The 131,698-nt window shown below is 49.0% G+C and overlaps 33 protein-coding genes across 33 annotated transcripts; 19 read left to right on the top strand and 14 right to left on the bottom strand.

The window, feature by feature from the left end:
* The first annotated feature begins 511 nt into the window (after positions 1-511).
* EI90DRAFT_2627977 (uncharacterized protein) lies at positions 512-1,072 on the top strand. The gene has a single exon (XM_039053355.1). The coding sequence runs from the start codon at positions 696-698 to the stop codon at positions 975-977; it is 282 nt and encodes a 93-aa protein (XP_038910200.1). The 5' UTR covers positions 512-695; the 3' UTR covers positions 978-1,072.
* A 427-nt stretch (positions 1,073-1,499) lies between these two features.
* Positions 1,500-2,469, top strand: EI90DRAFT_2628548 (uncharacterized protein). The gene has a single exon (XM_039053356.1). It carries the CDS (start codon positions 1,664-1,666, stop codon positions 2,150-2,152), a length of 489 nt encoding a protein of 162 aa, XP_038910199.1. The 5' UTR covers positions 1,500-1,663; the 3' UTR covers positions 2,153-2,469.
* Positions 2,204-5,525, bottom strand: EI90DRAFT_3081704 (uncharacterized protein). The gene is made up of 7 exons (XM_039061959.1): positions 5,005-5,525; positions 4,416-4,933; positions 3,669-4,290; positions 3,424-3,616; positions 2,880-3,358; positions 2,658-2,820; positions 2,204-2,584 (listed from the first exon to the last, which is right to left on the bottom strand). Exons 1-7 carry the CDS (start codon positions 5,077-5,079, stop codon positions 2,520-2,522), a joined length of 2,115 nt encoding a protein of 704 aa, XP_038910198.1. The 5' UTR covers positions 5,080-5,525; the 3' UTR covers positions 2,204-2,519.
* EI90DRAFT_3081697 (uncharacterized protein) lies at positions 5,512-6,575 on the top strand. The gene is made up of 2 exons (XM_039061958.1): positions 5,512-5,997; positions 6,031-6,575. The coding sequence occupies exons 1-2, from the start codon at positions 5,955-5,957 to the stop codon at positions 6,309-6,311; spliced, it is 324 nt and encodes a 107-aa protein (XP_038910197.1). The 5' UTR covers positions 5,512-5,954; the 3' UTR covers positions 6,312-6,575.
* Positions 6,576-6,656: 81 nt separating this feature from the next.
* Positions 6,657-8,962, bottom strand: EI90DRAFT_2940090 (FAD-linked oxidoreductase-like protein; the record flags this gene model as incomplete). The annotated part of the gene is made up of 10 exons (XM_039055236.1): positions 6,657-6,794; positions 6,853-6,880; positions 6,962-7,028; positions 7,161-7,290; positions 7,350-7,442; positions 7,490-7,873; positions 7,944-7,950; positions 7,999-8,273; positions 8,343-8,600; positions 8,660-8,962. The coding sequence occupies 10 exons, from the start codon at positions 8,960-8,962 to the stop codon at positions 6,657-6,659; spliced, it is 1,683 nt and encodes a 560-aa protein (XP_038910196.1).
* A 2,569-nt stretch (positions 8,963-11,531) lies between these two features.
* EI90DRAFT_2627810 (uncharacterized protein) lies at positions 11,532-12,246 on the top strand. The gene is made up of 3 exons (XM_039053354.1): positions 11,532-11,658; positions 11,726-11,817; positions 11,894-12,246. The coding sequence occupies exons 1-3, from the start codon at positions 11,616-11,618 to the stop codon at positions 12,149-12,151; spliced, it is 393 nt and encodes a 130-aa protein (XP_038910195.1). The 5' UTR covers positions 11,532-11,615; the 3' UTR covers positions 12,152-12,246.
* Positions 11,968-14,067, bottom strand: EI90DRAFT_3081686 (origin recognition complex, subunit 5). The gene is made up of 4 exons (XM_039061957.1): positions 13,764-14,067; positions 12,808-13,713; positions 12,566-12,715; positions 11,968-12,446 (listed from the first exon to the last, which is right to left on the bottom strand). Exons 2-4 carry the CDS (start codon positions 13,660-13,662, stop codon positions 12,276-12,278), a joined length of 1,176 nt encoding a protein of 391 aa, XP_038910194.1. The 5' UTR covers positions 13,663-13,713; positions 13,764-14,067; the 3' UTR covers positions 11,968-12,275.
* A 339-nt stretch (positions 14,068-14,406) lies between these two features.
* On the top strand, positions 14,407-16,831 carry EI90DRAFT_3132398 (uncharacterized protein; the record flags this gene model as incomplete). The annotated part of the gene is made up of 5 exons (XM_039064471.1): positions 14,407-14,524; positions 14,614-15,030; positions 15,078-15,633; positions 15,691-15,890; positions 15,954-16,831. 5 exons carry the CDS (start codon positions 14,407-14,409, stop codon positions 16,829-16,831), a joined length of 2,169 nt encoding a protein of 722 aa, XP_038910193.1.
* Positions 16,832-20,252: 3,421 nt separating this feature from the next.
* EI90DRAFT_3081679 (uncharacterized protein) lies at positions 20,253-20,968 on the top strand (the record flags this gene model as incomplete). Its single annotated transcript, XM_039061956.1, has 2 exons — positions 20,253-20,400; positions 20,442-20,968. A coding segment is annotated over one exon (210 nt), but the record flags the coding sequence as incomplete, so codon positions are not given.
* Positions 20,969-23,613: 2,645 nt separating this feature from the next.
* On the bottom strand, positions 23,614-24,526 carry EI90DRAFT_3147223 (20S proteasome subunit beta 3; the record flags this gene model as incomplete). Its single annotated transcript, XM_039065509.1, has 6 exons — positions 23,614-23,662; positions 23,714-23,808; positions 23,883-24,066; positions 24,125-24,232; positions 24,288-24,352; positions 24,413-24,526. 6 exons carry the CDS (start codon positions 24,524-24,526, stop codon positions 23,614-23,616), a joined length of 615 nt encoding a protein of 204 aa, XP_038910191.1.
* A 215-nt stretch (positions 24,527-24,741) lies between these two features.
* On the bottom strand, positions 24,742-28,038 carry EI90DRAFT_3081674 (uncharacterized protein). The gene is given in 4 exon segments (XM_039061955.1): positions 24,742-25,056; positions 25,067-26,592; positions 26,653-27,857; positions 27,913-28,038. 2 exon segments carry the CDS (start codon positions 27,652-27,654, stop codon positions 25,135-25,137), a joined length of 2,460 nt encoding a protein of 819 aa, XP_038910190.1. The 5' UTR covers positions 27,655-27,857; positions 27,913-28,038; the 3' UTR covers positions 24,742-25,056; positions 25,067-25,134.
* A 1,571-nt stretch (positions 28,039-29,609) lies between these two features.
* EI90DRAFT_3020713 (uncharacterized protein) lies at positions 29,610-30,800 on the top strand (the record flags this gene model as incomplete). Its single annotated transcript, XM_039057539.1, has 5 exons — positions 29,610-29,635; positions 29,782-29,895; positions 30,044-30,128; positions 30,195-30,314; positions 30,564-30,800. The coding sequence occupies 5 exons, from the start codon at positions 29,610-29,612 to the stop codon at positions 30,798-30,800; spliced, it is 582 nt and encodes a 193-aa protein (XP_038910189.1).
* Positions 30,801-31,324: 524 nt separating this feature from the next.
* On the top strand, positions 31,325-33,793 carry EI90DRAFT_3081670 (uncharacterized protein). Its single transcript, XM_039061954.1, is given in 10 exon segments — positions 31,325-31,559; positions 31,574-31,636; positions 31,701-31,933; positions 31,963-32,094; positions 32,157-32,661; positions 32,721-32,765; positions 32,821-32,896; positions 32,948-33,279; positions 33,358-33,517; positions 33,588-33,793. The coding sequence occupies 9 exon segments, from the start codon at positions 31,574-31,576 to the stop codon at positions 33,644-33,646; spliced, it is 1,605 nt and encodes a 534-aa protein (XP_038910188.1). The 5' UTR covers positions 31,325-31,559; the 3' UTR covers positions 33,647-33,793.
* A 1,928-nt stretch (positions 33,794-35,721) lies between these two features.
* EI90DRAFT_2627445 (uncharacterized protein) lies at positions 35,722-36,422 on the top strand. The gene is made up of 3 exons (XM_039053353.1): positions 35,722-36,194; positions 36,277-36,301; positions 36,356-36,422. Exons 1-2 carry the CDS (start codon positions 35,829-35,831, stop codon positions 36,286-36,288), a joined length of 378 nt encoding a protein of 125 aa, XP_038910187.1. The 5' UTR covers positions 35,722-35,828; the 3' UTR covers positions 36,289-36,301; positions 36,356-36,422.
* A 7,142-nt stretch (positions 36,423-43,564) lies between these two features.
* On the bottom strand, positions 43,565-45,671 carry EI90DRAFT_3081661 (HAD-like domain-containing protein). The gene is made up of 7 exons (XM_039061953.1): positions 45,027-45,671; positions 44,908-44,967; positions 44,726-44,842; positions 44,569-44,673; positions 44,240-44,501; positions 43,986-44,170; positions 43,565-43,925 (listed from the first exon to the last, which is right to left on the bottom strand). The coding sequence occupies exons 1-7, from the start codon at positions 45,537-45,539 to the stop codon at positions 43,623-43,625; spliced, it is 1,545 nt and encodes a 514-aa protein (XP_038910186.1). The 5' UTR covers positions 45,540-45,671; the 3' UTR covers positions 43,565-43,622.
* A 148-nt stretch (positions 45,672-45,819) lies between these two features.
* Positions 45,820-46,753, bottom strand: EI90DRAFT_3081659 (uncharacterized protein). Its single transcript, XM_039061952.1, has 3 exons — positions 46,627-46,753; positions 46,257-46,569; positions 45,820-46,185 (listed from the first exon to the last, which is right to left on the bottom strand). The coding sequence occupies exons 1-3, from the start codon at positions 46,731-46,733 to the stop codon at positions 45,943-45,945; spliced, it is 663 nt and encodes a 220-aa protein (XP_038910185.1). The 5' UTR covers positions 46,734-46,753; the 3' UTR covers positions 45,820-45,942.
* A 3-nt stretch (positions 46,754-46,756) lies between these two features.
* On the top strand, positions 46,757-48,527 carry EI90DRAFT_2626501 (mitochondrial carrier domain-containing protein). The gene is made up of 13 exons (XM_039053350.1): positions 46,757-46,953; positions 47,074-47,133; positions 47,181-47,345; positions 47,399-47,523; positions 47,584-47,618; positions 47,675-47,774; positions 47,828-47,858; positions 47,915-48,014; positions 48,062-48,093; positions 48,159-48,168; positions 48,231-48,259; positions 48,312-48,329; positions 48,383-48,527. The coding sequence occupies exons 1-13, from the start codon at positions 46,794-46,796 to the stop codon at positions 48,409-48,411; spliced, it is 894 nt and encodes a 297-aa protein (XP_038910184.1). The 5' UTR covers positions 46,757-46,793; the 3' UTR covers positions 48,412-48,527.
* Positions 48,528-49,412: 885 nt separating this feature from the next.
* On the bottom strand, positions 49,413-52,150 carry EI90DRAFT_2627156 (UNC-like C-terminal-domain-containing protein). Its single transcript, XM_039053352.1, has 6 exons — positions 51,434-52,150; positions 51,251-51,381; positions 50,682-51,198; positions 50,246-50,631; positions 50,084-50,191; positions 49,413-50,028 (listed from the first exon to the last, which is right to left on the bottom strand). Exons 1-6 carry the CDS (start codon positions 52,011-52,013, stop codon positions 49,771-49,773), a joined length of 1,980 nt encoding a protein of 659 aa, XP_038910183.1. The 5' UTR covers positions 52,014-52,150; the 3' UTR covers positions 49,413-49,770.
* A 1-nt stretch (position 52,151) lies between these two features.
* EI90DRAFT_2626360 (uncharacterized protein) lies at positions 52,152-53,223 on the top strand. The gene is made up of 6 exons (XM_039053348.1): positions 52,152-52,222; positions 52,273-52,324; positions 52,391-52,610; positions 52,691-52,758; positions 52,812-52,883; positions 52,942-53,223. Coding segments are annotated over exons 1-6 (474 nt in total). The 5' UTR covers positions 52,152-52,220; the 3' UTR covers positions 53,002-53,223.
* Positions 53,224-53,888: 665 nt separating this feature from the next.
* EI90DRAFT_2626442 (uncharacterized protein) lies at positions 53,889-55,706 on the bottom strand. The gene is made up of 7 exons (XM_039053349.1): positions 55,516-55,706; positions 55,204-55,452; positions 55,014-55,123; positions 54,932-54,944; positions 54,192-54,876; positions 54,042-54,138; positions 53,889-53,962 (listed from the first exon to the last, which is right to left on the bottom strand). The coding sequence occupies exons 1-5, from the start codon at positions 55,602-55,604 to the stop codon at positions 54,192-54,194; spliced, it is 1,146 nt and encodes a 381-aa protein (XP_038910181.1). The 5' UTR covers positions 55,605-55,706; the 3' UTR covers positions 53,889-53,962; positions 54,042-54,138.
* A 170-nt stretch (positions 55,707-55,876) lies between these two features.
* EI90DRAFT_3132390 (uncharacterized protein) lies at positions 55,877-58,594 on the bottom strand (the record flags this gene model as incomplete). Its single annotated transcript, XM_039064470.1, has 5 exons — positions 55,877-56,034; positions 56,092-56,271; positions 56,331-57,072; positions 57,127-57,366; positions 57,422-58,594. The coding sequence occupies 5 exons, from the start codon at positions 58,592-58,594 to the stop codon at positions 55,877-55,879; spliced, it is 2,493 nt and encodes an 830-aa protein (XP_038910180.1).
* Positions 58,595-61,571: 2,977 nt separating this feature from the next.
* On the bottom strand, positions 61,572-64,175 carry EI90DRAFT_3020704 (uncharacterized protein; the record flags this gene model as incomplete). The annotated part of the gene is made up of 6 exons (XM_039057538.1): positions 61,572-61,765; positions 61,823-62,002; positions 62,062-62,673; positions 62,738-62,825; positions 62,880-63,122; positions 63,174-64,175. The coding sequence occupies 6 exons, from the start codon at positions 64,173-64,175 to the stop codon at positions 61,572-61,574; spliced, it is 2,319 nt and encodes a 772-aa protein (XP_038910179.1).
* Positions 64,176-64,703: 528 nt separating this feature from the next.
* On the top strand, positions 64,704-65,892 carry EI90DRAFT_2940040 (uncharacterized protein; the record flags this gene model as incomplete). Its single annotated transcript, XM_039055233.1, has 5 exons — positions 64,704-64,860; positions 64,917-65,068; positions 65,136-65,431; positions 65,489-65,729; positions 65,794-65,892. The coding sequence occupies 5 exons, from the start codon at positions 64,704-64,706 to the stop codon at positions 65,890-65,892; spliced, it is 945 nt and encodes a 314-aa protein (XP_038910178.1).
* A 72-nt stretch (positions 65,893-65,964) lies between these two features.
* Positions 65,965-66,275, bottom strand: EI90DRAFT_2940071 (uncharacterized protein; the record flags this gene model as incomplete). Its single annotated transcript, XM_039055234.1, has 2 exons — positions 65,965-66,126; positions 66,189-66,275. The coding sequence occupies 2 exons, from the start codon at positions 66,273-66,275 to the stop codon at positions 65,965-65,967; spliced, it is 249 nt and encodes an 82-aa protein (XP_038910177.1).
* Positions 66,209-67,546, bottom strand: EI90DRAFT_3081634 (putative methyltransferase DPH5). Its single transcript, XM_039061951.1, has 4 exons — positions 67,475-67,546; positions 67,021-67,422; positions 66,324-66,969; positions 66,209-66,245 (listed from the first exon to the last, which is right to left on the bottom strand). Exons 2-3 carry the CDS (start codon positions 67,371-67,373, stop codon positions 66,573-66,575), a joined length of 750 nt encoding a protein of 249 aa, XP_038910176.1. The 5' UTR covers positions 67,374-67,422; positions 67,475-67,546; the 3' UTR covers positions 66,209-66,245; positions 66,324-66,572.
* Positions 67,394-68,788, top strand: EI90DRAFT_3293022 (Redoxin; the record flags this gene model as incomplete). The annotated part of the gene is made up of 9 exons (XM_039067361.1): positions 67,394-67,774; positions 67,825-67,905; positions 67,996-68,011; positions 68,094-68,164; positions 68,253-68,316; positions 68,370-68,412; positions 68,467-68,506; positions 68,561-68,677; positions 68,729-68,788. Exons 1-9 carry the CDS (start codon positions 67,754-67,756, stop codon positions 68,786-68,788), a joined length of 513 nt encoding a protein of 170 aa, XP_038910175.1. The 5' UTR covers positions 67,394-67,753.
* Positions 68,789-69,212: 424 nt separating this feature from the next.
* Positions 69,213-70,136, top strand: EI90DRAFT_3081630 (ribosomal protein L24e-domain-containing protein). Its single transcript, XM_039061950.1, has 4 exons — positions 69,213-69,254; positions 69,312-69,389; positions 69,446-69,736; positions 69,800-70,136. Exons 1-4 carry the CDS (start codon positions 69,252-69,254, stop codon positions 69,878-69,880), a joined length of 453 nt encoding a protein of 150 aa, XP_038910174.1. The 5' UTR covers positions 69,213-69,251; the 3' UTR covers positions 69,881-70,136.
* Positions 70,037-70,908, bottom strand: EI90DRAFT_3081629 (uncharacterized protein). The gene is made up of 3 exons (XM_039061949.1): positions 70,790-70,908; positions 70,723-70,735; positions 70,037-70,658 (listed from the first exon to the last, which is right to left on the bottom strand). Exons 1-3 carry the CDS (start codon positions 70,864-70,866, stop codon positions 70,455-70,457), a joined length of 294 nt encoding a protein of 97 aa, XP_038910173.1. The 5' UTR covers positions 70,867-70,908; the 3' UTR covers positions 70,037-70,454.
* Positions 70,909-82,041: 11,133 nt separating this feature from the next.
* EI90DRAFT_3020699 (uncharacterized protein) lies at positions 82,042-83,503 on the top strand (the record flags this gene model as incomplete). The annotated part of the gene is made up of 2 exons (XM_039057537.1): positions 82,042-82,150; positions 82,266-83,503. 2 exons carry the CDS (start codon positions 82,042-82,044, stop codon positions 83,501-83,503), a joined length of 1,347 nt encoding a protein of 448 aa, XP_038910172.1.
* Positions 83,504-83,921: 418 nt separating this feature from the next.
* Positions 83,922-84,677, top strand: EI90DRAFT_3132381 (uncharacterized protein; the record flags this gene model as incomplete). The annotated part of the gene is made up of 1 exon (XM_039064469.1): positions 83,922-84,677. The coding sequence occupies one exon, from the start codon at positions 83,922-83,924 to the stop codon at positions 84,675-84,677; it is 756 nt and encodes a 251-aa protein (XP_038910171.1).
* Positions 84,678-87,451: 2,774 nt separating this feature from the next.
* EI90DRAFT_3020698 (uncharacterized protein) lies at positions 87,452-87,982 on the top strand (the record flags this gene model as incomplete). The annotated part of the gene is made up of 1 exon (XM_039057536.1): positions 87,452-87,982. The coding sequence occupies one exon, from the start codon at positions 87,452-87,454 to the stop codon at positions 87,980-87,982; it is 531 nt and encodes a 176-aa protein (XP_038910170.1).
* A 21,991-nt stretch (positions 87,983-109,973) lies between these two features.
* Positions 109,974-111,054, top strand: EI90DRAFT_3020697 (uncharacterized protein; the record flags this gene model as incomplete). Its single annotated transcript, XM_039057535.1, has 5 exons — positions 109,974-110,103; positions 110,391-110,416; positions 110,594-110,657; positions 110,722-110,833; positions 110,895-111,054. The coding sequence occupies 5 exons, from the start codon at positions 109,974-109,976 to the stop codon at positions 111,052-111,054; spliced, it is 492 nt and encodes a 163-aa protein (XP_038910169.1).
* A 1,000-nt stretch (positions 111,055-112,054) lies between these two features.
* EI90DRAFT_3081619 (uncharacterized protein) lies at positions 112,055-112,652 on the top strand (the record flags this gene model as incomplete). Its single annotated transcript, XM_039061948.1, has 3 exons — positions 112,055-112,257; positions 112,297-112,418; positions 112,580-112,652. Exons 1-3 carry the CDS (start codon positions 112,192-112,194, stop codon positions 112,650-112,652), a joined length of 261 nt encoding a protein of 86 aa, XP_038910168.1. The 5' UTR covers positions 112,055-112,191.
* Positions 112,653-131,698: the final 19,046 nt, after the last annotated feature.

The following is a 131,698-nucleotide window of genomic DNA, read 5'->3' as shown; positions in this document are numbered from 1 at the left end:
TCTCAGATCTCATGAACAAGGCAGACCTGACTCTGCTAAAGAGTCAGGTAGAGACGAGGATAATGCCCTCAAATATGTGCCGACCCTCGTTCTGAAGGTCGCATCACTCTCGGGTTCGCAGGGAACCCTCGGTGCTGAAACCCACGTTGACCTCATTCAGAGGTACACTCAATGGCGTCAGAGTCCTTACCAGGTTGCATATGCGCGTGACTCTGTCTTCCGGAATCAGACTGCCATGCAGAACTCCGCTGTTTTTCGCTGTCTCTCATTTTCTTCATGTCCCTGGATTGAGGAGGTACTTGGAAGGGAGGTTCAAACGAGAGTTTGAACATGTCCTTTGGGCTTTGGAGGAAGAACGGGAACTGAGATATTGGCCTCGAAAACGCAGCGCTTGAGGTGCACTAACTCTTTGCTGAAAGGCAAAGAAGTACTTTTGAAACCACCTCTCCCTTGAACTTCCCCACTCCAGTTCCTCTCATCCTAATCCATCCTCCGTCCTTAACTGTTCGCTTGGACATTCTCCCAGGCGGACGGGTGATTTTCCAGATGTCGGCGATTTACTCCAAGGAAATCGTGCTTCCCTCTAACCGCTGCAGAAGGCAAAGGGATGGCCTATGAACATCTTTCCTGGTGTTCCTTGTCAACATATTCGCTCGCAGTTCATCGACGCAGGGTAGCATGCAGGGTTTCACGCAATGACTGTGGGACTTCTGCTTCTTCTAGGATACACAGTGCCCAGTTTGTATCCCCCCGCGCCAACGCGCCGCACGGTGTATAGACTCCCCGTTTATTGGAGGTTGACGTTGACAACAACAGGAGATCATAGTATCCTGCCTCTACTGAGTCATCTGTTGAGGTTTACTTGTGCCTGGCACCAAAACACATCATTATTTGGTGGATTCCATCGCCCCATTAGGATGCTTAGTTGCGCTGACAACCATCTTGCCAAAATTTCGCAGCGGTACCTATTCGCATAATGGGCCTGTAGATCCCGTTGCCCAATTTCATAAACCCCCAGCGATACCATCATCAGACGCTCTAAATTGCGTAATGTACTCGCTGTCGCAAATATCTTACGAACTATGATCCTCAATGATGCAAGCTCCGACGGTATGATTGCGCGTCGTCGGCGAGCCTGTCTTCATTTCTGTACCATCAATTCAACGTTTATCGCAACAGTTGCGTTCCAGTCCACACGACCGTTAGGAGTGCTACTCTGCACATGCGGGTCGAATGCACTAGATGCTTACAGTGTTTTAGGCTCTCGTCTGTCCACGAGTTTTGCTCGATCCACCAACGCGCACCAAACCTGCCCCAGATGAACGGCTTTAACATGTGGAGGCATTACTAGGATGCACCAAACCATGAACGCCGAGGGACGGGACTACCGTCACGTTGAGTTCAATGAGCTAGTGCCAGACCCTACTCGGAAGGCTCATGCATAGATGGAGAAGAAGGGGATGAGACACTCTAGGGGCAAAACTGTACCCGAGAGTAAAGCAATGTCTGCGCCTACGACGTGATGATGGGCCTCGCGAGTCGCAGCCGAAAGGAGAATACAGTATGACGAAACGCGCTCCATAGACCAAACAGGGTAATCATACATGCAGACAATACAAGTGTGCTGAAACATATTTTCCAGGCGAAACCAGATGGAGTGGGAATGTTGAGGGAAATCATACACAGGCTCATTCACGGCCGCAAAAGCCCGAGGGTACCGCCGAGCAGACACCCTAGCTATGTTAGTACTCACTTAAGCCCAGGCAGAGAGATTTTAAAAATTGCTCTCCCTTGTAGAAGGATTGCACTGAAAGGAGATGACCGAGACAACGAGGCCAAAACCCTTAACCGACTCCGAACGGCTTATCTCATTGAACTAGAAAGCCACCTAAACCCGATCCCGAATAGGGCACGCCCACCTACGCGGGCGCCGCCGTCGATCCGATATCAGAGCGGAAGGCAAGGAGTGCGAGTTTGCCATCGGGCTGCGAACCGGACTACACATTATCATAGAATGGCCATTCCACAAGAAACTAGGAGGAATCAAGCAATTTACGTAAAACTCATGCAATCGGCCAAAGGAATTTTCATTTTTAAGGCTTTGTTCCTGAAGAAATCTCGAGCAGCGGGCAAACACGGGGGGGAGCACTAATCATGGCTTTGCAACCGCACGGGAGGGACTAGACTCGAGGATCACACAACCTGACGACACACAAAATCTCCTACCGTGTAACTGGCGATCCCGTGGATGTATGACACGGTGTAAACAGATGGGATAGCCACGTAGGCACGAGGCCGGGCATCAAGGCAGACTCATCATCGGGGAACTACCATGATATGACGTGACACATGACAAGAATATCGAATACAATCAAAAAAAAATTGGACTTAGTGTAAGATTATGTAACATCCCCACTGTTGGGTGACATACGGAATTAGTAGTCACTATAATACGTAGATAGGTATAGGGGCATCTCTATCGGGTAGAACAGTCCATGATCAACAGTATTTCATCTCATTCACACCCCAAAGATTTTACTGGATCGGTCCTTCATCGTGTTCCGCAGCTTATGTGCGTCAGCCCCTGGGAACATGAGCGCACGCAAAATGAGCGCTTCTTTTAGCATCAGTCAAATTCTGCAAATTGACCAACTTACTGAAGGAAGGTTGAGATCTCGAAAAGTCCATCAAACCACCAATGAGAACTCCCAAATTATCAAACGTGGTCCATAAATCAGCCTTGTCCTGATTGGAAACGGGTAGTTGATGGTGCCTTTCGACATCTTTCATAAGGACGTGGCAGGCGAGGTGGACATAAACCTTGAGGAGAAGGCAGTCAGCGTCATAATGGAATAAAACATTTGCGCATGACTACCCACCGCAAGGCTAGTATCAGCATAAATGCTTGAAATGGCGCCAATCCCCCTGTCTCCACTCCCATGAGTGCCGTCAGTGGTTAAACCCGGTGAGTCATGTCCGCTGCTGGGAGATATCACGACTCGGAGAAGTCCTGCCATTCCATGTGCTGCCTTGACGCCCCTGCGCTCAGCGTTGCGCTGCATCTCGGTGACATTCGACGTCCCGTGAGATGTCCTCTGGGAGTGGAAAGATAGAACATCATTTAAGAGCTGATGCAGTTGGATTTCTGCTGCATAGTTCAGGAGCATGCAGACGAAGATAGTTGGATTGGGGTATGGTGCCACTATCCCAGCAGCGGTGTTTACACATTCTGCATGTTCAAGGGAAAATGCACTGTTGAGCGGGGGAAAGGCGGTTTTATCTCGCTGAGTACGAGCGCCCAGGAGGTTGAATGTCTGCCAAAATGAGCCAGAACCAAGTCTATTAGCCGCATCAGGGCCTAGGCGCATCAACGACAGGGACCAATCAGTCCCTGAGTCTCAATTTTTGGCACACAGCGCGTACCTTTCATGGTTATGGCCAGGCTCTGAATGGCTTCCATGAGGCAGGTGCCATTGACTCGTAGGCGGATACTCCCAGCGTAGTCTAACGCAACATGGCCGGACAAGGAAGGGTGACGCTGGGAATCATGCATCATTGGAGTCATTAGCTCCTCGAGTGTCATATTGAAAGCATGTTGATGTATGATGTCCAATGCCTACACAAGAATCAGCATAAGTCCTAAATGCGTAGCAAGTATTGCCGCTTACAGCTCTTGGGACAGATGATGGCATTCCGGATGCCTCAACCAGCGTCCTGTCGGTAAGGAAAATCGCACCCCAGAGATGATTTCTCCTGAGGAGCTCCTCGGGAGAATTTGATGGAGCCAGAAGTTTGCCATCTCGCGAAGTTGGCACACTGCCAGATTGTAAGTGCATGAATGCTGCCTCGTAATTCGTATCACTTTGAAGCATGTCAAACGGTTGGCAGGTCGCGCCATTATGAGGGAACGAGAATGCATCTATGCCACATCCCACCGCAAAGCGAACAGCTGCAGATATCGTGTTGTACGCCTCGACGAATCGCCCACAACGTGTATAATACGAGCCAAGGAATGCGGATCCCCAAAGAAAATGTGTTAGGCGGTCCGCATATGCGAGGGACTGTTCCAGTTGGGTGCGAGTACGCTGGAGGAAGATTCGCTCGTAAGTTGCGATAACCGAGCTGCGCGTGGTTGACAGAGAGACATGGCACGCTAACAGAAAAACTGAATTAAGGAAGGCTGGATGTAAGGCTTGAGGGTAATTGGCTGGCAGGTGAATACGCGTAAGGAACGAGCGAACATCCGCGTGGAAATGGAATTGAGAACGATGCGGAAGGAACAGTCGCACACTAGGGTAAGGTGTAACGATGCATATGAGCATCGGACGTGTGTGAGTTGAGGGCGGATTGACACACAGAGTAGGAATTTTTTGATTTGATGACTAAACATTTCAAGATAGGGGTCGAACACTCACAGGTAATCGCACAAAAACTCGGGTACGTCACCCTGGCCATTCCATTGATGCAAAGAGTGCTCCAGGACTTCGCATGATATCACAGCATTGTACGCAACAGATGAGGTGTGCACGATATTCAGGTCGCCCCCATCCACTCCTCCACCATGCAACATGGCAAACGAGGATTGAGGATAAATGGGGAGGAGCTCCATGGGTCTCCCGGTACTGGGAGATGACGAAGAGCTTGAGTGGGTGGATGACAGTTCCTGGGCGAGATAGCCTTCAGACGGGGGATGCCCGATACTTGCATGGTCGTCGGCCACATTTCGTGAGGACGACGCTTGAGAAGTCATTCCACCATCGCTGTTATAACTGAGATGGGCATTTTGGGGGTCATATGCCGCTATCTTGCTCTCCAGGAGTGCAATTTTATCGAGCAATCGTTCAGTCCTGGGCTTCCTCGTCTCGTTCTCGAATGCGCACTGTTTTCCGAGTCGAGCGCAGCGACCGCAAATGGGGCGTACCCCATCACATTTCTTGAGAAAAAAATTTTTGATGGCAAGTAAGGAACGTGGTTTGCAAACGAAGGCTGGGAGTTGAAGCGTACCGTTTTCCGCTGCCTGCAAGTCAAGCAAGCCGAGCCTGGTTGCAGGACTTGTCCATGGACCTTTTGGGAAGCCATCTAAGAAGCTGAGAAGCAAGGATGAACTGAAACGGCTAATCATCGAGGGGTTATGTACGGAGATGCATAATACAGCCTCCACCGGCGAATGAATTCTAGTCAGGAGATTTGGTTCCCGAAAGATATCGAAGACCCCCCCTCGTGAAACTCTGGTAGAAGGGGAGAAGTGGATGACTGCGTCGAAGTGGCTGGGTAGGGCACATCAGTTCGACACGGCATTGAAGGGGGTCTTTTTCGAAATCAGTGAGCACCGCCCGTTCCGTAGCATCGTAACAACAAAGGGCATTTAGTAAGCTATCCCAGCTAAGCCCCCCGTTGCATCAAGAATACTAGATCGAGTTTGTTGTAATTTATGGGCGCTTGCTCCGGGCAAATTCACCGTAATCATTCGGCCAAGTCAGGTGGCACTTTCGCCTATGCAACATTTTACACTTGTCATTGAAGGTTTTTGGTCGGCCCACAGAATTGGGCATCCACCTCATGCGTGTTGGTCGTTCAGAGTGTCTTTCCAAGTGATGACGGCAGAATTGACCGAGCCCGAGTTTGTTTGCACGGAACACTTTGGACAAGCCCCATTTCTCTCTGATTTGAAGAAGGCAATACGGGACGACAATGTTTCGCTTCCGGTTTCAAGCGCTTGCCAGATCTCGCACCGCCGTCGCCACTCGCCAATCCATTCACTTGTGGCAACGCTCTACGTTAGCAAAGTGCCACCGACACAGGATTAACATCAGTTCGTGCCGTGCATTGCGCATGCCCATCCGAACTGAAGTTGATTTCGGAAAGGATCACTGGTGCCATCGCCTGAAAAGTTCGGCCCTGGGTGTACTTCGCGCCCTAGATCGTTGATTCATCAGTTGCAATGATTGCAGTTCATGTGTTACAACCGTACAGCCATCACTCTGTTGGGGATCATCAGTATAGTGAAGCGCCCCGCTGCATTGCAGTGAGCGGTGACCTCTCTTCGGCAGAAGACGCTCCCGGGACTCGATACCATTGTAAGCAAATATGATTTGGTGGTGCCAGACGTCGACGTTATCGGGGAAGAAGCACCTTGCGTCTGTTCAATTTCACTCTGCGTTCGATCAGAGAATTTCGTATTGGTACTGCGATTACATCTGATCTGGGTTCAATCACTTCACATAATTAAGGGACACGTCATCATTTGGTGCGTAGAATCACGCCCTTGCCTATTCTTATTAATCTTTCAGATAATTCATGGTATCATCTGAGTCTCGCATCTAAATATCATCATTGCTCATGCCTGATTTGATTCCAGTTTGTTCCGATATGGGGCCACCTCCCCGGCCGGTTCAGTCACCGTTCGCGGTATCCTACTTCCTCTCGGCCGGAAAGCGTTTTAGTCTCGGTATTCAAATCGCAGTTCAATGGACAAATCAGTCATTGAACTCGCCTCCGTGAGGCTTCATATCTAGGCTAATTAGAAGTCGGGTAAACATATGGTGATGTATCATGGCACATCACTCCAACATCAGATAGACAAGCCGCAACTTCTTCAGCCAACGCCAGTGAATGTCGATACGTGGGACTGCCACTCCAATTTACACAGGTCGTGGTCATAATCTAAGTACTTCTATGAGCTTTTGTTTCAATGCTACGATGGCTCGACGGCTTTCTCCACTTGCTCCAGCTTCACCAGAGGCCCCCAACACAGACTTGTTCTCGACAATTCTCCGGGAAAGATAGGGGATTACCTTAGGAGGGTCCGTAAAATGAACGCTGCGCTTTTACAACAAGGAATATAGTACATACATTTTCCAAAGGGCCATATGGTACGTATCTGGGCAATTAGGGGCATGGTCAGTGTTGCATGTATGTCGAGATGAAACAAGCGGAAATCAAGGAACTAGGCAACACGCACTTCAAAACCATCGGACTTGAGGCTATGACGTTCGCAGCTATGTAGTTTGTGAGATCGTCACGCATGCCTTATTATAACATTGGGTAATGACATGTCACGAAAGCGGAACCACCGATGCATAACCGAAATAAATCATGTTCAAATAGTTAGTCCGATATTGGGTACCCGGATCGCTGGCTGTGCCATGTTTGCAACTTACCTAGCAATTGGCCAAAAGTTATACGATCCGAAATCATTTTTGGCACGCGCAGAATGGGCCGTGTTGATTCATCCATATCTCGGGTAGCAAGTTTGTACGCGAGTAAACTATTGAGAACTAGATCGCAACTCTGTTTCATGGTGGGAGTTCAGCGCCGTTTTAGAAGCAGGACGGGCTGATGGAACCGACCTGACGGTTGTGGGTGGCGAAAATCACACCAACCAGTGGAGTACCATTCCTGAGGCGGTCGGAAGCCAGACTGGAAAGAAGCAATTCAATGCACTAAGATGGTGTCAACCATCATTCGCTAATCGGCTCTTCACTCCCACCTCATTATATGTCTTGTCGGTATCCTCCTTCTTCGTCCAGACAGGGGCTTCGTTTCCACCGACCCCCTGCGCATGAGCAAGGGTAGCCCCTCTAGCACCATTCCCTTTCCCTCTCTCTTGAATGATTCTCTTCTCACCTCTCTTCCCTAGTTGATAAACATCATGTTCCAAGGACTGATATGCGCCTCTGACGAGCTTGACACCGAGAACGTAGCCCTTCTGTTTGGCATCCTCTAGATGAGCTGCGAGATGTCGCGTCCCACGACGTAAGTAAGACTGATAGGTTGCATAGATGAGGGGTTGAGGAGCGAATGCTCCTGGTTTTGGCTCCTGTGCGTGATTGAATTCACGGCTTAGAGCCAGAGTGAAAGTGTCGATAGCAGGCTACGAAGATTCGTAAAACCGGCACTCAGTTAATCACCAACAAGGCTAATATACTCGGGATACTACCCACAGTATACCTTGACAAAGACTAAGCATTGAGTCGGTGAAACGTCAGGGGAACTCACCAAGTGTGCTCAGCATCAAAGACGAGTGCGACGCCTTTTTCCTTCGCAATTATGCAAAGTCGACGCAACTCATCGTAAAGCGATCTAATAGCACTGACATCATCCAGGTTCATAATGGAATCTGGCGGGGGAGCAAATTTAGGATTGGTAAAGATTGCCAGGTCCCCAGGTTCGTTCGTATGTGGGTAAGGCACCGAAAGGGTCTTTGGACTGCGAGAAGAATTAAGATATATCGAGAACCGCTCCATACACTGTGGATCTCTGAGGAGAGCACTCTGTCCGAAGACGAAGATGGAATGCGATGTTAGGTCGATATCAGAAGGCACCCAGATGTGCCTTCATACCAATTTGAGAGCGACCCATGTCTTTCCTCCGGGATAACCATCGGATCGGCTTTCGAGGTCGCCAGCCACCCGAATTGAGTGAGCCATCTCATCAATGTTATGCCGATTTACGCGTGTCACGGTTTGGACCTCGCTGTTCATGATAGGCTCCACGCTCTCATCGTATTCAACGCTGTACGCTAATAGGCAACCGATCGATCGCCGCCTGAGATTTCTGATGAGTGGCGAAGTTTCCTCAAGTGTCTCGCCTCCAACAAACTGTAAAAGGGGCCGTACGTCATCAATGGATACAATGTATAGACTACCCTTCAACAAACCTGTTTAAAGAATGATTCACGGATAACAAGTTCAGAAACCTGCTTGAGGATAGGTATTGCAAATAGGGTCGAGATAATTTGTGGACCGGCATCGACCAGCGGTGTGATGGAGCACAGGGTATAAACAAAATATGACCGAAGAAGAGACGAAAATGATGGCTCATCATTTTCCTTGCTTTTGTTAGTAGTCCTCTCGGGGATTGGCCCTTGGTTCTCTGTGTCAAGCCAAATAATCGATGGCAAAATAACGGCGATCGTTGTTCCGGTAACTCCGTAAAGAGATGTTTGAAAACGGCCATACATGCCGCGATGACATCTAGGTTTAGAAAAGCTCAAGCGACTGATATGGAGGGAAAGTGTACGGAAGCGCAATCGAAACATCCGCGGACAGTGATGGCCAACAGAGCGTTCCGGAAATAAGCGTAACCAGGGAACCTCGAGCTTATGTAAGTGGGACAAACCGATCGACTGAATTGATGCGCCCGACACCTCACAACAAGCTTGATGGATGGTAATAAGAGGCAGTGAAACAAGATATGCCGGAAAGTAAACCATCACATTGATGTATCGGTAATTTTTGACCACGAAACTGACTATGCCGGAACATGCTGAATCGATCGTTTGGCAAAAAAATCATCACCGCCCCACGGCATGGTTCGCCGCTGGTATGCCGCCTGGGAAACACACCTACAAGAAAACAAACCATGCTCGTAATAATGATACTCCGACCGTAAGTATGACCCGGGGGGGCCGCTGGGCTATGTGAAGGTTTCCTCAGTCCGAGTCCGTTCAGCTTGGGTGTGATTTCTCATACTATCCCAGTGAAATTGTGGAGCTGATCGAGCAAACTGATTCTGCAGTTTGATCCGTTCGGGCTTCTCCAGTCTTGCTCCCATTTAGCCTTTTTTAGGTACTGTGGTGAAGCGAGGACCAACACATCATCGAATCGTCGCAGATATTACAGTTCACTCTGAATCCCGGCAGCATGAAACTATTAAGGAGTTGTGCGCATGGGTGTGTTGTGGTTTCCCAATACAACCCCGGGGTTCCTTGCCGGCTCATTTGTTCGTTGAACTGCTGGGTGGAAGGTCATGGATACAGCCTTGAATGCTGATCCATGCATACGCAGCTACTTGCCATGCGTTTTTCAATCATTTATTGCCGGATCATGCAGGCCGTTTGTCAGAATTTGGGGATCAGGGATGCAGCACAGTATGCAATTGCTCACTCCCAATTGCGCCGGCACCCGTCTCGGCTGGGATCCTTCAGTGAAAGGAGCTCTACCAACGACTGCAGGTTTTCGCTTTCCTTTGAGCACTGGTAAAAGGGACCCTACTGCACGAGGGACAGGTCACTCTTCGTTTAATGTTCCTTCTCGGTTGGGAAAATTCGTCATATCAAATTTGACCTATTGATGTTCTCAGGCGGTCCCGCATACTTGGACATCACTTCCTCCTGAACCAGGGTACACGCAGCCGAGTTTTGTGTGCTGGTGGAGGTCCATGACTACTTGCCGAATGATTTGGCTTGAAGCGCAACTGGATGAATTGCGGAATGGATGCCATGGAATTTAGTTCCGAGGGTGTTTCCAGGCGCGTACATTACTCATCCAATGATTCAACCATCATCCACTGGTACGGACGCCACAACTGAGAACCTTATCCGAAACAATCATATCCCAAAGATTCTCCGAATTATTGGCTCATAGCGTTCGGGAAGTGGTTTACCCTGTTACCAATACGGGAGGGGCGGCTATGTGTGCCCTTGTGTGTCAATGTTAATATGGCACCTACGCTCATAGTACAGCCTGTAAAATTTACGAAACCACATTGCATCTCAAATGAGACTGATAGAACCATCCTCCATCACTCGCCTGGAAATACGTCAAACCGAGGTTCCGCGTGCCACAGCGCACAGCAGGCCTCTCGCACATTGGCTGCAGTCCTGTGCTGATGGTTTCAATACGTAAATGCCGCATTGGGCTGGGACGGGGTGTTAGGCACATTATTGCACTGCAGAAATTAAAGAATAGCCATTGCAAGACATTATAGGCCCTTCCTGCCTCCGCTTTCTTGATTTTCAGAGGGAATTAGCTGCTGAACGAAACGAGGAAGATCGTGCTTGGTTTTGCGGACCATAAGTTGAACGATGTAGTTAGGTTTAAGTAACCGTTCATCAAATACCGTGCACCAACACATAATGAGGGGGGATGGAAACAAGTCTCCCCTCCTGGAGAGAGTACGTCTACTGATGACTGGTGCACAAGGACCGTGACAGCATCATTACGTCGGAAGACGTAGAGCCTCTTTAAAGCAGACCAGATCCCCCACGCGCATGAAAAAGCGCTGAATCATTCACTGCATCCCCTTCCTAGGTTATCATAACGCGAGCCCTCTTTTAGTTTTTGGAGGAATTCGTTGGGTGGCGCATAGTCGCCCAACAGCATCAGGGTCGGTATTTCATCCCCCAACTCCAGTTACAAGCTAGGTTGATAGAACGAGAAAACTTACGCAAATTACTTTTGCGTCAGGCGGCCTGGCGCATAGAAAGAGAGGCACGCAGGGCGGGCAGGTGGCTATTCGTGTTCGGCAAATCCCAGGGCGTGAACGTTGGATAGGGGAATCAAATAATGCAATCAAGAGGAAGAGTTCGTTAGCGAGTATACCCACTATGCTTCGCTTTCCAAAGGTGCAGCCGTCGCCCACCTCAATTCTACCATATGCGCGATGTGTACAATGCATGGAAGGGGGAACATGTGAAGAACGGAAATATCACATACAGGCTTGAGCACGAAGTCGTCCGCATTGTGTCCCGCTCGCCCAAAGTCAAATCTGGCGGCGTAATTCTTGAGGTCAAGCGTACAGGAAGTTAAGAGACCTTCCGCGAGACATTGGGTCAAGCGTGAAAGAGGAGGGCGGGCGAGCGAAGGAATTTGCTGCTATGTCTTTACTACACTATGCAGTACGAGCAAGACCGGAGCAAAATCGAGATGAGCTTTGGTGCGTTGTTTAGCCACATGTCCACATGTCGCACCGCCGAACGTTCGTTCACTAATTCCCTCTACAGATCTTACTCAATTCCGCAACGAGGACCCTTCTGGCTCACGCAGGCATCCTCCCCCTGACTTTGTTTCAGCCTCAACGCAGTCCAGTAGTACCGTAGGTGCATCCGTTTGTGCGGAAGGCTCCTCATAAGGATCAACCCGAACCACTTCTTTCTCCACATGTTTTTCAGACCATATTTCTAGGCAGGGGCAGCTCGCAGGATCACTGGACGTGGACCCAGAAAAGGAAATATATTTGTCTTTCGAACCTTAGCTGTTTGCTGGAGCGTAGACGGTGCTCAACATGCACGAAATTGGAATTACCTTTGGATTCGCAGCCGCATATCGTCTTGGCGCTTCGTTCCCTTTCAAGGACGATCCAAACTGCGCACGACTTTTCAAGCTGTATTTGGGGGTTGTCGCATGCGTGCGAGAAAAGAGGACCGTAACGATTTATTTGCATGAGCGAGTCAGGTCTCCCAACACACCTTCGCTATTGGCCTGCATAGCCATGTTAGCTCGCCATCATCCGGTTCCCTTTGTCTGGATGGTGCCTAATGACTCATATCCAATTCAATTGATGACATCGCACAGATAGCCCCCAAGGTCGATCTTAAGCTCCCGAGCAATTTCGTGCGCTAACTCAGTAGTGACATTACTTTTGAACGTCGTGGATCCTTCGAGCTTATCCTCCGAACTGGGGCTTCCGCGTTGAATGAGCTGCATCTGGACAAGTTCCGACATCTAAATATCAAAGTCCATACAAAACGGGCCAAAATATGGCATTGTTTGTCAGTCGAAGTTAGCAGGAAAGCTTGGGAGACAAACACAAGAATGCAGTGCATGAGCGGCAAATAACTTACACACGCAAGGACCTGTACGCGACTTGCTTCGGTGGAAGACCACTCTTCCTCATCCGCCTGATCTCCACCATGTTCGAGTATCAGGGCTTCAAAGATCGCTTTGAACCGATCAAGCGGAAAGACGGAAGGACCTGTAAGGTGCCGCGGTAACTGAAGTATGGAAAGGGTGTTGATGAGTAAATTCGGACGTTATTATACTATAAGTGTTGATCTGCGGAAGGATTTTGACAGATAGGACGTACCTTAGAGGCTGCACCAGCCACAGTCCCTTTTGACTTAGTGGGTGATTTCCGAGCTCCGCCCCCTTTTTTGAGGCGCACTCTACCGCCATCCGCCGATCGTTCGAACAACCTCGCATCAGTTTTAGATGGATTTAGGCTGGCAAGATAGCTGGCGACGAGCATCAACTTGGCACGCCAAGTAAGTCTTTGAGTGAGATTCCCTAGGGCCGTGCCTTCCTCCGTCTTCTTTTGCTTTGAGGGGGACGAGGAAATACTTTGGCTAAATGCTAAAGTGTCAGAAAGACGGAGTGTTTTGGGAGGAGCGTTCAGCTCCGCCCAATGGGGAGCGCTCATGAGGCGAGGATAGAGTGTGTGGAGGGCCGAGACGAGGCCCTTATTAGATCGCCTAGAGAGCCGATGGAAATCGTCATTTGTTGGAACAGGATATAAAACGTTGATCTCTTCGCCTGATTTTTCTGCGAGCTCATCCATATCCATGTCCGAAGGGGAGGTGGGAGTGGATCGCTCGTCAGGAGGCGGGGTCGACTGGAACGAAGCTTCAGTGTTTTCAGTTACTCTCTGACGCTCGCAGTAAAGAGCTTTCCACTCTTGCACAACTGGTGCGATAAACCCGGGCCAATGTGCAGATGCGATATATGACAGGTGCTTGGGATCCGAGGTCACTTCCGCACATACCATATACAAGAGATCAATGTATTTGGAATACGTCGATTCAAGGCGAGGGGTGTAGACATCCAGCAGCGACGAAGGGCATCTAGGGTACAGCGAAACAAGGTACTGTTTGGTCTGCGAGGGGGTGAGAGGGGGAACAAAGACGAGCAGAGGGTCAGGAGAGGCTCCCCATGCGGGACGCATATCGATCCAAGTACACCGTGACACGAGAATTGTTGTAATGTTTAGCAAAGACTAATTGAAGCTAAGTCTGGCTCAAGATGACGTCAGGGATTAGAACACACCAGCTCTGATAAACGGGTTAATGGGACGAGGAGAGTAGGTAAAGACGCTTCCAGCCTATCGGCGTTGCGGATCAAAATCACAATGCTTTCCCCAGGCCGCAATGCTCCCTCTGATGAAATAGGCTGGCACACAGCCTTGAGCGCTTGTATGAAGGCATCCCAGCTCCCGTCCCAGGTACCATTCTCTTCACCTCCCCAGCACTCACACCCGCTATCCCATGAAGGGGTCCATGAGGCGAGCCCATTGATAATGCGCGTGTACAGCACGCGCGCCGAGAAGCACTCAATGGCATCAACGGACACAAATAAGCCAGCGGCACATTCAACCATCTCGTTGAGGCCATGGTAATCGAAATGGCCGAGCGGATCGTGAATGTAAATGAAGGAAGGGGGCCAAGGGACAGCAACTCTGGCAATTGCTCGAGCATCAGTCCTCAGCATCACGCGATGTGATGGTCATTGCACGTGACTTCTCAACCCAACTAAGTCCTTAGACTAGAACTTCGTACTCCAAAGCACGCAGCTGGACTCCCTACTCTCGCATTCGACACCCGTCTCTCTTTCTACTCCAAGTTTGCCTAGCAGGACTGGCCTGTTTTTATAGTTGCCGGCGCCAAGTAACGACAAACAACGATCACCCGCCATGGTTCGTTCTCAGCAATCAGATGCAACTAGCACTACTGCCGCGATGACCCCTATTCCGTTCTCACCTTTCTCATCTGCCAACTCCATTGGGAGTGAAGGGACTGGCACCTCCGAAGGTATGTATTTGTTAGGATCGACTCATTGGCGCTTGGCGTTGACACTTATATCCCGTTCTCCCGCCCTACTCCCACGTCGGCATATATAGAACCTGGAGACCTCGGGGCATTCTCCACCATCTTTCGTGCCCTCACTCAGCTCCATCCACGTCAACCATTCAACTCTCTTCCAGTGTTGCAAATGGACGAGGCAGGCTCCGGCGCAGCAACAGAAATAGATGATACGCCTGCTGAGTCGGGCCTCCAATTTCCTTCATCATCATCCTCCCTCACCTCCCCATCCGATTCTGATGGGCCCTCTAGTGGCTCTGTCGCGTTGTTCAACCAAAACGGCGTTGGGTCCACTCTATGGAAACAGGGTGGAATAGACATGTACCTTACTACTTCGTCGCGTAGCGACCTTGAAGATAACACGGAGGAAGATGGGCCTACTTTGGGGATGCTCGAATCCGCTCTCGTCTTTCTTGCCACGGAGCGAGCCCGATTGAAGTCCAAGCTCGATGAAAGTTTCTCCACTGCGGAAACAGACGGCGGTCTAACATCGTCATTACAGTCGCGGCCCCCAGAAAAGGAAAAAGAGAGCGCCGCATGGCAAAGAAAAAAAGAATGAGAGACCTCGAGGCTGCCATTGATGGTGATGAGAGTCGCGCGGAGACTATTGAAGAAGCGTCTTCCAACGAATCTCTTGATCTCGGCGATGGGATTGTTTCCTCTAGGAAAAAAGCCTCCATTCCCGATGCTTCGGGCATCACACCCATCTTTCGCCAATCGACACGGTCGTCTAAGCGCGGTCGAGCAGCAAACAAGCGAAGGAGTGATCATCTGTCTCCTTCCTTCCAGTCGTCTATTGCCTCTGTCCCCACACCTGAATCAGTCACACTAAAGGCTCATCTCACTTCGTTGGCCTTGCGGTTATCCGAACAGTTTCCCTCAGACGCTAAGATATTGACAAATATGACTTTTGATACGGATCGACTAGTTGCCGGCGCTGCAAGTTTTAATTTAAGTAACCGATTGGAAATGGAGGGGTTTTACGAACCTAGGGATGTCACAGCGGCGGGATCCGTTGGGAAGCCAAACAAGAGTCTCATGCATGTGTTCGTTGATCAGTGAGTGCCTTTTGCCCGCAGATGGTGAACATTATTCTCATTCCCTCAACATCACAGTTCTAACATCCTTGTCGGTTTTCTTGAATGGCTGAAAAAACAACCACAACAGCCTTCTAAGCTTTCCGTACCTGGTGGGGCTTGGACTGCTCCAAAGATAAATAAGCCCAGGCTGTCGCATGCGTCCCTCATTTTACTCCTCGAGCGCGGCCGAACATGCGGTCGGCGCGTGCTTGTGGCCTCTTCACCCCTCCATCAGGGTACGTTAACCTCCGACACTTCGTAGATCCTCAGTCACAAATGTGAAATTGGTCAACTTTTAGGTGTCGATGATATTATTGAGATGGGTTACGAAGTAAGCGTTCTTCAACGCGTAGCCATTAAAGAAGGCTTGTCAAATGGTCCTGTAACTTTGAATGCAAAGTCACGCTGGGCGCCCGTCCACAGTCGCAACACCAGTAGTGCAAGTCAGAGCTCGTTTACTAGCAGTGCTGGTATTGGAAATCCCGTACAGCAATACCATGGCAACAGTTCAGCAGCGCAGTTGGGTTCTGGTGGATCATCGACGGAGTCTGGAGGGAAAGAGATGAAGGGGTTGGAGAGGCACGGCAAACCATCGAACGGAAATGGTACTCCGGTTGTACTGGGACATAGGAGGTATGGATCTGCACCAAGTACCTTCTCTTCGGGACAGACCACATCCAATCTCCAGCATTCCCGACTCTTTACGAATCTGCTCAACTCAGCGTCCCATTCACCTTTCGACCGGCCATCCCTCATTGAGTCTCCTTCTCCCCCAAACGGTGGCAACATCACTCCTTCTACAAACGCTCGTGGTGCAGCGCGGTACAGAGAAGAGGCAGTAGACGAACTCCTCCAGCTAAAACTACTTCAAGTCCTTGTGGCATCCACAGATAAGCCTCCCCGCGGCTCAACCATAGTCCTAGCAACGGGTGATGGCGCCTCGAGTCAATTCAACAAAGACGGATTCCTCGGCTGTGTGCGGCAGGCGGTCGAACGGGGGTGGAGGGTGGAGTTAGTCGCCTGGGAAGAAACGAGAAGTCGTGCTTGGAGCGAGCTAGCATATGAAATAAAGAGGAGGAGGAGCAGTGGGGAAATGGGCAAGGGATTTCGTGGCGGCCTGCATCTCGTGAGTCTGGAGAGGTGGGGGCGGGACCTATTGGACCCCAGCTGTCACTAGCGTGCGGGGCAAGACCTGCCTTGTTTCAGGTGTTTTTTTGGCTCGGCACTTCATTCTCCATTGATCCCCAAATTATCCTGCTTCCCCACTTGTTTTGAAGCTTGCGCTTTCTGCTGTTAAACCTCCGCTTGATTGTTCATGGGTTTCCCGCATGCTTTCTATCGCTGTTGATGTATCTTAGTGTACAAAGAACCTCCTGTATCTGAACGCCTCCAGGTAAGAGCAGTACACTTGCTGCTTGCACATTACATAATACAACGAACTACCGACATTTCCCACGTTGTTGCGCGATTCCGTACCGTGACAGATATGTCACATTTCTACATGCGGGGTTTGGCAGCCGGGAGTCGAAAGCCTGAAGGGATGATATCCGTATTCGGCTGGCAGTCACCGTCAGCTGGTGCTCTTTGATTCAGGCTCAACATTCCCGTCATTCAGCAAAGGCAACGGAACAACAGAGCGGCGCACACACGAAGGGTGAGTGCTATCAGCCATCCAGCGCTCATATCATTTGGGCGCCATGATCGCACGCCCCTCTCATATGAAGCTTAGTTCTCTTCTTGATAGGGTATCAGCCTCCACTTCCTTGTATCCTGCAACGTCGCAGTTGCAGGAATTTTTTTCGGTAACTCAATCCACAATTCGAGAGCATCCAGTTGAACCCTGAAGACGTCTTGTTAACGCTCGCTGTCCATTGTTTTACACCATACCAATAACTCTTCACGCCTCGCTGCCCTTCAATCCTTAGTGACTGGAACTTTCCCTTGGCTATACTACGTAGTTGGGTCATTGATTGGTCTTATGCTAATCGCCTCCAAGTTACCTTACTGACTGGCAGGGTTGGACATGACACAAGCACGGCATCTCCCGGGTCAAATGTCTGGAATGAGCCACCCGTGCGTTCAAGTAGCATGATACACATTGACTGGTCAGACGCCCGAGTGATCCACTGAAGCGAAGTGTCTAGGGTAAGGTGTTATTTTTCGCTCTAACCTGACGTTCCGAACATAGGAATTGAAACGTCTTTCCAGACCGCAACGATTGACCCCCCGAAGAGGCGGGCCATCTGAGCACGGTATCGTGCCCCTTCGCGAGCACAATGGCCGCGCACCGAGCCGCCCTGCACTTCGCTGTGCAGCGGCCTCGGCAATTTTCCAGCCCAAGTGAGGCTTAAACGTCGACCTAGCAACGGGCTGACAGCCCAGGCGACTGGTTTGCTGTCGGCCGACACGTTCGACGAGGGGAAACTGAACGAGGTCCCAATGGAACTCATTGTTGAATGTAGCAATGACTGCGCCGTGAATTCAAGACCGCTGGTCAGTTCATCGAGCCATGGCCTCTAAGACGCCCAAAGGCCCCACCAGGTCGGTAACTTTGGATACCGTTGGATGAATAGTGGACCATTGGCACCAGTGCCGTTGGACTGCTAATCCCAACAAATTGATTACTAAGCGCAAGCGCTTGGAAATCTGTACTTCAAAATGCACGCAGCATTCACCCAGTTCCCACATCATGTACTAGAAAATCACGCTCCGATCACGCATGGGCTCCACTTGCGAGCGCATGATCTTCTCGCTGTCATACAGAACACTACTCGTAATTACCTTGCTTGCAAGGTCTCTTGCATGTCCACAATTCGTGGGAATTCTGCAAATGTATTGTGTCGGAAAACACTGCGGACGCGTTGTGACCCGTTAGAAGGCGTTGTAACGCCTCTCAACGGCACGTGCCGTTCTAACGCTCTCAACACTGAACTCGATCGTTCCAATGCTTTGAGGTGTTGTAACGCTTTCCCTCCGTTTCAACGTGTTGCAACGGCAACAAGGTAGGGTCAACAAAAAGAGACAACCCCTTGCAGGCCAGGATTGAAGTCTACCTTCACTTCATTGCATCCCCACACATTATCCTCAATTTTGGTAACTGTCAGAACCGTGCGAAGCTTTGCCGATGGTAGTTGTAGGTGACCGAACGTTGGCTGCTAGTGATACAGGCGTCCTACACATGACTGAGCTTTAGCGAGGAATAACCCCACTGATCTCGAGGTCGAGGCTACTTAGGCAAGCGGGCCGGGATTTCAGCTTCAATGACTCAGGGAGGAGCGTTGCACCTCGTTCTTGATGCGGTCCCGATACTTCAGAAGGCAGAGGTCTTATGGGGAACAGAGGTAAGCTTAGGGAGAAGTTCTAGTTGATTTCGAACTACAGTACAAGCAATAGTTACAAGCTGTATATAAGCGCTAGGGAACTGAATAGAGAATAAGTTGCCAGATCTCGCGGAGATTGCGGGTGGAGAAAAGAAGAAGGAAAACAAACAAGAAGCATGTGTTTAAGACAGCAAGGTCAAACATGACCTTCGCCGCAAGATAACAGGGTGTGGCGAAACATGGGACAAAGGTCATGGCGCTCTGCACTGCTAGGTTGTTCAATGACAATTAGGAGAGGGGTCGTGGAGAAGTGGCAGGAAGTGGTTAGATGGCGACGGGTGGCGAGCGGAGTGTGCAGGGAGTGTTTGGGCATGAGAGAAGGTTGGGGAGGAGGTCGTCTGACTCCAGGGAATGCTGGGTCATGACAGTAACTCACATTGTGGAATAGGACCAGAACTAAATATCATTAAATGGTTGGTACAGGTGAGAATTGAACCGAGGAACGCTGTGGTCATTATAGTAAGTACATTCATAACCGCTACACTATCATGCTGTAAGGGATTAACCTTACTTCACTATAATTCCCATTACAGTGATGCTGTTCTTTATTTATTTATTTGTGCTGAGATATGTAAATTACATATATATACCTCAGAGTAGTTGTAAAGGCCTGGTAGCCTTTTACCTCTACCCCATTGAATATATTAGAATAGTGACTATGTCGCATAAGACTCAGACTCAAATAAGAGATCTAAGTTGTAAATACCTATGTTGCGTAAGACTGTGACAAGAGTTATACATGAGTTATAATGGGAGATATAGAATGGTTCTCACCTCAGACTCGAATAAGAGATCTGAGGGAGAAAAGTCTAAGAAATTCCTCCCTTATATACGTGACATTCCTGAGTGGCAACGTCATCGTACAAAGGGAGTTTTAAGTTGAATAAGAGGGGCAAAACGCCCCCAACACCTCAAAGTGCCCCAGAATGACCGCTACGAATAACCGCTACACAACTACCCGATGTAAACAAGGTTGGTATTCTAATAGAATATACAGCACATTTAAGCTTATATTTAGATGGACTAACTGAGGCCTGAGGCGAACGGGGGAACGGAACGTTACCATCCCCAAAATAGTAAGCAACCCTTCACATGCACTCTCAGCTTCGGGCTGATATGTTGACATAAAGTTGTATCGGTAGGTCTTTTGGGCTAAGTTACTTAAGTATTGTTAGAATTTGAATGAAGTTGAAGTTCATTTCAGCAGTCGTATTGAGGAGAACATGAAGTGCAAACACAAATCAGAACTCAGTGAACGAAGCGGCTTAAATAAGAATGTGCGGTGGACATTGAGGGTGGTGGAACATGGAGAGATAAAGGAAGATTCCTATGCTGAACACTGACAGTTGATGGGGGGTGCACTCTGTTATGAAGTGAGTTACCGAAAAAAATTGCTGCAACGTTCTCTGTGTGCATCGGAATCGTTGTCCATGCTGTCCCTGAATGATATGTGCAGGTTACGACTCAGCGTCCAGCCTCCCATATGGAACCCACTTGTTAAAATGACACAGGAAGAGAACGGTGGGGTTGTTGGGGATTCGTCACTTGCTGAAGTGGTTGTTCACTGTGAGAGTGGCTTGGCCATCAAGTAGGTAGACATCATCGATGTGAAGCAAGTGAAGGTAATTTGTGGCAATGAATCATGAAACATGTGTTTACCTGAGTATGGAGAACTCCCATGTAGCTTGAAAGTACAGGGTATGGAAATGTGAATGTGCAGTTGCTACAGCCGTGGTTGACAGTGAAAGGAAAGTGCATCCATGCATTTGTGAACAGGGATGTTTACAGCATGGCTGAGTATTTACAATTTGATTTTTGCTTCAAGCATTGGAACGGACTAACAAAGTGTTGGAACAGATTAATAAAGCGTTGGAATGGATCAATAAGGCATTGAAACGTGTTGAGAGCTCTTAACATGTTAAAACGAAATTCCGTGTTTTCCAACATGACCGCTTTTCTGCATGTGTCCTTTCCTCCGACGGATCTTTCTGGCTCATTTGTCCTGCAAACTCTGTAGCGCAAATTTAGGCCCCAAAGGTGCTGTGCACAAGATCCTCTGTAACCTAGGTCACCATGATAATATGACATATAATTTGGACCACTTTCACTATAGTACCACTCAGGCGGTATGGCAAGCCACCTGGCCCCTCTGCAAACAATCGATTGTTATCTTGAGCGCTTGTAGCTAAAACTGTTACAACTATGTTAACTCAGACTTCAGACACCCAGTCGGCTCCTGTAAGTACGAGTTTGACTCACTGCGCATTCCTCTTCACTCATTATTCCAATCTCAGTTTGAAACTCACGTGCATCTCTCCAGACGTGATTGTATGCTCTAGAAACCTTTCCTACATGCAATCCACACATGTGTGACTCTCAGACATGCACCTGTGCTGATTAAGCTGTTCTCACTCGAAATTCACATGCCCACGCGCACCTAGAAATGCGTGCTTGCACCCACTCCACTTTCTTCTCTGTGTTCACAGCTCCCCAGGCTCAGACCCACGACTTTTGGGCCTTCCACACACATCTTCCACGTCCCCCACCTGCTTTTTTGGCAACACACGTGATATTTGCACCTGCACATGCTGAGAAACTCATGCCAGCACATCCTAGTCCAGCCTCATGCGATATTCACACACTGACGGCACTCTACCTGTGTATTTGCCCTCCAACACACTCTCTCATGCACGGCTGTGGAAACTCGCCATGTACTGGCTTGATGGTAGGGATATGATTCTGCCTTGGAGCGGTGAGGAATACTGGGAGACACCTGAACGCGATGAGGTGATAGAGAAGGCTCACAATGCGATAGGAGTCCTTGCTGACAATCTCAAGGCTGCTGTTATTTTGGGTGATCGCATGCGGTGGTGGATTTCTGCATGTGAATATATTGATGCTGTCATTGGAATCGTGCATCGTGGAGTTATAGGGATGAGGGTGTCGGGTATAACACATGTAAGGATGTGTTTGAGTGGCTGGATGCCATTTATGCTGAGTGGACTTCTATTCCTATGGTCCGCTTGTATGAGCTCGCATGTGAGCACTATCTGAAGTCCCTTCCAACGGATCTCATTGTCCCTCTAGCCTTTGCCACACATTGTTACGGTTAAGCTGTAACCCCAGATGTCTCACATGTCTCACGTGTCTTGTTCATTTCAGTTTCATCTCAATTCATGTAGCCTTGCAACTACTTACCTGTACGGCTCGGATGTTTGGTCTGTCTCATCTTGCATGTCTTAGCTTGCTTTCGTGTATATAAGGAGTTGACCAGTGAAGATGGATTCTTCAACTGGTCAACACAGGTCACTGACCTCAATAGACTTCTTGTGATCTTGTGATCTTGTGGCTCGTGATCTTGCTTCCTGTGATCTCACGACTCTTGCTTCGCTCCGCTCCGTTCCCATGCTCGTTAGCGCCAAGAGGTTCGTGACACACATCCCTTTCCCCTCTTCCCCTTGATCTTGTGGCCAACTCTGCACAAGCTGGTGGTGAACAAGCTGACAATGAGCCAGAATCGGATAAGAAAAACAAAGGTGGGAAAAGTACTTAGTGGGCTCTTGCCACCACAGGTGGCATCCACCAATCATATGCCAGTGTAAAGTGGGCATGAGACAACATGACACCAGTTGGTTTGATGGGGTATAGGAAGTGCAAAGTGCATTTGTTTAATCGGATAAAGCTAGGGGAATGAAGAGCATTGGCAAAGCCAACTGGTGGTGGGTAATGGTGAATGTAGCATGCTCATGGCAGACAAAAAGAAAAGGGAAAAGAACACGTGTGCAGAAAGATATTACCAGTTTGATGGAAAGATCGATGATGTTGGCAGAAAACATTCCTGTTCTGCTAACTTCACATGCAAAAGCCTTATCATAAGCAAGGTCAGGGCTGCACAGCAGCCATTTCTAGTCATCCTTACTGCCGTGAATTCACAAGGGTTTGACCGACCCGAAGGCACTATTTCAATAATTTCCCAATTGTAGCAAGTCTTCATTAACTGAACTTCTGATCATCAGTATAGTCCTGGATCCCAGGGTCTAGTGCTTAGCAGCTGAGACAGGTGCACGAGAATCTGTTGCTTCAACTTGCCGTGTCAAGAGCCATATCAACGTTTCCACCATAGCACCCCCCCAAACTCATTGAAACGCTTCCTACAGCCCTCCCTGTAGCCCACAGACCGGTGCGGATGAACTGGAATCCGAAGTGCGTGAAAAGGTATGGGCATAGAAGTTTGGTTCAGAGGATTATGTCGTGGCCTCCCAAGCTTGACCCTCCAAAGCTGAGGATCCTGTCTGAGGAACCTCGACAGGAATTGTTCACCAATGGAAGCTGACATGCATCCGAGGCCAATGCGAGATTTCACTGATCGGTAGGGGCTGCCTGTGTAAAGAAACGAGGCTTGGCGGGATTTCCGACCCTGGAGAATGCATCAAACGAGCACCATCATCCTCTTGCTGAAGGCCACGACGTGCGCCACTGCCCAATGCTTGCCAGATCACGAAGCTTTCGTGCCTGCAATCCAGCCGTTTAAACCTGATATATGATTATTCGCATAGTTGTACACGGAACTATACACCCCTCAGTCCATTCGTCCCTTAAGCGTTCGAGTGATAATCTTCTCTGGTGTTCTGGGACGGGGCTAACTTAGCTGAACCGATAACGAGCAGGTAAAGACTCACATGATGTGTACTATAGCCCCCCAACCGGAGAATGCATCACGGTCAACAGCATTGAGGAGTGTTTGTGAAATGGTCTCAAAGAGATCCTCCGGTTCCTGTATCGAGAGTCGGGACCGAAACGTGGAAGTAAGCGAATGTGATAACGAAGGGATCGAAAGGGGGAACATACAAGATCAGGTTCCCACAAAGACTCCGCTGTTCCAAACAGCTTGTCAGCTGCCGTCCCGGCAACAACAAAATCCTTGGGGAGAGTCAAGCACCCAATCAAATCCGTTCCGGCAATGTATGGCCTACTGCCCTCTGAGGGCTTGGTCAGGCCAGCAATGATAGGCTCTATGTAATACGGCCCAAATCTACAGCGGGTTGTATGTGTAAATAAAGTGTGCAGAGAACAGAGTCATCGCCACATGCCTTCGTTCATAAAGCGTCGAGCTGACGAGGTGTGCGAAGGTTTGTGGTTCGATTTCACGTCCCTCCTTAATGGTGTACATGTTTACGCGATAGCGTAAGCGTTCCTTCCTGAAATAGAGGTATATATCAGTCGCCCATAGAGCCAGCGTATGGATAAGCCCACAGCGTTAGAACGTCCGTCGCCAAACCGGGTAACCCGACGTATATACGATCTGTAACAGGGAATACCTAGGGGTAATGAGTCTGACGTGGCCTCGAAAAGAATTAGACGGAGATAGAATCAGGGACCTTCTCAAAATTCGTCGCAATCGTCAGAGCCTGGTTCCCTAATCTCAAATCTGAAGCAATCGCAACGCAGTTCTTTCCCGTCATGGCCACAACGGACCCTCCGTTGAGTTCCATAATCGACTGGTTAGAAATCACCATGACGCGTCAGGTATTAGCTGGGATGCCCTAACAAAACTGCAGGCTAACCATAATGGGCAACACGCAGGGTGGACAACAGGCAGTTAATGGTGTGAGGTTACTTCAAGAACGCGCAAGCTAATGGGACGCGTAATGGATGCTTCCGGATCCCAACTCAATTTGATTTTCAATGTCGATGCCAGAAATAGCGACACGTCAGAGAATACCTGGGATTAGACATGATGAACGGAAGGTAGATATGTCACAAATGCGTAAATCAGGGTCCGAAAAAAAGAAGTTATTGGGCATGATCCAAATACATGCATTTGCATGGGTGTTGTGCAGTCAAGCGCCAACACCTAAAGACGAAGTAATGGGAGATTAGGAAAATGGGGGGGCCGGGCATTGAACTGGAGAAACGCTGAGGAGAGCGAATGTGATGGAGACAGATGGTAAAAAACACAACCTGGAATGGGCATTGAATGCAGACGAACGAATTATAATGCACTATGTGGCAGGAAGTGAAAGGTGATGAAATCAAATTATAGATGCCAACTTGAAGAAAAGAATGCGTATTTAGATCCACCAGGGCGAAGACCACTACATTACATATTCCGAAGAATTGCGAGCGCCCTTTCATACGTCTCAGGAGTCGCCTGTTTGGTTGTATCAATCACCATCACTGCGCTTTTCTTCCTTGCTTTACCCACTCCACCGCTTGGGCGCGGGCGGGGTGGAAGGTCTTGGTGATCAGGTATTCTTCCGAGAGGTGTGCATTCGGGATCAACCCCTCTTGTGCCTATTCTTGCGTTCGAGCTTGCGCTCACGTCTAAGTAAACACCATTGGTTGCTGTAGTGCCTCGTCTCTTTAAAAGCGACACATTGATGTCAGCCTTGGTCGCTACTGCTGTCGTTGGATCAAGTTTTCGTCTCTCCAGCAAAGTAGTCGCAGCCTTAGCATCTACCGCGCTTTGGCGAACAGCTACACTGGCGAAGCGAGACGACAAATCGGAGACATGGTCGTACGTCAAGTTCACAGGCTCTCCAAAGAACTTCATGAGCTTCGCAGCTCGTCTCCTTCTCACTTGAAATTCTTTAAACTGTTCACGAGACACTGGAGAATCGCCCTCTACGACAGTCACAGAGGACGAAGCTTGTTTGATGTGTCTCTGTGGCGGGAAATCGACTGGCGCTGAGCATGGGCCAATGAACGTTCCTTGACGTTGAAGGCAGGATAGGGATTTAGGAGCAGAGGCACCAGCATCCGGCTCAAGGCCAGCGGAAATTGTTGGGACCTGCGTTATAGGGGTTGAGGATGATCGCCCATGCTGTTGGTAATTTTTCCTCGACGATGATGGATGTGCTCGTATTGTGGGCATCGTTCCCACAGATTGAGGTTCGCATGGGCCTATAGTCGTTGCTCCTCGGCACCTGAGACGTGGCTGGGGTTCGGGAGTAGGGGCATAGGAGTCGGAGTCAATATTGGCAGAAATTGTTGGGACGAGAACTGAAGCGGCCGAGAGAGATCGCCCATGGTAATCTCTCCCACGCGAAGAAAGCACCGTCTCCACAGTTTGGTGTTTGTGTGGATTGGAATGAATACTATATGCAGCGAAAGGCTCGGGTGACGGAGCCTTGGAGGGCCAAGGAAACCGCTCATTTCCCATGTACGTAACCGTCGCTCCTGAGTTTTCCGGTGGAACTTGAGTTTCTGTCGAGGTGGTAGGCGTAGGAGTGCGCAAACAGTGGTATCGCAGAACAAACATGCACGACTCCTCCGAAAAGGCCAGGGTACAAGGGCTCCCCTGATTTTTGTGTGTCTGCGCCGTTGCATCCCCATTGAGCGTCGCCGTATCCACGTTGCCGTCATCTGAAGCGGTCGGTAGCGACGAGGATGTTGTGCTGTCAGCATAGAGACTAAAACAGAGGCTCGATCGAGAGGCCTCGTACGAGTCAGAGTCAAGTTCGATGAAACTTTCGTTATCGTGAGCATCTTTCGGGTCCGCTGATTTAGACTTAGAAATTGGTTGGCACACGTCGGAAGGAGGGATCGCTCCAAAAATCTGTGGCGAACCAACACAACGTCAGGAATAATTGAGTGGCCCAGTTGTAAAATAGCATACCTTGGAGACTTTCGACACCCTCCTAACCAGCTCATTTCTCTCCTTTGTGCTCATCTTCCTCCCACTAACGCCGAGATCAGCAATCTCCGGTATCTCATATTTACGTATTTTCTGTGCCTGATTGGAAAGATCGGTGTCATTGACCGCAGGAACCTTTGACGGCGTCGGTCTTCCACTTGATACTGTCGCTTCTCTGCAACCCTTGATGGATGCGCTGGCAGAAGGCATCAAAGGAATGCTGTCAGAACAACAGGATATTTCCAAATCCTCTGTATCCTGCGTCCTCGATTCCACAATAGGGCCAAACCTCTCCACACTCACGTCTTTGAGCACAAGTTCGTCCGGAACATCTCCACCCAGAATCCTTTTTAATTTGTCGAGTCTGCTTCGAGCTCGGCGGAGTTCGTTCTCAGAGGGAGTAGGCGACGAGGGTGCTGACGGGGAGCTGATGCTGAGGAACGAGACGAACGAGACGGGAGAGGACGGGGGGCGCCCTTGCAATTTAGACTTGGAATCAGACTTGCTGAAATAGGTTTGGGAATGGGATGTAAACTTGGGCGTAGGAGATTGAGAACGGGAGCGAGGCACGGCCGATCGCAGAGAAAGCGGAAACTCTGATGCAACTGCTGTCGACGTCTCGGGAGATGGTGAGACGAAGATCTGAAGGGGCTTCTTCGGTCGCAGTTTCTGTCGTTTCATCCCAACCTGACCCGACCCAGTCCCGATATGATCGATAGGGGGCACGGTCACTCGGATTCCAGGCCCTGCAGAAGTCGATAGAGTGCTTTGTTGAGCATTGATAGAGGCATTAATCAGGCTCTTCGCACCACCGCTACGACAGGATTGCGTCGTTCGTTGCCTAAATAAATCTGTGGCCAATGGTGATACGGGGGGGATAGGTGGTAGCTCAATGCCCGTGCGTGAGGAAAAGGTGAACTGGGGGATGGTTAGTGTCTGGGTTGGGAGCAACAGCTCTCCTTGAGGTTCGAAGCCATCCGACATGTCTGTCCAAATTCCAACGTAGATTTGATATCGCACAAATCAGGCACGGAGTCTGGGAGGTTGAAGCGTCGGGGTTCGAAGGGCTCACAGCCAGCTTCCACAGACGATAGCGAAGGCAACAGCCTGTCTGGCAAGAGGATCAACTGGGGGCAAAACAATGGCCGATAACGGAACAAAAAAAAAAGAAGAATGCCCAGCAAATCCTGGAAAAGCCTTGTTCGCATCACTCCATCATTCGAAACCCGGAGGAACGCATACCCAAACGAATTGCAGTCGGCCGCTTCGTCGTTGACCCCAGTATAGGAGCAGAGGGAGAGAAGCCCTCAACCGTGCAGCTCCCTGATGGCCGTGGCAACCGCCTGTGGACATCTTGCAATAGAAAACTCACGCAATCGAAGGTCCGTTATTCCTTAGGAACTCTCGGCATTGAATTGGCTTGCGGCAAAAATCGTGTAAATTCGGCTTCTGCCGCTCACATTGATATGGTTTTAGAGTGTTTAGACATATGTAGCCTCGCCCCAAATTTGTCGAAATAATTCACCGATTTGATTTGGACGAATACGGAGTTACTCGCCAAATGTAGCAGTGATGAGGCGGCTATCAAATGCGTCAGCGCTAAACTAATTATGTATGTATATATTTGAGTGACTCAGATCCCACCCATTCAGAATGAGCCATTTGTAAGTGGCTTGATTCATCTCGCTCACAAATATTCCCACAAGTCGATCCTTGTATATTCAAGAGTGGGAGATCTGAGGGGAGGCTGCTGTACCAGAGCAGGGAATTACCTTCCAAAACAGTGGGAACTTATCAATGCGGCGAGGGAGATATGGTGGCCGCGGCGCGGACATTGCAGGGCCCTATCAAAGATTCAAACGAGAAACATTTGGAGGTGAGAATATGTAAGAGGGATGTTCACTCGACCTGCTACCATTGTTGTTGTTCGATCCGTATGACTAGGAGCGCCAACGAACACGTGGGAAGCCCTTTGTGTTGATGCACGGGTTAAATGACGGCCGGATGGCCCCCTGTGCGGGGCGCCCACGCCCAAAGCGCTTGGAATGCGGAGACCGCCATCCTTGGTGCATGAAGAGAAAAGAAAAATAATAGAGAGCCGCGTGCGGGCGCTGGTGTACAGGAATTAGTTACAAAGTTGTAGACACAACAGAGGACAAAGTTCAGATTCACCTCAGTCGCACGGTCCAACAATCATGTGTTTTTATAATCAAGCGCTATGGATGTGCACTGACTGTGGCAGCGAGTAATCCAAAATAGGAACAAGAAGGAAACTATAGACTCAACATCAACTTGGCCACAGCGTACGCCTATATTCCAAGAAATCTCATACTTTAAACGCATTGCAGCAATGAAATAGCCACCCCGCTTTCCCATGTCCTGATCACAGGTGCCGAGCCTGTGACGCTGCGGGCGCGGGTTGAATTGACGAACCGTCAAGCAATTTAGTCCAACCAACTTAAGACATGGACAGCAAGTTGGAAATAGTTCATCAACAGTACCCTCGGAACGTAAGGCCACACTGTGAAGCTAGAGTAGAGTAGCTTAGTTAGATATCGAGTCTGCATGCACGGAAGAGAAATGGTGCCAACAAGATAAGTATTCGTGTTCACTCAATGCCAAAAGGAGTTACATACTGTGCATGTCGCATTACACGGAGGGCAACCACTACTTCGAATGATGGGACCCAAGCATCATACGGGCTGATCCACTCACGCCGCTGGGCTGAAACTGGATCGATCGGATTAAAATTCAAAATAAGTTGGGGGGCGCGGCACATGAGCATGTTTTGATGTCAGCCGGAAAGAACTAGGCATCAGCACATTGGCAGTATGGAATCAAAAAATAATTGCCCACATGGTCGCGGACATTCGACGAGGGCCTCATTCAGTGGACCGTTGATTGCAACCGGATGACATTACCCGGAAAGCACGACCGACATGCGGTTCACATCTGAGAAGGGGCAGTAAGTTGGCCACAGGCCTTTCCGGGATCCCCCCGCTTAGCCCTTCAGTCAAGCAAGTGGTTAACAAGGAGGGGGGGGCTCGGTTTGGCGGTAAACCCATCAGGTCTTGTGAGTCACACTGATCGGAACTTAGTTTGAGTGATCAGGAATGCTTCGGACGGCGCCGCCACCCGCGCGATAGGCGGGGAAGCTCACGACAAGAAAGGAGAACAGCACCGTGTTGCATTGAAGAACAGCATTGGACTCAATGCCCGGCACTTGTGAGCGTCACGAAAAGAGGCCTGAGGATGAAGCAGATGCACCCCAGCCATTCAAGCCAAGCGACAAGCGCAGTGATTGTGCAGGAGACGGAATCGATCCTCATTCATGTGAAAAAAGTAGCGCTCCTGGTTGATAAACCACATGGAGGGTGCACTACACACTCCAAAAGGAGAAAGAACAATTATTTGACCAAATGAAGACGGTGCAAGGCCGCGCGATGAAACTGGAGTGCGTGTGTGAAAGACTGATGTACCAGACAGGATGATGTGGGGCTAAACAGAACCTATCACTGACATAGGCACAGCTAAAGGCGCGTTATAACCCAAAAAGATTTAAGCAAGAGTTGAATGAAGAACTTGTATCCGTCCCGACCGATGCTTCGCCACAAGATCTCGCTTCGCACAGTGAACAGATTGATGTGAGCCGCATCTTCCCACTCCGTACAGCCCATTCAGTGAATGTGCTCCAACCGGCGATGTCTTCGGATCCGTACATGGTGTTTCACAAGCGGGACCATTGTGCCAGTGATGTTCCCAAAACACTCCGCCTCTAAGCATCAATGCGGTGAGCACTCCGGAAACTGAGACCATCATCGGCTCGGGGCTACAGCTCGGCTACTAGGAAGTGGAGGCCAGGACCTCCTAACTACCTTACTGTACGTTACTAGTTACCTGCAACTAGTTACCATGGTGCATTGCAACAATGGTTTCAAGTTGCCTATCTCAGCGAGTTGTATGAGAGACTGAGTCGTAAGGGGCACAGTGGCAGAAAGACAAAGGCCATTGTAGCAAACGTGATGAACATAGCTCTCCATTCGCGAGCCGGTGACAGCTCTAGGAAGTTTTCGCTTGGGGATCAGGGCACAGGGGTGGACAGCTACACCTCCGATGAGTGCCAGTATTAGCGGTATGTGGAGGGGCTCCTCGGTCGAGCATTTGTGAAAGACACAGCGAGACCGGAGATGATGGATACCGAACCGATGTCGCGATTCAAAAATGAGAATGATGAATCACAGAATTAACTAATTCGGGTGTGTGAAACGCGCCCCCATTGAGTTTGTTGACAAGGAAGGTGAATGGAAACTGAAAGCCACAGACAAAATCTAACAGAAATGAAAATCCGCATCTGTGAGCCTGGAGCTTCGGAGGAGGCGCGGAGAGCGCGAACGTCAGGCTGATATATCGATGCGCCACATTCCCACGATGCATCCCGGCTGTTATGTTCGGAGTATGGTTCGCTTGTTCGCTTGGAACTTGCCGAATTTTTGCTGCCCCAACCCACTAGTTCCGCAAACTCAGTGGTGAAACCGTCCTAAAGTCATTTATGGCAGGCTACACAATGGGCTGCCTAGCGAATCATTTAGTCGGTTATAGCGGCTGGGAAGGCAAATCACCAAAACATTTTCATAGCCCCTGGCACAAATGCCCCCACCGGACTTCTTATTGACACATTCCGATTGATCACGGCTGCAATATGCTCATTCACCGCAGTATAGAGGTATTCCGATCGAGGGGCACTGCCGCCCGAGTCCACAATGGGGACACATCGCCCAGTGAAGCTTAAATAGCTACCAATCCTGCGACAGATGTCCGTCATCAAACAGAGAACTTGGGGCGCAACATAAGCTTCAGTCGCCTGCTTCAGTCATCAGTCAACGAGAACCCAGAAACTGAACATATGTCTAATCAGAATTCCCTTCACCCTGGTCAGGCTTGCCTTGAGTGCCGTCGTCGAAAAACCGTACGTATATCTAGTTGCAATTTGTCTTTGCACCCTAGGACTCACATTTGTGCTGTAATTGTAGAGATGTGATGGAGTTCGACCAACATGCTCCAGGTGCCAGCGTCTCCGAAAGGATTGCGTTTTCGAACCTGAAGCCCGACGACCCCAACTCGACCGTATGGAGGAAAGACTTCTAGAGCTGGAAGGCATTATCGGGGAACTGGCCCGACGGCCTGTCTCACTCAATCACGAACTTATCCGTAGGCTTATGCGCGATGATGTCCCCTCTACGGACCGAACCCCCGCCCACAGGCAGTTCTTTCCACTTTACTGCGACCCCCGAGGGTTTCCTCGGGCGGTGTGGTCACCGGCTCTGAGATGTCAGAGGGTTATGGAAGTGTCGTTCCGCGTGCCCTGCTAGATGCTGGCCTACAGCGCGTCACAGAAGTGGTGCCGCTGGAGCTGGCAGATGACCTGTGAGCCCACCGTACTCATGTTACAGCTGATCAAATAAACTTACTCACAATGTCATGCGAAGCACGCGGCTATTGCTGCCATTCAGGGGTCAATTCCATTTCTACGTTCATATCCCTCGGTTCCTTCATAAGATTCGTCTCCAGCCCTCTGATGCTCAGGCTGTTCACCCCGCTCTCCTCAATGCTGTTTTTCTGGCGGCGTGCAATGTCGGTGGTGGATTCATGGCCACCTATGAGACTCTTTTTCTCAACCGTACTCGTCATTTCCTCCAACAATCACTTGCCATGGCCGATCGCTTGGTCGACTTCATGTGGGCGAACGTCCTTCTTGTTTCTTACTATATCCGTGTAGGTCGAGTCGTTGAAGCGCACAACGCCCTTGCCTCTACGGTGCGCTTTGCCGTAGGTGCAGGTCTCCATGACGCATCCGAGGGTCAGACCGGACTGGCAATGCCTCCCGCTGATAGTACCGATAGAATGGAGAGAACCCATCTCTGGTATGCCCTCATGCTATGCGAAGCCGCCATAGGCGTAGGTGCTGGCTTACCACCTTCGGCCCCGCGCGAGGTGAGCGTCTTTCACTCACGCTTGAATAGTAAATGTATTCAGAGGCTGGACTATCCCAGCATTGCGCTTCTCTTGAGGCTCTCTTTTTCGGTCGGCAGATTCCAGTGAGTCCATTGTCGTCAGGACATCGGTCAGGTTGCATTGACCAAGGGTGTTCAGAGCGGCGCAGTGGAGATTAAGACGAAGGCCGCAGTCCTCCTTCACGAAATAAAGAATCTCATCGCCATCCCGATTGGTGAATCGAATAATCTCTCCTCTCTCTACCTCTCTTACTGTCATCCCTCAGGCCCCAACGGACGACCGTTGTCCGACTTCTCCCAGCGTTACAACACCCTAATCGCAGCGCATTCCACACTCCGTTCAGAATTGCCTTCACTTGTAGACCCTTGCGGCCTCCAGCCCACTGAGGCAGTATCTTATGCAAATCCGGACCTCGTACAAGCGCACTTGTCGTTTCATGTTTGCACCATTCTGCTTTTCAATATACAGACGTCGGGAAGTCAAAGTGCGGCCGCCAGCGAACAAGTCACTCACGCTGCCCATTCCATGGCGAATATTGCACTGCATGTCAGAAGAGGCGTGGTCCTGATGCCTATCCAGGCACATTTAACCTCTGTGGTACGTGATTTCCGGAAGCACTTTTGAGGGATTCGCGAAAATGATTTGCTCCTTTTTCTTTCTGTGACACATATGCAGTGGTATTACCATACGGCATGTGAAGTACTTATTCGAGAGATAAAACGCTTGACAACTGGTGGCTCCCCTGGACCTGAGGGGGCCGTGGAACAGACGGATAGAAGCTTGGCTGCCCTATTCGATACACTCCTAGATCTCGTTGATCTATATCCACGTTGGCGTACGTTTTTCACCTGCTTGCTACTTTTTATGGGGCCGCTTCGTGCTTACGGAATGTCTCACCGTCATAGAGTCCACTATTCGCAAGCTACCCCAGCTATTCGAGAGTGATGAGTATGATACCATTTAGGTAGAGGCTGTATGGGCCTGGCCTGTCAGCTATGTCCGGCCCCACAATCTGCTTTTTTAGTTCGATTTCAGTTTTCCGTTCGTACCAAACGGTAATTACCATTTTCGGGCATTTCTAAAGTGCCATTTTTGCACTTAGTGTGGACTCGATATCTTCTCACAAAATCCCATGTATAATTGATAATCTTTCGATAGAATAATATATCTCACCATGTCCGCTTCTACCTTGTTTTCGGTGCCTCTCTGCTGCTGATAAGCGCCCATGGTCTGGAAGACCAAATCCGAACGGGCCTCCCGCATTTCAAATCAAGAATCACGCTCAATTTCATATACTTATCCGATCGTGAGCACGATCAGCCTACAATTCCTTCCTCCTGATCAACTAAACAAGCGGGACACGTTTATGTAAGTGACAGGAGTCACTGTAGACGCTGGAGGCAGGTCTGACCCGTACCTGCTCTTTCAAGTATCAATTAGGGTGTGCAATATTCCCGAAGTCAATGCATCCTCGGAACGCTGTGCAGTTCGCACACTCTAGGGGAAGGCCCGCGCTTGAGGGATGCTGATTGAGTCACAATCACTCATACACATTAAGGCGCGGGTGCCATCCACCATGATTTAGAAGGTCGAGATGGTCAGGATTGAATCCCCCAAGGAGGGTTGAGCTCGATCAGTAGGTATACTAGGTATGCTCCGCCCTGATCGCAACGCTCTCCCCCGGGAATGAGACACTGTCGTCTAGTCGGGTCAATCAACCTTGTTTCAAGGGCGCCGGCACCGCGGCGCTGCAGAATCAGATGAAATTCTCCTATCGACTCGCTAACACGGCCAACCCTGCCGCGCTCCTAACTGCTGACTGCCACGTGTTAGTCCCGTGTCGGTACAAGGACTCTGATGCCAACATGAGAGCTAGGTCGCCATGGTGGGAAAGCTTGGCATGTGTTTGTGCTAATTCTAGGAGCGAGTCCTCTTCTTTTTTTCCTTGATGGCGCCGAGGATGTGCCCTCAAATCTCGTTAACCACTTAAACTTCCCATCAAATGATAGGCAAGTTACACCGAAATTACGAACTCAAATTGACTACAACCGGGTGCATGCTTTTCATGACAATCGACCCTCAAACTTGATCATTGCCTCCTCCTATGTTTGCGGCCTTTTCCCTGGAATTATCTTGGATATGCATCGCCCATAGCGGCCTTCATGCGATCGACGCGTCCACGCGTCCATGCGACTCCTGTTGGGGATGACCCAGAAACTCATGACAACGCCTCACTCGAGGCTTATATAGACGCATGCGTACCACCCACTGTCGCTATCTCTAACGAATCCTTTTTGTTGGTCTCCGCCCGAAGGCAGAAATACTCCTTCGACGTCAGTAACTGACTTGGGTGGTCTACGCTACACACGCCCCGCAGACGGAAATTTCCAAGTTTTTGGTGGATGGCAGCTCCATCGTCCAGTGTGCTTCCTCCTGGAACGGCTTGTGTTGAATGCCGCAGGAGGAAAACGGTTTGTGCTGCCCCCGATTCCTGTCTCTTGGCTCATTACTCTGCGCTGGTAGAGATGCGACGGAATTCACCCTGAATGCTCTAGATGCGCAAGACTAGGGAAACAATGCAGATATGAACCGCCAGACCGTCGTCCAAGAATTGACCGCATGGAGGGCCGTGTGCAGGAATTGGAAGAGAGACTCGAGGAACTCACGAGAAGACCTCCGCTGTTAGAGCATGAGCTCATCCAAAGACTTATGGAAGGGCCGAGACAAGTGGGTCGGACTCCTTTCGTCCGGCCGTTTTTGCCATTTTTCTCGGAGTCACCAAACACAACATATACTGGTCAATCTACCATTCTTCAATCTGGGCTCCAAGAGGGATACGGCAGCACTATTCCCCGTGCCCTTCTGGATGCGGGACTTCAACGCCTTCACCCGACTGCTGATGTGACGCCTGAGTTGAGTAATTACCTGTGAGTCATCATTTTCAGGATGGCTGCCACGTGTTTGCGCTTATCCTGACTCATAGGGTCCGCGTCCTTATCCCATCTCGCGGTCAATTTCACTTCTACGTAGATGTGCATCGGTTCATCTATCGCCTCCGTCTTCCTCCCGGTCATCCCTCCGCGATTCACCCTTGCCTTCTTAATGCAATCTACCTTGGAGCCTGTTCAATAATTGGCGGCGCTTCTATGATTGCACATGAGCAACTCTTCCTGAATCGAACCCGCCAATCGTGCGAACAATCTCTCGCCTTCGCAGATCGCCTTGTTCACTTTATGTGGGCCAATGTTATTCTAGCACAATATTATTTGCGTGCTGGTCGCGTCGTCGAAGCACATAATACCATTGCCTCGACGGTGCGGTTTGCCGTGGGCGCAGGGTTGCATACAGACGCTGAAATGGAGGACACGGAAACAGGAGACATGACTTCTCTAGCACTTCCCCCGGCGGATCCGATCGATATCGAAGAACGAGTGAACCTATGGTTTTCCCTCACGATGTGTGAAGCGGGAATCTCGCTAGGAACCAGCCTGCCATCTTCTGCGCCGCCTGTGGTCAGTACTACACTGATTCGCGATCGTATGAATAGGATGATGTTCTGATATACTTTTTGAAGCACCGCGCTTCTATCGATAGTTTATTTTTTAGAACCGCACCATCTGCGAGTGACTTCCTCTTCCTGTCTCTTCTTTGTATTGAAGCCAGCACTATTCAGTACGATACCCATTATTCTGCTATAGAACTCAAAGCTCGATCGGCAATTCTGCTTCACGCTACAAGGAACTTTTTGCCCCTCACTAAAGGTAAGCCATTTCTGACCGTTATTCCAAGTATTGATGGGAGGACTGCCTGGCTCAGATGGTCAAGTTCGCCCCGATCTTCCCCGATACGAATTGCTTCTTGAGGCTCACTCTGCCATGGAACGTGTCATGCCGGACTCAACTGACCCGCGTGGAATCCTGCCAAGTGAAACATTCTCGTGGTTTAATCCTGAACTCGTGCAGGCCCACTTAGCCTGGCACACGGCGACGATTCTATTACACAATGTTCAACGGAAAATCGGGCTCCAATCGACCTCGGCAAGTGGGAGAATGCTTCAATCAGCAGAAGCAATGGTAGAGTTTGCCTCAAGGCTAAGGGCCTCTGAAGGCCTGATGCCTGTGCAAGCGAATCTGGACTCAATTGTGAGTTTCTCCCTAATGCTAAAGCCATCACATCGACATATCGTGGGTTGGCGATGTGTTTTTTAGTGGTACTACTACACTGCTTGCGAAGTTTTCATTCAAGACATGAGGCATCGTGGCGCTTCTGCAGCACAGGATCATGCCGTCGAGGAAGCAGAACAAAGTCTCACTTTGCTTTTCGATATCCTTCTCGACCTCACTAACATGTATCCATCCTGGCGTACGTGATTCTATTATCTGCAGATGCTGTTCTTTTCCTGAGGGATGTGTTCTCCCAGAACGTTCCATTCAGAAATTACCTCAACTGCTGTTAGGAGACATAGGGTTTGAAACTATAGACTAGTGTCGGATCCTGTCACCTCGCCTATTCCGGCGCCAGCCCCGACCATAAACAATCCGGCCTCTGGAATACATCTCCTCCAGGGCACATAATAGCTAGGACCCACAGTAGTCGGTTGGTTGGAAAGAGGCGTCCGTAGGGAATTGTTTGGGGAGGTATAGTTGCCGAGGTGTGTGATGGATTCGACTTTCACATCAATCTCAGGGGTCGATTCGATTGTGTATTATACGCCACTTGATAATTTGACCTTTTGACTAGCGTGAATAATTGGCGCCATCATCTTTACGTCTCGGGGAACAAACACAAGGGGGAGGGTAGACGCTGAAGATGTTGACTCAAATGTTGAAGGAGATCGATTGATTAGTGTCAGTGCTTCAGTTGAATTGTCGATTCCAGCTCGAGGGAGGGTGAGGGAAAATAAGAAACCACGACTAAGATTCCTATGCAATACCATATGGTACTGGTTGCTTGGCTTCACAGATTAGACAGGACACAGCGCTGTGGATAGCCGAAGCGTCACCTTCTGATGCTCCACACGCTTGTACGGGCATTGATGGCGAAGGAAGTCTTCCGGCCCCATTCATTCACTACAAAGGCTGCTTGGACCGTGGGACGAGACGCCAGGAACAATATTTCAGTCTAAATAATGAAATCCTAACATTCTCACACTGATTCGGCGCTGAGGGGCTTCCATTCCCGACGGGGCTACCAGTCCAGATTGTTCACGGATCACATGTGTGATAGCCTGTGCACAAGGGCCTCCACACACACACATATCGGTGTGCATGCTGAAACATCCTCATGGAAAACGAGTTGGGTCATGCTCGTGTTAGATTACTTCCTTCGCCATCAGAGCGCTTCCAGTCCTTGTACAAACTAGAAGCACACTTCGGCCATCCACGGCCAGGGGACCCCGAAAGCATCATACCATGTGTTATCTGCGAAGCGACGCGGTGTAACCGCTCAGTTAACAATGTCCTTGAGACCGGCAGAATCTGGACCAGGACGTAGGCAGGGGCGAACAGCATGGTGATAGCATTATTGTTTTATAATAGACAACATTAATCGTCTGTGCCTCCTTGCTCCCTGACTTCTCATTGGTTGGTGGGAACTAGAAAGGCTGCCGCGCCAACCCAGGCCTTGCTCGAGGTCCTGCCCCTGTTCTCAGTAGTAGGATCTTGTCGGAACGTTACCCTACAGCACAAGGAAAACATGCTCATCTATTCGGTGCATACCCGGTCTCTGTACCCTTAGATTCAATGAGACAAAGTCAACAAAGCGACAAAACACTTTATTTAGGGGCTCCCTGGATAAGTATGAAGGAACGAAATTTAGCCCCAAGCGACACCAGCCGTGTCGCATCGTCAAGTAGTCATTGCAGGCCCCCATAAACATTTTTAGCCCATTCCTGTGTGGTCTGACAAAGATTGGCCCCCCAACTTGGTTGGTGAGAAGCTATTCAGTGCGAAATGGATTCCAAAGTGATGGTGAAGTCAAACTCTGAAGTTGCAAGCGGGCTCGGGGGGAAACAGCCGGAGCAATCTGAGGAGGCAGTGACGTAGGGTTGAGGGTAGCCTTGAGGGCCCACCAGCATGGATTCTCGAATTGGAATAAGATACAGGAGTAATAAGCACGCGGTTTACGGTGGGAATCATGCCAAATTTCCTGAGGAGTAATTACACGAGCTTGGATTTCCAGGCGGAATTAGCAAAGTAAAAATAGCTCCCGGTCAGGGGGGAATACGAATCCATTGATGAAACCAACGATCGAACATGTCGTTTCAGCCCTTTCAGAGTATGTTACGAAGTCATAGAGGCTGGAGCCCTGCCTACTTCCAGAATTTGGTGCACAAGCTCATGCAGTCCTCGCGGACTTTTGATGAAGGCCTATTCACACAGCCGGTAAGTCGGAGAGTGGACTCGCGGTTAGAGTAAGATGACTTGAATGCAGAGTTGTTCAATTGCCATTGGATGTATGCCCGTTCAAGCGTGACTCCATGGAAACGTGACCCAGCTACACACGCGAACCCCCTCAACCAGAAGATGGATTCCGGTGTGTCAATATAAGATGGCCGTACTGCCATGTGATGTGACGAGGCATCACCACTCAGCTTGGCATCAGATGAGAAGGCGTGCGGTTTCCCTCAAGAGAGTTTGAGCAGGGTTTGATCCGGACCATAATGGTACTCATGGATATATTCGAAAGGAGAACTTCAGCGAGCGGTCAGAGTGTGTGCTGCGCTTTCGGGTTTCAAGCGACGACCTACGATAGGATCTGTCATGTAGGTTTGGGTTCCTGTGCACATTCAGTGGCGTGCTTGGATATTTTTAATTGTCACTACTCTCATTTCCTTTTTCCCTCACAAATTTGGAATTCCGAGCTTCTTGAAGTCGTTCGTTCGCTGACGGACTATGACTAGAAATGGACCTTGCTCGCACACGTGCTACGAAGGGTCTCCCTGAACTCTGTCGGGGGCAAATGCCTGGCCTCGCTTACCGGAAGTGCGCTGAGTGCAGTCATCCGTACACACTAATTCCGGCATTTCTCCGTGGCGTATGGAAAGCACATCTTGATGTTAATGGTTTGCCTCATTTACTCACGAGAGAACATCTTCGAGACCTGCATCAACTCCAAGCAAACTGATCGCGTTTCATGCACACGTGGGTACTACGCTCTGATCGGATCGCGCTTGCTCAATTTGCGCGAACACCCCTTCTGAGCTGATTGTTCTACTCAAAACGTGGTGGTACATGTCCTAATTACGTAATGATGTACGTTCCACTGCCGACTCCTATTTGGTATGGTCCGTCGGACCCAAGCCGGGGAGGGATCACTGACGCTGACGACTAAAATCCCTGACCCACGGGAAAGTCCAGCTTCTGTGCCCATTCCTTTGTTTGTCCAGAGATCAACCAAATTGACAGGATCTAGCCCTTCTGGACTCAAGGTTCAAATTTATGTTTTCATATCATCTAGATTATGTAGTCGGGATAATTTGGAAAGTGCAGTCAGAAGGGTCACCACTCTTGCGACAATGATTATATACACCGGGACCAACATCGCAATTCACTGTCCCAATCTTCCCGTTTTCAGTTGGCCGACTTCGGGCTTTTTGGACCCCCAAAAAGGGACGGCAATCCCTGGGACATGCACGGGCCAGATCGAACCTACGTGTCACGGACAGCAGTGTTGACAGAGACGCGTATTGAGGATATCAATTCTCATGTAGTAGTACGGATATATCGGATAACAACTACACGTGGGCGTGGGTAGTCCACTTCCATGCCCTCCATGTACGAGCTGCGCCCTACTCTGGTTGGAGACCAACCTCTCTAGAACGCTAAGGCAGAGCTTTCACTTTCCCTCGCGATATTTACTGTAAAGGCTGCGCCAGAAAGAAACAATGGGGGGTCAGGGTGCCATTCAATCCCCTGTACGGGAATGGACGAGGGAGGGGTGACAGCAGATGTATGATAGCCAATCATTCCTATCACGGACAGTCCTGGTATAGCCCAGGAATCCCCAGTTCATGATCACACTCTTCGAACACAGGGTCATCAGGAAATGGATTCGTTGGACACTTTGGTTGCAATTGGAAGCAGCAGGTTCATAAGGATCGACCAACCTAGTCAACTTAACTCCTGTTTCCACTCTAACGAAGGTGTCTTGGCCAACGTATTTCCGGCTTGAACCCCGTTAAAACCATTTGAAGTGTGGTCATATGTGATAGGTCCATGAGAATTATGGGAGAAAGTGGGCCGCGCGGTGTTACCCAGCCGCCATGCGGTTCTGGAAGCTATTCGCTATCTACGAATGCGGCATACTGAAGGAGGGTTGATCGCAACGGACATGCGGTTATGCCCAAGGCTGCGGCTGAGTTCGGCTCTGAATAAAGGGCCGGGTCGGATCCTAGAGTCGTTCACTATGCATATTTCCGAAGTATCTTGTCCCCTTTCTCCCTGAAGCCCTCATTATTCAATATGGGAAGCGAATAATGAGTCTCTGCAAGCAAGCAAGATGATCTGAGCAGTTGTTACTGCCTTGCAGCTCCCATGCATGCTCCCACACGCTTCTGTTTGCTCTTAGCTTCGTTCTCAGTGTAAGTACTTTATGGCAATTCCTTCTTCCAGACGTGACGTACATCCCCAGCCCCGTGGATTGCGATCGCTAACTCACCAATGAAGGATTGGACACCAGCACAAATGAGTTATTCGATATAGTTGTGCATGGCGGTCAGGGCACTACCCATGTCGCGCATTGAAGCAACAAGTCGTCAAGGAAAATTAGCGTGTAAGGTCGACCACGCATCAGTGCCATATCAGAAGATTAGACTAGTACTGCACATTCGTTCTTCCACAGTTGCATATTCATTTATGTAACCCGTGGGGTCATTCAGTTGGTGGCAAGCCCGGCAACATCGGTCCGATGCAATTTTCCTTCCCCTGCAGCATCGAAGGCAGTCGTGGGTGTTGATGACATCAATTCTTTGATTGACGCCGGACCATGCATTTCCATGTCGTGGTATCTTGAGAATAAGTAGAAGCGCCCCCGCTCGGAAGACGCCATCTCGGATCCGCAGGCCTTTGAAACAAACTCTCACTCTAGCTGTCTCGCGAAAATCACTCTGCGGGTCCGTACTACCAAATGAGGAAGCATCCAATTCCCTTTGAGGCTGTAGTAATTATTCCTTTTACCGCTGTAACAAGGGGATTTGAGAGCAGTTCGTTATCCGCGCGCACAGGGGACCATCGACTGGCCGCCGTTGCATTTGACGCGACCCGCCACCGTTTTCCCTCCGAAGGAGATACATATCTTCCCGATGTTTCTGAATTGGAACCTGGACCATTTGACTGATAAGGATGGTATGGTGTTATTCCCGCGGGTGCGGCCCCGCCGGATGCCGTCGGCGATGATGTACCATGGATACAGAAATGGGGTACGAGCGAGTTACCTCCTAGAATCGTCCAACATAAGTAATATGTATCCAAAATATCTGTCCCCGAAGCCTTCACTGGTTGTGGACCGCGCGTATCTGGACTTCTTGATAATGGATGTTATGCTGTGGTCAACTCACGGTTCAGCATTTTTCCGCTGCTATTATTTCCTTTCTTAGCCATCTTGGCTGCCAAAGTTGTGGCTATTCAGAGCGCCTGATTATAAAAGCAGAATCTTTGTGGGTCCTCCCTCAGTTCACGTAGCACGGAACTGAGGTGAGACTAGATATCGCCTCATAATATCATTTTAGTTCATGTAGCACGGAACTGAGTGCTGTTCGCTAGCGTTCTTTCTTTAGTTATGGGTCTTTGTTCAAGCAGACGTGATGACAGCTTTGTGCGTCCTTCACAGCTCAACACCCGTGCATCATGCGTGTCGACTTCTGAGAATATTAATGATTCAAAGGACAACTCGATCGAATCCGACGAGTTCGTGCCAGGTGGGGGCTTTAACCGCAGGCGAAATGGAAGGCGTAGACCCCCGGTGAGCAAGTAATCTCCAGGGGCTGATCCCAGTTGGCTGACTCTACTACTATTACCAAAGCCTCCACCCACTAATCCTCCTCCTAGTACTAGCGACCAGGTATGCATCCCTGACAGACTTCAAGTCCCCATTTGAGAGCCCGTTCTAGGTCGCATTTCCTCAGCCCGTCCTCAGACTCCAACAGTGCGCCCTGGCAACACACTTTTGCAGCATCATTCACCCATTTTGTTCGTCAGGCACAGAGGCCGATATCAGAGTCTCGACAATCCTCATATCAACCAGTAAGCATGAGTTAGTTTCGGTCTGGGGTTTCGAGACCTGAGCTACCGATTCAATTATGCACAACAGCTCGAATCCCCGTGACCCCGTACCCCCTAGAAGGCGGCATAACACGATGGTTTGAACCCAACACGGTGCAAGCGCAAATCTGGACACATTGGGAAGGATGATGTGGAGGATTGTACTAGCTAAGCGCGCAAGTCCGCACAGGAGTTCCATTGCGTAGTATTTCATCGTAATTCATTCCTTTGTATACTTCCACGCATGGACGTTGACCCAAAATCACTAGTTATATTTCTTTACATCTGTGCTACGAGTGAGCCGCTGGGAGACGCATTGCCATATTTGGAACGCTGTTCATAACATTCACACCCCCCTTTTTTGTCGTTTCAGGGTACAAAAGTACGCACGTCCACTTTTGCGAACTTGATTTTACCCATGTGCAATATTGCATATCCAGTATTACTACGTGACTTGCTGTAGTCGTGAATATCGTTAACATTGTCTCTTCCCACTAAAGAGAAGCCTGCCTAGTCAAGTTGCCAGAGCCGTTTTCGTTCGTGGGATATATATGCGTTTGTATAGGTGAATATCGCGCGGTTCTCATTCATGAATCGTATACGTCCGTGCATCCGTGCAGCACTCTCAAAACCATCAGGGGTTAATATATAAAGATACGCCAGTTGTATTACGTAAGCAGGTTATTTCCCTCCATTCTCTTTCCTGGCTTTCTCCTCTCGCTCACGTTCTTCCCTCTCCTCTCTTTCCTTCTCGAGTTTAGCAAGCATGGCTGCAGGCCCCGACTGCCCCATAATAACATCAAACAGGCTTCCACTCATCTCCTTCGTTTGCCGTTCACGCTCTTCTTCAATCATTTTCTGCATCTGAGGTTCCTGAGCCTTGAAGTAAGCAAGTTCCTGGCGATAATATTCTTGAGCTTCTGCACGCTTGGCCTCGAGATAGGTCGGTGGTGGGCCCTTCTTCGTTGGGCGAGTCCCAGACGACTGATGATTGTGGGAATAACTTCCATCAGTCACGGAGCAGGGTGACGAGCTCCAACTTACACTACCGAACAGTGAACTCATGGTAAATCCTCCCACAACACTCTTGTTACCGCCTTGTCGCTCCCATTCTTCAATGTGCTTCTTTTTGCTCTCCGCCTCTTTCTTGGCATATTCTACAGCAACATCCTTTCCCGCGTACGCTTTCAGAACGGGGCGTACGTCTTCAGTCTTGTGGATCGCGATTGCTGGCCCGCCAAAAAAAAAATTGCAATTAGTGGGGTCCTTTATTCCTGAAGGTCGGACCTTTCACTCACATTCCAGAAACGGAATCAGCCCGACAAGTCCACCCTTAGTCTGATGATCACCTCTCCATTTCGGGAGGATAATCGCGTTTTCGGGGTGGAGATGCAAATGATCAGGCTGTGTACCGATTGCGATCACCTTTGACAGATCGCGGTTGAGATACGACAAGTCCTTGACTATCCGTCCATCTACTGAGCGGGTGGATTCTCGGAATAGCTTGTAAGAGATGTAGAGATTGTACGGATCAAGCTTCTCCAAGATCGGTATTGCTGTCTGTGCAAGTCAAAAGGGACAATGAGTTGATTTGTGCAGCACATCGTTTTTTTTTTCAGATACCTACGAAGGATATCTGGGACGTGAAGACCACAACCTCGAACCATTGCGACAGGTAACCAATGAAATATTCCACGCCAGGACGTTTGGCTGTCCTCCAACCATTCTCCCTCTGAGCCACGAATGGATTATTAGGCGAAGTTGAAGCGGTTTTGGCGACTTACGTCCCACATTGAAGCAACAAGTAGGTCGTCGAGTGACAAAATTAGCGTGTAGGGTCGACCATGCGGTGGTGGAAGTGGAGGGGGCAGAAGTTCGTCCCACGCAGGCTTGTCAAAGTACTAAGGTATTCCCCCCAACGAATATCATCAGTGCTAGATTAAAGCATACGAGATCAAAGACGCACGTCAAAATTACGGGATATTCTGGCGCTTGCACGACCAAAAAAGCCTGATTTTTCTGCACCCTTGAGAAGAAGTTTTTAATGCAAGAGCTCTGTGACCGACAAATCAGGGCATTACATACTTTTGGAATTTTCTCTTTCTCCCCCCACTCTCTTCCAGCATATATATATGACCCAATGAGCCCAAGACCTATCATAGCTATGCCGACACGGGAATATATTTTCTTCTTGCGTTCGATACTGGAAAGAGACTGCCCTGCAGACCTGGCACCAGTTGTTTGAGGGTGGAGAGGTTCTTCAGAAGTGAAGTCCAAAGAAGGTAGAATACTTGAGGGGGGTGAAGAAGTATCCGAGGAGGGAGCAACAGGGGATGAGGGGGAAGGATTCGAAGTGGGAATGGAAGTGTGTGACGTGCTTCCCGTTGTATTTATGGGGGGTTTCGATTTTATAGGTTTTGATGATGAGCTATTTTGAGGAGTATTATTGCTCGGGCTACGTAGCCTAGCAGACGTGCTTAATAGTAGTCTATAATGTGGTACTCTATGAGAAACGATGGCTGGCCCTCGAGTGAGAGACCGAGGGAAACGCTTTGAATGGAACGCCAGCTGCGATACCATAGACCGAGTGGCCATCATCCCCACGGTAAGAACTGGTCCAGGCAATCACTAGTGCCGTTACGAAGAACTAGAGTATAGGCGCCGAGTGTGCAATTACCGAAATTTTGCGGTAAGTTGCGTCAAGAAATCAAAAACACGTGATGTTGATTCTCAGCACCAGACGCTCCGCGCTTCCGCACTTGATGACCCAGATATCCACAACTGCTTTACATGCTCCTCTCACCCACTCCTCACCCTAGCCACATATGCCGATAGGCACAGTTCCGAACTCTAGAATGAATTCATCACACTTGTTCACCCGAGGGGGTAGGAAGCTTGTCAGCGATGATGCACAAACGCCATTTAGAGGCCCAATTTGTGTCGTACAATTATTGCGTACGGGGCTCTAAATTTGTCAATACCACAAATTCGAGTGGCTGATTCATTCCAGTTGGATGCTAGCTGTGGTCAGGCCGCACCACTTCTCCTCATACTTCCCTACAACAAAGTGGATAACATGGCCTTCCTCATCACCCGGGAGCTCAACGGTGAATTCTAAGCGTGAATCCAACTTGGATAATGCTTGGTTGAAAAGCGATATCTCGTTGGAGCAGGCTTCGACATCCTTTTGTGGGATGGCTGAGACAGCTGCTAAGGTGTTGGCATCCGTTTTCACGGGGATAATCTGCATTTTGGACCCCGGTAGGTTATATCGATGGGATTCTTCCGTGGTTTAGTGTTGCAAATCGAACTGACCTCTCCCACTTCTAACAAGTTAGATAGACCAAGCTTGCTAATAGTGCTTTCCTCCACCCGTCCTTCATCCTCGAGATCTCCTGCATAGAAAGCAACATCTGAGAACTCGTCTGAATCGCTTGAACGACCAGCAAGAATGCTGGAACATGATAGGCTAACAGCTCCCGCTTGAGCCTTCGAGAGGAGGTCTTTCAAGAAGTCAAAGGAAGAGAGTGGTGTAGTTTCAAATGGTTTAGGGACTGCAAGAATGCATTGTGTTTCCGCATCGAAGAGAGGCCTGGATTTCTCTTGAGTGTACCTAGCTAACACAGCCCTTTTAGAGGAAAAAAATGTGTGAATTGGGGAGGTGTCGAAGGCCTGGGGGGCGTACGTCGTATTTCGTATTCCCTCGATATCTGCTTTTTCAAGCTTTGTTGACTCGATAGCCTTGTTGAGACTGGCACGATCGTCGATCGGCGTCGACGAAGTGAACACCATTATCACGAGATCGTAGGAAGTTCCCACGGTGATCGAATAGAGCTGATCAACCCAAGCGCAATGAGCAAAGAGGGGACTGAACGCGCAGTACGCGACAGTCGCGTGGAGCGACGCCCGTCGCTCCTTGTTGAGTTAATATCAGGCTCGGTAGCGGGTGCAGCTCAAGTTCTTGTCGGGCAGCCCCTCGACACAGTGAAGACCAGAGCACAGGTAGCATCGAGTACGTTAAACGCGCGTTGTTCAGTTTTTTTAGTTGAAATTTTGCTTAGAGGGAATGTTTGTAAGCACGTCCAGTAAACATGGGGCATGGTGGAATCCAAAGTCCGTCATTGCTAGAAAGGTCCGATGGATATTCTCATCCAGACTGTTCGAAAGGAGGGCTTTTTTGCTTTGTATAAAGGCATGTTGGTCGGGCTAAACAGGATATGTCGTCTGACCGTGGAGCAGGGACGCTGTCTCCTTTGATCGGGATTTCGGGAGTCAACTCTTTGCTCTTTGGTGCTTATGGCGTCTCCCGCAAAATGATCTCACCATTCCCTGATTTATCAATAGCCCAAACAGCTGTTGCTGGGGGGATGGCTGGCGCGGTGAACTCGATTCTCGCTGGGCCAGGTAAGATGCAAACCCTCTCTAGTCATGCTGAGTTCTCAATCTCCAACGTTCAGTCGAACTTTTCAAAATTCGAATGCAGGGTCAATACGGTGGTGCTGACGACAAACGCTTGTCTCGTGTCGCTAGAGACTTGTGGAAAGAATGGGGTTTCCGCAAAGGAATCATGCGAGGGTTTTGGGTGCGGCCATCTCTCTCTTCGTCTCATATGCGACTATCTCGAAGGGCAGCCGAACTGTAGGTGACAGTGGCAAGAGAAATACCTGCATACGCAGGGTAAGCAAAGACTGTCATGACAGCCATGCTTCAGATCGTCTGATTACGATGTCCAGATTTTATTCCGGTTACGAGTATACCAAGAGACAATTTAAGTTCAGATATGGCGAGAACCTTCCCATCTGGGCTTTACTAGCAAGTGGATCTTGTGGTGGTGTATGTACATCATTCCCCAGGGGTCCGAGTTAACCTTGCAGCCAACCTCCTAGATATCATATTGGCTGGCTTGTTATCCATTAGGTGCGTGGTAATATCATCCTTTTTTGTTCCACATCACTCTTACAGCGTTTGTGTAGATGTTGTCAAGTCCCGCGTTCAGCTGGCACCCAAACCGCCCACCGGGGGTCTTACCTACATTGCACGCGAGCTTGGTACCGTATACCATGAAGGCGGAATGTAGGTGCTTCTCCTGTGCTAAATTCTAGGTTTTCATATGTCCACAGAAAGGGGTTGTATCGCGGGCTGACTCCATCTTGTGCGTCTGCAAGCGTTTCGAAAATGTGCTGAACATCTCACTCCTATAACATGGATCTTCGTCAGTGATACGAACGTGGGTAGAACTGTCACGCCTTTCGGAATTGCGACACTCATTTTACCATTGGTCTTTCGCAGCATCCCGGCAGCTGCCGTCACTTTCGCCAGTAAGTTAGCTAGCTATTTCGCAGTCATTTTCTGACCCCCTGAGTCATCCAGCCTTTGAGATCACACGTGGTAGGCACAGAGCGCTTCCAAAGTCCCTGTGGATGTGATACACTTTTCTCCAGAATATCTTCAGGCACACACTTCGTGGTAGATGGCGCGCCAGACACTTATGAAATAGTTCATCACTGCTTCTACACAGCTCCGGTACTGGACCGCTAAACAGTGGAGTGCACGGGTGCAATAATTGACCAGGAGGCGGTAATATAGATGGCATGTATGGAGAGGATATCTGAATGCATGAGTTGGAGAGGTTGGGGAAGGTCGCATGAACTGAAAGCATGCGAAAAATGTTCATGGAATGCGTAAGAGGTGGGGACGGATATCAATCATGTTCGGTCAACCGGTCAACTGCTTCTGATTAGTGAGGGGGTGTCATCAGAACACATCGCTCCGTTGATGATAAACTTGTCGAGGGATTAGCAGGTAACTGTGCGTTTCCTTCGTGAAGAGGGGGTGCCAATGGGGAATCCTTCAGGCTCGCAGCCGTGTGGTCAGTAACGAAGTACAGCGCAACCGGATCTTCCTTCCGGAAGTTGGTCAAGACCCTTTCCGGGGCCAACTCTTGTTTAGGAAGTACCGGAAGCGGCTGGCTCATTGTGCATTCACTTTGAGCGTCGCTTAGTGAGTTCTGAATGATTTGACTTGGTAAATGCCGCGATTTGGTCAAGGTCATATCAACGGTGGAATCGTCCCCATTCTCGCCAGCGGAAGACGTATCCTCCCATGTGTCATCTGTGCTTTCGTTGGCGCCTCGGGTGGTTTGTAATTTGGGATGAGGTGGGGTTGAACGCGCAGAGAGGACAGAACCGCGGGGGGAGTCTGGAGAGGATCGATGAGGATCGAATCTGGGCGATGATGAAACGCTTTGCAACTCCCTCGCCTTTGCTCTAGTTCGCGGCGAACCACCTATGGAGATATCCAAGGACCCATTTACTCTGGTTCTGTGTCGCCCTTTGGGTCTAAGCTTGCCTCCACCTGACATGAATACATCTTCGCGATTTTCATCGGCAGTGGATGATGTCAAATGTGTTGATGGCGTGAGCATGATCGATTTGGTAAACGAAGACACTCGTTGGCGCTTCCATGTTTCATGAAGATGTGATGTTTTGGCAAGCGCTTTCCGCGAACTCCCTGGCGCGTTGTTTGTGATGATGTTGGGCGTCAATTCAGCGAGAGATGGATATGAGTATGAAGGTGGTGTGTGTGGGGAGCCTCGAAGATGTGATTTGCTTCGGGATGTTCGGGACTGCTCAGGGAAGGGCGAGAGGAGCACAGGTGCACGTGGTTGAATGTCAACCATCTTTGTGGCAGAGGAGCGAGACAAGGGGAGCTGAGGCGCCCGGACGTCCTTTGCGGGGACGGCCCGAATGTTAGGCAGAGATGCTGGGGTTCTCCCTTGGATGGAAGGCGTCCCTGCTTGCTGAGCGAGAGTTGCTACACTCTTAGTCAGTTATGTCGTCAAGTGACACGAGCATTGGAAACAGGACGTACAGGATGAATTTGGCTTCTCCGGCTCGGAGTTTGTCCTTAGCCCATTGGCACGCCAGAACAGGTTTGGTCGTCTACCGGTGCGCATGGAATTTTTTGGAACTGAAAGCTCGTCAAACAGCGAGCCTCCAGGGCTTGCACCGCGTGTAAATGTCATGAAAACCAGAACCATTAGAAGAAGACACAATTGAGCAACCCCTAGTCGTTTTTCAAGAGTAATCTAAAAGAAATAGGCCTATCAGATCTGCGATTCAGCTGATTTCCGGATACCTAACTTCGTTTGACAAGGTATGAAGCTGAGTCACGAACTCCATCCTCTGTACTTCCATGTCCCGTTTCTGGTTCCGAAGCTCCAACAATGCCTTCCGAAGCGCAAGCTGATGCTATCACCAAAATAATGAGCCTGATGCGTGACACGGCAGTGTAGATGATCCCACCGAAGTCTGTAGCTTCCCAACATCATCCTCGAGCTTCTTCAGGGCCTCTCGGACAGATTTCGCCTGATCCTCAATGTATTTTACGCTCAGGGAGCTATTCGATTCCAGGGCAACAAGTCGTTTCATTATATTACGATACACGCTCTCCCCGGTTGCTAGCGATGGGGATGGTGAGTAGGAAGACGGACGAGTGGACCGCAAAGTCGAAGAATCTGTCGGAGAGCGTACGTAGCGTACTGCTGTTGAATTAAGCGGCGCAAGAGTTGAGGACTCCGAAGGAGATGCATGAGTGGCGGTAGATTGGAGGGCAGAGGCAGCTGGATCGGGTGCAGATGGTGCGGTCGATGAAATCTCAGACTCTGCTGGAATGTTGCTGGAAGCGTTGGCTGTCGAGTAGTCAGAGACGTGAACTGATGATGTGAACCAACTAACTCACATTTCTCGTCCGCAGCGTACGCATATACGGGCCCTCCAGTCATGATTTGATTCACTATATCATCGATTTCAGCCTCTGGAGCTGCTAATGTCTCGGTTGGCACAATAATTGGAGTATGGGTGTGCGTTGACTGGATATCAGCGGCAACGGCGGACGTAGCACTGGCAGCTGCGGAATTGGATGCCTCAGCAACAGTGTCCTGGCCCGAGGTCGGCCTCTCCGCAGGCGTGGATTCTGTCGGCCCTATATTGACGGACGACGTAGCACCTACGGCGGTGCTGGTCAATTTGATTAATTCTGTTTGGCTGTGCGCAAGCTCCAAATACTCCGCTTCTGCACCAGCTTCACGTTCCTTTCGCCCTGCAGCTTGCCATTCGTTCCATTTGTATTCTTCCATTTGTGTAAGCCCATAAACATGCAGAAGGCTGACCGGGCAGTAGTACTCCAAGCCGTAGTGCGACAAGAAATCAATGCGGACATAACGGTAAAAGTGGGGATCTGGTGGAGGGTGGAACGACTAAAGAATAGCTTGTGAGAGAGAGCACCTGAAGGAGAAAGACCCGAGGCACCTGAACTGTGCGGATGTTCTTGGCACTATATGTACCAACGTGCTTCCAATGCTTTTGCTCCACGCTGACGCTGACGGAGATGTCCTTGAATACCCCGGAGAAAAACTCAGAATTTGCCAGTTGAATGGTGTCTATAAGGTAGTTCAGTAAATTACAGACCCGGATCCTGAAGCGCAAATATACCTATTTGGATATCGTCGCATAACTCAACAATGACGAATTTACCGGGTGTCGCGCAGGGACTGAGCATGTACTTGTCACGCTTAGGAGATAAAATGGAAGCGGGAGACTTTGATTCCTTGTGGGAAGAATGTATTCTTGCCGAGCAATCAACCGATGCATAGTTGAACCTGTCAGTGAGTGGGACTCGTAATGTTGGCACTATGTCTTCGAGCGTTTTGGGTGAGGCCGATGACCCAGCGTGAGAGTTTATATGAGCATCTTCGGGTCCACCTGCGTTGGAAGATTCCATATTATCATCAGTAGACTTATTAGGCGTCTGCGAGAATCTCAAGCGCTTCCACTCCTCGAACGACGGGAAGTCATCCGTCATGGCCACAGGAATGTCCGATACGGAGCAAACGGGACTATGGATAGTAATAATGGGTCGGAACTGGTCTTGGACGGTCATGCGGCAGGTGTTCTGTCGGTGTGGCGAGTGCTCATTGGGCGTGAGTGACCCAATGCAATAACGGAGCATGCAGACAACCGTCAACGTGGCCATCCAGGCTGATGTCCCAGCGCGTTTCTCGGACGAGCCCATGGTATTCTTGAGCCAGTTATAGGCGTGGTGTGGTCCTATACAATCATTCAAGCCACGTACAGAGCCAGGTGCGTTTACTTAGAGACGTGGAGCTTATTGAAGGATGCTTCCCGTTTTCGGAGACAAATCACTTGACGTTATGGATCTCATTCATTCAAAATTGTAATTTGTATTCAAATTTGGACCGTGACAGCAAATCTGGGTGCCATGTATGCCGATTCATCGAATGTAACTTCAAAATCTGACGCATCTGATGAAGGGCTCCCAAAGCAAAGAAGAAGCCTGCTGATGATGGTGGAACCACTGAGCCTGTGAGTTCTAAGCACCGGTATCTTGTTCCATTGTACAAACATTTACTTAGCAGTAATCCTTGTAAGTCTTTAGCTGAAAGGCTCTCATTTCTTGACTATCCACGACCGTTCAAGAATCCTAGCTGGTCGAGCAGTCGGCAAGGGGCTGCAAATAAACGTGGTCGAGGGCTGAAACAAATCTTAGCTAGTGACCGGGAGAGGGAGAAATTTTATCGAGAGCGGGCGCAATTAGCCCCGGAAGTGGATGGAGAGGTCCCCAAAAGCCGAGAGGAGGATGTTGTGTTCTGTATGGCTCCTTTGTTTCTAGAGGCTTGGCGGTACAAAGCCCGTCGGTGTCCTCTTACATTCTAACCTTTACTATCGCAGATCACACCGTTGAAGCCCCTCCCTCAATATTGCCTCAAGGAAAGTACTGTGACATAACTGGCCTAGAAGTGGGTCCCTGTCTATATACGATCGTCTCCAAAAGTTGACCCCGCTTCACCAGGGACCTTACACGCATCCAACGTCAGGGTTACGATACCATGACCAGAGCGTATACGAAGTCGTCAAATCCTTGGTCAGTTGTTTATCTAATTTTCCATCGTTCTCGACAGGTTGTCACACCCATTTTACAGAATCCTTCGGCTCAACAAGCGTACTTAGCTGCGAGAGGCGCAAGTAATATCGTCAAGTAACATCTTGGGCGATCGTTGGACCGAGCGCCCAGGCCTTGTGACATTGCATAATGCCCCTACTACCGCAACGCTCCTTGAAACACAGAATCCGCGATCGATTTCCTGCTTCTCCATTCTTATGTACAACACCAAGACACAAATCGAGTATAGTACACAAATCCAGGTCAGGGAGATGATGAAGCCACTATACGCCAGTACCAAGAAAATGGAATAATATGACGAAGGTATAGGGATAGCTTTCTGCTATCTCTATTGCAACAACGCGAGTGAACGACGTTTAGGATGGAGAGAGAGGTGGTGGGAGATGCATGCAAAAGACGAATATGAATGTCAGTAAGGCGAAAAATGAAAGCTGCGAAGGAAATGGACATGGATAAAAAAGCGAAAGTCATGGCACACGGCAGAATGGGAAGGGGATTTAGTGAATCAAAGGAGATGATAGAATGGAGAGAAGACGATATTTGAAGGTTCGGTCAGCAATCAATACGCCGTCGGAACGAAGGGATGATAGGGATATTGGGGAATTGTCGTGGGTAATATTACGAGATAGGTATAGGGTAAGAATGGAAATACAGTGGACGTGTGGGTTGGAATTCGAGCAGTTCCTTTTCCAAGAATATGATCAACGAATATACCGGTATCCGCGTAAGGCTATGCAAGCAGGGTTGAATGGGATCCACTCCATACGGAGGGAGGGTCAAAAGGGTGAAGTTTGAGTGCAAGCGCAGATTTGGTGAAAGTGCGGATGATGCATCCCGAAGAATAACACGCAGAAAGCGTGTCATTCTAACCAATGGATAACGGCATCACCTCCTTCTCGCTCCCGGTTAATGAACTCGCGCCAAGCACGTGGTAAGTCAGGCCGGTTCCATCCAGTGAGTGTGATGTTCGTGATGCGTTTCGTAAGCGCCATACGTGCAAGAAAAGCTAGCGTAGGTACGTGCGCATGAATGAATGTTATCTGGGGAAATATGCGCATGTGAGAACGAGAAAATGAATGTATGGAGACTGCAAATCATGTGGGAAGGAACGATGGTTACCTTTGTCAAGCAAGTACCGTCTAGAAGGGTTGGGACGCCGTCATCGTCGGCTCTTAACACGGATAGGATGGCTTCCCAGCTTGATCCAATGGCCCAACTGCGACATGGTCAGTCAAACGATGAAAAAAGAACTTGGGTATCAGTGCTGACTCACTTATGCACGCATTTAGGAAGCAAAGTCAAATACAGCGCCCCATCAATGATGAGTTCACGCAAATGAACCATGAGCTTAAGCACCGCGATGTGACCGCTCATCACCTCGCCCCATAGTGATAGCTCATCCTCCGGGCCTTCGCTCATCGGGAAGCTCATCGTCAGGTGCAGCTTTGTTGTCCGCATATCTAATAGAAGCGGATAAAGCATAGATGAATAATTTGAAAATTCTTGCACGTGAGTCTCCCGTGGAAGCCTCTTCACAATGGGGAAATAATTTCGAGAAGAAGCGACGTCGTAATGCACTTCAGGGATGTGGCGATGGAGAGAATATGCGGGTACGAAGAAGGAATGGATCATATAGTCGTCTGGGGGAGGGACAAAGAGCTTGAGGATCTTAGTGTGGTTAACGGGGCCCTCTGGTCGAGCGAGCGAACTTCGGAGGTCGAAAAGCGCTCTATAACGGCTAGGGCTTCTGATGGTAACAGTCCTATACAGGAATGGCTCAATAAATTGACACCAGGTTCGGTTCACAAGGGAGAGGTTTGCTGCCACGGGAAGGTCAATGGAGTCGAGGCCACGGTCAGCGGCGATAGCAAGCCTCAGGACAATGTACTGGATTTCCAATGGAAGGCTGGGAAGCCAGAGAGGCTCGCAATGATTTCCGATCTGCCCGAATGTGCTAAAACGGGGAAGGTGAGATTCATGCCCCCGACGACGGTCAAGGCTCGACTTACGATTGCCGGAGATCTAGCGGAAAGGAAAGAAAACGATGTAAGAATAGCCAGGAAGATAATACGGGATGAGGGCGCTACTCACGGGTCCATGCCTCCGTACTACGATAGCTGAGGAGTGACACACTCTGGACGGATCTATAAACCGACTTCCCTGAAGTCCTCGGAAGGTCTACACGACACGAAGGAGAGAAGCTATTCGATGGGAAGTGATGAGGCAAGGGAAATTCGCGCATGAACATGCATGCAGGGGGCAGCAGGAGTCAACTGCTCACCTCTCAAGTTTATCCTTCACGGCTCTGGCGAATGAGGCGGGTTTCTTCCTGTAAGCACTACGGTAATGAAGGTTGGGGTGGCGAGAAAACATGGCACGGGCGATTTCGTCGTAATACTTGACCTTGGTGCTGTGCGCACTGGACCGTTGGCGGGAATTGGTCGCCGGGAAAATCCCAAAGCGCCATCGACGATTAGACTCCATGCACGATAGAAGAGTGACAAGGAGAGAACCATCGTTTTCTTCCCAGCTGTTCATGGGCGTGAAATGAGGATCGATTGCGTGGTGCATCTGAGCGGACTCGGTGTCGCACCTTAGTTGGGCTGCTTTGACTTTCAGGCTACGAGGGACGATGTAAGAAACGGACGGGTGGTGGCGGGGGGAGCGCCTGAGAGTGTCCATGGTGAACAAAACCCAAGGGGATGTTCTGTGGGTGGATGGCAGCGTGAAGAGGGAAGGAGATATGTACGAGTTCTAGTCACGTGCACCGCTGCATCTTAAAGGACCCTCCCGAAATTGAACAATTCATCAAGGACCCCGTCGGTGTCTTCATTGATTTGCAAGATCTCGGACCCTGGAGAGTCCACCAATGCACACCCAGGGAGCTGCAGCAACAGGAAATAACAAGGGAAAAACAATGATAAGTCGAACACCGGACGGACAGGTAACGATAACTACAGCAGCCTCTTGCGCTTCGCTTGGTTCCACCACCACCAAATGGCACACAAAACCCCAATTACTACCAGAACATTCACACCGAAAACAGCCCCAAACAAATAGAAACGTCCATCCGGTGTACTCAACGGGAGATTAATGTTCATGCTGAAGATACCTAGTTGAAACCGTCGTTCAGTCACTCACACACGCAAAATTTAGCAGGGAAACGCACCGGTAGCCACTTGCATGCAGTGATCTGCCGTGTGGACAGCACTGCGCTTCAAGAGCATTGAATCTGCTCGATTCGTAGCCTGAGCGAGGTTCACTCCAAGTCCCGAGAGGTATGTTGGCTGAGAGTGAGCCAATACTCTTTCGTAATGCGCCAAAGACTGTTGCATTGTCAAGAGATGGTCTGCGTATTAGTGGTCCATCAGCCTGCCTGGACATCGACTCGCTAGTCAGTAAGCTCACCCTGGACGTCATCTAAGTGCGCTCCTAAGTCTGCGACACCCGTCAATCTATCCCGCAGTATCCCAAGTACCTCGTTCTTCGGGGCGAGGAGCCTTATGAGCAACGTCACGGTCCGCCTAGTCCGAGACATCCTTATGAGAGTTTGTGTTCTCGCCAACTTGACAGCACGCCACTTTGCCTGACCAGTCAGGCGAGGGCAGATAAGCCTCAGCCAAAGTTTCTTGGTCCTGTGCACACAGGCGGACCCGAAGGACGAGAGGTAGCAGCTGATAGGGCGAAACAGATATTGCAGTGTCGAGCATGAACGCTGGTATGTATGATTCCAAGCGCTACGACGGGGTTGAGACGTGGGCGATATCGGGAGTGACTCCTTCCTTTTCTCGTTGAGATCAACAATGACCTCAATCGCTTCAGGCTCGGCCTCACGTTGCCGGGCAGCTTCGGCGTGCTGAAGTGTAGTTTCCCAGTCACGGAGCACTAGATTCTCATCTTGCATTCCGGTAACAAGCCTATCGACATTTTCCACCTCATAACCGATGCGCTTGATAACAGGGATAAAAGCATCAACAATGGAATCCATCAAGCCATGCGTGATGTGGTCTATAGAATTGGTTGCATCTTGAGCATACAAAGGGATGTTATTGGCAAATGCACCTGATGTCATGATTGTGGTGTCGTTATTCATCTGTAAAATTTTGTTCCTAACTCTATTGACATGTTCCGACAAATCCGAAAAATGGAACTGGCGAGATGCTCATTAGTGAGAATGTCGGTGCATATGACTTGGTCTACTCACCGAACAAATTCCTTCTCTAAAGACAGTGATATAAACGTTTGTCACATTAGGGATATCCTCCTCGTTTTGAGGTCGTCCATCATCCCCTAATTGTTCACGATCCCTCTCAGCTAGATACTTATTCAAATCGATGGAACGAATAACAACGAAATAATAACCCAAGCGAGGGAAGATCTCCACTTTTTCCCGTGGGTTTTGCTGCAAAATATCTTCTAATGTACGTGGGTGCAGATGAAGCAGCTGCAGAATGGAAGGTCACTACGACGGCCGGGATTCTTCACGTAAGTCAACGTACTGTGCCAAGCATACGCATATCTTCCCAAGTAGGAGAGGCCACATCAAGCCACCATGCTTTCTGCCATAAATTACCCAAAATAGTCGAGTCAACTTCTGGTTGTAGATGTGGAGTGCCGCTGGAGCGATTCCCTGTAGTAGCCTGCGTGGTAGGTTTTCGAGTGCCCAGATTCGTGTTCGAAAAATTACCCGTCCCGATGCCCGCACGAATGAGGGGCCTAGAATGATGATGTTTCGACGAGGGCTTTTCAGCGTGACCTCCTTTGCTCTTCATCTCGGGCACTGAGTCCATTGACGCGGGCGACATCGACTTAGTCAGGGCCACGGTTACCAGGGGCACTGAGCTTCGTGAACCGACCCGTGGCGACGTAGTTGTAGTTCCGCCTTCAAATGCCTTCTCTTCACATCGTGCGTGGGAAGATTCGGCGGGGGGGTGCACAACAGCTGCCGATAGGAAATTTGCAGGTGCAGGCTTGGCGCGATGGAGGCAAGAATTCATTCTAAGGGACTTGTGCTGCTCATGGCGAAGTCTATTAGTACCACGGAGAGCCTGCTCGATACTGGACAAAATAAGGGGTAGCGAGGTCGTTTGAATCAGCCGAGAAGTAGAGTCTTGCTGGGGCACTGGACGGCCACCAGGGAATGAAGAAGGTATGTTTTGAGACCGGGCTTCGGAAGCATTTGGCAGGAGCAGACTGAATTCCCGTGGGATCCGTCGAACGTTTTCAAGGGCTTGGCGAGCGAGTGCGCGCTGTGCTGAATCGGTGTTAACAGTAGAGGTAACGATGTTGGGACATCGACGATGTCTGGAAGATTTCCACGTGGCGGCGGGGGGAGCAGAAGAAGTGGTAGAGGATGAGCTAGTTGTGGAGGCAGATGGTCGAGCCCAGCGAGGAATTGCAAGCTCCACTATGGCAGCGATGGCTCTTGCGACTAATCTGATGGACGCGGATGGTGTCGAAGGGGATGAATGCCTGCTCGAGGCTGTGTCAGGCGAACTAACGCGTACGATCGGACGGGGCGCCTCTGGGAGTTGGGGGGTTGAGCCACGGTATATATCGCTTTCAGGGTTTTCAGAAGGACTGGCCCGCTGAAGCGGCGTCGGACCAGGGACACGGGAAAACCTGGGTGTCGCTCCAACGAAAGGACTAGTCAGAGACTGATTAGATTCCATTATGGGTATGAGCTAGAATTAGTCCTCTGGTTGAGAAACGCGCTGATTGATTCCCCTGGGTACGACACTAGGCTTGCAATGCACTCGCCATAAATCAGAGCACCACAGGGCCAAAGAATGTAAAGGCCTTGATGGCTAACGACAAATCCCCAGCCAGCTCAACAATGGGGATTTCTGGAACTTCGGGGGAATCTCAACGGTAACGTTAATATTTTATGTGATGGGTTCTACTTTCCATGATGCGATTACCGCCAATACCCTTAACCTTATTGATCAAAAGTTTATTGCCGGCTTGGGCTTGACCAATAGTAACGCTGCGCTATATAAGAGCACAGCTTGTGATGCCCTCAGTCCTCGATTACGAGCCTGGGTACGCGCTCGACTGGCTATTATAATAGCATCACCCCCCAGTAGGAAAGGCTTCGCGAGATGAAACAGGCCTTCTGCCTAGGTTTTCTTTGCAATCACAACTTTGAGGCGAGAACAATTTGTTGCCTTGCTTGCACAATTCGTGGGAATTTCTTTTTCCCCATTTCATTAAAAAATTTCCTGCTTTTCCGGGTACAGCTGAGAAGGAATAGAGAATACTCTTAGATGCTGGGGTTTCTGGGAGAAGCTTCCGATGCTTTGGAACTGCTTACGTCGACAATCGGAGGGCCCTTCCGAGTGACCACTACAGCGGGGGAGAAGACAGATGTCATCCTGTCTTTAGAATAACCTCGCACCAGCCGGAGAATCAAGGATATGGGGAAGTGCTGCTGTGACACTTTGTGTATGTTTGCATGTGCTGGGTGAGGCCTTGGGCGACTGCGGAAGGAATATATCCGTAAGTTGGGTCTGATATTGGGTGTGCCGTCAGGCCCATTTCCGCTTGTTATGTGGCTCTCGGCGAGTCGAACGTGAGGGGGGACAAGATATCATGACATTGTAACCGCGCGCGGGGTATAAGTAGCTAGCGGTGTAGAAAGATTAGACAAAAGTAATATGTAGCGCATGGTACGCACTGCTCACGTGGAACATTGTAGCGAGTAAAACAGGTGCCCCGTGGAGCAATACCAATAACTGATATGCATACCAGCACGTCGTCATAGGTACAACACCCCTTGTGCTGGTCATCGAAGAATGGCGCGGTATCGAATAGAGGCTGGTAATCTGCCTAGGGGTATCGTTGGTCCACAAGCAGAATGTCGCGTCACCAGCACCGATCACTCAAACAAAGAATGATAACAGGGGATCGAAAAAGACTATACCGATTTGTCCGCAAAGTAATGAACCCCGACCTCCCGCAAACCTCTCTGAGAGAAGTGAGAAATGCCCTGAAACGACAAATTCCAGCAAGACATCGCGCTGCCGAATCGAAAAAAATATGGCCCTGCTAGCCAAGCTGATCCTACACACCTGGAGTGGGAACTTGCATGACGAAGAAAGGTTTCCGGACAACGGCTAGAGAGCAAGGACCGGGGCCGGCGTAAATGACTGTATCGCGATTCGCGAAAGCTACTGCTAAGAAATGGAAAAAAAAAATGTTGCGTCACGCTTGAACATGCAACTTGTCACATTTGTACAACACACAAACGCTTCTTTATGTAAGGCGACCCCTTTCTCCTAGCGCAATCTCAGAAGGTAGACCGATCAAAATGCCATTGATATGGATATGTGGTAGCCGAAGTATCAAATCTTAAAATATAAAGGGCTATGGCGCGTTCAATACGTAAATACATACCAGTCGCTCACATGATTTCTCCGAGGTTTAGCCGCAACTTACGTTGCCTCGGAGAAATCATGTGAGCGACTGGGAAGGAGTCTGAATACATACTAGAGTGAAGATAACAAAGTAATGAAGAGGAGCGAGTAAGCAGACATACGTAAAGGATAAAAGAGGAAAGAACATAGCATACACTAATTTCAGCGTCGAGATCTTGCCACGGAAGAGTCACTCTGCAGTGCAGAGTGATGCAGAGTAACATTTATATAGAGAAATTATTGAAATGATAAAGGGAAAATTTCACCTCAGACTCGTACAAGGGAGAGGGGGTGAAAAAATTCTCTCTCTTTACACACGATGACTATTAGTTCATTCCCACGACATCCGGGAGTTGCCGGTGAGCACAAATGAATTCAATTCATTTTCGATTCAATTCAAAATCTCCGTCGCCGGATCAGTTGAACCCCAAAACATCGTCCAATACCTGAAATGTTCATCGCTGTCAATAATGTCAATAACCATGTTATTGACAGTCGGATGACGGAACCGATCGTTGTGTTCTCCAACATCAAATGCAGTCGCGAGGCGAATCCACGTTTGTGGATTCGCTGTAGGCTCCTGCTACTTACATAAAGTAGAGATTCACCTGCCAGTGTTAGACACAGTATGTACATAAGACGCATCAATCGCGGTGAATAAGAAGTATAGCACTAGGAAAATACATACAAAGTACATCCCAAAGAGACAAAGGTTATCTCACCTCAGTTCCAGATGTGAGGAGAGGAAAATCGCGCGAAGTGGCTTTTAAGCCATCCACGACCGTGTCCATCAACGTAGCAAGACTACAAGAAAGGAAATAACAGTCATTCAAGATATAAATGTCCATGCGCGACAACGTACTGTCATGTGTGGACCATGCAGAGCGAGGATCGAGGCCACGGCGTACGTTAGAAATTAGGAGGCATGTGAGAGACATCAACAGCGGCTGTCGTCCCTATCAGGGCCCTGATCCTCCTCTTCGAGGTTGAAACTAGGACGGAATGCGTCTACCTTCCAATAGAGAGCTGCCTACATTCTTCATGTTCTGGTACCATCCCCATTCACCAAAGGGACTCTTGACGACGTCCAACTTTCTTCATTCCTTTGCAAGATCTTAGACCCGGAGAGCCCAATGCGCTCTGTGAAGCTGCAGCGACAGGAGAATAACGGAATATATTGCGGGAAAAATCGGACGCAGCTGACTCAGACGGACAAGCTCATAAAGGCAACAAACTACAGCAGCCGTCGTCCTCTCTTGCGCTTCGCTTGCTTCCACCACCACCAAGTGGCGCAAAACACCCCAATTGCCGCCAGAACATTTACACTGAGCACGACCCCAAACAAATAGAAATGTCCAACTGGTGCACCCAACGGGTCATCTTTAGGACGATGGTTATGGGGTACATGAACATTCATGCTGAAGATACCTAGTGTAAACAGTCGTTCAATCACCCATACAAGCAAAAATCAGGAGGGAAACGCACCGATGACTACCTGCATGCAGTAAATGGCCGTTAGGAGAACACTAAGCTTCCAGAGCGTCGAATCTGCTCGATTCGTAGCCTGAGCAAGGTTCACTCGAAGTCCCGAGAGGTATGTTGGCTGAGAGTGGGCCAACACTCTTTCGTAATACACCAAAGACTGTTGCATTGTCAAGAGATGGTCTGCGTATTAGTGACTCGTCAGCCTGCGCGGACATTGACTCAGCAGTCAGTAAGCTCACCTTGGACGTCGTCTAAGTGCGCTCCTAAGTCAGCGACACCCGTCAGCCTTTTCCTCAGTATTCCAAGTGCCTCATTCTTGGGAGCAAGAAGCCTTGCGAGTAATGTCACGGTCCGCCTAGTCTGAGACATCCTTGTGAGCGTCTTTGTTCTTGCCAACTTGACAGCACGCCACTTTGGCCGACCAGTCATGCGTGCAGAGACAAGCCTCCGCCAAAGTTTCTTGATCCTGTGCGCACAAGCGGTCCCCAAAGAGGCGCAGTAACGGCTGATATGGCGAAACAGATATTGCATTAGTGAGGATGAACGCCGCCATGCACGATTCCAAGTGCGATGACGGGGTTGAGAAGTGGGTGGTGTTGGAAGTGACTCTTTCCTTTTCTCGTTAAGATGAAAGACATCAATCGCTTCAGGCTCAACCCCACGAGGCGGAGTTGCAACTTGTTGTGTAACCTCGGCATGTTGAAGTGCAGTTTGCCAGTCACGAAGCATTTGATCCTCATCTTGCACTCCGGCGACAAGCCTATCGACATTTTCCACCTCAGAGCCGATGCGCTTGATGACAGGAATGAAAGCATCAACAATGGAATCCATCAAGCCATGCGCGATATGGTCTACAGAATTGGTTGCATCTCAGTAATGCCCAAGCATACAAAGGAATGTAATCGGTAAATGCACCTGATGTCATGACTGTGGTATCGTTATTCATCTGTAAAAATTTATTCCTAACTCTATTGACATGTTCCGACAAATCCGAAAAATGGAACTGGCGAGATACTCAAGAGTGAGATTGTCAGCATATATGACTTGATCTACTCACCGAACAAATTCCTTCTCTAAAGACAGTGATATAAACATTCGTCACATTAAGGGTTTCCTCCTCGTTTTGAGATTGTCCATCATCTCCTGGTAACTGTTCACGATCCCTCTCAGCCAGATACTTATTCAAATCCACGGAACGAATAACGACGAAATAATAACCCAAGCGAGGGAAGATCTCTACTTTTTCTCGAGGATCTTGGTGCAAAATATCCTCTAATGTAAGTGGGTGCAGATGAAGCAGCTGCCGAATGGAAGATCAGGACGAATTCCAAAGTCCAGGGGAGTGACATACTGTGCCAAGCATACGCATATCCTCCCAAGTAGGAGAGGCCACATCGAGCCACCATGCTTTCTGCCATAAATCACTTAAAATAGTTGAGTCATCTTCTGGTTGTACATGTGGAGTGCCACCGGAACGATTCCCATTGGTAGCCTGCACGGCAATTTTTCGAATGCCTCGATTCGTGCTCAACAGGTTATCCGTCCCCATGCTCGCACGAATGAGTGGCTTAGAATGGTGGTGTTTCGACAAGGGTTTTTGAGCATTACGTCCCACACTCTTCGCTGGATCCGTTGAGCCAGATAGCACCGCCGTAGTTGGGGCCACGGTTACAGGAGGCGTTGGGCCTCGTGAACCAACTTCCAGCGTAATCCCACCTTCAGATGCCTTGCCCTCGTATTGAGGGGAAGGTGCACGGGGAGTTTCGGCGTTGTGGACCGGAGAGCCCAGAGTGGCTGTTGACATGATGTTTGCACGTATGGGCTTGGCACGATGGAAGCGAGAATTCGGTCGAAGGGACTTGTGTTGTTCACGGTGAAGTCTATCAGCGTCACGGAGAGCCTGCTCGACACTGGACAAGATAAGGGGCAGCGAAGTCGTTTGAATCAGCCGAGAAGCAGAGCCTTCCTGAGGCGCCGAATGGCCACCAGGAACATCCTGAGACGGTACTCCGGAAGCAGTTGGTAGAAGAAGGCTGAATTCTCGTGGGGTCCGTCGAGCGTTCTCAAGGGCTTGGCGTGCGAGTGCGCGCTGTGTTGGATCGATGTTAACGGTAGAAGCAACGGTGCTGGAACGACGACGTCGTCTAGGAGGCCTCCGCGTGGTGGCTGAGGGAGTAGAAGAAGTGGTAGAGGATGAGCTAGACGTGGAGTCAGATGATCGGGCCCAACGAGAGATCGCAAGCTCCACAACGGCGGCGATGGCTCTTGCCACCAATCTGGTGGACGCGGATGATGTCGAGGACGAGGACGAATGCCCGCTCGAGGCTGTGCCAGGCGAACGGACGCGTACCATCGGGTGAAGCGCTTCTGGGAGTTGGGGGAGTGAACCACGGTATATATCGCTTCCAGGGACTTCAGAAGGATTGTCCCGCTGAAGCGGCGTTGGGCTTGGGCGACGGGGAGCGGACCCGGGTGTCGCTCCAACGGAAGGGCTGGGCAGGAACTGATTTGACTCCATCGCAATCGATTACGGTTCTGCAGGGGTATGAGCTAAAATTGGTCCTATGACTGAGAACGAGCTGATTAATGACCCTCGGCAGTGGGCATGGCACTAGGCTTGGTGCAACGCACTCGCCATGCATTAGAGTGCAGAGAGCCTCAGGGCCACCGAATGTAAAAGCCTTGATGGCTAACAACAAATTTTCGGCCAGTTCGACACGGGGGATTTCTGGGGTCTTGTGTGCGGTGCAATTTGTCATGTCACTTGATCGTGAGAAACCTCTTTCGCGATTTTTCAGCCTTCCAAGTGCTGACATCAATCACCTAAATCGTTCACAGAGTCCAGCTTGTTGGCGGAGCCAGTAATTATCAAAACGCAGATATGGCATCTACTGTATCTAGTTCTCGCCCAATAAAGTCTGCTGCGCCACGTTCGATACCGCCAGAGCTCCTTGATGTTATCGCTGCAGATTTTCACCAGGTCAACTTTGCGGTTGAGGATCACATCAAGAAAGAGCTCAATCTCAAGCTTGACAAAGGTTAGTGTTGAAGTTTTGAGATGTTGTTCTCGGTTTCTAATATGTTCTCTTGCCAGATGATCAGATTTGTCAAGCAAATCTTACGCCTGGTGGCTGCCCACTGGGAGCTTCCCAGTGTCCATTAAGGCACACCACGCCATCTGCACTGAATTTCCAGCCTCCGCCCCCTCCTCCCACCAGTTTTCGGGAGCGTGAACGACTATCGACAGTAAGCGGCTAATCCATTTCCGGCTCCTATGGAACCTGACAATATGTTTTCGACCCGAACATCTCAGGTGTGCAAACATTGGCTTCGAGGCCTGTGTAAGAAGGGTGATACATGTGAATTCTTGCACGAGTATAATTTACGTCGAATGCCTGAATGTTGGTGGTTTGCCACGTATGGTTATTGCGCATCCGGTGATGAATGCTTGTACAACCACCCGAAGGAACGGAAAGTTGAGTGCCCGGACTACAAACGTGGGTTTTGCGAACTTGGACCAACGTGTCCGCGGAAACATGTCCGACGGATTGCGTGCCAACGATACCTCAATGGCTTTTGCCCACTAGGACCCAAATGTGATCAAACTCAGTGAGCAACGTATTAGTATCGTTCGTGTTATCACAGTCTGACACTTCCTTCTCCAAGCCCCAAGCCCCGTCTACCGAAAGAAGAAGAGTATCTGCCACCACCACCACCTTCGAATCGAGATCTAGGCCCACCACCTGCTTCGTACCTGCGTATGCAGAATGAAGGGCAGGGACAGGTGCAAAGTTTCGGCGGGCCTGGCATCCCAACGGGTGTGGTAGTTAATGATCCTCAAAATAGACCGTTAGGTCCAGACGGAACCCCGATGCGGAGGAATTTGGACGAAGTTCTATGCTTCAAGGTTTGTTCTGGTTCACTTTCTAGGAATCATTTCCAAAGGCTAAGTAATGGTCGAACTTCTTTAGTGCAGTCAATATGGTCATTACGCCAATACATGCTCGAATCGGAATGTACCCGGTAACCGGGGTGGTTTGGATCGCCGCACGTTGCACACCCAAGAATAGGTACTGCGTGAACGCGTGTTGAGCTTTGTACAAATAGTATACAGTTGAATCCGTTGGCCGAGAAGTGAGGTACTAGTGCTCCCCACTCGTGGTAGCATACCGATCTTCGAGGTCCTCTTGCCCTCCGTATCCCCCTTCGATCTCCTCCCTTCTTTTAACCGTCTCGGTGCTTTCTTTGAGGACTTCGTTTTCGGCCCCCGATCTAGCTCTGAGCTCTGCTAGTTGCTGTTGTTCCTGTTTATATTTCCATTATCGTATAATATAATCACAGTTCGCAATATTAGCAACACGCGTACCCGCTCGTGAGCCCAGCGGTTCTCGTCACCACGTTCCTTGTCCTTCCAAGCGGAATCCTGGGAGTAGAGATGAATAATTGATTCCATGACAATATGTTAGTATATCAAGCATTGATGACGCCCCGAAAAACCTGCCTGTGCCGTCGCGCCGGTAGACATCTATTGCAAAATCCCAACAGGTGTAAAGTGAAGCCGAAGTGCGATCAAGTAGAACAGAGTTTGAGCACGAAACAGCCTCTAGATAGAAGCACTGGCAGTGATGTCAGGATGTCACGGGTCCGATTAACTTACATAATAGCGGAGTTGTCCGAATGATATTGTAATATTGTAAACATGGTACTCCTAAGCTAATCAGCGCAGGCTTCCTTTCTTTTCTTTTTTCCTTCACTCGTCGATCACCCCGTATACTTCTCTTGCTACCCGTTCCCAACTACCTCCTTCGATGGCCCACTTCCCTGCATACCGAACCTCTACCGGGTGCAGTCGACTCCCAACAATGACAAGTGAATGCAAAGGCGGTCCGAAGTCTTCCTCGCAAAGTTTTTCCAGATCGGAAAGCGTCCCTGCTTTGATGCCTTGATGAGGGGTGCCTACTCTAGAAAGCGTAAGAGCTAGAGTATGCGATGGCGAGAGGACTTTCGGGAGTCCTTTGTGATAAGATTGTTGAGACTCGAATCCCTTTGTCTGGGAGACCAATGGCGAGTTTGATACGGCCTCCAATATTTGTTCAAGTGCAACAACAGGAGACATATAACGGGGCGGTTCGAATATCTTACGGCCCCTAACGCAAAAAAATTAGCATAACACGTTCGATTTCCAAAGGAATTCTCACCTTGCTAAATTCTCCTCGCTTTGCTCCTTTACCTTAATGTCCAGTAAAACCAGTGTATGCAGTCCGATCCGAGCATTTTCGAGTATTTTCTCTAACCAACTATCGGGTTTCCACTTTTCTGTCCAGAACGGCATCGAAACCGTTTGCCCAAAGTTATATAGCTGCAGTCCGCTGGCACCTATTGCACTCATAATGCTCGTATTGTGAACTATATGAGTCGGAATGTCCAGATCGCGTGCTCGCAGAAGGATGTCGGTGTGAGTAGTTGCGCCAAAAGGGTCCCCTACTACCAGAAGCGCAACGTCCCCTTCCCTAGCGTCAGATAGTACTTTGTCGGAACCAGTTTCGACCATATCGCGATCTGCGACGATTACTTCTCGGCCATAGAATGCTTCCTAGAAACTGTCCCGATCTGGGCTTCCGGAGAAGTGGCATGAGATAGCACGTCGCCTACCAGTCGATCCTTGTCAACCATGAGTATACTAGTGTATGATTCCAAATAAACGCGTGCGGCGGCCCTCACGATCTGATGTGATGTGAAGTTAAGAGACCACAAGCGAACTGCTGGGTGGAAAAATACCTCCAGTCCCCGCACAGTGATGTCTTTCTCGTCGTGGAGACCAAGGCCGATGAGATAGAACATCGTCAACCTAGCTAAAAAATCAGCTGAAGGATTGCCCGATTTGGTTCCGATGTCTGAAGCACGCGCTTCCTTATCACTACTAGTACTACTATGGCTACTACGCAAGAAGAGGTGTGCGCATATTTTGGATAAATGGGCGCCCCTGAACATCGCCACTATAGCAAGTCACTATCAAAGCGGGAGATACGATCCCCAACGGAACGTTCTCCTACGTGCCATACAGCCCAGAACTTGCCGATGGGGTAAGCGCCGACACTTTGGTCCCGTCAAAAACCCAGGAAATGAAATAGATACTGACGGATAATGTGTGCATCACCGACTGTTCCTTGTAGCGTGCCTGTGGCGTGCGTGAGTGTACCCCCTTGTCGCGACTGACTGCTCCGTCAACTTACTGACTCATTCACGCTCTCATTGTTCTGCATCCAAAAAGCCGTCAAACTATCTACTGATGACTGGAAAGGGAAGAAGGTCGTCCTCTTTTCCGTTCCAGGTGCCTTTACTGTACGTATCGCGACGATGCGCGCTTCGGAGCCGAAACCCCAACTGATTGTGATTCCGCGTCAACCTTCGATATCACTGATGGGTTTAGCCAACTTGCCATGTCTCGCACTTACCTGGATTTGTAAAGGGTTATGACGCGATAAAAGAGAAAGGTTTGTTAATCTTAGCGGCATCAGAATTTCGAATAATGACGTCACATTTTCAGGTGTCGATGTGGTTGCCTGTGTCGCGTTCAATGATGCTTGGGTGTAAGCTGGATGGTGAAACTTGATATGGGTGTTCGCTGACGCACGCCCGTTTAGGATGTCTGGCTGGGGGAGAGTCGAAGGTGTCGATGACAAGGTATTGGCTCAGGTTTCCTCGTTTGAATGCTTTGGTTGAAATCTTTGTCCCTAGATCCTAATGCTTTCAGACGCAAACGCAGAATGGAGTGCGAAGCTGGGGCTCAAGAGTGGAGAGAGAACGCGGAGGTATGCTCTCATAATCGATGACCTGGTGGTTAAGAGCGTCGGGGTAAGCCAGACAGTCTCGCTTGTCATCTGTAATAATGTATTTGTTTCACAGGTAGAGACTCGCCCTGGAGTGAACGTCTCTGGCGCCGAGCACATCCTAGCACATTTGTGATCCCATGTAACTTGAAAGCTCTTTCGCAGAACTTCTGTAGACTTTGATATGAAGTCAGAGTGCTTCCTATGTTGATGAATAAAAGCATGACGGATGGTGAGATTCCCCAGACCTGGAGATTGTGATGTCCGTGTCCATAGTGGGTGATTTAAACCGCAGTGCCAGTCACCGCGCCCAGCGCTAAAATAGAGGTTGATTACATAAGATCCCAGCCTCGTGACCACAAGCCCTTTGCATCATCGGCGCTAAAATGTGAGATTTTGACGATGTTCTCTGCCTCAAGTATGCCTTCTAGAGGTCTGTAGGACCAGTACGACTCATTTGGCATCGAAAATCCCGTGTCAAACTGAAGGTTAAGCCTGGATGGACATTTCGTCGTTTGGATGCACCTATGCTGGTTCAATTGATATTTGGTGGAACGATCGCTGACGTTTGTTCTTCCGTCTGGACTTGACCCACGTAGATGGTATGTTTGTTTGAAATGGATTGCGTAGGTGTAGCTGATATAACCTTCCTTGAGTAGAAGCTCGATATCGACACTTTCTCCGGCTTCAACGTTTACCCAGCAAAGGGGCGTCTCTTCGTTCGTTCAGATTCGAAAGTAAGACTTCCCCATATCCGAGATCACCTTTGTGCCAAACTATCGTGCTCGAGCAGGTCTTCCGCTTTTCTGACTCCAAGACTGAACGCTTATTCCACAACCGCAAGAACCCACGGAAAGTAGCATGGACTACTCTCTACCGCCGTATGCACAGGAAGGGTGTGACGGAGACAATCGTTAAGAAGCGCACGCGCAAAACTGTGAAATATCAGCGGGGCATTACAGGTGCTAGTCTGGCCATCATTGCTGCTAAACGGGCCGAGACGAGTGAAGTTCGTTCGGCTATACGTGCGGAAGCCATCGCTAAAACCAAGGCTGCCAAGAAGGAGAAACAGGAGAAGGTGAAGGTTCGTTGACTGATTTGATGTTGGTGATGGATATCCTGCAATGGACTTAATAATCATCCATAGGTTGCTGCCGCTGCTCGTCCTCCTCCCGCTGCACCAAAATTCAGCAAGCATCAATTCAAGGGCGGCAAGTCTGGTCGTTGATTTTAAAACTTTGGGACTTTGGCCTCGTCTCGTTATCCCCCTCATCCTTTCCGGAACCCCCTCATTTTTTCTGCATCGCCAAAGTCTAGGAGTTTTGCTCTGTCTAATGCTCTGTCCATACCACCAGTCTATGTATCATCCACATACATGCCTTCTACCCTACTCAACCATGCAGACTCATCAGTGGCCCGCTATACTCCTGACAGACAAGCTTATTTTCGCCCGTAATGATCTAGTTGCAGTACAGATGACTCCGTCTGCATGATAGAACTCGGCCTCCGGTGCTCTTATTCAGTAATGGTCTCATGCCAAGTCGAAACTTTTAATCCGGTGTAGTGGATTCACTCAGTAGAGGCTGGGATCCTGCCTATGGGTTCGCCGTCATCAAAAATGGGCTCACCATAAATAATTAGTTGGGCATCATGTCTTTGGGGAATCCCGGAGAAGATGGTCTGTTACACGTTGCACAAGAAAATTATTTGTGGCCTTGCGACAAATGCATTTGTGAATGTTTGTCAGCATGGTGAGAAAGCGTGTCGTGCAAGGTGGAGCCGTCCGTGTCGCCCTCAACATGTCAACGCGATGAACTAAAATCGCGGCCGAACCCATAACTTGGACAGCACCCATTGAGAAAATGAGGAGTGCTACCAAGTTGCGTCGCGACATCGAAAGGACGTCCATGATGAGAGGTTGCAAACTTTGGCAACACAGTGGGCCTAGCTCGCGCGTTGCCACTTCCAATGCATCGGAAGGAAGTTGGTGCTTTGCTGGTCATCGTCTTCAGCAGCATCAATTAACCAAGGTAACTATCACATAATGACAGCTGGAGGGCAGCAACTTACCTGCAATGATACACTACCATATTGCGCTTAGGCTCTATTGCAATGAAATGAAATGATAGCGATGCACTTATGTCGATATACCGCTCCCCAAACCAAAAAAAACGTTCCTGAGACCCACTGTGCCGCCCCTTCCCTCGTTACCATATCGGGGCGCACCCTCGCTTCAACATCTGGGGTCTGGACACCACGGTATCGAAAGACTTCGTAGGGATTGACTTTTCTATTCGCTTCCCTTGCATTTTTTAGAGGACAGGTCCGTATCTGTTGTGCTGGAAGGGTTCGAGTCGGAGATAAACTTTGAGGGGTGAAGGATGAGTAGGGAGCCAGCGTGATAAACCCGACCCCACCGTGAGACTCAAGGGCCACGGGCTGAGCCGTGAGATTGGCTTACAAGCGATTGAGAGTTGGCGGCCGATATCCGACCATGCAATAGGGGGTTTCACGATGGGCTAAAGTGCATCAAAACTGCTGATCCTAAACTGCACCTAAACCGGTTCTAAACTGTCAGTTTAGCTAAACTTGAGAACGTGCCTCCGAAGGCCAAAGCTGTACTTTAGAGTAGTCTAAACTCCAAACTTGAACTCGGGCTTAATATCCATATGTCCGTTGCAGACTGTACAGTTCCTTCACTGAATTAGTCCCATCTTTTGCTCTTGCTATCAGCACCTTATGCCTCCAAAGCGGGTTCAGGGAGATCACTCTCACCCTGCCGAGTCTACTCCGAAGCGCCGCCGCTCTGCAGGGATCTCTCTCACGGAAACTCCAGTCAAGTTGGAAGTCCAGAAGGTCCAGTGGGATGCCAATCCTTGTTGGACAGACCACCTTGTCACACATCTTGCTGAGAATCCTGACATCCGCCTGAAAATATTCAGCGACTCCGCAGGCCAGGCCAAGGAGGAAGGCCGCAAGAAGGTAAACTGGCTATAGTATGCTCAAAGAAGATTCTTCTTGCTTTCTGACTCCTTTCCCAGGTTGTAGCAAAGATTACTTATTACCGCAACATCGCAAAGGTTTGCTTTGATGTTGAGAATGAGCCAGAGTGCACATCATACACAGCAGAACCTGGCCACTATGCCACTTCAGTGATGGGTCGGCTCAACACATATGTGTGGATTCCCTTTCCTGTTTCACACTTGTGCCTAACTTTGTGTTCAGGCTCCAGAAAACATATCAAAAGTATTGGAAATCACTTTGAGTAACAGGACAAGGGGTGAAGGATGATGATGAGAACTGGGATGAGAATAAAATCGGTGTGTCAAACCCTTTTTTTTTGTATACACTTTTCGGTGCTATACATACTTCTTCATATTACTGATATGCTTGGCATTGGCAGAACAGGTCCGGCAGGCATTTCCATGGTGGGATATGCTTCATGAGTGGTGGAGCAAACAACCCAAGCACGATATTGATTTAATCACAAATTCCAACTCCGGTGCAGCCAAAATGGCTAAAGATTTGGAGGAACTTGTCGCAAAAGATGATAGATCACCAAAACTCGCAACTAAAGTGGCTGAAGATTCCTCTGATGAAGTATGGTAGTTAGTTCAAAATTCCCAGCAACAATCCTAATCACAGTGGTCTCAACTAGGAATTGGATATGAAGGATGGTGTCAGCCAGCCAACTTCAGAATTGCCATTCTCTCAGGCTCCCATGGAACCATTCAGTCCAACTTGTGCTCCGGGTTCCTGTCACGACCCGGCGTTCCCCAGGGCCAGACGACCTCCTCCCTGACCCTCTCCCATGCCCGAACACTCCCCGCACACTCCGCTCGCTGCCTGTCGCCGTCTAACCACTTCCCGCCACCTCTCCACAACCCCTCTCTTGATTGTCGTTGAACGACCTAGTGGCGCAGAGCGCCGCGACCTGTTGTCCCATGTTTCGCCGCACCTTGTTACCTCGCGGCGAAGGTCACGCTTGACCTTCGCTGTCTTGAACACATGCTCTTTGTTTGTTTTCCTCCTTCTTTTCTCCGCCCACAATCTCCGCGAGATCTGGCGACTTATTCCCTATTCAGTTTCCTAGCGCTTATATACAGCTTGTAACTAATGCTTGTACTGTAGTTCGAAATCAACTAGAATTCACCCCCTAAGCTTACCTCTGTCCCCCATGAGACCTCCGACTTTCTGAAGTATCGGGACCGCGTCGAGAACGAGGCGCAACGCTCCTCCTCGAGTCGTTGAAGCCGAAATCCCAGCTCACTCGCCTAAGTAGCCTCGGCCTCGAGATCAGTGGGGTTTATTCCTCGCTAAAGCTCGGTCATGTGTAGGACGCCTATTCCACTAGCGGGCAACACTCAGTCACCTACGGCTACCATCGGCGAAGATTCGCACGGTTCTGACAGTATTTCGAACTCCCTATTGCTCTTGATGCCCTTATGATGTCACAACGTATGACTCGCTCGCAGAGCAGGAACGCTGCAGCAGGACCTTCTACGACGCCTTATAGAGACTACAGCTCTAGTACGCCGTTTGAAAGAGGTAGGACAGAGGAGAGACAATTTGAGAGCTTTACGGCGGGCGATGAGTACTACCCACGCTCCTCAACCCCGAGAAGGCGACGCTGAGACGCTAGCAAAAGCGACTTGGATGACGACTTCAGGGATGGTAACAAGGGCGATGAAACAGCTCAGGCTCCGCCACCGCCGGTGACTGAGAGAAGGACTTCAGGCGCTGCAGCTGAAGCAGCCGCTGCGGCTACTGAAGACAATGGTGAGGATGACATCGAGGAAATCAATCCCAAGGAAGTCGATCTGAAGGATAAAGTCAACTTCATGCTCACCAGAGCAATTTCGGAACTAACCCGCACTACCCGCAGCATCCGCCTGTGTCAGGGCACACACCCTGACTAGCCCGGACCCGGACCCGCGTCCGGACCCGCTTCCACCTGCCGCGCTTCCTGCACGCGCACACACTCCGCGTGCCGCATGCTCCGGACCCGGTTCCTACCCCTTCATGTGACTTCCGGGTATCCCCGGAAGTTTTGCTGATATTGTGGCCACTGTGGGAAGATGAGAAGTTAGCTTCCTTCTCATCTCCTTACCCACAGTAGTTGTTGCCCTGGATAGGGCTGTTCATAGGTCAGGCTGTGGACCATAGGGGAGGGTCATGGGGACCCGGGAGTCGTCCCCTGACAGCCTGATCATCCCTACACCTCCGCCACCAGCACCACCTCCTCTGCCTCCACGCCGCGAACCCCCCCGTAAAAAAGTCCGCGAACCCGACCAGTTCGACGGATCAGACCCTAAAAAACTCCGCACGTTCTTCATTCAATGCGAAGTGAATTTCAAAACTCGAGCCTACGCCTTCCCCGACGAATCTGACAAGGTGTTGTATGCGGTGTCATACCTAAAAGGGCTGGCCCTCAACTTATTTGAGCCTGACCTCCTCCGCCGTCATCGCCTAGGTCGAGAACCACGTTGGATGAACGACTGGGAAAGGTTTGTGCATGAGTTAGAGCGCAACTTCGGCCCGCACGACCCTATTGGCGAGGCCAAAGAGTTGTTATTCAACCTCACGATGAAGGATGGGCAGCAAGTTGGTAAATATGTGATCGAATTCAACCGCTATGCGGGCAAATTGGATAATTTCGGCGAAGGGGCACTCCGCGCCATGTTCTATCGCGGATTACCGGATCGAATTAAGGACGAGATCACTCGTTTCGGTAAGCCCACGTCGTTATACAACTTACGAGACCTAGCCGAAGATATCGATGGCTGCTACTGGGAACGTAAGGTCCAGACCGAGCGGTGCAACAAGCCTGCTCACAATGCTAACTACAAATCGCCGCCTAAATCCTCTCCCGCAAAACACCAATGCCCTTCCGACCCCCCACCTAACCCTAGTAACAAAACGCCAAAGGACAAGGAGTCCAACGGCAAACCAAAACCCGACCTCACCGCAAAACTCGACAAAAATGGCAGACTCACGAAGGAAGAGCGCCAACGCCGCTTCGATAATAAGCTCTGTATGTTCTGCGGAAAGGCCGGTCATGTAGCTAAGGATTGCTACAAGGCTGGCTCTAGCGCTTCCAAGGCTAGGGCAGCCAAGGTGGCAACGCCTGAACCGGAGTCAGACTCGTCGTCTGACCCAAAAAAATTAGCTGGCAACCATCCGGACCACGCACGATCGGACGGTTGTGGTCAACCGGTTCGTGCGCAGAGGGAGGTGCGCCTGAACGTGTCCGCCCTCTCCAGCCCCAATTCTTTCTCTGTCCCGGTTTCCTTTTGTTCCATTGATGGTCGATTTCCTAGTTCAAGGGGGAATGCCCCTGGCTCTCCTATGTTTTCCACTTCCGGGACTTCTGTCTCCCATTCGCAAATGTTCTCTCCTGATGGTCTACTTTCTCCAGAGAAATGTGATCCCTCCGTTGTTTTCTCCGCTCTTATAGATTCAGGTTCCTCTGACTGTTTTATTGATACAGAATTAATTAATAAAATAAAGATCCCGACCTATACCGTGACCCCTATGCAGCTCCGCTTATTCGACGGCACCACAAACAATGTGATAACCCGTGCCGTTGATCTCCCCGTCCGTTTTATTACCGGTGATGTTACCCCGATGACATTCTTTGTCACCCCATTGGATGGCTCTTGTGCTATCGTCCTTGGACATAACTGGCTCGCCCGATACAATCCGTTGATTGACTGGGTAAAGAGCAGTTTAACTTTCCAGACGTCTGAACAATCCAGTCCGATCTCCCAGAGCTCTCCTGAACCATTGCCGAATGATGTTCCTCCAGCAGACACATCGGTTCCCGTATCCAAAGACACACCGAGTAATCCTGTCCGCCAGGCTCCTTTGATCGAGTTAGTCAGCCCTGCGGCATTTGTCCGCACTGCCCGACTAGAAGGTTCTGTAACCTTCAGCCTGAGCATCCCGTCCCAAGTGAGCGAGCTGCACTCATCCACCTTGTTCGAGCCCGCCGACCTCGAAGCCGTACCGAAGGTCTATCATGAATTCGCCGATGTGTTTAGCAAAAGCAAGGCTAACACTCTGGTGCCACATCGTGAGTTCGACCTGAAGATCAAGCTAGAGGAAGGTGCGCACCCCCCGTTGGGAACACTGTATTCCCTATCCCCGACCGAACTTGAGGCTCTTCGAGCATTCCTAGACGAGCACCTGGCAACCGGCTTCATTAGGCCGTCTTCATTGGCTCATGCCGCGCCAGTGCTCTTCGTCCGCAAGAAAGATGGATCGCTCCGTCTTTGCGTGGATTTCAGGGGCCTCAATCGGATTACAAAGAAAGATAGATACCCGCTGCCTCGCATAGCAGACCTGCTAGATGCCCCGAGCCGAGCGAAGGTCTATACAAAACTCGACCTGCGGCACGCCTACCACCTTGTGTGCATCGCCACAGGCGACGAGTGGAAGACCTCGTTCCGAACCCGCTATGGTTCCTATGAATGGCTAGTCATGCCATTCGGGCTCACCAATGCACCTGCGGCGTTTCAGCGGTTCGTCAACTCTATCTTCGCCGACCTCTTAGACGTCTGTGTTGTCGTATACCTGGATGATATCCTAGTGTACTCTGAGGACGAAGCCTCCCATGAGGAGCACATCTGGGAAGTCCTCCGAAGGCTTTGACAGCACAGGCTGTTCGCCAACCCGAAGAAATGTGAGTTCCATACCGAGACTACGGAGTACCTCGGGTACGTACTTTCTCCTAGCGGGCTTGCCATGTCCTCGGAGAAGGTGAAGGCCATCCAAGATTGGCCCGAGCCCCGTAAGGTAAAAGACATTCAGTCTTTCTTGGGATTCGCCAATTTCTATCGGCGATTCATCCACGAGTATTCCGATATTGTGGTACCACTGACCTGGCTCACCCGAAAGGGGGCCCCTTGGGTATTCACTGATGATTGTCGTTCGGCTTTCCAATGACTTAAGGACGCCTTCACTTCCGCCCCCATTTTGACCCATTGGGTTCCCGACGCTGCAAGAGGGCTAGCGGCTCTCTATGCCGACTAAGCTCGTGGGGCCAAACTCTCCTAAACTCTCTACTTTCTCTCTAAACTTCGCTTGACTCTCGATCCTTAAACTCCGTGTGGGTTCTCCGGGATTTCCGCAAGGTCCGGGCTCAGCGTCCACTACTCACTCGTTGTGAGCTAGATCACTGCCCTTATTCCTACTGTTGGAATTCCACACACTCACACCCTCTCTAGCGCGTCCTAGCACCTTAGAGAATTTTGGGGGAGGGGAGAACTTCTTTTCAAAAATCCGGTATGTACAGGATTATATCTAATAATTATTTTTAGAAAGAATAGATGGGGAATATTGGTACCATATGGCACCTGGGTACCTTATTAGGCGAAATAATAAAAAAAGGGTAACAGTATCAATAAAAGAATATCAATCAATATCTGAAATGATGGCAAAATATGAAAATATAAGGAAATAAGCGATTTCTCAACGGATTTACGGAATTAAGAGCCGAAATTGGAAATGTGACTGAATAGAACTATTATGCAGCCAATGAGCATTTTTACCAATTTATTAGACGCCGTGGGAACGAGTGAGGCTGGAATTCTGGGTTGCTGCTTGAGATTCCCACGCCCGCACATGCCCGTGCCTAACTTGCCCAACATAGAACTCCGTCAAATCTTCACCGATTGGGACGTTTTTGATACCGTCGGAATCGTACGAATTAGCACTATTTTTAGGTATCAAATGCGTACCAAGTCATCGCGTGAATAGAAGTGGTTTTCTAATCGTGGAAGCGGGTATCCGAGCCGGCTCTGCGCATGGGCGATTATCCCGCCTACAACGCGCCGATCATAGTCAAAACCGATGCCTCCGATTACGCGATTTCAGGCATTATCTCTATCCGCTGTGCGGATGACGAGATACGCCCTGTCGCTTTTCGTTCGAGGACGTTGACGGCGCCGGAACTCAACTACGACACCCACGACAAGGAGCTTCTAGCAATCTATGAAGCATTCCGAGGGTGGCGGCACTATTTGGAAGGCTCCGGTACCCCCGTCGATGTGGTTACTGACCACAAGAATTTGGAATACTTCTGCACCACGAAGCTCCTAACGCGCTGCCAGGCTCGTTGGTCTGAGTTTCTCTCTCAATTTAACTTGGTTGTCCATTTCCGCCCGGGAAGACTCGGCGCGAAACCAGATGCGTTGACTAGACACTGGGACGTCTACCCCAAAGAGGGGATAGGGACTACGCTCGCGTAAACCCTCAGAACTTCTGACCGGTGTTCACGCAGGAGCAGCTCGTGTCCTCCCTAAGAGCTACATACCTTGCCAAACCCGTGCTACGAGCGAGCTCCCTTGTCGACGTCGATGCCATCCACAAAGACATCCTAGCCGCCCTCCCCGCTGATCCCACCATCGCCGACTACCTCGCCAGCCCGATCCCAGAGGACTCCGCTGGTCTCGAGATGCAGATGGCCTATTACGGCTAGACAACCAAATCTACGTCCCTGATGCCAACGACCTCCGGCTTCGCATCCTGAGGTACAAGCATGACCACCCGCTCTCTGGCCACTTCGGGCAGAACCGAACCTTGGACCTGTTACGCCGAGAGTACACCTGGCCGGGCGTCCGCACATTCATCAAGGACTATGTGTGTTATGGAAATGGAGAATCTTGTGGTCCGTGACAGGCAACCAGACCTTGAGGCCCTTTGCTATGGAAATGGGCCTAGACTCCTATAGACCAGGCACACAGGTAAGATATTTCTTACTTCTTCTCACTTCATTCTCTGCCAAACCCCATGCCAAGCTTTCCCACTGGGTTTTGGTGCTGGCTGGGGGATTTGTTGATTTCCAAAGGACTTCCTTTGGCCATTATAACATTTGTATTAGATAGATACAAGTCATATGATATGTATGGCAATTGCCGAGATGTTTTTCTGATTATCGAATACATAACCCAAAAACCTTGTACCGCAATTGTAACATCCTCACCATTGTGCCACTACTGTAAACTCAACCTGTAACCTTGGAACCATGTCCACCTCCCTATTCATCCTCTCCATGACAAAACCGCAGCGAGGAGGGCATTCCCACGCCCAACCTCCTGCTGCCCGCTCCCACCAGTCCACCGGGTGGTTGAGCGGTCACTCCCATCCAACCAGAAGTTCCCTATCAGGAACTGTAGCCTATCCCACCTCCTTAGGAGAGGGATATAGTCCAGGCAGCTCCAGAATGTCTGGCCACGCACCCGCGGGTCCCACTTCCCACGGTCACTCACTACCGTGCACTGGTCCACCAGCCCGCTTTCCCCAACAACTCCCGCTACCGGTATGCTCCCATGAGCGCCAAGTCACCGATAGCCACCAACTGGGTGACTCCCTTAGGGAGTCCCAGTATCCCACACTACCGGTACGCTCCATTGAGTGCCAAGTCACCGCTAGCCAACTGCTCCCAGCACACCCGCTACCGGCACGCTCCCAGGAGTGCCAAGTCCCCGTTAGCAGACAGCCAGGTGGCTCCCTCAAGGAGCCCATGTCATACTCGCTACCGGTACGCTCCCAGGAGTGCCAAGTTACCGTTGGCCAACCCACAGGTTACACTGCCAGACACTCATCCCATTCCGCTCTCCCTCCAATGGCTACGCAGCCACCTCCATTAGTGAGCCGAACAGCTCAGGTTGGGTTCCCCGGAACCCGTTCCTGTAACATTGGTGCCCCAACCCCGGTCGCACCATCATCAAACTCAATCGTGCGACCTCGAGCTCACACACAGGAGGATTACTCATCTAACTTAGGCACTGTCAACTCAGACTATCAGTATTCCACTATCCCACTAAAGCGTGCGCTAGACGAGTTTTCATCACCACGGAGATTCTATTATGAGCGCGCGCCTATGGACATGCTATGTGAATGGCAACGGCTGGGCCCAGACAACATAGAGGTTCAGCCATTCCATAAACTGACTACAGGCTCCTCCACCTCCTACCGTCTCATTGACGAGCGCTGTAAACAGCTGACCCTAATCCTTCGTGCGATGGACCACTTCACCCAAACCATCTCCGGTTCCGACCTCATCCGTGCCACGTTCAAGGCAGATCCAGAACAGATTGTCTACTCCACATTGATCACGTCAGGCTGGACCGAGCTAAGCACCTTACATCGAATTTGGAGCTATCTACAGCGAAAACTAGCTGACTTTGTTCTACACTTTGAACATGCTAAGGAGGTCCTCGCCCTCACACAGTCCCGAGCAGCGAGCTCCCATTTCGTCACAACCGACCCCTCATTGGCACCAGTACGACCTCGCACACCTGAGGTCATTGCAATCCCGCCCGCTGCAGAAAAATTGGAGTTGCCCTCACTACACCTGTCCTCAGCGCCAGATGGCACAGTTGCAGCTTGTACGTCGAGCACAGAACGCTGCAACAGCTCGACACCCCAGTCTCGTCAAACGACCGTTCCTGCGCAACACTCATTTGAGCTGGCGCATCCATTGGTGCAACTTCGCCCAAGCGTGGCAGGTTCATTATGCACAGGGCACCTCACCGGCTCAACCTGTCGCAAGACCGAATCGATGTCACTGGCTGCTCAGTTGGTTCGGCCGGCTGCAGACTGTTCAACAAGCTCAACGGGCACTATCAGCCCTTCACGTTATGCATCCCGTCTGTCGAGTGCCACACACCTTGACGGTTTGACACAGCTCGTAGTGGATCTGGCGCTTCCAACCATCCAGATGGACCGACCATCTGTTCCTTCACAACATTCACCCGAGCCATCACACATACATGAATTGCTCCGTCCAGATGTGTCCTGTCTGTCGAGTGTAACACACCTTGACGGTTCAATGCATCGCGTGGCTGCATCATTACCTCCGATCGTGCAGTCAGACCAGCTAGCAGCTTTATGGCAGGGTTCACTTGAGCGGGCACGCCCGTTAGTACAACTTCGTCAAGTTGTGGCATATGCACCAAGCGCGAGGCGCTTCGCTAGCCCAATCTGTCGCAAGGTCGAACTGGCATCACTTGCTAATCAGTTGGATCGACCAGCTGTCTCATCGCTTAGACCAATGTCCCCGTTCAGGCATTGTCCAGTTGCGGACCGTCCAATAAGCGTGACGGAATCCATTGGCCCTTCACATTGCCAGGTTGAACCATTGTCCTTGTCGGTTCAGTCAAACCTCCCGATTGATGCATCCTGCACATCAAGCGCAACAAACCTTGCCAGTTCGACACGGTACATAGCGGAATCTAGCTCCCCGACTATCCAGATGGACCGACTGTCTGATCTTGCGCAGCACCCACTGGGGCCACGTTCATCGGAGCTGGCATGTCCAATCAGCTTGACACCTTCCGTGGCCGAGTTAACATCACAATCTGGCCAGTTGGGTTCCATTACTGGTCCCTCACGGTGTCTGCCTGAGCCAATACACTCAGATGAGCTGCATCGCTTAGTCATGGCCTGGTCATTGAGCGTGGTACACATCTCCAGCTTGACGCATCATGCGGCGTTTAAGTGCCCAACTGTCCAGTTGGATCACCCAGCTACACCCTCGTGGCACCCACACAAGTTGGCATGCTCGGACGAGCCATCGAGCTCAGTTTCCACCTCAACTGCAACGTACGCGGTCAGGTTGATGTGTCATATGGGTGAGCCGATACCATTGCCAATCCAGCTGGGATCTCCAACCGGCCCTTCACGGCATCCACCCGAGCGGACACATTCCGACGAGTTGCTTCGTTCAGTCACGGCCTGTTGGAGGGGTGCGGTCCAACCCACCAGCTCATCATCCCACCTGGCTAAGTCAACGTTAAAACCCCTGGCTAACCAGTCAGATCAACTGGCTGTCCCTTTGCAGCATCCAGTTGAGTCAGCATGTCCGTTTGAACAGCACCGCTCAATTGTGGATCACTTGTCAAACACAACATACTCTTTCAGCTTGACACCTCGCAAGTTTGAATCATCGACCTCGCTCCATCCATTGTCCCATTCAGTTGTGACCTGTTCATCGAGCACAACTTCAAGCTTCATTGGTTTGACACGTCGTAAGGTCGGACCCGCGTCCCTGCCTGTTCGTTCAGACAGTGCGGCCATCTCTTCATGCCACCCTCTCGTGTTGGCTCGTTTGAATAAGCCGGACGGCCCAGTTCCCGCTAGCTCAGCGATGGCAATGCATGTAGTCAGAGTGAGGCCTCACACAGCCAGGCAGATGTCACCACTCATCCAATCAGGACCGCTGGTTGCATCTGCGTCTCATCCCCATGACTCAGAACGCCTGCATGTGCTACATCAACCAGAGACTGCCCGCTCATTGAGCACAACCTACGCTATTAACATGGTGTGTTATATAGTTAGATCAATGCTCCCGATTGCCTTGCTGGATTCACCAGTCATTCCCTCATGATGCCATCTCAAATCATCCTGCTTACGCGTGCCGGATCACTCAGTTGTGGTCAGCTTGCCAAGTGCAGCACATTCCAGCAGCTCGACCCCCCTGTCAGGTCGAACGGTTACTCCTATGTGGCACTTACCTGAGCTGGCACGTCCAATTGATCCGTTTCGTCCAGTCAGGGCTCATTCTCCAAGAGTGATGCACTGCTCCCACAATCCGTCATGTTACATAGTCGAACTGAGGTTAACGGGACGACCGGAACGCCTGGTCACACCTTTGTGGAACCCGCCCAAGTGGTTCCCCATTGATCTTTTGTGGCAGCCACCAGAGTCGACAAGTTCGGACGAGTCACGTCGCTCAGATGTGATCTCTCCATCGAGTATGACCCGATACACCAGCCTAGCGTGTCGTGCCGTCAATTTGACATTATCGCTAGTCCAGTTACACTTGTGTCACGCGATCGAGCTGGCGCCCTCACTGGCCCAGTCGGTCCCTTTGGTTGCTATTTTGCGCTGTACTCCTGAGTCGCCAGACCCCTTGACTGATGACTCATCGAGCTTGATGCAACTAGTCAGCCCGATGCTCTTGTCCGTTCTGTTGGGCCTTCCAGCAGCTGACTCCCATCACCCTCGTGGGCTGGGAGGCTGGTATGATCTGTACCATCCAGCCAGTGCTGGATCACCACGGGTGACAAGTTACACCGGTTCGACGCGTCAAGCGATTGCGTATTCAGTCGTCATTGATGTCCAGACGCTCAACAGAGTTTTCCGCTGTGAAGTCATTATGTCCAACCCCCAGCTGGGTGGAACTCAGATTATGATGCTGATGTGGTCAAGGCACATTACCGACGCCAAGGGCGGCCATTTCCCAACTACCTCGCCCTTTGACGGTTGGATCCGTGAACTGCTACCTTTGCTTGTCAGGTCGGATTCTCTGGTGAATCCTCCACATCATTCATACGAGCTAGATGAACGGTACCATTCAGCCATGGCCGGTTCGTCGATTGCTGTGGTTTCCATTAATTTGATGAGCCAAATGATTGAGCCGGTGTCATTACCTGGAGTGGTCCATGATTCAAGTATGACACACTACGTCAGTATGAAGTGTCATGCCTCCAAATCGACGTTACCTCTTGCCCAGTCGTTTCCTCCGGACACCCCTTTGCATCATCCTCCTGAGCTAGAGTGTTCACGCGAGCTGCAATGCTCAACCATGGCGCACCCACTACGCACGATGCATACTGTCACCGCAGCGTATTGTGCGATAGAGCTGTCGTCTTCGCTGGGCCAGTCGAACCTGTCGACTGTCATTTCACGCCGTCCCCTGGAGCTAGCGCGTCTACTCGAGTCGTACAGTTCAGCGGTGGTCCATCTGTTGACCTTAGCGTATTGCCAGATGAACCTTCTGGCCGATCCCTTGCGTTGCCTGACCGAGTCGGCATACTCGCGTGAGACAGATTACTCAGGGTAGGAGAATCAAACAAGGACCATCTGGCTGTTCTTACATCCTGCGTTCTCGAACCTGGGTGTTCGCACCATCTGTGTCACTCAGCCTTGACTAGTCGACCAATTGTGACGAATCACATCCGTTTATCGTGCCAAGCGGTCAAGCCGACCCCTTTATCTACGCTTGTAGGCCTATTGACTGTTTCTATGCACTCCCTTCTCGAGGCAGCACACTGGCAGTGGTCGCACCACTCGGTATCAGCACACACACTAATTAAGGCTCGTCCCGCTAGTACATTGCACTGTGCAGACGAGTCGACATCCTCATACAACTGGCTGGATCTCTGTGCAGTACCCACTTGTCAACTCCCTGAGCCAGCATACCTGCATGGGCTATGTTGTTTGCCGGTAGCCATCTATCGATCTCGGCGCGTTTCACCAGGATGACGCGCCAGGCGTCTGAGCCAGAATTCACGCATGTCCACTCAGGTCCTCTAGCTGATGCAGGTTACCATCTTCTCGAGCCGGCTCTTTCGTATGGCTCACACATGGTTTGTACATCGTCAGAAACGCATACCATCAGATCAGCGCAGCGTACGGTCAAGCCGCCCTTGCACGACCAGTCGGATCCACCGGAGGTTCCTGTCCACCGTCCTCTAGATTTGGTGTGCACCGTGATCCATCATGTAGTTGAGCCGTCATCCCCATTTGGTCTGTCAGATTTCTCGGCAATTCCTGCGACGTATTCCCTTGAGCAAGTACCTTCACGGGTATGGACACAGCCAGAGCTCGAGTTGTCGCACACGGAGCCACTACGAGCATCACTGTCCATGTCGTGTCTCAAATCTCTCAAACGGATATACACCGTATCGCTGTGCTTGGAAATGACAGGCACGATGCAAGCGCCGCCATGGCACCATCCTCGTGAGACGTGGTACCCACCAGATGTGGTACACCCCACATTGTGGCAGTCATCAAGCGTGGTTTTCATTCAGGTTGTGTGGTCAGCTACACGTCGGACCCGACCAAGAGTGGACCTAGGAAGAGCCCTTATACCCCGTTGGTGGTCTCAGGTCATACCAAGCCTGGCAAATTACATGCCACGCGGTGTTGTGCGAATTCAAGGCCATGATCATCCACATGGCATTTATAAGCATGGTGTCAGGAATGTTCCAGAAGCGTATCCGGGTGACCCGTGAGGCGCGCGAAGTCGTCCGGGCTCGTAAGGTCGGAGGGGCGGGACTTTAGCTTCAGTGACTCGGGTGGAGCGCTGCGCTTCGTTCTTACGTTGGTGTCCCAATTTCAGACAGAAGCCTTACAATGAGGATAAGAGTTCAGAGGGGGAATCCAAGTCGATATACGAACTGAGGTACATCCGGTGTAACCTACACGCGTTATAAACACAAGTAACTAAATGAGAGCGGCCCGGAAGGAGTGGCGGATCAAGCGCGATATTAATGAATGAAGAAAAGAACAAATAATCAATATCGGCAAACTTGGTCAACAAAAGGAAAGCAAGGAACAATAGGAGGAACAATAGTCTGCAAGCGGACAAAAGAGAAAAGGCCATCCGGCCATCTAGCAAGCCGTCCGGCTGGGGGCGGACAACAATGAAGCGGGCAACCTAGGTTGGGAGGTACGCGCGCGAGGGAGGAAGTGCGGATGAGGGTGACAGGTGGACGGATGGGTGGACGGATGGGTGGACGGATGGGTGGACGGATGATGATGATAGCGGGAGGGACGGGCCAAGTGACACTAGGACACATAGAGGGAAGTGTCGGATATGTCGGGTCGTGACACATGGCAACAGCAGCATTATGATACAAGTTGCCTCCTTCCCTGCTGGAAGACTAAACGTTACACCGTGTTACCGCGAGAACCCGAGCTCCGACAGAAAAACCGTTGCCATGACTCGGCCCGAAAGCTCGCAGTGGCACCTCTTCCAGGCCAATTGCCTATGCGTCTCTGTGTCCTCAACTACTCCTAGGTCCACAGCCGCATTGTCAGATCAGTCAAATCCGATCGTCCTACCACACCCTCTGAGATGGTCAAATCATCTGATCAAACGAGGGAATCCGCTTCCCAGCCCGGTCCATTCTGTCTTCCCAGTATCATACAGCGTGGTTGGTCTATCTCGACTAACTTCCGAACCCACGCTGTCCTTCCGCGTCCTTGCACACTCACCCTCCATTCAGTCATGTCGGTCCAGTGTAGGTGAAGAGGAGTTGAGCCCTCGAGATTCAATGACCGGGTTCTCAGAAAACCAGTCCCTCCGCCAGAGGACCGCCCCAAAAGGGACTTGCATTAAACAAGTCGTCGGCAAGGTCCTATCGTCATACTCGTTAAATACAGAGGACGAAAGATTCAACTTGGGTCTAATCAGACCAGCCTCTCCCTCCTTCCCTCCAAGCTATTTCTGAGACCCCTGGTCTCCAACTCGGCTCCATATTGGGCTGATGCAGGAAGGGATACGCGCGGTTCAGCGAACCTATTTACCATTGTTTGTTTCGAAAACTCCCGGACATTGTCTCTCTCCGTGCCCCCCCCCTCAGCACCCATTCCTAGCCTCTGAAGGCAGCCATGGCTGATCGAAATTCGCTGGGTAGCATCAGTGGCTGGGATGGGAGTTAAAGCCCACAGCGTGGTCATGGTATATCGGAAGCTGCCGATAACAATTCTCAACAGCGACCTCCATGCCTCTGGTCATGGAGGGGAACTATCCGTACCTGCAACTGACTTCAGTTCGGTTGGCTACCCTCGATCTGCCAACCAAATACTACCGGCTATCCGGATCCGGTATCACCAGTTACAGTTTCCATTCCTTATTGTACCATACGTTTTCATGTCTCTATTACGACCAGACTCATCGAGTTCCAAGCTGTCGATCGTCACCCTCTCAGGGATCTCAGGGAGGTTAATCCCTTACGTTTTCACGTCTCTATTACGACCAGTTCCAAGCCATCGATCGTCACCCCCTCAGGGATCCCAGGGAGGTTAATCCTACCCCAAACTGCACCATGCACGAATCTTCGCACCTAACCCGGTCGTTGCCAAGTCACTCTGGCTGGGTAGTTCCCGGACCCGACTTCACTAGACATCTCTAACCCAACCACTCAACGCACATCCCATCTAGGGAGTCTACTAGCCACAGCATGTTTCCCCATATGCCATGCCCGCGCTGGTCGTTCCACCACGTAGACTCAATGAAGCGGGCTAGTCGATGCATGCGTTGTGCCCAAGGATCTCCTATCGGATCGAACTTCGACCTCAATCGTGGTGCCTACGACGGAAGGCTCACTCGCGAGCTAATGTATGACCCTCACAACATAAAGCGCCAACAAGAGAGGCCTACAGTTTGGAGCCTCGGCTACGGCACACCCTCAACGCGCTGGTCTCACGAGACCCCACGTCTCCTGGAGAGGATTGTCTGCTCTCGTTACTGCCATCTGCGAACTCGCGGTGTTTGGTCGTACCGGCTGCGAACCGTGCCAAGAACGGTGTCTCTGATCGCTACAGCGCCCCTGCAGGTCGTCGCTCATACGCAACGTTTGTAATATTCGCATGGAGCACAAGTATGCGCGAGGTGTCCCTTCTGCATCCTTACGCTCACACCAACGGCTCCGCTGCCAACGATGATCTACTGGCATAGGTGCAGAGTGGAGGGGACTTCTCATGTCCAAAGTCATGGGCTCGATCTGCCAATCCGACTTCGTCCCCTAGAAGACACGGACAGGTCTAGGCGGGAAAACTCCCTTTGGCCCAGGGTTACTCAAGTCGGACGATGAGGGCATGATTGTCTCGCTCAGGTACAAGGGATGACGCCTTAACCCGGATCGTCCTGGATGCCGTCCCGGGTGCTACTGTTGACTCAAGCCGGAGATGGTTCCCTCCCCAGCGGACGTAACGGTTTCGACTGTTAGGATGCCAAACAACCTCACCACAGCCGCCCAGGTTCAGGCCGTGGCTGAGTACCATGGACAACGGACCCAAGCAGCTGGGCTCAGTCAGCACCGCCATGGAACTATGGACACTTTTGGCTGCTACCCCAGGGTCGGCCTTGTTGCCCGTGGTTTCAAAACCGCGTGGTCCCAAAGCTACTTCAACACCCGACGGCCCCGGAAGTTCCACTACCCAGCAACACCGACCCCAACAGGATCACCCACCTCATTACACCCTCGGTGGTGTCCATCACTATGCCGCGATGATCTCTAGGGTGAATTCCCTCTGCCAATGGATGAGACCATCTCCCTCCCATGTAGATAGACCCAACTCCCGGGTCGGACACCAGGTACCACGCCACCCCGATGACTCAAGGTGGACTACCAGTGGGGAAACGGCTGCCGAAGAGCGCGGGGAAAAACTAGGGGAGATTGGGGTGTCAAATCAACAGCTACATTCCGTCTTTGATTATTCATCTCGGAAGGATAGAGAGCGACTGCAAGAACCAATGATCGCCCAGGCTGTCTTCTCTATCCCTCCAACTCCTCCTATGTGGGTTGGGTGACCATCCCGGATCTGCTATTGTGCACAGGCCACCTCCAAGCTGTTGTGTTTAGAATGCCAATGTCCATATTAAGCCAAGCACAACCCTATGTGAAGGAGGGGGATTTCCACGTGGGAAACAGGACATGCCACACTACCTGGTCCGAGTCGTCTAACTGGACTACAGATGGATGATCCAATTTCAGGACACCTAGGATCCCTGGTCTATTCCTAACATGATTGCACACAAGATCATGCCGCCCAAGCTCGTTGCTGGACCAGAGCCAGATGAAGTCTAGGACCACATCTGTAAGGATGGTCTCCAAGCTCCATTCCTAAACCAAGGCCAGCAACACTGGGAACCTGGGCTCTTGGATAATCAGAGGAAAGACATTGCTGTCACACTGGCCCATAAGAGTCTGGGGGGCGATGTTATGGAAATGGAGAATCTTATGGTCCGTGACAGGCAACCAGACCTTGAGGCCCTTTGCTATGGAAATGGGCCTAGACTCCTATAGACCAGGCACACAGGTAAGATATTTCTTACTTCTTCTCACTTCATTCTCTGCCAAACCCCATGCCAAGCTTTCCCACTGGGTTTTGGTGCTGGCTGGGGGATTTGTTGATTTCCAAAGGACTTCCTTTGGCCATTATAACATTTGTATTAGATAGATACAAGTCATATGATATGTATGGCAATTGCCGAGATGTTTTTCTGATTATCGAATACATAACCCAAAAACCTTGTACCGCAATTGTAACATCCTCACCATTGTGCCACTACTGTAAACTCAACCTGTAACCTTGGAACCATGTCCACCTCCCTATTCATCCTCTCCATGACAAAACCGCAGCGAGGAGGGCATTCCCACGCCCAACCTCCTGCTGCCCGCTCCCACCAGTCCACCGGGTGGTTGAGCGGTCACTCCCATCCAACCAGAAGTTCCCTATCAGGAACTGTAGCCTATCCCACCTCCTTAGGAGAGGGATATAGTCCAGGCAGCTCCAGAATGTCTGGCCACGCACCCGCAGGTCCCACTTCCCACGGTCACTCACTACCGTGCACTGGTCCACCAGCCTGCTTTCCCCAACAACTCCCGCTACCGGTACGCTCCCATGAGCGCCAAGTCACCGATAGCCACCAACTGGGTGACTCCCTTAGGGAGTCCCAGTATCCCACACTACCGGTACGCTCCATTGAGTGCCAAGTCACCGCTAGCCAACTGCTCCCAGCACACCCGCTACCGGCACGCTCCCAGGAGCGCCAAGTCCCCGTTAGCAGACAGCCAGGTGGCTCCCTCAAGGAGCCCATGTCATACTCGCTACCGGTACGCTCCCAGGAGCGCCAAGTTACCGTTGGCCAACCCACAGGTTACACTGCCAGACACTCATCCCATTCCACTCTCCCTCCAATGGCTACGCAGCCACCTCCATTAGTGAGCCGAACGGCTCAGGTTGGGTTCCCCGGAACCCGTTCCTGTAACAATGTGTCCTCCTGTATGGCTTGCTCAAACAGCTACCTATTCCCGAATGCCCATGGCACTCCATATCAATGGATTTCATTGAGCAACTTCCTGACTCCTCCGGCTTCACGGCGATCTTGGTTATTGTTGACCGGCTATCAAAGCAGTGCGTCTTCGTGCCAACGACCGATACCATAACAGCCCCGGAGTTAGTGAAGTTGTTCCTCCTCCACGTCTTCTCCAAGCACGGCGTTCCATCCCACATAACCTCTGATAGAGGTTCAGAATTCGTTTCCCACTTCTTCCGCTCCCTTGGCAAGGCTCTGGACATTCACCTACACTTCACCTCGGGTCACCATCCCGAAGGCGACGGTCAGACCGAACGAATGAACCAAACACTGGAGCAGTATCTGCGCGTCTATTGTAACTACCAGCAGGACAACTGGTCTGAGCTCCTGCCCCTGGTGGAGTTCGCCTATAATAACGCGCTGAATGCTACAACCGGTGTTTCACTGTTCTTCGCGAACAAAGGTTACCACCCGAACCTTGCCGTACACCCCGAGCGAGATCTGACTTCGGCACGAGCCCAGGAGTACTCGGTCAATCTCGACTCTCTCCACCAATTCCTACGTGAGGAAATGAACCACGCACAGCAACGTTACCAGGGCCCTGCGGATGCTCGACGGCTACCTGCTCCCCCATTCGACATTGGCAGCTCCGCATTCGTGAAGGCCAAGTACTTCCGCACCACTAGGCCTTCGGCGAAGCTCGCCGATAAGAACCTTGGGCCGTTCGAGATCATCGTGCAGCCAGGTTCTCATTCTCGTACTCTCCGCCTCCCCGACACCATGAAGGCTGTGCACCCAGTCTTTCATGTCTCCCAACTTCAGCCCGCTGTCCCCAATCCCATCCCGAACCGCACGCAGCCGCCACCGCCGCCAATCGAAATCGACGGCGAACTTGAATATGAGATCGCCGAGATCCTCGACTCTAAAATCGATCGCTGGCGAAGCTGCAAGCTGTTGTACCTCGTTTGTTGGGACGGTTACGAAGGTACTACAGAAGAGACTGAGTGGCTCCCCGCAACCGAACTTGGTCACGCTTCAGACCTCGTTGCGGACTTTCACTCACGATACCTGGATAAGCCGGGGCCAAATCGTGCCTAAGACACAGGACGGAATGGATGGATTGCGCTTAAGGATCATGTAAGAACAAAGTGGAGTAGGAGTCGGAAGTAGACGTCGTGGGACGATCGACCCTAGACCCCGTCACGCTCGCCTCCCTCTCCCTCGCTTCCCTTGCCTTGCGCCTCACCCTCGCCTCCATCAACTGCCTCTCTTCAGTGTCACAAACGTGTTCCAACAATCGTCCTGCCACGGCGGTTAGACCAGAGATCGCTTGATGGATGTCGCGAAGCACATCATAGATCCTGTCCTTCTCGTTGACCACCTCATCTTCCTCCATCTCCACATCGTCCACATCCATCGTTGACCCCTCTCCTTTTGGTGCTTTGATACGAGGTCGCTTCGTAGATTGAGGCGTCCCCGCCCCGTGTACACACTTCTGCCTGGACTTCTGACACGTGGCGCAGATGCCACGATTGCTGTTGCCTTTGACACACTCCATGCCTCTCTTCACGCAACGTTCGCAGGGGGGCAGTCCTTCCCCCGCCACTGATGTAGCAGCAGGGCGCTTTTGTCACGACCATGCATTCCGGCCCGTTAGCCGCCCGTCCCGATGCCGCCCGAGCCTATTCCCGCTGTGCAAGCGCGAGCATGAGCGCCAACCTCAGCCCTATCCTCCCTGAGGGCTCCCTGCTCACTCCCCCACTTGCCCCTAGGCTCCCCTACACTTGGCTGACTCCCCCACAGCCACACTGACCTCCCTGCCCCGAGTCTGCCTCTGGCACCGACCTAGTGTGACTCCGCGACATCGCCTACTCCGCTATGATACCATCACCGCTATCGTGGCCCTACACCCCTTTGTTTATTTATCTGTTATTGTTTGTTTTGACCCTCGGTCATTGCCGGCCGTGGTGCGGCCAACCCCGCTCTTTGTTCCTATTTGCTTCCGGACCCTTCGGCCTTCGGCCCGGGTCCACTTCTATTCATTCTACCTTCATATATATATCCTGTATACTACATTAAAGTACCTTAGCTCTAATATCGACTTGACCACGACCCCAAGCCCTGACCCCAACAAGGCAGCCCCAGTGAGTCTGAAATGAGGGCCAAGAGACAACTAGGGGGCACAGCACTCCCTTTAGAGTTGCTGAGGCCAAATGCCCTACCCTCGGGCCTTGTCTGAGGCATCGCAGCCATCGCGGCCCTTAGTGGTCCGCATCGGCGACCTTCGGTGCCCGACCCTGGATCAGTATCTAACAGCTTTGATCAGGGCAATCAGTAAGGGTTCCTGGCAGAGATCACACTGATCGGGCTACTCACCTTGCCTGCGACCACATCTGACGCCTTCAATCGCCTCTCCTCCTCAGCGGCAAGACGTGCAGCCTCAGCTCGAGCCCTGGCCGCCTCTTCTTGTTGTTGGGCCTCACGACGCGCAATCTCAGCCCTGCGACGCCGCAACCTCTCCGCCTGCTTCTGTTCCATCAGCTCTACATCGTCATCAGACTGATCGACGATGTCCTCCTTGCTCCACATCCTTATATCCACTGGATTCTTCTTGGGAGCCATGAGGTTAGAAGATCAGGTTGTTGTGGTGGTAAGTTCAATCACCGCGCCGGCAGAACCAAAATTTCGGGCTCAGCCGAGCCGGTTCCCATGCCAGTTCCTTGGGACTTCAAGGGTTCAGTCCTAAGAGGGGGATACTGTCACGACCCGGCGTTCCCCGGGGCCAGACGACCTCCTCCCTGACCCTCTCCCATGCCCGAACACTCCCCGCACACTCCGCTCGCTGCCCGTCGCCGTCTAACCACTTCCCGCCACCTCTCCACAACCCCTCTCTTGATTGTCGTTGAACGACCTAGTGGCGCAGAGCGCCGCGACCTGTTGTCCCATGTTTCGCTGCACCTTGTTACCTCGCAGCGAAGGTCACGCTTGACCTTCGCTGTCTTGAACACGTGCTCTTTGTTTGTTTTCCTCCTTCTTTTCTCTGCCCGCAATCTCCGTGAGATCTGGCAACTTATTCCCTATTCAGTTTCCTAGCGCTTATATACAGCTTGTAACTAATGCTTGTACTGTAGTTCGAAATCAACTAGAGTTCACCCCCTAAGCTTACCTCTGTCCCCCATGAGACCTCTGACTTTCTGAAGTATCGGGACCGTGTCGAGAACGAGGCGCAACGCTCCTCCTTGAGTCGTTGAAGCCGAAATCCCGGCTCACTCGCCTAAGTAGCCTCGGCCTCGAGATCGGTGGGGTTTATTCCTCGCTAAAGCTTGGTCGTGTGTAGGACGCCTATTCCACTAGCAGGCAACGCTCGGTCGCCTACGGCTACCATCGGCGAAGATTCGCACGGTTCTGACAGTTCCCCACATCTGAATCTAGCCAAATCTCCACTCAGCCTACCTACAGCAGCACTCCAGAAGAAGGGGGAAAGCTCGCGCACAGCTTCATGCTTGGCTACCCCCCGACCAAAAAGGGATTATATTGCTGATTTGCAAGAGGCAACATGGGTTGATCAACAACAATCACAGCGTGAGGCAGAGCAGCTGCACACCCAAAAGCTCAAGATGATTGAGTATAAAATGGAAAAGTTGAGGTTGAAGCACTTGAAGGTACAGTTACAGCTTGCAGAGCTCGGTCAGCAGTCAGCAGCTATGACACACCAACCACACATGGGCCTTCCATTAAACACTCATCTTTACAGACCTGGGCAGCCAGCGCCAAACTCTGCAGGTCTACCATTCATGCTGGAGAACGAGTTAGGTCTCAATTTCCATGCAGATGATAGTTTTCAGGGAAATCAAGAGAGTAACATGTAATCACAATATCCTAATATATTGCAGTGAAGAGCACTTCTTGAACAAGTTGGCGCTTGGTTTGTCCAGCATTTTCACCTGGGAGTGGTTCCAAGGCTCCATTCCAGGCAAAACCATACACAGGGTCATCATCCTCATTACTCTCCTGACCTTCCATGCCCTCATCAATCCATTCCCAGAAATTGGCTTCATAAATGGAGTCCTCAACATGTGAGACAAGAGCATGAACTATAAGACATGCCCGTACCCATGCCAGTGCCAGCACATAATCCCGTTGGGAGTTAATTTGTTGGCACAAACCATGTAGAGACTGAAAGCGACCCTTGAGGTACCCAACAGCATGTTTGGACCTAATCCGGACCTATGATAACTTAGTAATTATGTTAGACACTGGTCCGGGGTCGGCACCGAGGGTTGCTGTTGCGGGCCGCTATAGGCCACGATGGCCGTGATGCTGTGACAAGGCCCGAGGGTAGGGCATTTGGCCTCAGCAACTCTGAAGGGAGTGCTGTGCCCCCTAGCTGTCTCTTGGCCCTCATTTCAGACTCACTGGGGTTGCCTTGTTGGGGTCAGGACTTAGGGGTCATGGTCACATCAATATTAGAGCTAAGGTACAATAAAGTATCATACAGGATATATATAGGAGGAAGAAATGAATGGAAGCGGACCCGGGCCGGAGGCCGAAGGGTCCGGAAGCAAACAAGAATAAGGAGCGGGGTTGGTCGCATAGCGGCTGGCAATGACTGAGGGTCAAAACAAACAATAACAGGTAAATAAAGGAAAGAGCATAAGGCCGCGATAGCGGCGATGGTATTGTAGCGGCGCTGGACTTGGAGTTGGGCCGGAGTCGGGCACAGGGATGATAGCGACCCTGTAGGGGCCAAGTGGGCGGGGTAGGGGAGTCGCGCTGGGCACGGTGCCGGAGGTGGACTCAGGGTGGGGAGGTTGGTGTGGCTGTGGGGGAGTCGGCCAGGTGCAGGGGAGCCTAGGGGCAAGTGGGGGAGTGAGCAGGGAGTCCTCATGGAGGATAGGGCTGAGGTTGGGGCTCGCGCTCACGCTCACATAGCGGTAACGGGCTCGGGCGGCATCGGGACAGGTGGGGAACGGGCCAGAATGCATGGCCATGACAAATTAGCATATTAAATGGACAGAAGAGAAAGTGCTGACGGACAGTAGAGAGATGATAATTGAATTGGCGATTGTGTGGCAAAAGTGAATATGGACTCTTGTATTGCACAACACACCAGGGAGAAAGGCCATATGCGGAATCTGCCCACAGCCATTCACCATTCCGAAAGAGAACATCAGATTCCTTGAATGCACGAGACTCTTTGAATGCAGTAGAGTCATGCACACTGCCAGGTGGACCAAGGACATAGTCGATAATGTGGAGATTGGGCAGTGTCACTAGCTAGAATCAGGGGTAATAAGTAGGAGAGCCAGTACAGGAGTAATTGTCATACCGTTAGGCTCAGCGAGTAATTTGATTTGCGATCAAAAAATTGTTCTCTGAAATGGCCCGGCTTTGATGCAAGGTGTCAAAACCCGAGATCGAAAGGGGTAAATGCGTGAGTCCGAATGCAGGCAGGGCTCAACTAGAGGGGGGTCTGAGGGCTCCGGTAGTGAACCGAAGCTTCTCAGGGAGCCCGGTTCTGCTGGGTGGTACAAGAGGCTCTAAGAAGGATGCGGCCTCAGCGACTCGGAGGGAGTGCTGTGCCTCCGTTACGTCTCAGTTAGTCCTTGTATTTCTTATGTCTGAGGTATCTTGTAGAACAGGAACGGGATTCACTCAGAGGGACTTTGGGTGGCATTTTAGTCGAGATTAGAACTGAGGAACTGCAGGTTCTAATCTATGGGTATTTATAAAGGGGAATGGGAAGGACTTAGTCAAAGTCCGAATGACAATGGGGCAACACTGAAAGGTCCCGAACGATATCTTAAACGAGGAACCGAGGTGTCAGGCCAAGGAGGGTGGAGTTGGAGGCCGGAAAATGAATGGGGAAGACAAATGGGTAAAGGGGGTTAGCCGACTGAATGGTAGGAAGAAGGTAGTCATGCTAAGAATGGAAGGTGACTAATAAGTGATAACGTGAGGGAGATCACCGAAGGATGCGGGTAGCTCTGAAAGCGGAGTTGTGTATCCGAAGGATGTTAGGTGACTCAAATAAATGAAATGGGTGGAGGAATGGTTTAAGGGCATGTCACAGGATGTCGGAGGTCCATCGGGATATCGGAGCAAATCTGGGGTCTCTGAATGTTCCGACTCGGGACCGAGCTTCCGGGATGGGAGTGGCCAAGGTTCGGTGTGCTGCAACCAGACCAGAGCTGAGACAGTCAGGAGGGAAGGTGACCTGGGGAGTGGGGAGGCATGGTGTAGGGGATGGTGAAGTTGTTAGGAAGGTGTGGTGTGGTGGGAGTGCGCAGGGTCGGGATTCCGGGATATGACAGTAAGCTTGTGACCAGTTTGGATGATAGATGTGATGTTGTTGAACCAAGTACAAGTGACCAAGTAAATTGATGTCTGCTGTCAGTTCAGCATTGGTTCAGGTTGATATGGTTTTGTGAAGACCAAGCCGATCCTTGATCATGTTTGCAAGTTGTCCAAGTGGCATGATATTCAATGAGATGGCCTCTTGAATGAACCTTGAATCAAACCTTGCCAAGCACCCATTATGCACTCACTTGATTGCAAGGTTGTGGTGCTCCTGAAGGAGATCTCTCTCCTTTCACCCTCCACCTAGCCCTGATATGTTCACAATATACTAGTCGAAGACTGTGTCAGAGACCAGGTTTGAGATGAAGGAAAGTCTCCATGGCAGAGGGCTTCGGCCTCAGCGACTTATGCCAAGAGCACTGTGCCTAGTAACATGTCTGTGCCCTAACTTACTAACTGGCAACCAGAACTGAAGGGGGATAACTCTAGTCGATTTTATTACTGAAGTGTAACCTATGTACAAGTTGGATATATATATGGTTACAGCGAAGATGGGTCCGCAAATGGCAGAGCCGAACGGAGCGGAGCTAATGGGGTTAAACATTAGCCAACTGAATATTACCAACGAGTCGGGTTATGGGGTTAACGGAAAGGCAGGCGATAACCCAGAAATGGAAAGGAGGGATAGGCCCGAAGGTGGACTCTGCAGGGCAGGCGAGTGTATTGCCTAGCGGAGGCAGGGGTGCGCTAGCGGACGTTGGAGCTGTCCGGAAGTCTTCGGGGCTCCGTACTTAGGGAGGCATAGGTAATAAATTGAAAGGAGGGGGTGGTGACCATCAAGGGGTACCGAGGGGATTGCAGAATACGGGAGCTCTGAGGTTAGTGAAGAAGGAGCAGAGGTAGACCAGAGGGATCGGAGGTACTGGAAGTCGTTGGCCAGGGATGGATATGACAGACTGCCTTCTTTGTTGCCACTGTGAAGTTGAACCATAAGTTGACAGCTTGATGCAAGAGCTCATGGCCATAGTTGCTTGCCCCAACGCCAAAGAACCACATGCATAGCCACTGTTGCTAGGTCAGTTGGATTAATCGCTTAATCCCAAAATATAACTATTCTCACCTTAATCACTTCAAATGTTCATCCTATGTCTCCTTCCTTCACGCTATTCTTGAACTCCCAGTACTGAAGCAGATCATGGCAGAGGAAAGCATTGTTGTGCATCAAGATATCCCCAGTTGTGAGAGAACTAGCGTGTACAGATCAGCGCTCAGTTCATGATAGTGTAACTAAATTGTCAAAGGTATTACCTAGCGTGTACAGATCAGCGCTAGACAATGGAAGATGTTTTAAGTAAAAAGGTCTAATGAGACCAAGAAAAGAGACCTCACCTCAGTTCACGATAGTGTAACTGAGGAGAGAGGAAAAAATGGTCGTGACGAGTGGCTTTTAAGCCTACAATGCCGCCTATCAACAAGAAAGATGGATTGGGAATTGTGGAAAATCTCCTGCGGCTGGTGAGTCCGTGCACCATAATAGTGGGACGTCGACCTTGTCTCTAATACCAGTGACATTGTTTGGCATCTCGAAGGTGGGGCATTCATTGTCGAAGGTGAGGTCGATATTGATCAGGGCTTCTGCATCATCGCTTTCATCTTGCATGCTGACCAACTCAGGTGTGATTGAAGGCTCTTCAGACATTGGGAAGAGGGAGTCCAGTTGAGGATCGATGAAGTGAGCAAAGTATGACTGGGCATCACTCACTTCATGTGACACAGCCATGTAACCGGACCGCATCTAGCCAAATGCATGGTATGTGTTGTGAGTGAGTTGGTGGAGATCATCAAAACTACATGAATGTAGATAGTGTCCCTCCTTTGTGTATGTCTCCAGCTCTTCTGTAAGGTGCATCGGTTTTCTGTCATGCCTGACAGGCCGTTTTGATGATCTCTGATGAAGCATATTTCTAAAAACTCACAAGTAAGCTGTGAATGAGGAATTGGGAAACAAGAAATACCTGATGTAATTTAATGTCATCGCCATAAGTACAACTTCAATGAGTCTCTCCACTGGGTAGAAATCGACTTTGTTAGGATTTAAATGGTGTTGGAGTTTTATCAGCGGCAAACTGAAGACTGATGTCGCCCTTTTCGGTCTGCTCTGGCCAGTGGGCCTTGATGATGCCTTTAAGCATGGTGAACTTCATGTGCCAAAGCTCGATAAGCAGTAGGATGTAATGATTGGAAGAGAACCAAGATGACCCTGAAGCCATGTGACGCTTGAGGGTTCGGATGCATGAGATAGTGGCCTGATCACCAGAGAATGGTATGAGTCATCCCTCAACAGCATGTGGAGGGATGCCGAGTTGCCGTTCAATGATGTCATGGATTGTCTGACAGTTTCCGATAGTAGTCACCTCGTCAAAGCCTGATGTCTCAAGGGGAACAACCTCAGTTTTCCGGAGTGGTGTTGGGTGAATTGCGACAGTTTGTCTGAGACTGTCAAACTCATCCTTGTGTTGCCTGAGGCCAGGTATGTGATTGAGTAACAGGTGCAGTATGTTGATGACACAGATGTTTTCCAGGTGTTTTCAGTCAACGTTGAACCAGATCTTCATTAACGTGATGTCCTCATGTTTGACATGCTTCTGCCGCTCCTTGTATTCAAATCTGTCAAAAGCATCCAAAGCCACATCAGGCTGCAAGATTAAGGTAGCTGTTAGAACCGGGCAGATTCGGATGACTCCGGGGTGGAATCGGAGACTTAACATGGAAGGACCTCAGCCTCAGCGACTCAGGTGGAGCACTGTGCCATTGCTGGTTGTCCTGGGGGTCCCTAATTTCGGATCTAGCAGAGGGAAAGTCTCTTGGGGGAATTCAGGTCGATTTCGGACTGAGGTTACAAGTTACTATGTACATTGTATATAAGGAGGGGTCCGGAATCAAAAGGAGTGAGGGTACTCTGAAAGGAGACAAAGGGAGCTGGAAAGAGGAACAACACGGAGGGTCAAGGGTTTGACTCAATGGTGTTTCCCAAAGGAGGAGTGAAGGGCCAAGGCCCAAGGAGGAAGGAAGGAGGTTGGGAGTGGGGAATGGCTAGCTGACTGAATAGAAAGGAAGCAGTAGCCCAAATAGGAATGAGGGAGTATAGCGGAATTGAATGGAGCAATGCAATAGTTGCAAGGTCTGACATGAGTCCGGAAAGTCCGAACTTGGAAGTTAAACTCTGGAATATTGGCAAACATAATTAAATGGAATGAGCTAACCAATACAATGGGTATAAGTGGAGGTGGGGTCAAAGTCCGAGGTCGGAACTAAGACCGGAGGTTCTGGAGATGGAGATGCAAACGGGATTCTGGAGTGGTGTAGGAATATAAAAGTTACAACACTAAAACAACCAGAAACCATCACAGAAAATTGGATAAAAATCATACAACCTCCACGGACCAGAAATAAAAATAGGAATAAAATCATAACTCAACAAAATGAATTGAAATAAAATATTGGAAAAATACTGAAGAACAGAGTCGATGGAGTGAGTATCTACGCGAACTTTTAAGTCTAGGGATTAAAAGATGGTTCAGAAAATGAAGAAAAACAGCAAATAAACTCACATGAAAACAAAAACAAGGTTTCCTGTATCAAATAAAATATTAGAAATTCGTGGTAACGTGGAAAAATAGTTTTACGAACGTACGAAACGAATGACAAAGAGAAATTGGAAGAAAATCAAGGCATTCATATAATGAAAAATGGTCGGGTACAAGGAAAAGATGAAAGAATTGGAAATATTTATACGAGGAAAATAGGAAAAAATATGAATATTTGTCGGTCTTAAAGAGTTAAAGTATAGGTCTGTGTTCGAAAAGATTTCATGTTAAAATCTGAAGAATTGAGGGAGAAATGGATTTAACAAGATTAAAACACACTTGCAGAGAAGACTGGCTTAAACATCCTGAGTTTGTGGTTAAAACGGATGAGCTAGAAATTCGAAACAAAAGAGTTTGAGTCCAGGAACGAGGCATAATTTATCCAGAATTAATTGTAAGAAAATGGATGAGCTAATGCCAAAGCAATCTGGAGAACCTCAAAATTAAATCTTGAAAAATTCATATCTTCATAAATAATCCTCGTAGTTTACTGTTGTTTATACCGACGGAAAGCTACACCCTTAAGCTAACAAATAACCCCATGACATGTGACTTAGAATAAAGTGAGTAAACAAGGGTAAACAAGGTCATGATGGGTGTTAGACAATGCAATTGGCTAATTCCCACACCAAAACTTCCAGAAAGTTCTAGAAGCAGAATGGGATGCTGATCGCTTACATAAGAGGATTGCTAAGCTCAATATAAGATTACTCAGCAATGTAAATAGTAAAGTGACATGTGAAAACAGAGCCCTTAGGAAAGGTATAAAAGACCACATTTTCTGGTCTGACCCCTCTTCCTTCTTTACTCCTCTCCCCTACGTGCTCTGGCTCATAGGTCATAAGGCATCCTAATAAAAATTAAGTTTTATTAGTATAAGTGTGCAGTTCAGATCACATCTGAGTAAAAGTGATCAACCCTCAGTAAAAAGTTAAGAAGAAGTTAAGAAATAGTGACATTGAGTCAAGTCGGTTGGAGTCACTCCGAGTTAAAAGTGACAAGACAGAGGTGAAACGACTAAAAATAGTAGGTCTATAGCATGATTTTCGTGTGGAACAATCAGGTAGACAAGTGAATTGAACCCTGAGAATTTCATACACACACAAATAATCAGTAACACATACAAATATCAATACACAAAGCAACCAAAACGCTACAGTGGTTGAGTTAAAGTACCAATACTAACATATAAGTATCAGAAGAAAGAACAGCCTTTTATAGGATTTCTGTTCTCCTTCAGATTGGTGGTCCTTACAGGGGAAGTGTACATCCAAGTTGCTTTCCAAATCGTAAAATTCATTACAAACAGTCCAAAACAAACCAACATAGTTAAATCAATTGACACACACAGGTGTTGAAAGCTTGTAAAAAGACGCAAATTTGAGTATGTCTCAAACAACCATTCCAAAGCCTATGCCAAGGAGCCAATCCAGGGATGCTCCTAGGTTCGGTGGCACAAGAGTAGAAGAATTCCTTTTTGAGTTTGAAGCGTTAGCTAAGGCAGCACAACTCACAGATCAGGAGAAGTGCACTTGGTTACTTCATTACACTAGGAAACCAGCACATGATTTGATCAGTATATTACCTGAGGTAGAAGCTGGAGACTGGAATGCGACTAAAACAGTCCTTATAGATTTGTATAAGTCAAAGGATGCAAAGAAGCATTACATGACCCAAACCCTAGTTCGATTCAGTCATAAGAAAAGAACCATTAATAGACGTTCAGAATTTGACAATTATCATCGGTCTTTCTTAGTGATTGCCAGGTCATTGTTAAAGAAAAATTTGGTTGCAGATAAGGAGAGAGATCACAGGTGTTCTTCAAAGGGTTACCCTCACATTTGAGAGACCTTATTAAAGATGAACTTAAGATCCAAAGGCAATGGGATTACAAAAGGGCACCTGAGATGTCGAAAGTAGTTGACCTTGGAAGGAAGCTTTTGAAAGAGGATGCTTACAATGAAGAGTATTCAGATGATGAAGGGGATGAACCTGACTCAGAAAATGAATATTATTCAAGAGAAGATAGTGATGACGAAGTGTCAGAATCAGATTCCGATTCACTGCAAAAATCTTCTCGGCCCAAATCAAGTAAACCTAGCAAGGAAGCTAAAGAGACAACTAAGAGGAAAGAATCTTCGGAGTCCAGAGAAGTCAAGGAGAAGGCCTCTCCCTCATCTAAAAAGTCAATGAAGAAAGATGTAGATGAATTGACAGAGCAATTGCAACAGTTAAAACTGGAACTAGCTGAGGTCAAGAGTAAAAAGCGGGAAGGGCAACCAGAATACAGAATTAAGGTCTGTTGGATGTGTGGACTTCAGAATGCCCACAATGGGGGAATCAGGTCCTGCCCTGAAACGTTTTCTCTGATTAAAGCTGGACTAATTAAGTACAGTGATGATGGAATCTTAATGAGAACGAATGGTGCAGACATGCCCAATAATCGTGTTGAAGGAGGTATGGCTAAAGCCATCAGACATTCAATGGAAAAGGGCAAGGGTAAGGCATCAGGAAGCTCTGTTGCTCATTTAACCCTAGAAGACCATGGGGAATCACCTTTTAAAATTGGTCAAATAGTAGCATTGGATTTGAAGTATGAAGATCCTATTGTTGGCGAGGTAGCCAAATCGGAAAAATCTACCAAAAAGCAGAGATATGACCCTACAAAGAGACCAAGTACATCTAGTAGGAGTCAGAAACCTAAACTTAAGCCAGAAGTAGTAATAAATACTCCTAGGCCTAGGACAGGGAACTCTCAAGAGGAAACTCATGATCCTATTCCCCAACCAACTATCATAGTAATGCCTCCAGAGGAAGATCCACCTGAAGCGTCAGTAAGACAAGATGTGGAAATGACTCCCATGGCTTCAACAAAGCCTAAAGTTGCTAAACAATTCAGGTACACTACTGAAGTTCAAGATTCAGTTAAAGTAGATGACGTATTTGAGAAAATTATGCAACAACCAGTCAGTGTCACTATGAAGGAACTCATTGGTTCTTCAGTAGGACTGGCTAAGAAGCTTCAAGAAGCAACAAAATCGCATAGAAAACAGGCTACTACAGACATGGTTGAGATTAACCAGGATATTATGAGAGCATCGTATAGACAAGAGTCAGAAGGTTATGACCAAAGCGATAGTGATTCAGAGGATACCCCCAGAAGGATTTATAGGATGGAATCTGATGTAGATCCTTCTCGGTTCATAGCTATGACTTCAGGAAAGTTTATTGGATATGTGGGAAATTGTCAAATTGAGATGCTAGTTGATACTGGCAGCGAGTTGAACCTCATTTCAGCAGACATTCAGAGAGATTTGAATATTCCATTGGATACTACAATGTTCAGGGATTTCAAATTGAGAGGAATTAATGGGACTCCAGTACCATTAAAAGGATTATGTAGAGAGGTACCAGTAAGGATTGGTGGCGTAAAGTTTGACCATCACTTCTTTGTGACTCAGGATACCATAATTGGCCTTAGACAGATGGTACTTGGACAACCATTCCCAGCAAGTCATGCAGTAGTCATAGAATATACTCCAGATGAGGGTATGATAGCTTATGCTTGGGTTAATGGAGATAAATGTAATGCCTCTGTAAAAGTCAGATTGGCTAATATTAATGATGAAAGAAATCTCCAGACTTCTGCTATTCAAGTTTATGCATCCAACAGTGCTGGATACGAAATAATTAGAGGAGAACCAGAACCCAGAATATTTAATGCAGGAATTTTTGATGGAGATAACTCTTCCATAACTTGTTCAGAATTAGCGAAAGAGAATAAATTACCAGCTGTGCCTACAGTTGGCAATTCATTGTATGAGTCATTAGGGCTATTCCCTAGTAATGCACAACGATCTACACCTACAATAGATCTGTTGAGCCATAGCTATGTACAAGGAGTGGGACAGCCCCATATGATATTGTTGCAACAACTTTGGGATTCAACAGGTATGAGTATGCAAGTAGAACTTTGTGATCATTTATATCATATGATGAAAACACGAAGAACAGGTAACAATTTAGCCATCAGGTTGGCTAGAGATGCAAGTAAAGCCATTATGGGTGCTAAGTATAAATCGGTTTTGCAGAAAAAGAGACCAGTACCAATTGGAGATCCAGAAGCTCCAATACCACAATATAAGGAGATCAAGGTTACGGAGTTATCAGTACTACCCTATGATCCTCCTCCCATAGTAGAATTTCCCTACTCAGAGAAATTTACTCCACCACGAGTTAACGCAATTATTAACACTGTACCCAATGGATTTCTACAACCAAAGGAGTTTGATTTATTGTTATATGTGATAGGCATACATCAAAAAGCTTTTGCCTACTCCAGTAAAGAAAGAGGTGTGTTTAGTCAAGAGTATTTCCCTGACTATGTTATCAGGACAGTAGAACATAAGCCTTGGGAACATAAACCCATAAGGTTTCCCAGTACTGTTAAATCAGCCATAGTGAATATCATTAAAGAGAGACAGGAAGGGAAAGCCTATGAGCCTTCTCAATCTGCTTACAGATCAAGAATATTTGTAGTGGAGAAGAAAGGAGGAGCATATCGGTGTCAGGGCACACCCGCCTGACCCGGCCCCACCTGGCCCCACTTCACCCGGTACCCTGCCACCCAGTCTTCCCCTACCTCCTCCCCCCTTCTTCTTTCTTTCTTTCTCCATTCCACTCTCTCTTTACTTATTTCACCTTCTCTTTATTTTCTCTTTATTCTACATGGACGACCTTTCCTTGTATCAATGTACCATTGACCCACCCACAGCGTGCTCACGACACGCCCAGCCTGGGCGCCTCGGGCAACCCCCACTATGTCCAGCTTGCGCATTCACAGCAGACGCCCTCGGGATCCCCCACGGGGACACCCGGGTGACTACAGCTGTATGCGAGGATGACGTGGCACCTGTCATGTGACCTAAGCCGCATGTATATAAACATACCTGAAGTGGGAACCAAAGAAGTAGCCTTCTTCTCACCCTTTTCCACTTCAGTCTAAGTGGCCAGGGACTGCCTCCTGAGCCAGGCCCACCAGTACGCACGCCCACTCCACACCCTGCGAGGCTTCTAGTGTCGGGCGTCTCACCCGGGCCTCCTCTACCCTGGACGCGTCCCTGACAATCGGTTAGTACATGATCTACAGAAACTGAATAGTGTCACTATCAGAGATGCAGGTCTTCCACCTAGGGTTGATGATTTTGCACAGGAATTTGCGGGACACTCAATCTATGGAATAGCTGACTTATTCTCAGGATATGATGCATGTACACTAGCCAAGGAAAGTAGACATCTGACAGCCTTTCATGCCTATGACTTAGGTCCACAACAACTGACATGTTTACCTCAAGGCTTCACTAATTCTGTAACAGAATTTTGCAGAAGAACCTACCACATAATTAAAGATATGTCCGATCAGGCTGGAGTGTTTGTTGATGATATCGCAATTAAAGGTCCTCCTACCTTGTATGATGACCAGAACATTCCAGAGAACCATGGAATAAGACAATTTGTCTGGGAATATGCAAATACTTTGCATGAATTGCTTACAAGAGTAGAAATTAGTGGAGTAACAGTTTCAGGAAAGAAGTTTATATTGGCAACTCCTGAACTGGAATTAGTAGGAAGAATAGTTTCTATTCATGGTCAGAAAGTGAGTCATGGGACTATATCTAAGATCATGAAGTGGAAACCATGTGAAAATGTTTCGCAAGTTAGAGGATTTCTTGGAACAGTTGGTGTAGCCAGGAAATGGATTAAAGATTTTGCCATAATAGCAAAGCCTTTGACTATGTACACTAGAAAGCAAGTGGACAATGAGTTTTACTGGACGGATGAAGCTCAGGAAGCTATGGACACTTTGAAATTAGCGGTCCAAGAGTCTGGAGCCATCAAACCATTGAACCTTAGCTTAGCAAGAGGAATTGAACCAAAGGATCAATGTGAGTCTGACATAGGCTTAGTCACTTTAGCTGTGGACAGTGCCCAGACTGGAGTTGGATGGGTTCTGTATCAAATAATGGAAGATGGAATTGAATATCCACTGGAATTTGGATCTAGAACATTCAGTGAGACTGAAGGTAGATATTCACAACTAAAGTTGGAGTTATATGGAGTATTTAGAGCAGTTAAAGCCTGCAAGCACCATCTTTGGGGATTTCATTTTCGAATCAAGGTTGATGCTCGATTGGTTATCCAGATGGTAAATAATCCAGATTTGCCAAATATGCCTATGACTAGGTGGATAGCCTATTTGCATTATTACAACTTTGAAATGGAACATGTCCCAGCTACCAGACATAGAGCTCCTGATGGTCTCTCAAGGAGAGAACCTGCAGAGGAAGATTCATCAGAATCAGAAGCAGAAATTGATTATGAAGATGATCATAACTTTGTGAAAACTCAGAATATATTGAATTACGATTCCTTAGGAGTCATTGAACTCAATGGATCTCAAAAGGAATTAGCAGATTATTCATATGAAGAATCACAAGATCTGTGGACAATTGAGAAGTTATCTCGGTTGAACAATCCCATTGTGGAATGTTTCCCCTTAGAAGTTAAGTGGAAGCGACCACAAGGACTAGTGTATCAGGATGAGATTCCAGACAGTCCTAACTGGCAAGGAATCCATGAAACCTTGTCAGGAGAAATAGAGGAAGAAGGTGTTAGGCAACCATTAGACATGCCATTTGACCCAGAGAGAGAAAGGGAGTATTTTCAACCCATTATTTGCTTGAGATGAAACTACCTAAAGACACTCATGGTAAGAGAAAAATTCTAATGTTGGTGAAAAAGTATTATTGGGGAGATGGAAGATTGTGGCGTCGTAACAGACAACAACCTCCACTACTCGTAATATTGGACATAGACAAGAGAATAGAACTATGTCAGAAAGCTCATGATGAAGCAGGACATAGAGGTAGGAATCCTACATTTAAGAACCTCTCTGATAAAGTATGGTGGCCTAAAATGTATGAGTTTGTGAAGTGGTTTTGTCAGACATGTGAGGAATGTCAATTTAGGTCCAGTTATAGACCAAAGATTCCCATTAGACCTACATATGTCAGAACTATTTTACGAAAATTTGCATTGGACACTATACATATGCCTAAGGCATCTGGATACAATTACATTGTGGATGCCAGGGATGACTTATCGGGATGGCTAGAAGCCAGAATGCTTTGTAATAAGAGTTCAAAGGCAATAGCAAAGTTCATATTTGAGGATATTATGTGTCATTATGGTTGTATCCCTCAGATAGTAACTGATAATGGTTCAGAATTCAAGGATGCAGTAGAAACACTAGTCAAAAGCTATCACGTTCCTATTATCCATATATCGGCAGAGAACCCTAGAGCCAATGGAATGGTGGAAGTTGGTCATAGGTATTGGGTAGATGCTATGTGGAAGAAATGTGTGGGAAATACTAACAAGTGGCCAGAGTGGTTTTTCTTTGCAGTATGGGCAGATAGGATTACTACTCGTAAAGCTACAGGATTTTCTCCATATTATCTTCTGTATGGACAAGAAGCCTTATTCCCATTTGATATTTCAGAGAGGACATGGCATATATTAGACTGGCATAAAGTCAAAGACACAATTGGATTATTGGCCCTAAGAATGGAACAGTTGAAAGAACGAGATGCAAACATGGACCAAGCTTCCAAGGATTTAGCAGCACAAAGGAAACGTACTGCTGACGCCTATTGGGAGAAGCATGGTAAGGAGCAGTACAAGAAGAGTATACCTCCAGGAACCATAGTATTGGTATATAAAAGCTTTCTAGACAACCAACAGGGAAATAAGGGTGCCATTCGATGGTTTGGCCCATACTTTGTAGTGGAAGTTAGACCATCGGGTGCTTATATTCTTGCTGAACTGGATGGAACAGTCTTATCTAAACCGATTGCAGCTCAGAGAGTCAAAGTGTTTTATTTCAGAGACAATAAAGAGCCTATTTTACATGACAAAATCCCAGAAGAAGCAGGGAAATGGAAAGTCATTGAAGAATGGCACAGAGGAAGACAAGAAATACAAGCCAGAAAGGAAGAGAATAATAAAATGGATGAAGAGGATGTATTAGCCGATGTAGAGGAAGAGACAGAAGACCCAGAGACGATAGACATGGAAGAACTTGAACTATCAATTGGAGAGGAAACTCGGTTTCTATGAGTTGGAAGTCAAAATAACAGAAAAAGAACAAAAATTAATAGACGAAGCAGACCATTGGAAAAGAGTGTGGGACAGATGGATGTTGTGTAAAAAGTTACAAAAAGAAGGAAAACGGATGCCCAGAATGCCAGATCCATTAGAAGAACGAATCAAAGAGGCAGCTCAAGAAACGAAAAATAGAACTGATTATAGAGACCATGAAGTACCCCCAAAAACAGGAAAATATCTTAGGTATAAAGATGAAAATAGTTCTTGTGGACAGTTATTCACACCATCGCCAGTGAGTCTGAGATGGTTGCATACTATCAATATACGAGAAAATAGGGAATTCAAAGATTCTTCAGATGAGGAATTCGAGCAGTATCGACAATCACGAGAACCTTAGAAGAAAAAGGATCACATGATTAGTCACTTTCACAATTCAATATCATCTTAGTGCCAGCACTTGGAGAAAACTACTTGTCTCCTACACTAGTCGAAAATGGATATTTATACATTGAGTTTTATCAGTGTTATTTATTTTTGAGTCCTAATGTTTGGTACAGGTGATCATAATCATATCTACGCTAGTCATACTTGGACTTATAGTCCTTTGTATCGTTACGTCTGTGGGACCAGAGTTTCATGATGGTCTATGGTACTACATAGTGGAATGCCCAACAGAATGGGTGAAGGAACAGTGGAATCGCATCAGGCAAAACAATCTATCGGTGTTACGGGGATGGGGGAAATTCCCCATTCCTCGATCCGTTCTTATAGTGGGAAGACGAGAGTCATGTCTAGTTTGTACCATAACTGGAAGTGTAATCGATGAGTGATCCCAGTCTGACCTGGGAGTGGACGATCGAATTCCCATCGATCGCGATGGGTGATGTAGTGAGCTATTAAGGGATTGATGATTGATAGTCGGAGATATCAGGACAGATGGGTCAGCCACAGATACTTGGCGCTCCTCAATGGAGCGTACCGTGTGCGAGGTCGCGACTGGTGAGATGGGTGAGAGCTTCGCGTAGTTGCCATCGGGTACTTGGCGTTCGCAGTGCGAACGTACCGGTAGCGGGTTGATATAGTAGGCGTGCAATGAGGGCTGACTATTAGGGCCTTCGGTGACTTGGCGTTCCCAAAGGGAACGTACCGTTGGCGGGGACATATGATGACTGGCAAAGGAAGAAACAGACGGTGGATGGGTGGCTACTTGGCGTTCGTGTAGCGAACGTGCCGGCATCGCGGGTAAGTGGGCCTCATAGTGTTCACGATCACCATGATCATGATGGGACGTCGTATGTTGAGTACTGGGGGGAGAGCGGAGTGATGAAGACCCATAGGGTACAGGTTCAATAGGACGATACACACGTTGAGAGTCTTCGACTCTCGACTTCGAGTTCTCGCAGCGAGGGCCGTTAGAGGACTCGATATAACCAGACTTATAAGACATATTGAGAGTTGTACAGTCACACAGGTTCAGTTGAGTCACAGGGAGGGTTGTTACAGAAGACAGTACACAAGACAGTTGTAGAGCAGTTGTTAGTTAGCGGGAACCGCCTTCGGCGGTTTCCGTACATGATGCGTGACTATCTACAAATGGTAAGGTCGCGGGAAATCCCGCGAAACACAAACAACCTCGGCCAGCACCAAAACCCCAATGGGGAAAGCTTTGCACGAGGGGGGGGAAAGGGGTAGAACGGGTAAGGAGGATAGGGTAGCGGGATAGAGGATGGAAAGGAGAAAGAGGGGAGGAGCGATAGAGAGGGGAAGTCTTTGACCATGCGACGGATATGGTCGTTGGAGACTCCGTATCCGTAACAATCGGCCTGGATCAGGCAACGACAACCTCATCAAAGGCCAACAGAAATTGCATTGCGAACCCTGCAACCTCCACCTTTGGCACACCTCAGACCTCAAGGCAGGGTCAACATCCCTCAGCCTTTACAGATGCCAGAAGAGGATCAGCAAACCACAGGACGTATATCTGGGATTTCAATCTCATCGACAAGGACAGACACGTCTCATAAAGATGGGTATGTATCCAAGAATTGTGGAAAAATCAGAAACTAAATATCGAGACGAGCTAGACCAGCGACTGAGATTGTTTAGTTCTGAAAATAAGAGACTAATTGCATGTAAAGCTGTTAAAATATTGTCACATGCTTGGTGAAAATTTTTGAGAAAAATCGGTAGTTGCCGAAGTTACTTGAAATTTGCGCTTGATAGCTCAGAAAACACCAGAATCAATGATTGCTCAAGAACCTCTCACCTTATTCACTATCCTAGTCACCTCACTTTTAGCAAGCCTTCTCATTGCTGCAATATGGAGCCTAGGAAGGGAATATGGAAGGAGAGAATCTCAAACGTCCACCATGAATGTTCTCGGGCTGGACAGAGCAATGCCACCTCACCCAGAGGAACACAGTAGTCAAGATGAATTGTTTGAGCAAGAGTCGGCTTCAGGCTATGAGTCATATGGTGAAAGATGGTGTAAAGATGCAGGTATGCTCTCATCGTCGAGACTTAAGTATTCACGAATGAGACATTAATGCCTTGGAATCCATCAACAAGCAGGTTGAATGGGTCTCATATGAATCTTAGTGATCGGAAGAAGGAAATGGAGATAGGGAAGGAACAGCATATCCCCTGACCCCAAACATTTCTCCATGAACCCTATGTATTTTCAGAAAAATAAGAGTTATTTTTCTACCATCACCAAAAACATAAGAAAATCCATAAAAACAAGACTAAACATTTTCATTACATTTCACATTTTTTTGGTATTTTAGACCAAGAAGTTGAGTCAAAAAGAATTGTAAGTTGAAGATGAGATGAATGGAAGGTGTTGGCATGGGAAAGAAATTATTTGAATACACCAACTCGAATTTTTACGAGCACCCCCAAACCATGTTCTAAGAAAGATGGCCTCTATCACAACTACAATCACTCTCGCCATTACACTTGTAATAGCTCTCATCCTTGTGGTGATCAGCATGAGGAAAGCTATACAAGAATTGAGAGAGAAACAAGACGTGGTAAGGACATCAGACTGGAATGTAAAGATAAGCTCATAAACCAGAATCATCTAGCCACTAGAAGACCCTGTGTCTCTTTGAACAGTAAAACGGACTATCCCAAGGGAAGTACCCTTATCAGTCAAGGAGTACGTAGAGGAACTGTACAAGGAAATGGGGGATGAGAACGTTTGGAACTTATTGCCTCGAACTCCAAAGTACGTCAAGAGGTATTAGAACATGATCGATCAAACTGATCCATCAAATCATATATACCAGTGGACCTGGAGAATTTCACCCATACCGATTCTACCCTCCTGGCGACTGCATCGGACTGGAGACTGGAATTTCCGAGCAACGTCCAAAAATATTCTACATACATGAATCCGAGACAGAAGAGGAATTTGAGGAGGAATGTTGGCCCGAAGCCGAAGACTAACTTTCCTTCTCTTGGTTACACATGTTGCGGCTTGGAACCTCATGTTTCATGATCCAACAACTATATTGTAATCTTTCTTTTTCCGAACTCAATTCATTCACTTCCGCGCTTAAGGATATTCAAAAAAAAAAAAAATTCATATATTGAATAACTTATTGAGTAATGTACATGAAACAAGGCACGACACAAAAAGAGGAGAATAAAAGATAGAGAAAAGAGAAACCAACACATCGGCGAATCGAATGTGAAGGGGTTTCAAAAATTAATCATGTAAAAACGCGATATGAGATCGAGAACATGTTACAGCGAGCCCAGTTGCCTAGGCTCAAACTGTGACATCGAACCCCCAACGAAGAGCCAGCGATAGCAGAACAAAGATATCGAACATGATCGGATGGAGTGTTGGTAATGGACTTGAGTACACGATAACAAAGTGATGATGTCATATCGCACAAGCAAGAGCTGAGAACGAGCGGTTATTCACGCAAAACAGAGGCCGAAGGTGTTACATGACCGACGATATTGAGTATGACGGAATTCGAAAATCTGAGTAAGATTGATCAGTTAGGAGCAGTCAAAAGAGTGTCAGTATCGTCGGAAGGAACAAATCAAAGGAGTAAAAGGAGGAAGAGCTAGGAAAAAGTTAGAAATGCTGTACAAAGATAAGAAAATTAGGAGAGAAAGGAGTGGAACACTCCAAAGTCGGAAAGCTGGCGGATATTTGATTGGAGAAACTCCGGATATTGATGCATTCCCGACAACGAGTTATGACGAAAGAATGAAAGGCACACGGTTATGAAAGATGAGTAATGATCGACAGGAGAGCGGATATTAGAAGAGCTAGGAAAAAGTTAGAAATGCTGTACAAAGATAAGAAAATTAGGAGAGAAAGGAGCACTTCAAAGTCAGAAAGCTGGCGGATATTTGATTGGAGAAACTCCGGATATTGATGCATTCCTGACAACGAGTTATGACGAAAGAATGAAAGGCACACGGTTATGAAAGATGAGTAATGACCGACAGGAGAGCGGATATTAGAAGAGCTAGGAGACCCACAGGAGACCAGGCGGTCATGAGCAATTAATGAACAACCGACACGAACTGGACACAAATTAGGTCAAATGCAATTAGGCGGATATGAGTTTGATGATGTCCGGTATGAGGGAGAGATTGATGGCCATGAGCGTAATGGGAAATCGAAACGTGAGGAAATCGCGAGGAAAATACTGAAGTCGACGAAAGAACATGAGGAATGGCGACGAAGGAAATCAGGAGGAAAAACCATGCAGAGAGAGAGTGTTGAACAAGAAAAGCGAAAGTGAACCAGGTAGAAGGAGCAGAATCCAGGATAATGGGTCGTCGACGTCTATAAAAATGGGCGAAAAGTTAGCGGTGAAGAGGGGAGCAAGAAACTGGACTGATCTGGCTACTCACCTCTGCTACCCTATCTGTCCCATCGTGACTACTCGACTCATTAAAATGTCCTTCCAACCTTTCCTTGCTTGCTACAACTTGGTGGTTGAAGAGAAGAAGAAGAGCAGAACATACGACACGGAAATTACCCGTATGTGCCACATGACCCGGAAGAAAATTATTGACTAAATAAATAATTAGTCAAACATCTTGAGAATCCTAAGAAGAGGAAGAGAGCTTCGTCCAAGGGGGCCGATGAATTGCCATTTGAAGATTGTTCCGATAAAGAGCTCAGCGAAATTCTTACCGGATTAACTCGCAGGATTCATGCAGATTGTGACAAGTATTTGAATCCGAAGACGGAAATTCCTGCTGGTGAGCACATGTGGGAATGACTTGAGAAACAACGATTTTATTTACCTTAAATCATACAAGACATAAGTGAGAGTTCAGACCTGATGGTTATCGATTCCGAACATCGTGGATGGCAGGAACCCGATTTTACCGCTTGGGGAACTCAAATTAATCATCCCACCTTACATTCTCCCGAATATTCCGAATGGATGGTTCCAACACCGCCATCCGAATATAATCTGGAATATAAATTCTCTCCCACTTTTTCCGAATACCTAATTAAGACAATGTGCACCGACCATGATCAGGGTTTTCCTAAAGGAGTTAAGACCGTCAGCAACTTCTTGACCAACCATCTAGTTCAGTTGGAAAAGGATTTGGACTGTGCTTGGCAGACCGTGGAAACGTGCATGGACATTATTCAAGACGAGAAACAGATGCGCCGAAATCCCCAATGCCTCGGAAATTTATTCCGACCCCAACACAGTAAACGCGAATCTATTCGAAATATTGAAGAAGCATCCGATTTCCTAATCGGTAGAATACTCCTCGAAGCCGCCTTAGGCAACACTATGGATGAAGTACATGAGATGGAACTCGAACTTCGTCATGCACAAGGACTGCTTATGGAATGGTTGGGAAAGGCCGAACAAAAAGTCTGCAAGCCTCACAACAACCCCATCAATCTATGGAACTACCGCATTTATCAAGAAAGAATTTATTCAAAACTCAAGCATTTTAGTCTTGAAACTCTCGAAGAACTTCAGCTCGGCTTGGAGAATTACCGCGATCATTATGCGATTTATTTTCCGGGAGAAACTTTGGTGAATGAGCACGAAGAGAAATGGTGGTCCGACCATTTGATTAAATAGGGAAATTTCGTGTTTGGAAATGCTCGGAATCGCTAAAGAATGCTTGTACTTGTACTTCTGTGAAATTTGTCTGTACCGACTGAAATCCTCAAATCACGACTAATCACGACTCCGGTTTCTTTTATTTATTGGTTTGATTTAAAAGCGGATAAGAATTCCCAAGATCGCTGAGGAGAAAGCCAATGAGCATCCTAAATAACTATAGAAGATCACGGAATGGACCGCAAACTTATTATTTATTTATTTATTCATTCGAATGCGCTATCTTAAAGATTCAAAAGAGGATAACAGGCTCGTGTCAGATAAAATTCATAGGAAAACAGACCATTATAGAAGAGATTCTGAAGTCGCAAAAGATAAACAAAGTAAAGGAACTAAGTAGAGTTAAAGCAAAAGGTTAGACACCATAAGGGAAGTGAAAAGACAATAAAGGCCCATTTAGCATAAATAGCGGAGTGCGCGTGCGTGGGAACTGAGGCCAAAAGGGCACGGGAACCAGCGGAACCGAGCACGGAATAAGCCGAAGGCGTGCGAAATGCGCAAGAGCAAACAGATCACGTTACAACAACAAGGGAACGTCCGAAGTGCAATATCCCGGTGCAACCTAAAGCCATAATTGCATGAAACAAACCTAGATCTAGGTATTAGAGTAAATTGCAAGGGACTGCAATTGCTCAGCTGTGCCTATATGTAGGAATATAAAAGTTACAACACTAAAACAACCAGAAACCATCACAGAAAATTGGATAAAAATCATACAACCTCCACGGACCAGAAATAAAAATAGGAATAAAATCATAACTCAACAAAATGAATTGAAATAAAATATCGGAAAAATACTGAAGAACAGAGTCGATGGAGCGAGTATCTACGCGAACTTTCAAGTCTAGGGATTAAAAGATGGTTCAGAAAATGAAGAAAAACAGCAAATAAACTCACATGAAAACAAAAACAAGGTTTCCTGTATCAAATAAAATATTAGAAATTCGTGGTAACGTGGAAAAATAGTTTTACGAACGTACGAAACGAATGACAAAGAGAAATCGGAAGAAAATCAAGGCATTCATATAATGAAAAATGGTCGGGTACGAGGAAAAGATGAAAGAATTGGAAATATTTATACGAGGAAAATAGGAAAAAATATGAATATTTGTCGGTCTTAAAGAGTTAAAGTATAGGTCTGTGTTCGAAAAGATTTCATGTTAAAATCTGAAGAATTGAGGGAGAAATGGATTTAACAAGATTAAAACACACTTGCAGAGAAGACTGGCTCAAACATCCTGAGTTTGTGGTTAAAACGGATGAGCTAGAAATTCGAAACAAAAGAGTTTGAGTCCAGGAACGAGGCATAATTTATCCAGAATTAATTGTAAGAAAATGGATGAGCTAATGCCAAAGCAATCTGGAGAACCTCAAAATTAAATCTTGAAAAATTCATATCTTCATAAATAATCCTCGTAGTTTACTGTTGTTTATACCGACGGAAAGCTACACCCTTAAGCTAACAAATAACCCCATGACATGTGACTTAGAATAAAGTGAGTAAACAAGGGTAAACAAGGTCATGATGGGTGTTAGACAATGCAATTGGCTAATTCCCACACCAAAACTTCCAGAAAGTTCTAGAAGCAGAATGGGATGCTGATCGCTTACATAAGAGGATTGCTAAGCTCAATATAAGATTACTCAGCAATGTAAATAGTAAAGTGACATGTGAAAACAGAGCCCTTAGGAAAGGTATAAAAGACCACATTTTCTGGTCTGACCCCTCTTCCTTCTTTACTCCTCTCCCCTACATGCTCTGGCTCATAGGTCATAAGGCATCCTAATAAAAATTAAGTTTTATTAGTATAAGTGTGCAGTTCAGATCACATCTGAGTAAAAGTGATCAACCCTCAGTAAAAAGTTAAGAAGAAGTTAAGAAATAGTGACATTGAGTCAAGTTGGTTGGAGTCGCTCCGAGTTAAAAGTGACAAGACAGAGGTGAAACAACTAAAAATAGTAGGTCTATAGCGTGATTTTCGTGTGGAACAATCAGGTAGACAAGTGAATTGAACCCTGAGAATTTCATGCACACACAAATAATCAGTAACACATACAAATATCAATACACAAAGCAACCAAAATGCTACAGTGGTTGAGTTAAAGTACCAATACTAACATATAAGTATCAGAAGAAAGAACAGCCTTTTATAGGATTTCTGTTCTCCTCCTTCAGTGGAGGTCCGGAGTCGGGAGCATAGGTATTGCATGCTCGTCTGGGAGGTGTCAAGGTTGAGGTCGGACCCGGAATGTTCCGGAGTCGGACCAAAGGTGGTGTTGGAGCCGGAGGTGGGATAACCTCTTGGGAGTCGGCAAGGAGAAGGTGATGGAAGGGAAGTAGGACTCCGGAAGTCAGGTTCGGAGTTCCGGGAGCCCGGAGCAGAGGTCGGGATTGTATGGATATGACAGTAGCAGTGGTCCCACTTTCCATTGAGGTTTGTGAAGACAGTGATGGCTGCCAATCTTTGTGGTACTGATTGATATTATCATAGACAACATGGAATGAGGTGAGTTTGTCGACCCAGTCAGTCCCTGTACTGCGAATTTTCTCGGATGCAACCGTGCTCATTGAGTATAAGTGCTTGTGGGTTGAGCTATTCGCAACTGCGAGTCCGATGCGACCAGTAATCGATTGTAGGGACTTCAAAGGATTCTCAGAGAACATAAGTAATCCCATGATACTCTGGAACTTATTCAACCCTTTATTTCGAAAATACAGCAACACCATCAGTGCAACAGCACACCCCTCAAATGGCCATCAGTCACCTTGCTAGCAGGTATCAATTCATTCACTCACTAAATAGGGATCTTGTATGTGGTTTGCCCCTCATCCTTTCCCAGTGTCCCTTGACTTTGTGTCAGGGCACACCCCACCTGACCCCGCGCCACGCTGCCCTACTCCACTTCCCCGCTATCACCCTCTGCCTCTTCCCTTCTTTCTTTCTATTTCCTTCTATGGTTGACTTCCCTTTCTCTATGTATTACTAACACACCTAACCCCACTCCCCTGATCGCCACGTGCATTCCCGCTCACAGAGCGGCACACCTCCGGGATCTCCCATGGAGATACCCAGGGGAGTGTGGCTGTGTGCAGGGATGACGTGGCTCCTCCCACGTGACCCTGACCGCATGCATATAATAGCACCTGGGGTGGGAACAGAAGAAGCAGCCTTCTTCTCAACTTCCCACTTCAGGTAAGTACTGTAGCTTCCCCCTTTTTAATGATAATCAACTTCCCACTTCAGACTAAGTGGTCAGGGACGCTCACCCCGCAACAGGACCATCGCTACACATAGCCGACACCTGTCCCATCAAGTCCCTTGCGCCGGGACCTCGCCGCTTTCGGAGCTGTCCCTGACACTTTGCTTCTTTCAGTAGCTCCGCTCTCTCCCCACCAACTGTGATCCACATCAGCAACATCCAGGTCACAGGTGCAGCGCTGATGACCAACTTCTGGACTGTGTCAATAGAGAAGTCCAGGACTGCATCCCAGCTAAATCAGCTTGTTACTGTGTCCCTTGTGCGCAAATAAGGGCTTTTCAGTAGAGCCCTGACTTCTTTCTCCATGCAGTCCATTGTGCATGCAACAAAGTATTGCTGCAACTTGCTGTAGGTGTTTTTGCTGTCTGACTGTGCCCCTGGCTGAGTGTCCATCATTGGAATAGCGTGCTCTGGAAATGTGCCATAGGTAGGTTCATAAGATCGCTGGGGCCAGGCCCATGGATGATTGTACAATGCATTGACAATATCAACAGGGTGGCCCTTCACTGTACGTCCCCCTACAAACCACTTGAGCATCTCCTTTGCTGATGTACTGAATTGTGTGGTGTCCCCAAAGAGCATAACAAGAAACTCGCCAAGTGTGATGTTCTGTGATCTTAGTATCAACAGGATGAGTTCCACAATTGCTAGTGGCTTGGTGTCAGGGCACACCTGCCTGACCCGGCCCCAGCCGACCCGATCCCCCATCACCCACCCACCTGACCTGGTTCCCTGCTACCTACTCCTTCCCTACCTCCTCTCTGTCAGGGACACGTCCAGGGTAGAAGGGGTCCGGATGTATCGCCTGGCAGAAGGGCCCTCGCGGGGTGCGAACCGGGCATGCATGCTGGCAGGTCTGGGAAGGGATGGCAGTCCCTGGCCACTTAGACTGAAGTGGAGAATGTGAGAAGAAGGTTACTTCTTCGGTTCCCACTTCAGGTACATTTATGTACATGCGGCTTGAGTCACGTGATGAGTGCCATGTCATCCTCGGAAACAGCTGCAGGCATCCGGGTGTCCCCATGGGGGATCCCGAGAGCGTCTGCTGTGTGCGCCTGTGCTGGGTACAGTGGGAAACCGTCCAGGGTGTGTGGGCTGGACGGGTCAATAGTACATTGATACAAAGGAAGGTGGTCTGTGTAGATAGGAAGGAATAAACAAGAAAAGGAAGATAAGAGGAATGAGATAAAGAGAGGAGAAGAGAGAAGAAAGGAAAGGGGGGAGAGGGAGGAAGGAGGAGGGAGAGGGTTGGACAGCGGGGAGCGGGTGTGGTGTGGCCAGGTGGGTCCGGGTGGACCCGGGTCAGGCGGGTGTGCCCTGACACTCTCCCCTTTTCTCTTCCTCTCTTTCTCCCTCCTTTCTCTTTCCTTTCTTTCCTTACTTATTACATGGATGACTTCTTTCCTATCAGTGTACCATTGGCCTGGCTGCACTACGACACGCCCGGACCCACCAGGCAGCCTCCCACTCACCAGGTGCTCCTGGGATCTCTTGCGGAGATACCTGGACGGATGTGGCTGTGTGCACAGATGACGTGGCCTTAACTACATGTATATAAACACAGCCTCAGTGGGAACTGAGAAGCAACCTTCTTCTCACACTTCCCACTTTAGCCTAAGTGGCCAGGGACCCTTGTCTGCTTTGGGCCTGTTGTTACGCATGCCTGCGCTACACCCTGCCAGGCCCTCAGCCCCGGGCGATATACCTGGACACTCTCGACCCCAGGTCGGTCCCTGACACTTGGGCCTGGGCTGACCATCCTTCAGGTATAACTGCTCGATGCCAGAGCTGTAACACATGGGGCACCTGGAGGTGCTTGGCCATTTATCACCCTCCATCAGTTTCCTGGAACTGGACACGATCAATTCCAACTCAACAAGATTGAATGAGTGGTGGCTCCTTGTTATATCCTGGAATCCCGACTGTCACGGCCCCGCAAAGTCCCCGCCCCTCTACCACTTTCTGCACCCCCATTCTTACGCCGTTACTCGCGCCCGTTAATCTCGCCATTGCCCATCACTTAGCGGCGCCGATAGTGGTTCCCGTTCTACAGCCCCGTAGCAGCGCCTCCTTTGTTTTCCCGCCACCACTTGGGTTCCTCAACCATTCGGCCGGTATCGTTTTATTCTATTCACTCGCTTAACTAACTAGCGGTTGTTATGGTCGCCGTTGATCCGCTCCTTATGGACATTCCTTATTGACAATTGATTATTCCTTTATTGATATTTGATTTATACGTATATTGACATTCTGATCCGCGCGCCTAGATTGTCGGCTTATCTTTTCTGCCTCCCAACTTCGCCGTTCTCTGTTCCATTCATCTCTTCTGTTCCATTACCCTGGTCCTCATCGCTCTTTAGTTCTGTCGTACTTATCATCTCGTTCCCGTCCCGCGCCGGACCAACCGGTCCCTTCTCTGTTCTCCTTTCCTATTTATACTTGTAGTTTACTGTCGATGTACCTCAGTTCGAATATCGACTAGAATTCCCCCAAGTACTTTCATCTTAAGTTCGCCCCTCAGCTTCATCCCGCTTAAGTCAACGTCGCCGCAAGGTCTTTCCCGCTAACGTGAAATACGGGACAGCCTAGAACGTGTGGCGCAACGCTCTGGCAAAGTCATTGAAGCCGAAGTCCCAACCCCCTCGACGCCTTGCAACGGAGTAGCTCATTAGCTAAGTGACCACTTACGCCGCCGTACTCCGCCCCGCTTCCCGCGATCCCCTCGAACATAGTTTCTGACACCGACCCTGCGCACTCCCACCACACCACACCTTCCTAACAACTTCACCATCCCCTACACCATGCCTCCCCACTCCCCAAGTCACCTTCCCTCCTGATTGTCTCAGCTCCAGTCTGGTTGCGGCACACCGAACCTTGGCCACTCCCATCCCGGAAGCTTGGTCCCAAGTCGGAACATTTGGAGACCCCAGATTTACTCCAATATCCTGACGGACCTCCGACATCCCGTGACATACCCTTAAATCATTCCTCTACCCATTTCATTTATTTGAGTCACCCAACATCCTTCGGATATGCAACTCTGCTTTCGGAGTTACCTGCATCCTTCGTTGATCTCACCTATGTCATCACTTATTAGTCACCTTCCATTCTTAGCATGATTACCTTCTTCCTACCATTCAGTTGGCTAACCCCCCTTACCCATTTGTTGTTCCCATTCATTTTCCGGCCTCTAACTCCGCCCTCCTTGGCCTGACACCTCGGTTCCCTGTTTTGTTCGGGACCTTTCGGTACCTCTCGGTGTCATTCGGCACCTTTCGGTGTTGCCCCATTGTCATTCAGACTTTGACTAAGTCCTTCCCATTCCCCTTTATAAATACCTGTAGATTAGAACCTGTAGTTCCTCAGTTCTAATCTCGACTGAAATGCCACCCAAAGTCCCTCTGAGTGAATCCCGTTCCCATTCTACAAGATACCTCAGACATAAGAAATACAAGGACTAACTGAGACATAACGGAGGCACAGCACTCCCTCCAAGTCGCTGAGGCTGCATCCTTCTTAGAGCCTCTTGTACCACCCAGCAGAACTGGGCTCCCTGAGAAGCTTTGGTTCGCTACCGGAGCTCTCGGACCCCCCTCTAGTTGAGCCCTGCCTGCATTCGGACTCATGCATTTACCCCTACAATCAGGGTTTTTGACACTCCTAGCATATCCTTCCCTGTTATAGGCAGGTTCCCAGCCTCTACTAAAGTAGAGGCTGGGATCCGACTCAGCCTACTGAATAGAGGTCAGAAATAGAAGCACCGCTCAGGGCAAGGGAGCATTACATAACCAATAGAGTTGATGATTGCATTCATTTTTTTTGTATTGGACATGTAATTGTGATGACCCCCTGTCAGGGCAATAGCCCCAAACCCCGAGCCACATGTAATTAGATACATATAGTCACATGGGTAAGCGGGAACCTCCGGGTAACTGCTTACACACTACCATAAAATACACACATTTGTATCACTTACAGCTCTGTGTGCTGAGCTACCCCAGAGACCTCACACTTTTTTAAGTGTATGAGGTGTGTTTTACAACACAACCCACAAAAACTATCCACTCTTAACATCTGAATTGGTAGTGCCTATGGTGCCTAAACATGCCTGCAAGGACAAGGTCGCATCTGCAGTGACACTAAAAAGAAATGAGCGGTTCATTAAGAAACCGCAATCTCCCATCATGGGAGATTCAAACCAAAAGCCGTTGTCAGACGATGATGAGGATCAACATGATCCAGCATTAGCAACCACCTCAGGGCTGGCCCCTGAAGGTTTTAGAAACTTACATGGAGTAAGTGCGGGGCCTAATACCCCCAGAACTCCACGACATACCGATCTAACCCAAGCTGGGGAAGATCCCTCACCTCCTCACGAGGTGATCAACTTGTGCAATAAACATGTAAGCGCCGAACGATCAGCCCAAAAAGCTGATCAGATAGAGTTGCAGGAAACTCCAGGGCCCAACTATCCCCTGGAGTCCCCCCTCACGTCCCCAAGTGAAGCCCCAAAGGCAGACAAAGGGAAACAAAGGGAAGAGCCCCCGTGTCAGCTATCCGAAAAACTACTGGACTTGTTCCAGGTTCCATCCGAATGGAGGATGGAAAGCGAAGACCAACTTCTTCTCAGGCTGAAAGCCTGAGAAGGCACGAAGATACGCCCTGAGAGCAGGATCTCCCAGAGTGCAGAAGCTCCAAAAAGAACTTCTGCTGTTTACACTCCCACACACCATGCCAGACAAGGCAAGGTTGCCAACCTTGGAGGAGGTCTCCGAGATAATGAAGAGGGGGCGAACTGAAATGAGGGAGTTCGCTGAGGAAGCCTTATGGAAAAGTAAGGAAAAACCAGCAAACAGACCCCTCTATGAAAGGGAAGCACCCTCCGCAATGGCCTCGCCTAAACAAAGTGGGTGTGGAGTGTTCACTCCAAGAACCCCTTCTGGAACCCCCAGAAGCGGTAATGTCAACTGGGGAGAGTCTCTGCTCACCCAACCAAACTTCCTCCTGGAAAACCAGGAATCGTGCATAATAAACACGATAAACTCGATCCAAAAAAAGATTGAGGAAACAAACCACAATAGTACAGCTCATCTAGAGATAACTCTAGAAAGAATGGCCAACGCAATCGATGCATTGACTGAAAAAATCAGTGAACAGACAGACTTGCTGAAGGAAATAAACTTCTCACAAAAAAGTGAGGAAACAAATAAACACCCCTGGACCACAGTCCAGGACATACATAGAACTCATGAAAAATTCACGAAAAGAACCAGTGAAAGCACACTGGAGTACCATCAGTGACTTGACAGAGACGCTAAGGAGATCCTTCTCCCAAGGATAGGAGAAGACGATGCCAAAAGAAGGCATCATTCAGAGATTAGGAGGAGAATTGGCACGTACCAAAGGTTCAGCCAAACGTCCACTTATGATGGACCTCTCGAACAGAGAGGTAATGTCAGAGACCAGGTTGAGACGAGGGAAAGTCTCCGTGGTGGAGGGCTTCAGCCTCAGCGACTTATGCCAGGAGCACTGTGCCAAGTAACACGTCCATGCCCTAACTTACTAACTGGCAATCAGAACTGAAGGGGGGTAAACTCTAGTCGATTTTATTACTGAAGTGTAACCTATGTACAAGTTGGATATATATATAGTTACAGCGAAGACAGGTCTGCAAATGGCGGAGCTGAGTGGAGCGGAACTAACGGGGTTAAACATTAGCCGACTGAATATTACCAATGAGTCGGGTTATGGGGTTAACGGAAAGGCAGGCGATAACCCAGAAACAGAAAGGAGGGATAGGCCTGAAGGTGGGCTCTGCAGGGCAGGCGAGTGTATTGCCCAGTGGAGGTGGGAGTGTGCTAGCAGACATCAGAGCTGTCCGGAAGTCTTTGGGGCTCCATACTTAGGGAGGCGTAGGTAATAAATTGAAAGGAGGGGGTGGTGACCATCGAGGGGTACCAAGGGGATTGTGGAATACAGGAGCTCCGAGGTTAGTGAAGAAGGAGCGGAGGTGGACTGGAGGGATCGGAGGGATCAGAAGTTGATGGCCGGGGATGGATATGACAGGTAACTCAAACACACACTCTCAAAACAATGAGAGAATCCAAATACAACTTCAGGCGAATTCGCCTGGAACCAAAGAAACGCTGCGAGGAAGATTTCCCCCAGCAAAAACCCCCCAAAGGAGAGATCTCCATTGGATAGCAACCCTGCGAAGGCAGGGGAGCAAGAGGAGTACCTGGAGAAATGGTACAAAAAGGCGATAAGAATGGCCGAAGTGAGAATACTCACTCCTTACCCAGAAGGAGTGAAGCCTGAAGCCCTAAAAAATGGGCTGGCATTCCCTGACAAGAAATGGTCAGGGGAAAACGACATGGAATCGTTCTGGCAGTGGTTCACAGAACTACTGGGATTCCTCGCTTTGTGAGGATGCAAAGGTCCCCAATTCGACGAAGTCCATCTGGACTGCTTGATTCGTGGACCAGGGGGGCCCGCATTTGACCTCGGAATAAGACTCCGAGACGAAACCCTCCTCAGAGGAGACGAGGGCATGTTCCTCAAAGTTCTCAACATATTGATGAGAACTTTCATTAAAGCCTCTGCCACGTTGAATGCGACAAAGTACTGCAACGTCAAATACGAAGCGGAAAAAGGCCTAAAACAGTTCTACCTAGAACTGTCCAAAGCAGCGTCCCAGATGGTGATGCCGCCAGACCAGGCATCCTTCAATGCCAGGTTCCTAAACTACATTCCCCTCGAATGGAAGAGGGAAATGATTGCTCATGATAGAATCAGAGCAGACTTCTCCTCAAACGAGGAGATGTTAAAAGCAATATCTTGTGTAGACGAGATAATCGACGGGCTGAAGATGTCTTCAGCCTACAAATCAGGATACTATACCCGAACAACTACCATGGCAACCACAAGCCGTGGTAGAGCCCTCCCATCAGGAAAGAAGGCTGAAGAGCTGAAACCCAGATGGAAAGAGGATACATCCTCGAAACACTTGAGGAAAACTGACCAAAAGTCAGTTCCAATTTGCAGCAAATGCGGCAAAATAGGGCAAACGAAAGATTGCCCAAGACACAATATAACAAGCAATGAAAAACCAAGGTGCATAGCCACCATGGAGATCGTGATCACAATGGATGTTACAGGAATGGGTTCTGGGGAACCCAACCTGAGCCGTTCTGCTCACGGACGGAGGTGGCTGCGTAACCGTTGAGGGGAGAGCAGGAGGAGATCCGAGGCCGGGTGGGCTAACGGTAACTTGGCACTCTGAGGAGCGTACCAGCAGTGGGTGTGGTGGTCTGCTAACAGTGACTTGGCACTCCGAGGAGTGTACTGGCAGCGGGTATAGTGGGGGCTCCTTGAGAGAGCCACCTAACAGTCGGCTAGCAGTGACTTGGCACTCATGTGAGCGTACTGGTGAAGGAGCGGAGCTGGATCACCTTATGTAACCAGTTTCCTACGTCCAATAACAATATTAGAGTTTGTGCTGATTTGCATACTGACCGTGTTTTGGTTGCCAAATATATGATTGTTCACTGTCTAAACAACAATAAACACCCCCCAACGATCTCACCTGACGTATAGATCGTCTATGGATAAAATTCTATATTGACTTTACTATGATTTCCAGTCAATATTACACCTATATTTACCACTTTTCAGTAGGACGTGATTTTCCTGATAATTTACTGAAGGAAAACTGCTAATAAAATAATTCCGCAATAAATGTTACTCAATACAGGAGTGGCCAAACTGCTCTTTCTATCGCTTAGAGTGCGTGCTAGTTATCTAGCAGGTTCAGGATCGCTCACTTTTCTCCTGTGGTGTGATAACCAAATATTGCTGAGAGATTATTCAATTAAGAAGTCCCTCCACCAAATTCTCACTAATTCTCACTATGACACTTTTGTTCAGCTGTGTCTAACTGACCCTAACTCACGCTTAGAGTGACGTGTTAGTTTTATATTAGCTAACAACTAATATTTGCTTTTATCTTTTGGAGCAAACGAACCAACCACTGGTGAGGAGAATTAAACTTTTATTTCTACCTGAGGTTTGAGAGGGGGCAGAAGCGGCGGCCTTTTATGCTTTTCAGAGGCCTCTCTACTCCCACGCCTCGTACTAGTACATGTGCTACATTTGTATTATAGATAGTTCTAGAATGATATAGGGGCTTGGGCTGTGTAAGCTTAATAATGGACTTAGGACATGACTCAGCAATAAGTAATTCATTTCTTTGTCTTTTGGGCAGATCTTAGCGGGATCTTGTAGCGCTGAAGCTATGCTCTAAACCGCCTTAATTACGAACGGTTATCTTTAGAAATGACTCGGCTATAAAGGAACTTTCTAGACTGTTCTCTAATTGACCCCTTTTGTGAAGCCGCATCATTACTAATGTTCTAGAGCCTTCCCAATTAATTAACCGATCCGCGGACTTCTGAATCACTTCATGCTTATGATCCGAGATCCAGATCATCAATCATTCCTTTGTTCCGATTTATTTGAGCTTAAAATCAAAAAGTTTTGATGAATCATGGGAAAATATACAAGATCCGGTTTTTTAGCATTTTCTCCTCTTCTGATGCGATCAAAAACTGTCCGCCCGCGCCGGGGAATACTCTGTCATATGGTATTTGGTCCGCCAGACTTTCGGGCGCCAATATATTTCCCTTGAGTCACATTACTTTTTGTAAGAATTAGCAAATAAATATATATGAATTATAAGGTGTTTCGCCGTTTGAGCAATATCTCCGTCAGTTTTGACGCTTTTAGAATGAAACAAAACCGTGGATAAAGTTAGGAAACAGTTCTTTTAGATGGCAAAAAGATTACAGTCAAAAGTTTACTGGTTCCCGAGATATTCACATTTCTTTCCCAATGTTCCTTCTTATTCTGCTGTCTATGTGCTATTTTCTTGTTGTAGGGATATATTCTTTGAATATTACACCTATGGCAGGTTCTAGGCATGCTTGTAGTAGATTAAATCTCATTCTACATGGGTGTAGATAATTTATAATGATCTTCTAATGTCTGTCCAGTCTCATAAAGACCATGAGATCTGTTAAACGTCTGAACTTGTCACCTGTTCATTGATTATTCTGATAGATCATTGTTTTATTCTTTGAATATTATTTCTCCTACACCGGTAGCATGGGTAGTTGGCACTCCTTGAGGGAGTAGCCCAGTGGTTGACTATCGGTTACTTGGCGCTCAGGGGAGCGTACTGGTAGCGGGATTTGTTGGGACAGGCAGGTTGGTTGACCAGTGCACAGTAGTGAGTGACTGTGGGAATTTGGGCCCACAGGTACATGGCCAGGCATCCTGGGGCTGCCTGAGTCACTTCTCCCTCCCAAAGAGGGAGGAAGGGTTGTAGGACCCAGTAGGGTACTACAGGAAGGGTAGGAGTGGGGGCTCAACCACCCAGTGGGGGGTGGGAGCAGGAAGGGTGAGGTCCGGTGTCTGAGCACTCACCGGGCCGTTAAGAATATCAATGTAGACATTGATATGGACCAAGTCAGATGTTACAGAGAAGGCTTACAGTGGTGGCACAATGGTGTGGCAGTTACAATTGTGGTACAAGGTTTTGTGGGTTATGTATTAGATAAGGAAAACCTCTTTTGGCATTTGCCTTTACATGTCATATGACTAGTTTATATCTAATATAAAAAGTTGTAATGGTCAAGGGAAGTCCCTTGAAACTCAACAATTCCCCCAGCCAGCACCAAAACCCAGTGGGAAAGCTTGGCATGGGGTTTGGGTAGAGAAATAGGGGAAAACAATAAGGAGGCATACCTGGTTCTACTTGCTTGTAACCATGGACCATAAGACTCTGGTCCATTCCTATAACAATGGAAGAAGAGTCGAAAGACTCATCAGATGAGAAACCAGAGAACAACTCTGGTAACTCCGAAGCATCAAGCTTTGAAGTAGAGGACCCATACAAAGGACCTCAATACTCACCCGACTCAGAGGGTGAGGAAGTCAACGTTGGGACCATAAGGATGGGCCCAATGTCAGTCGTCGATCACAACAACATAAATTACAAAATCAAACTGGCTGTAGCACGCCAGTTAGAAAACATGGCAGATGAAAAAGTCACCAAAGCCTTGGTGGAAGCACCAAGAAAAGACGCCTTGGGGAAATACACCAAAGTACCCAAGGAAAACAAGGACAGAGGGAAGAAGGACCAAAAGTCCATCGAAACCCAGTCCCCCTTGTTTGATGCAAAATTCTGCATCTCAAAAGACATGGGAAAATACCCCACAAACAGAATGCTGACAGCTCACATAAAAATAGCAGGCATAAAAGCCTATGCGCTATTCAATAGTGGAGCCGAAATGGACGCTTTATCGCTGGACTGTGTCCGCACGGTCCACATCCCAATTCTCCAATTGGAGAACCCAGTCGTCCTTCAAATGGGGACGAAAGGAACAAGATCACAGATCCTGTTCAGAACAAACGTGGATGTTGAGATTAATGGCCATGTAGAAAAACACTACTTCGATGTAATTAACATTGATAGATATGACACCATATTCGGTGCCCCTGTCAGAGACCAGATTCAAGACGAAAGAGTGTCTCCATAGCGGAGGGCTTTGGCCTCAGCGACTTCTGCCAAGAGCGCTGTGCCTAGTGACAGGTCCATGCCCTAACTTACTGACTGGCAATCAGAACCTAAGGGGGGTAACTCTAGTTGATTTTATTACTGGAGTGTAACCTATGTACAAGCGGGATATATATATGGTTACAGTGAAGATGGGTCCGCAATTGGCGGAGCCGAATGGAGCGGAGCTAATGGGGTTAAACATTAGCCGACTGAATATTACCGACGAGTCGGGTCGCAGGGTTAGCGGAAAGGCAGGCGATAACCCAGAAACGGAAAGGAGGGATAGACCCGAAGGTGGGCTCTGCAGGGCAGGCAATTGTATTGCCCAGCGGAGGCGGGGGTGCGCTAGCAGACGTCGGAGCTGTCCGGAAGTCTTCAGGGCTCCGTACTTAGGGAGGCATAGGTAATAAATTGAAATGAGGGGGTGGTGACCATCGAGGGGTACTGAGAGGATTGCGGAATATGGGAGCTCCGAGGTTAGTGAAGAAGGAGCGGAGTTAGACCGGAGGGAACGGAGGGACCGGAAGTCGATGGCCGGGGATGGATATGACAGCCCCCTTGTTAAACAAAAACCAGGTAAGCTTAGACTTCCGGTCCCACAAAGTGAGAACGGTGAACAAGGGTAACATAGACACCCTTGGAGTAAGCGAAGACCATGTGACGAGATCACACGGATGGAAAACTCAAGCAAGAGCTTGAGAACAACCAAAAAAGAAGCCCCCCTGACAGGGAGGCAGGATTGAAACACACCTCAGGGTAATCGAAAGAAAGGTTGGCCCAATCCTAGTCTGGAAGGACTGGAACTTCCAGACATACCACATCTGGAAGGTCTCTCCATGAACAACCCCGAGTTCGAAATACTCAGGGAGTGGTGGAGAGAGAGATTCGAAACCATAATGGCACCAGTGCCATTAGAAATGCCTCCCTTGAGGGAGGTGAACCATCGAATCCCATTGAAGGATCCGAACAAGAAATTTCGGGAAAACACCCCGAGATGTCCTGCAGCACTGCAGGAAGCACTAGCGACCAAAATAGATTGCTATGTAAAAGCAGGATGGTGGTATCCTGCGAACAGCGAGCGAGCATGCCTGCTACTGTGTATCCTCAAAGCAGATGGATCTTTGCACATGGTAATAGATGCGAGGAATCGTAACTCAAACATGATCCTCGACATCACACCAATGCCAGACATGCGACTGATCCAAGAATCAGTTGCCAGAGCAACATACCGATCCAAGATCGATATGTCGGACATGTTAGAACTGGGCAGATACAGATGACTCCGGAGTGGAATCGGAGACTTAGTGTGGAGGGACCTTGGCCTCAGCGACTCAAGCGGAGCGCTGTGCCATTGCTGTTTGTCCATTTGGTCCTTAATTTCACAGAAGGTGAGCAGGAAGTCTCTAGGGGGCATTTCAGGTCGATTTCGGACTGAACCAAAACGAGTATGTACAAGCGCCAATATATATAATGGAGGGGGCAAAAGCACAAGGAAACAAAGGGAGACCGAATCAGAACGAAGACGTCCGAATGGGAACAAAGGGTAGAAGAAGCGGAGCGGTACCGAAGGTCATAAGGCAGGACCTGTGATACGTCTGAAAGGAGGTAGGGAGGGCGAGGCCCAGAGGGGCAGGAGGATAAAGAGAAGTGGGGATGATGACTAACTGGCTAGAATGGGAAGAAGCAGTAGTCCAAATAGGGATGAGGGGAAAACGCAAGAGATACATTACAAGCGGCGAAAGTGCTGAAGGCGATCTGCGAAGCTCGGAGGTTGCAGAGGTTACGGAGGTTACGGAGGCAGGGTTGAAAGTCTGAGGGATATTGGCAATGGTGTTTACATAGTATGAGGTCACCAATGCAATGGACTAAGACCAAGGTGGAGTCAAAGTCCGAGGTAGGGACTATGATGGAGGCTCAGAGCAAAGGTACGAGCAGTGTCCAAGTATGAAGTACGGGACAGTGGTGGAAGGTCGTAACTTGGCAGGAGGGTGGCAGAGGAGTACCAGAGGGAGGAGAGAGGGGAAAGGTAAGGGAGAAGGAGTGGCGGAAAGGAGAGTTGTCAGGTCTGAAGGTGAGTATTGGAGCGGATGGGGGAAGCGTAGGAGGGTGATGGGAGGGTGGAGGTGTTGTGAAGGAGGAGCGGAGTAGGAGGAGGAGTAGTAAGAGGGTGGTGAGAGGGGCAGTGTTCGGTCCGAGGTGAGTATCGGAATGGCAGCAGTAGGGTATGACTCCGGAGGTGAAGAGGGTGGAGGTCCGGAAGTCGGGTCGGGGTCGGGTATGCATGGATATGACAGGACACATACGAACAAATACACGTGGATCCAGATGACATCCATAGGACGACATTTTCTACACCCCATGGGACGTACAACTCGGACACGATGCAGCAAGGAGACTGCAACACTCCCTGCACCTTCCAGCGTGCACTGACATGGGAACTATGAGGAGAAGTAGGCAGATGCCTACATGTCTGGTTTGACGATATATTCACCAGCACAAGCTCAGTGGAGAACCACAATAAAGCATTATTGTGGTTGTTCACTCGCCTAAAGGGGGCAAAATTCTACATAAGCCAGAAAAATTCCAGCCATTTGCCCCAATCCTAGACATTCTAGGAAGCTGTGTGGACGAACAGGGCATCCACGCTCAAGCAGATAAAATGGAAAAAATCCGCAACTGGCGAGAGCCAGTGACCACACAGGAGTCCTAAGATTCCTGGGAATGGTAGAATATCTATTGATATTCATGCCAAACGTCAGTGGTTACACAGGACCACTGCAAACAATCTGCTCAAACAAGCAGATATTCAGGTGGACACCACTCCACCAGAAATGCTTCGATGAGATTAAACGTCTAGCATGCAGGGCTCCGATCCTGAAGCCTGTCCAGTGGAATCCACCAGAAAGCCTCTCAGAAGAAGAGAGGACCAAACTCCACATCTGGGTCATAACAGACGCATGCCCAGCGGGCATGGGCACATTAATTGGACAAGGTGAAAAGTGGCAGACTTGCCGCCCAGCCGCATTCATGTCCAAAAAGTTCACCAATGCACAACATAGGTACTTCGCCTACGAGCTCGAGGCACTGGGTGTCCTCAAAGCACTCATGAGATGGCAAGATGATCACATGGGAGGCCATGAATTCACAGTAATCACGGACCACAAAGCTTTGGAATATTTCAAAGCGAAAAACCACAACTCAGGTAGACACCTGAGATGGCAAGCCTTCTTCACAAGCTTCAATTGCGAAATAAAATACATGGAAGGCCACAAGAACAAAGTGGCAGATGCACTCTCACGGTACTACAACTCATCAACGGACGAGGATCTGCATTTCGATGACTATGGGTTGGTGGACATCCATCTGGACAAAAATGCAGAAGATACTATCCCTGACAGAATCGAGGAATACGAAGAACTGCTACTAAGTAGTACCCTGAGTAAAAACTCAGAGAGAAAGAGACTCGCAGTGATACATGTGAGAAATACCCTAGAGGAAGCTCTAGGGGGGAGCGCCCAAAATCTGGAAGAAATCATAATTCCAGAAGAGAACCTTCGAAAACAATTCGAAGCGAAAGACCTCATTGAGGCAATAAAATCTGGATACTTGCAAAGCCAGATCCACCGGGAAATCCTAGAGAACCCGGGGAACTTCAAAAACTTCTCCGTAAAAGATGGGCTGATAACCTGAGTTGGAGAAGGAGGAATGACCCAAATAGTAGTCCTGAAAGGGAACTACGAAAGGAAGTCCATTCGAGGAATAATCCTCGAAAACATCCACGAAACACTTGGACACCTAGGATCCAAGAAAACAGTGGAAACCCTCCATCAACACTTCTGGTGGAAGTCGATGAGGAAGGATACCCACAAGTTCTGCAGGTCTTGCGGAACTTGTCAAACAACAAAGAAAAGCACCAGGAGAAATCCCGGACTGCTTCACCCACTCCCAACCCCAGAGACACCATGGTTGTCAATAGCTATGGACTTCACAGGCCCATTCCCAACAAGCTTGTGATATGATTGCCTCTGGGTAATCATTTGTAGGTTGACATCCAACATCCACCTAATTCCAATAAAAACAACAA

The sequence above is a fragment of the Cantharellus anzutake genome, assembly GCF_015039405.1.
Source record: "Cantharellus anzutake strain C23 chromosome Unknown EI90scaffold_87, whole genome shotgun sequence".
Classification (NCBI taxonomy): Eukaryota; Fungi; Basidiomycota; class Agaricomycetes; order Cantharellales; family Hydnaceae; genus Cantharellus; species Cantharellus anzutake.
This window is presented reverse-complemented; position numbering and strand designations above follow the sequence as displayed.

What these genes read in the sequence shown, in the direction of transcription:
- EI90DRAFT_3081670 (XM_039061954.1), top strand. Translation starts at nt 31,574, where the DNA reads ATGTCTAATCAGAATTCCCTTCACCCTGGTCAGGCTTGCCTTGAGTGC. An exon ending in CGAACCCCCGCCCACAGGCA is followed by an intron (nt 31,934 to 31,962) that starts GTTCTTTCCACT and finishes GCGACCCCCGAG; the next exon opens with GGTTTCCTCGGGCGGTGTGG. An exon ending in CTGGAGCTGGCAGATGACCT is followed by an intron (nt 32,095 to 32,156) that starts GTGAGCCCACCG and finishes TGTCATGCGAAG; the next exon opens with CACGCGGCTATTGCTGCCAT.
- EI90DRAFT_3081634 (XM_039061951.1), bottom strand. Translation starts at nt 67,373, where the DNA reads ATGGTCGAAACTGGTTCCGACAAAGTACTATCTGACGCTAGGGAAGGG. An exon ending in AGCGAGGAGAATTTAGCAAG is followed by an intron (nt 66,970 to 67,020) that starts GTGAGAATTCCT and finishes TTTTTGCGTTAG; the next exon opens with GGGCCGTAAGATATTCGAAC.
- EI90DRAFT_2627977 (XM_039053355.1), top strand. Translation starts at nt 696, where the DNA reads ATGACTGTGGGACTTCTGCTTCTTCTAGGATACACAGTGCCCAGTTTG.
- EI90DRAFT_2626442 (XM_039053349.1), bottom strand. Translation starts at nt 55,604, where the DNA reads ATGGACACTCTCAGGCGCTCCCCCCGCCACCACCCGTCCGTTTCTTAC. An exon ending in GTCAAAGCAGCCCAACTAAG is followed by an intron (nt 55,453 to 55,515) that starts GTGCGACACCGA and finishes GCCCATGAACAG; the next exon opens with CTGGGAAGAAAACGATGGTT. An exon ending in GTGAAGGATAAACTTGAGAG is followed by an intron (nt 55,124 to 55,203) that starts GTGAGCAGTTGA and finishes CCCATCGAATAG; the next exon opens with CTTCTCTCCTTCGTGTCGTG.
- EI90DRAFT_3081629 (XM_039061949.1), bottom strand. Translation starts at nt 70,866, where the DNA reads ATGGTAACGAGGGAAGGGGCGGCACAGTGGGTCTCAGGAACGTTTTTT.
- EI90DRAFT_3081704 (XM_039061959.1), bottom strand. Translation starts at nt 5,079, where the DNA reads ATGGCTTCCCAAAAGGTCCATGGACAAGTCCTGCAACCAGGCTCGGCT. An exon ending in GAGTTTTTGTGCGATTACCT is followed by an intron (nt 4,291 to 4,415) that starts GTGAGTGTTCGA and finishes ACCTTACCCTAG; the next exon opens with TGTGCGACTGTTCCTTCCGC. An exon ending in CCTGGCCATAACCATGAAAG is followed by an intron (nt 3,359 to 3,423) that starts GTACGCGCTGTG and finishes TGATGCGCCTAG; the next exon opens with GCCCTGATGCGGCTAATAGA.
- EI90DRAFT_2626501 (XM_039053350.1), top strand. Translation starts at nt 46,794, where the DNA reads ATGAGCAAAGAGGGGACTGAACGCGCAGTACGCGACAGTCGCGTGGAG. An exon ending in GAATCATGCGAGGGTTTTGG is followed by an intron (nt 47,524 to 47,583) that starts GTGCGGCCATCT and finishes GCCGAACTGTAG; the next exon opens with GTGACAGTGGCAAGAGAAAT. An exon ending in GAAATACCTGCATACGCAGG is followed by an intron (nt 47,619 to 47,674) that starts GTAAGCAAAGAC and finishes TACGATGTCCAG; the next exon opens with ATTTTATTCCGGTTACGAGT.
- EI90DRAFT_2627445 (XM_039053353.1), top strand. Translation starts at nt 35,829, where the DNA reads ATGATTGCACATGAGCAACTCTTCCTGAATCGAACCCGCCAATCGTGC.
- EI90DRAFT_3081697 (XM_039061958.1), top strand. Translation starts at nt 5,955, where the DNA reads ATGTGTTACAACCGTACAGCCATCACTCTGTTGGGGATCATCA. An exon ending in CACTCTGTTGGGGATCATCA is followed by an intron (nt 5,998 to 6,030) that starts GTATAGTGAAGC and finishes CATTGCAGTGAG; the next exon opens with CGGTGACCTCTCTTCGGCAG.
- EI90DRAFT_3081686 (XM_039061957.1), bottom strand. Translation starts at nt 13,662, where the DNA reads ATGCGTCCCGCATGGGGAGCCTCTCCTGACCCTCTGCTCGTCTTTGTT. An exon ending in TGGCTGGTGCAGCCTCTAAG is followed by an intron (nt 12,716 to 12,807) that starts GTACGTCCTATC and finishes TCCATACTTCAG; the next exon opens with TTACCGCGGCACCTTACAGG. An exon ending in GCGTACAGGTCCTTGCGTGT is followed by an intron (nt 12,447 to 12,565) that starts GTAAGTTATTTG and finishes TTTGATATTTAG; the next exon opens with ATGTCGGAACTTGTCCAGAT.
- EI90DRAFT_2626360 (XM_039053348.1), top strand. An exon ending in AGAGGAGGATGTTGTGTTCT is followed by an intron (nt 52,611 to 52,690) that starts GTATGGCTCCTT and finishes TTACTATCGCAG; the next exon opens with ATCACACCGTTGAAGCCCCT. An exon ending in ACGAAGTCGTCAAATCCTTG is followed by an intron (nt 52,884 to 52,941) that starts GTCAGTTGTTTA and finishes CCCATTTTACAG; the next exon opens with AATCCTTCGGCTCAACAAGC.
- EI90DRAFT_3081659 (XM_039061952.1), bottom strand. Translation starts at nt 46,733, where the DNA reads ATGGTGTTCACTTCGTCGACGCCGATCGACGATCGTGCCAGTCTCAAC. An exon ending in GAGGGAATACGAAATACGAC is followed by an intron (nt 46,570 to 46,626) that starts GTACGCCCCCCA and finishes TTCCTCTAAAAG; the next exon opens with GGCTGTGTTAGCTAGGTACA. An exon ending in ACTTGTTAGAAGTGGGAGAG is followed by an intron (nt 46,186 to 46,256) that starts GTCAGTTCGATT and finishes TCCAAAATGCAG; the next exon opens with ATTATCCCCGTGAAAACGGA.
- EI90DRAFT_3081630 (XM_039061950.1), top strand. An exon ending in TCGTTCGTTCAGATTCGAAA is followed by an intron (nt 69,390 to 69,445) that starts GTAAGACTTCCC and finishes GTGCTCGAGCAG; the next exon opens with GTCTTCCGCTTTTCTGACTC. An exon ending in AGAAACAGGAGAAGGTGAAG is followed by an intron (nt 69,737 to 69,799) that starts GTTCGTTGACTG and finishes AATCATCCATAG; the next exon opens with GTTGCTGCCGCTGCTCGTCC.
- EI90DRAFT_2627156 (XM_039053352.1), bottom strand. Translation starts at nt 52,013, where the DNA reads ATGGGCTCGTCCGAGAAACGCGCTGGGACATCAGCCTGGATGGCCACG. An exon ending in AGAACATCCGCACAGTTCAG is followed by an intron (nt 51,199 to 51,250) that starts GTGCCTCGGGTC and finishes GCTATTCTTTAG; the next exon opens with TCGTTCCACCCTCCACCAGA. An exon ending in TTCATACCTTGTCAAACGAA is followed by an intron (nt 50,029 to 50,083) that starts GTTAGGTATCCG and finishes TATTTCTTTTAG; the next exon opens with ATTACTCTTGAAAAACGACT.
- EI90DRAFT_2627810 (XM_039053354.1), top strand. Translation starts at nt 11,616, where the DNA reads ATGCAGTACGAGCAAGACCGGAGCAAAATCGAGATGAGCTTTG. An exon ending in CAAAATCGAGATGAGCTTTG is followed by an intron (nt 11,659 to 11,725) that starts GTGCGTTGTTTA and finishes TTCCCTCTACAG; the next exon opens with ATCTTACTCAATTCCGCAAC. An exon ending in CAACGCAGTCCAGTAGTACC is followed by an intron (nt 11,818 to 11,893) that starts GTAGGTGCATCC and finishes CATGTTTTTCAG; the next exon opens with ACCATATTTCTAGGCAGGGG.
- EI90DRAFT_3081661 (XM_039061953.1), bottom strand. Translation starts at nt 45,539, where the DNA reads ATGATGGCCACTCGGTCTATGGTATCGCAGCTGGCGTTCCATTCAAAG. An exon ending in GAATATCCCGTAATTTTGAC is followed by an intron (nt 44,843 to 44,907) that starts GTGCGTCTTTGA and finishes GGAATACCTTAG; the next exon opens with TACTTTGACAAGCCTGCGTG. An exon ending in TGAGTTCACTGTTCGGTAGT is followed by an intron (nt 43,926 to 43,985) that starts GTAAGTTGGAGC and finishes CACAATCATCAG; the next exon opens with TCGTCTGGGACTCGCCCAAC.
- EI90DRAFT_2628548 (XM_039053356.1), top strand. Translation starts at nt 1,664, where the DNA reads ATGTTGAGGGAAATCATACACAGGCTCATTCACGGCCGCAAAAGCCCG.
- EI90DRAFT_3081674 (XM_039061955.1), bottom strand. Translation starts at nt 27,654, where the DNA reads ATGTCGGATGGCTTCGAACCTCAAGGAGAGCTGTTGCTCCCAACCCAG. An exon ending in GGGTGTCGAAAGTCTCCAAG is followed by an intron (nt 26,593 to 26,652) that starts GTATGCTATTTT and finishes GGTTCGCCACAG; the next exon opens with ATTTTTGGAGCGATCCCTCC.